The sequence below is a fragment of the Capricornis sumatraensis genome, chromosome 9 (genome assembly GCF_032405125.1).
Source record: "Capricornis sumatraensis isolate serow.1 chromosome 9, serow.2, whole genome shotgun sequence".
NCBI lineage: Eukaryota > Metazoa > Chordata > Mammalia > Artiodactyla > Bovidae > Capricornis > Capricornis sumatraensis.
The window spans coordinates 17,840,818-17,984,996 of NC_091077.1; the positions used below are offsets into that span (position 1 = coordinate 17,840,818).

At 46.0% G+C, this 144,179-nt stretch overlaps 2 protein-coding genes, 1 non-coding gene and 1 pseudogene across 3 annotated transcripts; 2 read left to right on the plus strand and 2 right to left on the minus strand.

Annotated features, from left to right (window-relative positions):
* The first annotated feature begins 4,632 nt into the window (after window positions 1–4,632).
* LOC138085483 (complement C3-like) lies at window positions 4,633–41,021 on the plus strand. The gene is made up of 41 exons (XM_068979899.1): window positions 4,633–4,755; window positions 5,575–5,767; window positions 6,688–6,850; window positions 6,956–7,026; window positions 8,828–8,922; window positions 9,026–9,108; window positions 9,209–9,299; window positions 9,414–9,516; window positions 9,648–9,774; window positions 10,266–10,381; window positions 10,482–10,628; window positions 11,546–11,755; window positions 11,887–12,093; window positions 13,451–13,609; window positions 14,160–14,289; window positions 15,658–15,729; window positions 15,896–16,093; window positions 18,624–18,735; window positions 19,002–19,087; window positions 22,497–22,639; window positions 22,738–22,950; window positions 25,360–25,426; window positions 25,526–25,612; window positions 26,346–26,549; window positions 27,118–27,193; window positions 27,450–27,609; window positions 28,596–28,694; window positions 32,219–32,375; window positions 33,989–34,152; window positions 35,569–35,727; window positions 35,875–35,934; window positions 36,057–36,147; window positions 36,288–36,339; window positions 36,890–36,977; window positions 37,101–37,187; window positions 38,952–39,057; window positions 39,544–39,633; window positions 39,812–39,895; window positions 40,395–40,478; window positions 40,607–40,742; window positions 40,824–41,021. Exons 1-41 carry the CDS (start codon window positions 4,679–4,681, stop codon window positions 40,963–40,965), a joined length of 4,989 nt encoding a protein of 1,662 aa, XP_068836000.1. The 5' UTR covers window positions 4,633–4,678; the 3' UTR covers window positions 40,966–41,021.
* Window positions 41,022–44,512: 3,491 nt separating this feature from the next.
* On the minus strand, window positions 44,513–44,585 carry TRNAG-UCC (transfer RNA glycine (anticodon UCC)). The gene has a single exon. It is a non-coding gene; the product is annotated as a tRNA-Gly (tRNA).
* Window positions 44,586–58,707: 14,122 nt separating this feature from the next.
* LOC138086188 (C-terminal-binding protein 2-like) lies at window positions 58,708–60,679 on the minus strand (annotated as a pseudogene).
* A 7,694-nt stretch (window positions 60,680–68,373) lies between these two features.
* LOC138086096 (tumor necrosis factor ligand superfamily member 14-like) lies at window positions 68,374–72,031 on the plus strand. Its single transcript, XM_068980873.1, has 4 exons — window positions 68,374–68,592; window positions 70,608–70,644; window positions 70,933–70,974; window positions 71,604–72,031. The coding sequence occupies exons 1-4, from the start codon at window positions 68,374–68,376 to the stop codon at window positions 72,029–72,031; spliced, it is 726 nt and encodes a 241-aa protein (XP_068836974.1).
* The last annotated feature ends 72,148 nt before the right edge of the window (window positions 72,032–144,179 follow it).

The window sequence follows — 144,179 nt, forward strand, 5'->3', positions numbered from 1 at the left end:
TGGGTTGGGAAGATGCCCTGGAGAAGGAACTGGCAACCAACCCCAAAATTTTGCCTAAGAAACCCCACGGACAGAGGAGCCTGGTGAGCTCCAGCCCATGGGGCCACAAAAGAGTCAGACACAACTGAGCGACTAAACAGCAACAGTAGCACCTAAGGCACTCAGAATAAACAAGATGTGCAGAGTTAAGATGCATAAAATCAATAAGACGCTGCCACTGAGAGGTTCACAGTCCTTAGCGTGCATTCCGCGATTACACATCATGATTTTGTAGAAGGGATGCAAAGGTGTGTTTTAGAAAAAAATCCCCAGTTGCTGTGGACTAGATGACCTGGAAGAGGTGAGTTTACAGCAAGGAAGCCAGGGACCCCAGGAGTGGAAAGAAGGATGGATGGGGAGAGACAACCCAGGGGTCCCAGGGAGGATTACAGGGGATGAGGGAGAGGGAGGAAGCGGGAACTCTGGCCTGGAGGCCTGGAGGGGCTGTCACTGAAATAAGGCAAGAGAGAGGAGAAGCAGAAGTTAGTAAAAATAAAAACACAGTTCAAGTACATCTTGCATGCACCAATTGCTGGGCGCCTGTCTGAGCACTAGCTTGCCTGATGATAGATGCTGTCACCCCAAAACTCAGAGGGAGGTTCCTTGCTCTGTTCTGCAAGGAACAGAGGCTGGGAGAAGGCAGAGCTGGAGTCAAAACTTCTGGCTTGGAACTCACTGGTGGTCCAGTGGTTAGGACTCTACGGTCACTGATGATGGCCTGTATTTGATCCCTGGTTTGGGAACTAAGATTCTTCAAGCTGAGTGGCATGTTCAAGAAAAAAAAAAAAAAAAAAAAACCTTGGCCCCTGTATTCCCCAAAGTGGAGGGTTCCTGGTATCTCTGCTTGCATATGCATGAGTAGGTGGGGGAAAGGAGCCAGAGGGCAAATGGATGGGTTCCATCAGGTCAAGGTTAACCCAAGTTACTGAGTAACAAGTAGGGGAGAAGGGGAAGCCTAGGCTGCTGGTGGGGGAGGGAGAGGTGGAGGTGGGACCAGGCTCTAGGTCCTGGAGAGAAATTCCCAGAAAGCAGTGTAGCACCCATCCTGGAATGGGTGGGGGTGAAGGGTGAGGAAGATGGATGTCCGCTGCTCCCAGATGTGGCCACGCCTGTGTGGGGAAAGGGTGGGGTTGGGGTGCAGCCAGGAGATAACAGTACTAAGGCAAATGCAGAGAACTGAAGGGGAGAGGGGCACCTGGGCTCCCGTCACTCAGAAATCACACCCATTTCTGCCCCCCTCCCCGTTCTATTTGCACCCTAGCTAGGGTTGCCAGGCAAAATACAGGATGCCCAGTTAAATCTGTATTTCAGATAAGTAACACATATTTTGGGTTTCTCTGGCGGCTCAGCGGTAAAGAATCCACCTGCCAATGCAAAGGACTCGGGTTCAATCCCTGATCCAGGAAGATCCCCTGGAGAAGGAAATGGCAGCTCACTCCAGAATTCTTGCCAGGGAAATCCCACGGACAGAGGGCCCTGGTGGGCTACAATCCATGGTGTTGCAAAAGAGCTGGGCACAACTTAGCAACTAAACAACAACAAGCAAACATATTCTGTTTGTGTAAGAGTCTCCTAGAGGGGCATCCTCTAGGAGGATGGTCCAGTGGTTAGGACTCCAGGCTTCCAGTGCAGGGGTCCTGGGTTTGTTCCCTGGTCAGGAAACTAAGATCCTGCAAGATGTATGGCATGGCCAAAAAAAAAAAAAAAAAAAAAATCCCCTAGATATTCCACTTAGAACCTGCCCAGGCAGCCTCGCTCCCCCTGGGTCCACACCAAGAATGCCTCCTTCTCTTTCTCCCCTGCTGGCTTATCTTTCCCATCATCCTCCTCCCAAACTTCTGGATGCAAATATCCATTCCCCTGAAAAAACCCTGGAAGAATTCCTCTTGTTTCCTTCCCTCCCAGGAGACCTTGGTTCACTTTCCCCTCCATCCCTCTGGTCACCTCCTGGATATCATGGGTAGGACCCGTCTCAGAACTTCATCACTGTGGGCATGAGCCTTCCCTCCAAGCCCAGGACTTCAAGGCATCTGTGTGTAGTCGGTCGCTCAGTGTCCGACTCTTTGTTGCCCCATGGACTATAGCCCACCAGGCTCCCCTGTCCATGGGATTCTCCAGGCAAGAATACTGGAAGGCGTAGCCATGCCCTCCTCCAGGGGATCTTCCTGTCTCTCACAGCATCTGGGTTCTCTTAATTGTCAAAACAGCAGGAACTGGGACTTCCCTGGTGGTCCAGTGGATAAGACTCTGCGCTTCCAATGCGGGGGGTGGGGGCGCAGTTTGGATCCCTGGTTGAGGGAGCTAAGCTCCCACCTGCCTGCTGCTCGGTGTGGCCGAAATAAAGAAGCAGCAGAACTGCCATCAACCCCTTTGTTCAGATGGACTAACTGAGGCTCTGAAGGAGGGGCAGCCAACCCCACGGGGAGAGCGAGGCCAGCAGGAATTCCTTCTCAAATTCTTGATTCCTTGACAAATCACAGAGCTCGAAGGCTTAAGTCTATAACGGAACCAGGAAACGGGGTGAATGTTTTGGCGGGTGGACGGGGGAGAAAGATAAAGAAAGTATTGGGGAGTGGAGGATCCTAGAAGGTGGCCACGTCTCAGTTTCAGAAGTTGAACCCCAGTTCTGTAGGGTAAGCAAGTGTTTGCCTCCCCCCACCCCCTCCCCCTCTTCCAAGGAAAGGGTGTCGCAATCAGATCAGACAGAGTCCAGGTTTGTTGTTTCTCCACGCCTCCCCCTACTCGGGGGGAGGGACACAGGGGGCATGGCCAGGGAAAGAGCACGGTTTACAGGAAATCAGAGTGAGGTCCCTGTTAACCCCTTCAAGGAGGCTCTGGAAAACAGCCCTCTGGGCTTCTGAATCCTCCATCTCTTCAGGGTTCTAGATAGATTCCCCATCCTCCCTACACCTGGCTTCACAGTCTCCCCATCCCCCAGAGGCTCAACTTACAAGCAAATTATATTGACACTGAGGCAAAAATAGGGTGGTGGGCCGGGGGCAGGGGTGGGGGTGGGGGAGGGGCGGGGATGAGGAAATTGGCAACTTTGTGCAAGACTGGTGATATGTCAATCAATATAACTATGGAGGGGAATTTACCGATATCTAGCAAGGTTACTGTTAAAACACAGCCTTTGATCAGAATTATCTTTTCTCATTGTAGTAAGAACCCTTTGAAGTTGCTTGCTGTTATAACCCCTTACAGGAGGAAACTGAGGCTCAAGTGGTTATCAGTAATTTCCCCAAGGTTTACCAGTTAACAATCATGAGAACTGGGCAATAATGCAGATTACTCTTTGGAGGGAGCATGGTTTTGTAAGAATAGGAAGTCTGTCTGTCCATCAGTAGAAGACTGGTTACTTTCACTGCCTGTAAGAACAAGGAAGCTCTCTGTGCTCTGATAGTGAGACAATCTGTACTGTATATTGTTTATGAAAAAGCAAGGTGTAACCCACGGAGACCAGGAAGAAGAGTGTGTAGAGCTTTCTGATATTTGTTTTTGAAACGTGTGAATGTTTGTAAATGTATAATATACCTCTGGAGAGAAATGTGAGACTTGGTTACAGGGTCATGTCCGAGACCCTGATGGCTAGCAACAAGAGCAGGAGGAAGGTTACCTTTTAGATATTGAACCATATGACTATATTACCAATTCATACGCAACAGGTTAAATACAATTTTTAACAATAATAATGTCCCGAGGATGTTTTTAAATTTATTTTTTAATTGGAGGATAATTGCTTTACAATGTTGTGTTGGTTTCTGCCATACATAAACATGAATCAGCCATAGGTATACACATGTCTCATCCCTCTTGAACCTCCCTCCCCTAAGAAGGCGTTGATGTAACAAAAGCTAGCCATGGGACTTTCCTCAATTATGACTTTTTAGCCACTCAGGCCTCTTGATGAGATTAGGTGAAGGGAATTCCAGGCTCTCCTTGCCCTAGAAAACATTCTCAGTTGGATAGTGAACTCCTACACATACTTCAAAGCCCAGCTGAAATGTCCCCTCCTCCAAGAAACCTTCCCTGACTCTCCAAGAAGCTGAGTCCTTCTCCAGTGGAGAAAACACTCCATGGGGCTAGGACCATTGATGTTGGACTCTGTCCCCGACCCCCAGCCCCATGCCAACATGGAAGATTCTGAAAGTAGGACATGAGATGCTAGCACAGAGATGGACTCACAGGAAGAGTCTGCTGAATAAATGCATGCTTAAAAGTAGACTGAGGGCCAGGCCCAGATATCTGGACTTGGGGGCGAAGGGTGGCCCTCTGCCCACTGCTTTCATCTACTACAAAGTGGATGTAACCGGGAAAGGTCCCTGATCACCAGCTGGCCATGACCCGGAGGGAGGCCAGGGCAGGAGGTTGTTGTGACCCTGTAGCTGAAGAACATGGCCCTGGGTTACTTATGCCAGGCATGCTGGCACTACAGATTGAAAAACTTAGGAAACAGTATTGAGAAATCTGGGGCAGTCCCAGGGAGGAGGGAGGCTGCGGGGAGTGAGGGCTGGTCAGGGGAGGGAGGAAGGCAGGAGCCAAATAAAAGGTAGCCTCCAGCAACCTCAGCTCATTGCCCCCCCCCACCGCCCTCTCCATCCATCCCTCCATCCCTCTGTCCCTCCACTGCCCCAGCACCATGCAGCCCACCTCAGGTCCCAGCCTGCTGCTGCTGCTGCTTCTAGCCAGTCTCCCTATGGCCCTGGGGAACCCCATGTGAGTAGTCACAGCCTGACCCCAAAAAAAGGCTGCTTCGGAGATGAGAGTGTGCATTTGTGGTACAAGGCCCTGCGTGTGTAGGGTGTGCACGTGGAATGAGTGATTCTGCAGGAGAGGTGATTTGGCGTCCTGGACATTTGACCGTCACAGATCCTGGGAGTTTGTAGTTTCAGGTTTTAAGGGTCTAGAGACTTCGCGTGGGTGTATGTGGCTGAGGGAGTGGATCTGGGTCTGGGGTGCCACAGGTTTAGGGAGGAGTTTGGGATGGTCTTGGCTGTCCTGGTGGCTCAGCAGGTAAGGAATCTGCTTGCAATGCAGGAGACACAGGAACGCGGGTTTGATCCCTGGGTCAGGAAGATCCCCTGGAGGAGGGCACCAGCAACCCACTCTGGTATTCTTGCCTGGAGAATCCCATGAACAAAGGACCTTGGCCGGCTACAGTCTAGAGGGCAGCAAAGAGTCGGACACGATTGACACCACTTAGCACATAGCACACATGGTGTTCAGGGCTGGGTGTTTAGAGAGTTGGGGTGTTTAAAGATTTTGGGAGTAGAGCTCCTGGAATAAGCGGGTTCAGTGGTGAGTTTGGAAGTCTTGGAAGAGTTGGCACCTCTCATTTTGGTGATCAGCAGTTGATGGGATGTGAAGCACCGCCCCTGCCTCCCACCCCCCACCCCCGCCCCGCCCCCAGTTGTCTGCCGGTCACCGGATCCCCTGTGAGACCAGGGACTGGGGCAGAGTGCTCACCCTGGGGAAGGGCTGGCAGCTGGGGCTTCCGGGCATGACAGTTCTACGCCCCATGCTCCCCTCCGGCAGGTATTCCATGATCACCCCCAACGTCCTGCGTCTGGAGAGCGAGGAGACTGTGGTGCTGGAGGCCCACGGAGGACAAGGGAATATTCAGGTCTCGGTCACTGTCCACGACTTCCCGGCCAAGAAACAAGTGCTGTCAAACGAAAACACCCAGCTGAACAGCAACAATGGCTACTTGAGCACCGTCACCATCAAGGTGAGCGCGCCAAGGAATCCAGTCCTGCTGATGCCGCACCGGCTCCGAGAGTCCTCCACGGAGTCCTCCGAGAGCCCTTCCCCCTCTCTGAGCCCCACCCACACGGCCTGAGCCCCGCCCCTTCTGTCTCCCCCTCCCCCATCTGAGCCCTCCCTTTTCTGAGCCCCTCCCACTGCTTCATCCAGAGCTTTCTCTGAGCTGTCTCCACCTTCTTTTTTATTTTAAGTTAATTAATTTATTTTAATTGGGAGACAGTTACTTTACAATATTGTGATGGTTTTTGCCATACATCAACATGAATCGGCCACGGGTATGCATGTGTCCCCCCCCATCCTAAAAACCGCTTCCACATTGCTCCCCACCCTATCCCTCTGGGTTGTCCCAAAGCACTGGCTTTGGGTTCCCGGCTTTTAAATTTATACTGGAGCGTAATGTTGCAGTAATTTCAGGTGTACAGTCAAGTGATGCAGTGATACATATACATATATATATTCTTTTCCAAATTCTTGCCTCATTTAGGCTGTTACGTAATATTGAGCAGAGGTCCCTGTGCTATACAGTAGCCCCCTGGTCTCTCTCAAGTCCACCTCCTTCCAAGCTCTAGGATCTCTGAGCCCTTTCCCATTTCTGAGCCCCGGCCCTCCTAGCCCCTCCCTCTCTAAGCCCTCCTCTTCCTTCAGAGGCCCTTCCATCTGAGTCTTCTCTTTGAGTCCCTTCCCCTTCTGAGCCCTCCCTCCTCTGAGCCGCCTCTTGCTTCCCCTTCCCATGCCTCCCTCTGACCCCAACCCCCTCTCTAACCCTCCCCCCATCTCAGTGCCCCGTTACTCCCCAAATCTGGGCAAACCAGAATTGATGGGCAGGCTTTGTTGTGAAGAGGGCAGGTGGAGCAGACCCCTAATGATCTCTTGGTTCGTTCCCAGATCCCGGCCAGCAAAGAGTTAAAATCAGACAAGGGGCACAAGTTCGTGATTGTCGTCGCGACCTTCGGGAATGTCCAGGTGGAGAAGGTGGTGCTGATCAGCCTTCAGAGCGGGTACCTCTTCATCCAGACGGACAAGACCATCTACACCCCAGGCTCCACGCGTAAGGGGCGGGGAGCGGTGGCTGGAGAGGGCGGGATTGGGGAGGGGCAGGGCTGGAGGAGGGGCAGAGTCTCACCCAACTGTCTCTCTCTCTCCCACCGATCAGTCCTCTGTCGGGTCTTCACTGTGGACCACAAGCTGCTGCCCGTGGGCCAGACGGTTTTCATCAGCATTGAGGTACCAGCCAACCGGGGCCCCAGACCTACCCGGGGCTGAGACCAAGGGAGAGACAAAGAGATCGAGACAGAGAAAGAGCCACCGGCGGAGACCCAAAGTCAAAGAGAGGCATATAGAGAGGTCGGGAGAGGGGGCCGGGAGCCAGGGAGACCACGTGGCGCGATGCTTGCTTGCGCCTGAGGATTCTAGCTCCAGATAGACACCCGGTCACTGGGTGACTCTGGACAGGGCATTTCACATTTCCGAGTCTGTTCATCCGAGGCTTGGGATGATGACAGACGCTAATTCCCTAGTGCCGCCAGAGGGCGCCCGTGAGCACTTGAGTCAGGCCCTGCCCTCTCCTCAGCCCCCAGCCCTCCAGGCCTCCCACTTCCCTGAGAACAAAATTTCAAGTCCTCCTGCAGCCCACAGGACTCTGCAAGACCTACCCCATCCCCTCCCTGCCCTCGCTTCTTCCCTCTTCTCCTTGGCTCGCTCTGCTCCAGCCACACACCGGTCTCCTCAGGCGCAGCCCTGCCCCGGGGCCTTTGCGTGGGCTATTTCTCCTACCCAGAAAACCCTCTTCCTGGAAATTTCCGCACCGACCGCTCCCTCACCTCCTTCAAGTCTTCGTTCCCGTGTCCCAGTTTTACAGTGAGATGTCACGGAGTGCCCTGTAAAACTGCAACACCCCCTCTCCTTCTGGCATCGTAAATTGGATCTATACATTTTATTAATTGCACCTTCCCCTAACCTCCACTGAACATAAATTCCAAGTGGGGGGGAAGGGATTTTCTGTTGACAGCATGCTTGGCGGGTAGTGGGATAAATAAAAAGTTACTGGAAGGGGGGAGGGAAGGAGAGGGGAGAGAGAAGCAGGGAGAGACGGGGAGGGAACCATACATGTAGGGTGAAGGGAGAGAGAAGGCAGGAAGACTGGGGCATGTCCTCCTCTGGGGAACTTCCTGAGTATTTCCTGAGATTACACAGAGCTAACAAGGGCCAGGTCCTGAGGGCTGTGAGCTGGCTTTAGAGATGAACAGGACACACATCTCCCCTAAAGGCACAGTGCTCAGCTCCCAGCAAATGTCACCCCGTACCAACAGAAGCATGTTATCCACAGTGACCCTAATTTCCAAGAGAAGCCAGAAAACCGGATTTCTATGTGATGTCTCCTGATGTTTACCTGTTGGCAGTGCATGAAATCCCATGTGTATGAGGTCGAGCCATGCAACATTGCTATGTCAAAAAGGCAAATGTGGGCAGTTTTGTGTGGTATATGTATGTGCTAATCAAATGCTTAGCACAGGGTCCTGCATCACAATAGATGACACGTGCTAGTTATTATCATTTTTAACATCTGTTTATTAGGTTGTGTTGCGTTGTAACTGGGACATGTGGAATCTAGTTCCATGACCAGGGGTCGAGCGTGCAATCCTTGCATTGGAAGTGTGGAGTTTTAGCCACTGGGCCACCACCAGGGAAGTCCCAAATGCTAGTCATTATTTGTCTTTGGAGAGACGCTGATCATCATCAGCTCTTGCCTATATTAACATGTCCCAAACCAGTGACATAGGAGTAATAATTATCTTTTTCTAGATATGCTCATTGAGCACAGAGAGGCTAAGTAACTTGCCCAAGGTCCCACAGCTTGTAATTGGCTCAGTGGGGATTTGAACCCAAGCTGACTGGCTCAGGGGCACGTTCTTCACCACTGCCCCTGTGGACCTAACACAGAGAGAATGTCCAGACGCAGACAGGGAGGGGCAAGCCGAGAGGCAAAGCCTCATCTCTGAAGAGCCATTTCTCTGTCTCCCCACAGACTCCCGATGGCGTCCTTGTCAAGCGGGACTCCCTGTCTTCTCACAACCAGTTTGGCATCTTGGCCTTGTCCTGGAACATTCCAGAACTGGTGAAGTATGTCAGGTCCTCCAGGAGGGGGTTTGGGGCTCCCCTACCCCAGGAGAGGGAGTGGGGGGCTGCCAGGTGTGCCCAGATCACCAGCCTACCTTCCCCACAGCATGGGGGTGTGGAAGATCAAAGCCCACTATGAAGATTCTCCGCAGCAGGTCTTCTCCACTGAGTTTGAGGTGAAGGAATATGGTAAGAGGGCCAGGGAGCCGGGGCTCGTGGGGGGAGGGAGAGGGGGTGCATCAGGCTGGGCCCAATGCTGGTCCCCCACCAACATAATCTGTCCCCCCAGTGCTTCCCAGTTTTGAGGTCCAACTAGAGCCTGAAGAGAAATTCTACTACGTTGATGACCCAGATGGCCTGAAGATCAACATCATTGCCAGGTGAGGGGCAGGGGGAGGGGCCAAGTGGGGTGAGGGGCTTAACAGAGGCCAAAGCTAGTTTGGAGGAAGACTCATCTGCAGAGGCAAAAATGTGAGACTGTCCCTGCATCGCAGGTTCTTGTACGGGGAGCACGTGGACGGAACAGCTTTCGTCATCTTTGGGGTCCAGGATGGTGACCGGAGAATTTCATTGACTCACTCCCTCACCCGTGTTCCGGTACCTAACAGAGGCCCTGTCTGGTCTCCTCCACCCTGAACACCCTTCCTGTCTCCTGTCGTCTGAGCCCATGCCCTGGGCGCTCCCCCCCAGGTCTCCCCTCCGCCATGAACCCTTACTGTCTCCCCCAGATCAACGATGGTAATGGGGAGGCCGTACTGAGACGTCAGGTTTTGCTGAATGGAGTACAGCCCTCCCGAGCTGATGCCCTGGTGGGCAAGTCCATATATGTGTCCGCCACCGTCATCTTGCAATCAGGTGAGGCCCAGTCTGGGGGCGGAGGCCCAGAATGAAAGGGGGATCCAGTCTGAGGGGGGACATGCAATCTGAGGGAGAAGGCCAAGAAGGAAGGGGGCAGGATCCAGTCTGACAAGGGAGGTCTCATCTGAGAGAGGAAGCCCAGAATTAAGGGGGGGGTCCAGGCTGGCAGAGGAGGTCTAGCCTGAGGGAGGAGGTGCAGAATGAAGGGGGGCATCCAGTCTTACAGGGGAGACCTCGTCTGAGGGAGGAGGCCCAGAATGAAAGAGGGGTCCAATCTGACAGGGAAGAACCACTCTGGGGCATAAGACCCAGTGCAAGAGGGGAGACTCATTCTGAGGGTGGATGTGCAGAATGAAGGTAGAATCAGGTCGACGGGGGAGATAGTCTAAGGACAGAGGCCCAGTACAAAGGCAGAGTGCAGTCTGATGGGGGAAGCCTGGTCCTGAGGGGTGGCCCAGGAGCCCACCCTCATGGCTGGCCCCCCTCAGGCAGCGACATGGTGGAGGCGGAGCGCACCGGGATCCCCATTGTGACTTCCCCCTACCAGATCCATTTCACCAAGACCCCCAAGTTCTTCAAACCTGCCATGCCCTTCGACCTCATGGTGAGACCCTGGGCAGGACTGCACCCCTCGACACTGGTCCTGAGCACGATCACACCTCTGGGTCTGCCTAAATGCCCTCCACCTGCCCCTGTACCCACAGGTGTACGTGACGAACCCTGACGGCTCCCCTGCCCGCCACATCCCAGTGGTGACCCAGGGCAGCAATGTGCAGTCCTTGACCCAGGATGATGGCGTGGCCAAGCTAAGCATCAACACACAGAACAAACGGGATCCCCTGACCATCACCGTGAGTTCTGGGCCAGCCTCAGGGGACTTAATTTTGTAGAGTGGGGTCCTAACTTATGCACAAAAGGATCCTGTCCTGGGCATAGAGTGGGTTCCTTTCATTTGCATAAAGGGATGTGCCATCCACAGACATGTTTTCATTTGCATAAAAGGGCTCTCTTTATGTTTTCATTTATTTGATTGAAGTAGAATTGACTTACAATGTTGTGTTAATTACTGCTCTACAGCATAGTGATTCAGTTAGACATGTACATGTGCACGTTCTTTTTCATAGTTTTTTCCATAATGGTTTATCACAGGATATTGAATAGAGTTCCCTGTGCTGTGCTGTAGGGCCTTGGTTATCCATTCTGTATATAACAGTTTGCATGCCCAGACGTGTTTCCATCTGCACAGCAGGGTCCTACCTTCTAGATGTCTTCTGCCCAGATGTCTTTCTATTTTAAATTATTTATTTATTCATTTTATTTATTCATTGGTGGCACTCGGTCTTCGTTGCTGTTTGCCAGCTTCTCTAGTTGTGGTGCTTGGATTTGTCACTGAGGTGGCTTCTCTCTGTTGCAGACCACAGGCTCTAGGGTGCATAGGCTCAATAGTTGTGACACACAGGCTTTTGCTCCACAGCCTGTGTAATCTTCCCGGACCAGGGATCGGACCCATGTTCCCTGCATTTTCAGGCAGATTCTTATCCACTGTGCCATCAAGGAAGTCCCTGCCTAGACATCTGATATGCACACTTGCGATGGCATTGGGCCCACCTGGATCATTCGGTTTCTTCCCCATCTCCTTAATATCCTTAACCTAATCTCATCTGCAAAGTCTTTCTCCTCACATAAAATGCCTAGTCTCAGGGGTATGGATTTAGATATCTCTGGGGAGGGCAGGTGGGCATCATGGCGTCTGTCTTTCCCTGACCAGGTACGCACAAAGAAGGACAATATCCCCGAGGAGCGACAGGCCACCAGGACCATGCAGGCCCTACCCTACAACACCCAGGGGAACTCCAATAACTACCTGCACCTCTCTGTGCCCCGCGTGGAGCTCAAGCCTGGGGAGACTCTCAACGTCAACTTCCACCTGCGCACGGACCCCAGCCAGCAAGCCAAGATCCGCTACTACACCTACATGGTCCGTGGCTTTCTAGAACTCCCAGCCTCCCTGGGAGCCCTCATCCATCCCAGATTCCACCTCCCCCAACCCCGACTCCCACCCATTCTCCCGCTCACCTTCCTGATCCTTATACCGAACTGTTCCCCCAGATCATGAACAAGGGGAAGCTGTTGAAGGTGGGACGCCAGGACCGAGAGCCCGGCCAGGACCTGGTGGTGTTGCCCTTGACCATCACATCAGACTTCATCCCTTCCTTCCGCCTGGTGGCCTATTACACGCTGATCAATGCCAACGGCCAGAGGGAGGTGGTGGCCGACTCCGTGTGGGTGGATGTCAAGGACTCGTGTATGGGCACGGTAAGCTCCCTGGCACCTCTCTGTGCCCATCTGGGGACCCTCCGCCTGGCTGTCCCTCTTGTGCCTCTGGCTCTCTCTCTCTGCAGCCTTTCGAGTCCATGCCTCTCCCCCATTTCAGAGTTCCTGCCCCTCCTCCTTTCCCATCTCATTCTTCCGTCTCTTTCAGCCTCAGTTTCTTCATCTTTTGTTTTTCTTCATATGGACCATTTTTTAAAGTCTTTATTGAATTTGTTACAATATAACTTCTATTTTATGCTTTTGGTTTTTTGGCTGGGAGGCAGGTGGGATCTTAGCACCCCAACCAGGGATCGAACCTGTACTCCCTGAATTGGAAGGCAAAGTCCTAACCACTGGACCACCAGGGAAGTTCCCTTAGCTTCTTTTCCTTCTAGTTTTATTGAAATGTAATTTACACACAGTGCTAAGTTTAAGGTGTAGAGCATGATTTAACCTAGGTACATCATAAGTGATCACCACAATAAGTTGAGTGAATACCGATCATCTCATAGAGATATGAGATTAAAGAAATAGAAAAAAAAAATCTTTCCCCTTGTGGTGAGAATTCAGGGTTTCCTCTAACAACCTTCCTATATAATGGCACAGCAGGGTTAAGTACATGTATTTATTATGTTGTACATTACACCCCTGGTACTTATAGCTGAAAGTTTGTTTTTAACCACCTTCACTCAGTTCCCCTTCCCTTTACCACACATCTGATCTCTTTTTCTATGAGTATGTTTGTTTGAAGTATAATTGACCTATGGTGGTGGATACTCGCTAAGTCATGTCCAACTCTTTGAAACCCCATGGACTGTAGTCTGCCGGGGTCCTCTGTACATGGGATTTCCCAGGCAAGAGTACTGGAGTGGGTTGTCATTTCCTTCTCCAGGGGATCTTCCCAACCTAGGGATCAAACCTGGGTCTCCTGCATTGCAGGTGGATTCTTTACCGACTGAGCTACAGGGAAGTGCCTAATTGACCTATGCCACTATGTTAGTTCCGGGCGTACGACATTTCTACAATTCGAATATCAGTATGTGATTCGATATTTCTGTGTTTCAAAATGCTCACCATGATGAGTCCTGTTAGTAACCATGTGTCACCATACAAAGATCCTCTGTGGTTACTGACTATCTTCTTCACACTGTGTATTTGATCTCTATGATTCATTTATTTCATAAGTGGAGGCTTGCACACAGTGTCCGCCTGCTGCTGGTTTTCTCTCTTTTCTGCCTGATGCCAGTTTGGCTTGCTTCTTCCCCTCCCCTTTCAGTCCAGCTCAAGACCTCCTCTGTCTTGGGCTTCTTGGGGTCTTACAGGGCTGACTTCCCCCTCCAACCTGCTCCCCCTCCCATAGCTGGTGGTGAAAAATGATGGGAAGGAAGAGAAACACCATCGACCCGGGAAACCAATAACCCTGAAGATCGAGGCTAACCACGGGTCCCGAGTGGGGCTGGTGGCCGTGGACAAGGGCGTGTTTGTGCTGAATAAGAAGAACAAATTGACCCAGAGTAAGGTATGCCCCAGAGTCGCTGAGGTTGGTTCAGAGATGGCATTGGGATGAGGTGGGAACGATGCTTGTTGTCGTTCAGTCACTCAGTCCTGTCCAACTCTTTCTCAACCCCATGGACTGTAGCCCACCAGGCTTCTCTGTCCATGGCATTTCCCAGGCAAGAATACTGGAGTGGGTTGCCATTTCCTTCTCCAGGGGACCTTCCCCACCCAGGGATGGGACCTGTGTCTCCTGCATTGGCAGGCAGATCCTTTACCACTGAGCCACCTGGGAATGGTGCTGGAGCGGAGCAGATGGGCTGAGCATAGAGGTCTGAATGGATGTAGACACGGGGATGGGTTGAAGTCAAGTTGAGGAAGAGAATGTGGGCGGACAAAGGTCCACGTGGAAGATGGTGCTGCGAATGGATGCAGTCCAGAGTCCAACTCTGGATCGTCCATCATGGCCTGCCAGCTTGTGGAGCAGGATAAGGATGGGTGGGGTGGGGCTGGATGGACAAGTTGGCCAGAGGGTGGTGGCACTTCTGACCCTCCGCCTCCACTCCACCCCGCAGATCTGGGACGTGGTGGAGAAAGCGGACATTGGCTGCACCCCAGGCAGTGGAAGAGACTATGCCGGCGTCTTCACGGATGCAGGACTAGCCCTCAAGACGAGCCAGGGCCTGGAGACCCAGCAGAGGTCAGGTGAGGAGGCAGGGAGAGGCAGTGCAGGTGAGAGCAGAGCCTCCATCCCCCAGATACTGAGAGCAGGCTAAGGGCGGGGCTCTGGGGTGCAGGTTGGGGTGTTGAAGTCCCGCCTCCACCACCATCTCTCAAATCACTTCTTTCTGAGCCTCGGTATGGGCTACAATAACACTCCAACATCACGGCGGGGGTGGGGGTGGGGGTAGGGGGAGGCGGCAGTAGGCAGGAAACCAAGGACACATGGGTCAGTCAGTCAGTTCAGTTGCTCACTCGTGTCCAACTCTTTGCAACGCCATGAATTGCAGCACGCCAGGCCTCCCTGTCCATCACCAACTCCCGGAGTTTATCTAAACCCATGTCCATTGAGTCGGTGATGCCATCCAGCCATCTCATCCTCTGTCGTCCCCTTCTCCTACAAGCATCAGGGTCTTTCCCAATGAGTCAAGTCTTCGCATGAGGTTTCCAAAGTATTGGAGTTTCAGCCTCAGCATCTGTCCTTCCAACAAACACCTAGGACTGATCTCCTTTAGAATGGACTGGTTGGATCTCCTTGCAGTCCAAGGGACTCTCAAGAGTCTTCTCCAACACCACAGTTCAAAAGCATCAATTCTTCGGCACTCAGCTTTCTTCACAGTCCAACTCTCACATCCATACATGACCACTAGAAAAACCATAGCCTTGACTAGACAGACCTTTGTTGGCAAAGTAATCTCTGCTTTTGAATATGCTATCTAGGCTGGTCATAACTTTACTTCCAAGGAGTAAGTGTCTTTAATTTCATGGCTGCAATCACCATCTGCAGTGATTTTGGAGCCCCCCAAAATAAAGTCTAACACTATTTCCACTGTTTCCCCATCTATTTCCCATGAAGTGATGGGACCAGATGCCATGATCTTCGTTTTCTGAATGTTGAGCTTTAAGCCAACTTTTTCACTCTCGTCTTTCACTTTCATCAAGAGGCTTTTTAGTTCCTCTTCATTTTCTGCCATAAGGGTGGTGTCATCTGCATATCTGAGGTTATTGATATTTTTCCTGGCAATCTTGATTCCAGCTTGTGCTTCCTCCAGCCCAGTGTTTCTCATGATGTATTCTGCATAGAAGTTAAATAAGCAGGGTGACAGTATATAGCCTTGACGTACTCCTTTTCCTCTTTGGAACCAATGTGTTGTTCCATGTCCCGTTCTAACTGTTGCTTCCTGACCTGCATACAGGTTCCTCAAGAGGCAGGTCAGGTGCTCTGGTATTCCCATCTCTTTCAGAATTTTCCAGTTTATTGTTACCCACACAGTCAAAGGCTTTGGCATAGTCAATAAGGCAGAAACATAGTAGGTGCCTGACCCATCTGGCTCCCCTTCCACCTGCCTTTAGATCCGCAGTGCCCGAAACCAGCCGCCCGCCGACGCCGCTCGGTGCAGCTCATGGAGAAGAGGATGGATAAAGGTGTGCGCCCTCCGCTGGTTCCCACCCCTTCTGGATCCCAGCTAGAGAGGGAAGGGGAGGGTCTGACGGTGGGGAAGTTCTCCCTGGGCTGTGTCCTGAGTGCCTGCTGCTTCGAGGCCGCAGCTGAGGCCGCGCGGTTCGTGGGGGGGAATCTGTGTTCCCATAGTGGGTCAGTACAGCGGCGATCTGCGCAAGTGCTGCGAAGACGGCATGCGGGACAACCCCATGAAGTTCCCGTGCCAGCGCCGGGCCCAGTTCATCCTGCAGGGCGACGCGTGCGTCAAGGCCTTCCTGGACTGCTGCGAGCACATCGCTCGGCTGCGGCAGCAGCACAGCCGCGATGGCGCCCTGGAGCTGGCCAGGAGTGAGTCCCGGGGAGGGCGGGCCTGTCCGAGGTGGGAGGAGGAGCCAATCCGTTCACGGGCGAGAGGGGTAGAGCCAGTCCGTTCAAGGAGCGGGGAGTCCAGTCCTAGGGGGAGCAGCTGCCTGTCTGAAGGAAGAAGAGGTCCCAACCCAGCGAGCCCGAGGTGGGGAGGAGGCCTGTCCGGAGAGGGAGGAAGACGTGCCTGCCTGAGGGAGGAGGAGATCTCCAGTGGGGGAAGGAGATCCCTGTCTGAGAGGGAAGGACGTCCTGTCTGAGGGGGATGCGGCTCTGTCGTACGTGGAAGAAAGTGCCTGCCTGAGGGAAGAAGGACCTAGTCTAGCGGAGAAGACTCCTCTCCTGAGGGCAAGCAAATTTCCTGCCTGGCTGGGTTAGCCTGGCCCTGGCCCCAGACACTCTGAAGTTGGACTTTGCCAGTGCCCAGGACACCCCTCCCTCCCACGGTCTGAGGGAACGTTCTAGAAGATAGAGCTGGTCACACTAGTCCCATCACTCTGAAGTTTGGCTTTACCAGGGCCCAGGACTCACATGGTCTGAGGGAACGTTCTAGAAGATAGAGCTGGTCACACTAGTTGCCAGTAGGAAGACATGAGATGGGTTATAAGCTTGCCTTTACCAAAGAAAACTAATTCATGTTGCCTTCTGAAGAGACCTGCTCAACCTTTGCCCAGTCAATGTTCAATCATTCATTCATTCATTCGGTTCTAGATAGGACATGTACACAGTCAAAATTCTACATCTCAGGCCACATCAATCTTAAGCAAACCCAGGGCTTCTCTTAGAAGCCCCCTTTAAGCAAAATCAGAGTGATCTCACCATAAAGTGGCCTTTACAAAACTGACAAGACTCTCCACTGCCATCTGTTGAGAGACAGAGGAGCCCGCTGTGGCCTGATCCCACCATTATTCAATTTTTTAAATTTTTGGTTATGCCATGTGGCATGCAGAATCTTAGTTCCCTGATCAGGGGTTGAACCTGTGCCCCCTGCAGTGGAACTTCAGGACCTTCACCACTGGACCACCAGGAAGTCCCTCTCTTTTTCTTTTCATTTTTTTTAAAAACATCTTTTAATATGTCTTAATTAGAGGACTTCTGTGCCAGAATGGGCTTTGTTGAAACTGAATTATCTGCAGATACCTCTCAAAAGCAGCCATTGCCAAAGTCAAATATTTCTGAATTCCTTTAGCTGGAAAACTAGCAACCCCTTCAACCCTCTACCCCACCAAAAACATAATGATTCCCAACATACATGAGCACAGAATTCGACCTTCAGTCTCTTTGCAAATTACAATGACTAGGCATGCTGCTCTCTCCTCCAGTGACCCAAGACTTTTCTTTCGCAAAGAAGAAATTTAGACAATGTGTATATGATTTACACACACATGGATGACTTTTTTCTCCCTAGCATTGTGTCATTTCTTTAGCTAACTGGGGACGATACAGAGGGTTGATTAAGAGTTAGTATCCCAAAGGCACTTTGATAGATTATTCCAGAGTATTGGGCTTCCCTTGTGGCTCAGCTGGTAAAGAATCTGCCTCCAATGCAGGAGAAATGGGTTCCATCCCGGGGTTGGGAAGATCCCTTGGAGAAGGGAAGGGCTACCCACTCCAGTATTCTGGCCTGGAGAATTCCATGGACTGTATAGTCCATGGGGTCCCAAAGAGTCGGACATGACTGAGTGACTTTCACTTTCTTCACTTTTATGGGTGGATTTAAGTATCTATGGAATTCCACCTACTCTGTGGTTAGGCAGAAAAGTGAGAGTATTAATCATTGAGTGACTCTTTGTGACTCCATGGCTGTAGCCCACCAGGCTCCTCTGTCTATGGGATTTCCCAGGCAAAATACTGGAGTGGGGAGCCATTTCCTCCTGCAGGGGATCTTCCCGACCCAGGGACTGAACCTGAAACTCCTGCATTGACAGGCAGATTCTTTACAATCTGAACCTCCAGGGAAGCCCCAAAATCAAATTAAAATCTGTTCATCGTTTTTTGAAGAAAGCTCAGCCAGAATTTAACTCTATTGTAGCCCAGCTTTGTGTACTTGCTGATGGGGTCAAGATGACTTTTAAAAGCCACTGTCTCTTTGGCAGTCTCCATCAAGTCCAGGGAATCTCTCAGCTAGCCCCATTGTTTTCAGGATAGACTTAACCATCACATGGTTAACATAACACAGCAGGCTTGGACCAATGATGCCTTTAGAGGCTCATTCATGCAAATGTTTTCATTCCCTTGAAAATCAAAGAAGGGGAAAAAACAAATCAACTCAATGCAGTGTGGCTTGTTTTCACCTTTATACCAACATGGCTGTAAAATATGACATGTAATATTTTTTTATGGAGAAAGGAGCCTCTAGGGGCACATGTGCCTAGGACCCCTGGAAGTGATCATGTGACCTTGGGCGTGTCCATGTTAGGAATCCCTTTAGGGGATTATAAATATCTAAAAGGGACAGTGGAGGGAGCAGGAGGGGGGGATTCAGTCTGTTTTAAACACCCACCCCCACCCACAGGTGACCTGGATGATGAAATAATCCCAGAAGAGGACATCATTTCCCGAAGCCAATTCCCCGAGAGCTGGTTGTGGATCATCATTCAGGACTTTAAACCACCAGACAAAAATGGGTAAGGCTGGGATGGCCTCACTTCAACCCTAGACTGGACACTGCATTTGCATGCACCTCAGACCCCCTTCTTGCGTGGAATCGTGGTGGAAGCACACAACCCAGCCTAGAAAAATCGAGTTGGGGCTACCTAAATGTACCCACCTCCAGCCCCCTTCCAACCCTGTCCCTTGTGGCCCCTCCCTACCTGGTCTCCCCCTGCACCCTGCTAGATGTCTTCTCTTAATCCTCAACCCCCACCCCCACCCCCATTTCTCCCTGGACCAGAATCTCCACGAATTTCACAAGAGTGTTTTTGAAAGACTCCATCACCACTTGGGAGATTCTGGCCGTGAGCTTGTCGGACAAGAAAGGTGAGAGAGGATGGTGGTCCGGTCCTCGGAGGCCGGGACCCCAGATCCCCTGAGCATTTTCTCATTCCATCCTGACAGACCTTTTGTTTCTGTTGGCTGACACTTTGCCCTGTTACTAGAGAGGGATTAGAGTGCAGAATGTGAGTGACATCATGACTTGGTAAATAGACTTTATTTTTAGTGCAGTTTTAGTTCAGAGCAAAATTGAGAGGCTGGTGCAGAGACTTCCTATGTACCATTTTCCCGACCACATACACAGCCTCCCTCACCATCAACATTGTAACAATTGATGGACACATCATTATCTTTGCTAGTTCTTAGCTGACATTACGGAGAAGGCAATGGCAACCCATCCACTACTTTTGCCTGGAGAATCTCATGGACGGAGGAGCCTGGTAGGCTATAGTGCATGGGGTCGCACAGATTCGGACACGACTGATGCGACTTAGCAGCAGCAGCAGCAGCTGACATTAGGGCTCACTCTCGGTGTCTTAATTTTCTGTGGGTTTGGACAAATGTATAAAAACACACAGGCTTCCCAGGTGGCGCAGTAGTAAAGAATCTGCCTGCCAAAGCAGGAGATGCAAGAAAGGCAGGTTCAATCCCTGGATCAGGAAGATCCTCTGGAGTAAGAAATGGAAACTCGCACAAGTATTCTTGCCTGGAAAATTTCATGGATGGGCTACAGTCCACGGGGTCGTAAAGATTTGGACACAACTGAGCGATTGAGCACACACTTGCATAAAGATATATATTCACCATATCATATAGAATTATTTGCTATGTGATATATTATTCTATAATATCATATAGAATAATTTGCAACAAGAACTTGGTAGGGGTGATGTTGCCATGATAGTGAGTAAAGCAATTAAAAGAGGAAGCGGGATGAAGTGAGTGATTAAAACATCAGTGGGCAGGCTGTGAAACACAACAAAAAGGGGTAGGCATACTCTCCCCCTGCCACTGCCACCAAGGGCTGCATGTGAGACCCTGACAAACCCTAGTCAAGTATGAATGGTTTAGAGCTGCTGGGAGTGGGGTAAGGAAAGTGAGGCACTGACTTTGAATGCAAAATTAAGTGGGTGCCAAAAACTCAGTCATCAAGATAAATTGTATTTTCATGCAATAGTTTTCATAAAATCAAAATGAATGCCAAAAAAAAAAAATCCATGATGTACAAAATACCTAGATTTTAATAAAGACCAGCACCATGTTGAGCCCTGTTGGAGCTTGAGGCCAAAGGAAAGATGTGTTTCATATACATATTTTCTGTCCATTTTAAAGGTTATTTTTTTCCCCAAAGCATTAAAGTAGTTGAAAAACTATTAAAAACACTAAAAAAAAAAAAGATGTATTAAAACTCACAGCATTAAGCGTATTTCATTTATACCACACCCAGTTACTCTAGTATAACTTTATTTAGTTATAATTTATCATAAATTATACTTCAGTGTCATTTTACTTTCCTGGTTTCAAGACTTTTAAAATCTGCTTCTTTGCTTGTCTTGCTTTTCATGGAAGGAATTGTGATTTTCTGACAATTTCTCTTGACCAAGTGATGACGGCAGATGAAATAAATCATAAACGCAAGGCACATAGTTTTCCTTCTGCCTGGGACTGCAAAGCCACTCAGCACAGTTCTAGTTTGGGGTCCCCATCCCTGTTTCAAATCAGGGCATCTTCATATTTGCCTGTTGTACATTTCTGTATACCAAGGTTCTGTCTGAGGTTTCCTTTACCTAAAAAATGTTCCTGCAGCTTGAAAAAATAAATGTTAAAAACTACCGTTAGACCCTTGCCCGTTAAGCATGTTCCCTGGACTATTTGCAGTCTGGTAAAGGAGCTTTACCTCAGAGTTTGTTAGACATTCAGTACCTTTTTTTTTTTTTAACTTTTTAATTTTATATTGAAGTACAGCCGATGAACAGTGTTGTGACAGTTTCAGGTGGGCAGTGAAGAGACTCAGCCATACATATCCATGTATCCATTCTCCCCCAAACTCCCCTCCCATCCAGACTGCCACATAACATTGAACAGAGTTCCCTGGGCTAGACAGGAGGTCCTTATTTGTCATCCATTTAAAATACAGCAGTATGTATAAGACATTTAGGCTCCCCTTAAGGCTCAGTCAGTAAAGAATCTGCCTGCAATGCAGGAGACCTGGGTTTGATCCCTGGGTTGGGAATATCTCCTGGAGAAGGAAATGGCAACCCACTCCAGTATTCTTGCCTGGAGAATTCCATGGATAGAGGAGGCTGGCGGGCTACAGTCCAGAGTGTTGCAAAGAGTCAGACATGACTGAAGCAACTTAGAATGCATGCAACCAATAGAACTTGAAAATTTTAGACTTAAGAGCTCTTATGGGATAAAGAAGGAGTATCGTTAAAAGCGGGGCGCTTCCCAAGCCCAAGTCCCTGAGTCCAAATCCCACATCTTTCTCTGGGCAGCTGTGTGGCCTTAATCAAGTTACTCAGCCTCTTGATGCTCATCCATAAAATGGGCACAACTGAAAGAGTAACTACACAAAGTGTTGGGATTTTATAATAGTTATAATAGTACTGGACACATTGTACATGTTCAGTGAGTGTGAACTATTATTTTTATTATTGGAGTTGAGCATATTTTAGGGGTCAAAGAGTAAGTGCCTTTTGGAGATGTATAGATGCCTCCTTAAATGACACAAATCAGGTATCAGAAGTCAATTCTTTTTTAAAAGGTATTTCTTTTTATTTATTTATTTGACTGCACTGCCTTTTAGCTGTGTCATGTGAGATCTAGTTCCTTGACCAGGGATCAAACCTAGGCCCCCTGCATTGGAAACCAGAGTCTCAGCCACTGGACCACCAGGGAAGTGCCTTTTTAAAAAAATTGAATTATGGTTGATTCACAGTGTTGTGTCACTTTCTGGCTTAGTCATTTCTTTTTACGAGATTTTCTTTTTGTCCACACCATGCGACTTGCAGGATCTTAGTTCCTTGACCAGGGATCAAACCTACCCAACCCCCCGCCCCCGCCACTATGTCCTATCTATGTGTGTGTGTGTGCTTAGTAGCTCGGTCATGTCCAACTCTGAGACCCCGTGGACTGGAGCCCGCCAGGCTCCTCTGTCTACAGGATTTCCCAGGCAAGAATCCTGGAGTGGGTTGCCATTCCCTGCTCCAAGGGAATCTTCCTGACCCAGAGAGCGAACCCAGGTCTCCTGTGATGCAGGCAGATTCTTTACTATCTGAGCCACCAGGAAAGCCCCCATATTGTCTACGGGCTTCTGCAAAGACCTTGGGATAGCTCCTGCGGTCAAGTGTAAGCACTGAGACATTGGTAGGGGCAAGAACTTGGACCCAGTCCACCCTGCCCAGTCCCCTGACCCCACTCCTGACACTCTGTGTTCTGTTTCCACTCTGGGCAGGAATCTGTGTGGCTGACCCCTATGAGGTCACTGTGATGCAGGATTTCTTTATCGACCTGCGTCTCCCCTACTCGGTGGTGCGCAATGAGCAAGTGGAGATCCGAGCGATCCTCTACAACTACCAGGAGGAAGAAAATTTCAAGGTGCATCCCTGGTGCAACAAAGACATGGAGAGAGCGGGGACTTGAGGGAGCCAGTCTGTGGCATGTTCTCCTGACCCCATACTCTCTCTCCCTGGCAGGTGAAGGTGGAATTGCTCTACAATCCAGCCTTCTGTAGCCTGGCCACCGCCAAGAGGCGCCACCAGCAGACTATAACGATCCCAGCCAGGTCCTCAGTGGCGGTGCCTTACGTCATTGTGCCCCTGAAGGTCGGCCTCCATGAGGTGGAGGTCAAGGCTGCCGTCTACAACTACTACATCAGTGATGGTGTCAAGAAGACCCTGAGGGTCATGGTGAGTCCTTGGAGTACCTGCTGTCCCTTGTCCTTCAGGAGAGGCTCCAGTTCTCCCTGTGCTGTCAACCCAACTTGGAGACCCAGGCACACCATAGGAGATTCAGGAGTTCTGGAAGTTTGGAAGGAGGGCCAGGATTAGGGTGAGGCAAGTCAGGCATTATTCTTGGGCACAGAATTTTTAGCAGACACCCAAAAACTTAGAGATCAATAATATTTTTTTCATTAAAATATATTTTAATATCAAATATGACATCTTGTAACATTTTAGCACAGGGGTTTTCTTCTGACTTTAAAGATCTTGGGGACAGTTCCTTGGTGGTCTGGTGATTAGGACACAGTATTTTCACTGCTGTGGCCCTGGATTTGACCCCTGGTCATGGAACTAACATATCATAAGCTAAGATATCATAAGATATCATAAGTCAAATAAATAAAATTTTAAAATCTTGAGAAGATATATTTCACAGAGCAAATATTGCATAAGAATAATATACAATTGCAAGAACTAGGACACTTCTTTTGTACCTATGATTCTTACCCTTAAAATATGCATTGACACACAACAAAAAAGAAGACCCACGGGAAAAAAAAACTCAACCCAGAAAATGAGAAATATGCACTAACAGTCAGACAAAATCATCAACCAAAATGAAAGGATTTTAGCATCTTTCATGAATACTTTAAAGCAAAACATAAGATCATAAACAAGATCAAAATTATTTTAATGCAATATTTTAAGAAATCAAAATCCATTCCAAAAACCCCTGCAATATACAAAATATCAAAATTTTAGAGACAAATTTGATGGTGTCAAACTATGTCATATTGACGCCTAAAGCAAAAGAAAACTGAGTTGGGCCTGTGTATATTTTTATTGGTTATTTTTTCCCAAAAACACTACAGTAGTGGAAAAAATTTTGAAACATTCAAAACCAAATGTATCAAAACCGACAGTAAGATTTCACATTGAAATGTTTTATTTATACCCAAATCATAACTTATTATAATGTTTCTTCCCTGGCTTTAATGGAAGCAAACATATTTTTTCAACTACTTTAATGTTCTGGAATAAATCTAATCATTAAAACAATATATTTTAAAAATTACATGAAAGTGTGTCTAGATAGGTGCACACAGTTTTCCTCTTGCTGTGAATTTCAATATGACTCAACACAGGCACTGGTGAGAAGAAACCAGTAGTGTGCTGGAGCCTGTGATACCCAGCTCCCTAGATCCAGTATGTCTACCACTTCCTGAGTCTGCACTCACTCTTGGTGGTAGCTCAAAATCCATCATGGTGGAGAAATCTACGCCAAGGGAATTGGCAGCACTGCTAATCAAGAGCTTTTCTTCCTAGAGAGCTGGATGCTACACACTGATGAATACAGCATAGGCAGGAACTCAGTCTGCAAAGGAAAAGATGGGAATCACTCCAGGCAAAAGGAGAATGGGTTCTGTGAAGGCAAAAGCACCCACTGTCCTCCAGGGAGGCTTATGTGCATATACACATGAGAGCTTGTGTTGGGCCTTTGACTCTAATTAAGATGCCCCTATTAAATTGAGCACTTACTGTCTGCTAGGCACTGTGTTAAGTAGTTATGTACATTGTTTCATCTATTTTTTCTCTTTCCTGTATTATTTACTCTTGTTTACTGGCTCAAATTTTTTCTTTTACTTTTAAATTATTTGTTTTAAAATTTTTATTTTATTTAGCCCATTAGGAGGCATTGTTTTAAAAACAGACTCTGGAGCCAGACTATTACATTCAAACGCAAATTCTATTCTACTTGCTTTCTGAGCTTGGGCAAGTTACTTTACCTGTCTGTTCCCCAGTTCCCCCATCTTTAATGTTTATTTATTTGGCTTAGTTGTGGCCCAGGGACCTTTTTCTCTAGTTGTGGCATATGGGCTCAGTAGTTGCAGCACGGGGGCTTCGTTGCCCCATGGTATGTGGGATCTTAGCTCCTTTATCAGAGATCAAACCCATGTACCCTGCACTGCAAGGCAGATTATTAACCACTGGACCATGAGGAAGTCCCTCCCCCATCTGTCAAATGGGAGTGATAAAAGCGGTACCCACTCCAGTGGGTTGTTGTGAAGATTAAATGAATTAACCACAGGAGAGCAATCATCTAGGCACACAGAAAGATTTCTAAAGGTCTTGTTACTTCTTTGTTAATTTATAATTATATTATGAACTTGCACAACAATAGGCATGAGGTAGATGTTTATATTACCTCCTTATAAGGAAGGAAGATGAGGCACAGAGAGGTTAAGTAACTGACCTCCAGTCACACAGCTAAGATCTCGGGTGGAGGCCCTCATGCCTTATGCTACAGTAATCCCCAGAATATGACTGACTGTCTGTCTTGTTCATGCAACTCCCCCTGCCCCTAACACCATCCAGCCAGAAGGAATAAGAGTCAACAAAACTGTGGCCATTCGCACACTGAATCCAGAATATCTGGGTCAAGGTGAGTCAGCCACGGGAGAGGGAGTGAGGCCTGGGTGGTGGTGATGAGGAGGGGGTGGGAGGGAGCTGGTGCCATCGGTGTCTCCCATTCACCTGGCAGATGGGGTGCAGCGAGAGGAAGTCCCAGCTGCAGATCTTAGTGATCAAGTCCCAGACACCGAGTCAGAGACCAAGATCCTCCTGCAAGGTGAGATGCCCTTGGACCCCAACCCCAGGAGACCCAGAACAGTGTTGGGAGGAGAGTCATGACCCGAGAGTCGGGAGCCCACTTCCATCTGCTCTCACCCCAGGGATATTTAACCACTGGTCTCCTGCCTCCTCTTCAGCTAGAACCCCTCCTCAAACCACTTCATAGAAGGCTCGAGGCAGTAAACAGCTCCAGTTCAGCAAACAGCTTTTGCTGATAAAGAGGTTTACATCAGCAATATAGTTCAAGAGCAGAAATTCCAGATCTAATTGTCTCGGATGGAGAACTGGGGCAAGATGGAGCTAGAAAGGCACCTTGCATCTTGACAGCTGTGAAGTTTGGGAAGAAGACCCTTGGTTTCCTCATCTGTGATAGGAGCGAATAATAGTATTGATATCTAAGGGTTGTTGAGAGGATTAAATGAAATACTCTATGGTATTCTCCTAGAACAGAGCCTGGGGAATAGCGTGAAGCCTGATAAAAGTATTCATGACTGTTATTACCGCTGGTGGAACCAGAGGAGCCAGGGCCCAGAGTTCCCCTGTGAAGCACAAGCCCACCCCCACCCTCACACCCCACAAATGCAAAACCCCCTCCAGCCATTCAGCCATGAAGCATCTCCATTATTCACATGCCCCAAGCTGTCCTTGACCCCTTTGGCCCTAGCTGGTCAGAGCCTGAAAAGTCTGGAAGCAGCCGTGGACTTGAGTGCCATCCTCCTGCCCGGTTGCAGGGACTCCGGTGGCCCAAATGACGGAGGACGCCATCGACGGAGAGCGGCTGAAGCACCTTATCCAAACCCCCTCGGGCTGTGGGGAGCAGAACATGATTGGTATGACGCCCACGGTCATCGCCGTGCACTACCTGGACAGCACCGAGCAGTGGGAGAAGTTCGGCTTGGAGAAGCGCCAGGAGGCCCTGGAGCTCATCAGAAAGGGTGCACGTCCTACCGGTCCCTCTGAGCCTGCTCCACCCCTGAACCCCGCCCCTCTGAGCCTGCTCCACCCCTGAGCCCGCCCCTCTGAGCCCACTTCATCCCTGAGACCCGCCCCTCTGTCCTTGCTCCGCCCCTGAGCCCCGCCCCACTGAGCCGGCTTCATCTCTGAGCCCCCTCCACTCCTGAGATCCCGCCACTCTCGGGGTCCCACCCCTCCTCTGAGATTGCCCCCTCGCCCCACTCTGAACCCCTCTTTGAGCTCCGTCTCTCGCCGAGGCCCCCTTGCCCCTGAGAACCCATTTTGAAAACCTCTTCTCTCTGAATCCCCTCTCCTCCAAGAATTCCTTCCCCCTCTCTCTGATCTTCCCACCTTCTGAGTCCCTCTTTAGCTCTTCGTCCTCCCACACACCCGCCCCCTACCCAGAGCCCCTCTTTCCTCTCTAGACCGCCGTCCCGCCCTTCACAGAATCTTTATCTTCTCTCTAAGCCCCTTCCCTCCCTGGAGGGCCTACACCCATTAGCCACCCCCTCCACTCAGCCTCTGGTGACACGTCTCTCTTCCCTGCAGGGTACACCCAGCAGCTGGCTTTCAGACAAAAAAGCTCAGCCTACGCCTCCTTCCAGAATCGGCCCCCCAGCACCTGGTGAGTCTCCAGGATCAGCTTGCACATCCTCAGCCTTTCACATCCCTGAGCAGGCCCTGGATCTCAGCCTGGGGTGGTCTAGGTAGGTCTCCACCCAGAGTCAAGGTACCAGCCTGCTGAATAATCAGCATACCATGCTGGGATATGAGCTTGAAGGAACCAGGCCAGGTCCGGCCCCACTCTGCTCATTGGTTGGCTGGGATGCCAGTCTCCGGATCCCAGAGCCAATTGGCTCACGCTCTCGACCCACCCCCAGGCTGACAGCCTTCGTGGTCAAGGTCTTTGCACTGTCCGCCAACCTCATCGCCATAGACTCCAGGGACCTCTGTGAGACCGTCAAATGGCTGATCCTGGAGAAGCAGAAGCCTGATGGAATCTTCCAGGAGGATGGGCCCGTGATACACCAAGAAATGATTGTAAGAGGCAGAGATTCGGGACAGGCCAGGGGAGAGGGCATCACAGGATGGCCTGGAGAAAGACTCCACCATCCACCCACTGCCCAATTCACTGCGTGTGGGGACAGGGAAATAAGGACGCTGAGAGTGTCTCTCCTCCCTTGCAAAGATCAGAGACTTGCAGGATCCAGTGCAAAATGAAACCCCCTGGCTTCCTGTTGCTCTTAAACATAGAACTCCTTAGAGCTATGGTCCTGAGTGCGATCCCCAGGCCTGCAACATCAGCAAAATTACCTGCAAGCTTTTAGAAATGCAGGATGTCAGAAATTCTCAGGCTGGACTCCAGGTGCACTGAATCAGAAGCTTTAGGGGCAACGTCTAGGAATCCGCGTTTTAACACCTCTCCACCCCCACCAGGTGTGCTTAAGTTGGAGAATGGATGCGTAAGCCTGACCTTCAGGCGTCCAGCCTCGGGGCCTTACCCACGTCTCTCCTCACTCCATCTGTACTGCTGGGAGCCTTGCTCTCCTTTGTACATGCTGTTCCTCCTGCCTGGCATGCTAAGCCCCACCCTCTTTGAGAGTTGACATCTCTCTGCTCAGATTGTGGTTCCAGCTATCATCCCTCGGGGACACTTTTCCATGACTGAGTCACACTCCCATAGTCCATTCTCAATGCCACATCGCTTCTGCACAGCACTAATCACTTTCTAATTATATATCTGTCGATGAGCTGGTTGGTTCCCGTCTGTCTCCCCTAGCAGACCGCGAGGGCTGGGGCTAGAATCTGGTCTTCATCCAACATCTCATCCACAGCACCAGCAACATTTGCAGGATGAATGAATGAATACTAAAGAGCTTGGCCCTTCTGGAGAGAAGAGCCTGGCCCTTCTGGAGAGGGCTGGGGAGAGACCCAGCCCTGCCTTGATCCACTGAGCCTACAGGGGGCGTAGGTTGACATGTCAAGACATTGATGACCCTGTCTTTGCTTCCACGCATCTTCTCTAGGGTGGCTTCAAGGACACCAGGGAGAAAGATGTGTCCCTTACAGCCTTTGTTCTCATCGCGCTGCACGAGGCTAAAGACATTTGCGAGGCACAGGTCAACGTAAGTGTCCCCACCCTCCTCTCCCCAACCAAGGACACAGCCACCTGAGGTGAGATGTTGGTTTCAGGGCATTTCCAGTGCTCCCAGTGCACTAACAGTCACCACAGTGGCCATAATAGTTTCCAACAGTTATGTAGCAATTAACTAGATCCCGGGTGGCTCAGTGGTAAAGAATCTGCCTGCAATGCAGGAGACGTGGGTTTGACCCTGGGTCGGGAAGGTCCCCTAAAGAAGGAAATGGAAACCCACTCCAGTATTTTTGCCTGGGAAAGTCCACGGACAGAGAAGCCTGGCGGGCTACAGTCCATGGAATTGCAAAAGAGTTGGACATGACTGAGCGTCTAAACAACAAAACAAGAGTCTCATATGTTTAATTCCTATAATCCTTGTAACAGCCCAAGAGATAGGCTACTCTTACTGCCCCCAGTTTACAGAAGAGACAACTGAGGCACAGAGAAATCAAAGATTGGGTCTTTTCTGCCTGCTTTACCATTTTCAGAGAGTTGTACCCAAGCCCAACAAAAAGCCCCTTCAGCTTGCTTTCCACAAGACTCCTACATTCATATTCCTGTGTGTTAGTCACTCAGTCATGTCCAACTCTTTGCTACCGCATGAACTAAGCCTGCCGGGCTCCTCTGTCCATGGGTTTCTCCAGGCAAGAATACTGGAGTGGGTTGCCATTCCCTTCTCCAGGGGATCTTCCTGACCCAGGGATCAAAACTGGGTTTCCTGCATTGCAGACAGATTCCCTACCATCTGCGCCACCAGGAAAGCCCTTTATATCCTTATGGCTTCCCTAAAGAAAACTGAGGACACAGAACTAAAAATGGGAGGAACATCCTTCCTGGAGATCTTTAAGAGGATTCTTAAAGGGACCCATGTCCATGACCCCAAAGAATTACCCAGTGGCTCAGTAGTAAGAATCCACCTGAAGGGCACCAGAGACGTAAGAGGTGTGGGTTCGATCCCTGGATTGGGAAGATCCCCTGCAGTAGGAAATAGCAACCCACTCCAGTATTCTTGCCTGGAAAATCTCATGGACAGAGGAGCCTGGCAAGACAGTCCATAGCATCCCCCATAGGGTCACAAAGAGTTGGTCACGACTCAGCATGCATGACCCCAGAAGGGAAAGAATTAATAATGTTGGCTTTTTGCTTTCCCCTATTCCTCTAGTTTTGGTTCCGAAGCAGAGAAGCTTAGAAAGACAGGCTCCTGAGAGCCTGTAATCACTCCATCTGCTTTGCTCTGGGGTTTTGAGAGTGGGTTGTTTGACTTTTATTTTCCCTAGTGGGGGACTTGAGGATCTCCCTTTCAGCCAGCTGCTTCTTCCTTCTCAGGAGCCCAGAAAAGAGATGGAGGGGAGGGGGCTGCTACCATTAATGCTGGTGACCTTTAAACCAGGTTTTCCTGGTTCCAATCTTGGAGATTTGGGAGAAATTATAGTAGAAAAGAGCATCAGGACTGTGGGGTCAGACAAAATTGACCTCAAATCCTGACTCTCATGTACGCTTTGTCAGGCCTTATGTGTGCGTTTGTAAAATAGACATAATAGTTTTTGCATTTTTTAGGACTCTCTGAGTTGTCTCAGAGGCCACATGTGTGTCCTAGTTGTCATATGTGTGACTAGATTGTGCAAAAATAAATGGGAAATTTATTTTAGGGATCTAAGAATTTATAGAGTTCAAAAATGAAAGTAGGAATCTGGTGGTCCAGCGGTTAAGACTCCTGTTTCCACTACAGGGACCATGGGTTCATCCCTGGTTGGGGAACTAAGATCCTGCTTGCCATGCGTTGCAGTCAAAAAATTAAAAAAAAAAAAAAAAAGAATGAAAATAGCTTCAAGGACTCTGCCAGAATTCTTTGTTCTTTATGTTCTCCCATGTCTTCCAATCCTTTCTTGCCCTATAATTCACCTTTGCCTGCCACCCAATCTGCCTGGCAGAACATGGCTGTCTTCCTTGAGGAAACAGTCAGACCAAGGCTAGAACTTTTGGATTCCCAGTGAAGGTCTCTGATTGGTTCATCCTGGGTCAGGTGATCACCCCTGAACCAATCAGCTGAGACCAGGAAGTAGCTCTCAGTGGGCAAATATGGCTGCTTCCATTGTGGCTATGTGAATCAAAGGGAGGAGGTGTTCTTACAACAGAGGAGGATAGATGTAGGAAGGCAGTCAAAAGGGTTGCTTCTACTACAACACAACATTTTTTACAATACAGCAACATTAAAATAAAGTATGGCATAGGCGGTGGAGCCAGACCGATGGTGTTTAAAGCAATAGGATGCTACCCAGCTTGTGAAAGCCAGTTGTTAAATTTCTAGGAATTTGCAATCTGGTTGCTGAACACAATCATTGTTAAAAATTAAATCATATAAACTCACACTGCAAAGATTAAACACTGAAAACAGGTGATAAACTTAAAATGTATCACTTCCTAAGTATTTTGCTACTTTTTATCATTATTCTCAGGGTTATTTATGTCTATTGTATCTCTATATTGGAAATATTATATAATGTTGTTCCACTGTTCCTCTCTTGCCAAATCTACAGTCAGCAATGCCACACTGGTGGGTTGAAATCAGGGATGATAGTATTGACACCATGGAAATCAGCAAACACTTCAAATCATGTCTTCCCCTGGTCCCCATCTTTCTGTGCCACCATATTTAATCTGTACAGTAAGATAATGATAAAAGTAATGCCTGCCTCATAGGATTTTATGAGATTAAATGAGCAGCTATATGACTGGGACATTGTACAAGCTAGCTGATAATGATTGAATAAAAGGTGTTCCCTTAGAGTGCTGAATCTGTCTCATACTAGCTCACGAATGCCTGTTGGGAGTATGTCTTCCCCATTCTATGTTCAAAGACATCACAGTGGTTACTTGAAATTGACCCTGGTGGAAGTTTTTTGTTTTGTTTTGTTTTTAATTTTGTTTTTAATTTCTCCAAGACCGGCCGCCCTTCCCACCGCGCTGCCGCACCGCCTGACCGGTCACAGGACCCGGAACCCGCCGCCGCTGGCAGCCCGCGTGGGGCAGGGAAAGGCTGGGGGGACTGGCCTGGAGGGGGAGGCCCGGGCCCTGGTGGAAGTTTTTATGCCATTGTAATGGGCAATTTATTAGGTTGGCAAAAGTTCTGGTTTTTCTGTAACATCTTACAGAAAAGCCCGAATGAACTAGTACCACACCCCTGGCCCCCCACCCAGTCCTATGCCTCCACTAGAGAGCTGGTTCTTAAATATTCACCAGCACACCACTTGGTATTTAGACACACACACCACACACACACACACACACACCACACACACACACACATACACACACACACACACCCCACACACACACAGAGCCCATAGTAGGTACTCAGGAACAAAGCAACTCAGAACGGAAAACCCTCAAACATAGATCCAAGGCAAACAGGTCCCAAGGACAAAAGCCACCTGGTCCCAGAAAGTGATCTTCATCAGTTGTCTGTAACAGAAATGCTCCCCTGACCAGAGTACCCAATCCTCTTTGTCATAGAGCCTGGGCCCCAGCATCATCAAGGCAGGAAACTTCCTTGAAGACCACTACAGAGAGCTGCGAAGACCATATACTGTGGCCATTGCTGCCTATGCCCTGGCTTTGTTGGGCAAGCTGGAGGATGACCGCCTCACCAAATTTCTGAATACAGCCAAAGGTGAGGGGTAGCCTGAAGGAGTACGGAGGGACCCATGGCTGGAGACTGAGGGTGGCCCTCTCGAGCTGGGGTGCATGGCTTTAAGCTGCACTGGGATGGACCTCTACAAGCTGAACTGGAATGAATGGCTCTGTGGTGTGATAATTTCTCCTCGTAAACCACACAAGAAGGCTCACTGCATAATTCATTCAACCATGTTGAATGCCGTGTGTTGAGCACTTGCTATGATCCAGCAGTGAGGTGTGATTAAGACCATGAGCATGGACATCAGACAGATCTAAATTGAAATCCAACTCTGCCACTTTCTCACTGTCTGACCTTGTACAAGTTGCTTAACCTCTCTGGACCTTAGTTTCCTCATCTTCAAATAATACCTAGGGCTTCCCTAGTGGCTCAGTGGTCAAGAATCTGCCTGCCAGGAGATTCTTGGGTTCAATCCTTGGGTCAGGAAGATCCCCTGGAGAAGGAAACGGCAACCCACTCCAGTATTCTTGCCTGGGAAGTCCCATGGATGGGGGAGCCTGGCAGGCTACAGTTCATGGAGTCATAAAAGAGTCAGATACCACTTAGTGACTCACAGTAACAACACTGTAACATTATAATCATCTCAAGGGTAATTAGGATTCAGTAAAATAATACCATAGGGAATTTAGCACAGTGCCTAGCACATAGTGGGCAGCTAATCATTGATTCCAGTGATGACACTGTATCATGTTTGTACTCACTGATAATAAGGTATCTCAAGTATCATATAAATACCAAAGTGGTTTAACACGACAAAAGTATGTTGTTGGTGGACAGCTCTCCTCCATACAGTGATGCAGGGATCCAGGTCTCTATCTTTTCATGGCTCTGCCATTCTGGGGCCTCAGAATCCTGCTCTTTCAGGCTGAAAAGGAAATAGGAAGATTGGGCAAGGGACTAGACATAGAAGAGGCCCAATCAGTGCTGTGCACATTCCATTGGCCAGAGCTTAGTCATGTGGCCATATACCTGCAAAGGCTTCTGGGAAATGTAGTCCAACTGTGTGCCCAGGGACAGGAGGTCATCCTCCTCTTGGTTCTCAGTGACAATCTCTGCCATCATAACTTTCTTAGGCACTTGGGACACCACTGTGAGCACAGCCCTTGCCATTATGGCCTCACACTCCAATTGAAGAAAGAAATGAGTTCATAGATTACTATAGAGTATCAGAGTGCTGGGATCAGAGAAGCACAGGATCCTTTGAGAGACAGGAGGAAGAGGGACCTCCACTCAGTCTTGGGGTGCCCACTAATTGTGCAGGGTGGGTAAGAATTAACAAAGTAGATGGAGAATAGGTACTCTATGCAAAGGGAACAGAATATGCAAAGGCTCAGAGGTAAGAATGTGTGTTTCAAATTTAGGAAATCTCCCACAGTGGGGCTGCAGTGCAGAGCTCATATGGAGGAGTGAAGGTGGATGAGGGAAGAGAATGAGGCAGGAGCCAGCAGATTGAGGTCCTAGAATGTGGGCCAGGACACCTGAACACCAAGTGGTTTAGGCTATGAGTCTTTTTTTCCTGAGTTTTCTCTGAGCTGTTCACAGGATGGACAGGGTTGTGAGCATTGGGAGTGGGGGGGTTCTCCTTGCAGAAAAAAACCGCTGGGAGGAACCCAACAAGAAGCTCTACAATGTGGAGGCCACGTCGTACGCCCTCTTGGCTCTGCTGGCACGCAAAGACTACGACACTGTGCCTCCTGTCGTGCGCTGGCTCAACGAGCAGAGATACTATGGAGGTGGTTATGGCTCCACGCAGGCAAGTAGTCCGCACATACCTCGCCCTGGTAACTGCATCCCAACCTCCTCTGGCCTCAGTCTTCTGAAGAAAGTACCAAGACCAAGAGAGGCAGTGTTTCTCTTCCATCAGCCAGGATGAATGGAATGAAGTCAAGAATCTTTTTTTTTTTTTTAGTTTCAAACCCATCTGTGGATTCTAGACTACATTCTGGATGCCCTGAGCTGTGTTTCAAGCCTCCTTTTCCCTCTTGGTGTCTAGACCATATTCTCAGACCCCAGGTTCAGGTGTGAACCTCTCTCTCCTACTGTGGGTTCTAGACTATGTTCCCAGTGCCCCATCTTACTCTGTCTCACTGGTGGGTTCTAAATTAGATTATTAATGACCCTACCCCATTATCCAAACCTCTCTGTCCTTCTGGTAGGTTCTAGATCATGTTCACAGTTTCCTATCTTATTCGTCTCACTGGTGGGTTCTAGCTCATGTTCATTTCATCAGCCCCCAATGTTACTCTGTCTCATCAGTGGGTTCTAGACCAGGTTCTTAATGACTCTACAGCATTATCCAAGGGGCTTCCGTGGTGGCTCAGCGATGAAAGTATCTGCCTGAAATGCAGGAGACCCGGGTTCGATCCTTGGGTTGGGAAGATCCCCTGGAAAAGGGAATGGCAACGCACTCCAGTATTCTTGCCTGGAGAATTCCATGGATAGAGGAGCCTGGTGGGCTACAGTCCATGGGGTCACAAAGAGTTGGACACAACTGAGCAACTAACACCTTACACACCATTATCCAAGCCTCTGTCTCCCACTGGTGGGTTCTGGACCACATTCTAAATTACATCAGGCTCCCAGTGTTACCACATCTTATTGTGAGTTCTAGACCAGGATTTTAGTTATTCTAGTCCCTGATGGGTTCTAGACTAGGGTTCAGTAACCTCAAGCTCCAGGAAGCTCAGGCTCCAGTCTAACCACTTTTCTTTCTGGTGGATTCTCAATCACACTCTCAGTGTCACTTTGAGGTTCTAGATCAGATGGTCAGTGTTCCCAGTTTCCAATTTCATTCTTTTATTTCATGAGTGGGTTCTAGACATATTCTCAGTGCCTCTACCAATGCTTGTCTTAGACTCTCTCCTCTGGATGTGTCTAGAGCACCTTCTCAGTGTGGCTGAACTTTCTGTCTTATGTTTGTACACTCTGGTGGATTCTAGCCATGTTCCCAGTGTTGTTCCTAAGCTCTTGTCTGACCTGTCGCACTCAGAGAGTTCTAGGACATGTCCTCAGTATCTGACCAGCCCCCAATCATATTCTCACCCTCTCTGGTGGGTTCTAGGTCACTGTCTCATTGCCCCAGTTCTGATATGAGTCTCTTCATCCCTCAGTGGTTCTAACCACATCTCAGTCACCTAAATTCACCCCCTTTCTCTGTCATGGGTAACAGGCCACATTCATGGTGTTCCAAGCCTTGGCCCAATACCAGAAGGATGTTCCTGATCACAAGGAGCTGAACCTGGATGTGTCCATCCACCTGCCCAGCCGCAACTCTTTGGTCAAGCATCGTATCCTCTGGGAATCTGCCAGCCTCTTGCGCTCAGAAGAGGTAAAGTCACCTGGCCACACCCTCATCACTTTCATCCTCCATGCCAGCCAGACTTTCCAGGAGGCAGGAGGGAGGGTCGATGACCATCACAAATGGGGGAAGGCTTGGTTCCAAATACTCTCTCTTCTCTCTCCCCACTCCTTGCAGACTAAGGAAAATGAGCCTTTCACAGTAAGAGCTGAAGGGAAAGGAGAAGGCACCTTGTCGGTAAGGAATGGGAACCTACACTTTCTTGACCCACCACCTTCTCTAGGCCCCTCTGCTCCAGTATCCCCTTTCCTTTCTGAGGCAAATGGACTGACACCTCATCTCCCCTTCTACTTCATCAGGTAGTGACCGTGTACCATGCCAAGCTCAAACACAAAGTCCCCTGCAAAAAGTTCGACCTCCGTGTTTCCATACACCCAGCCCTCAAACCAGGTGAAAGGAGTGGAGACCCTATCTGTTACTCTTCCCCCAACCCTGTTCTTTTGTCTGCCTCCCTCCTGGATCAGAACCCAGGAACTACACCCCTCCCACTTCCCCACCACCATCCATCCTTCTGTTTTCTGTGTTTCTAGTCAAGAAGCCTCAGGACGCCAAAGGTTCCATGATCCTTGACATCTGTACCAAGTAAGAGATGGTTCACTGGGATTCATCTTGGCCATCCCTCTGTCTCTAGCAAGACTTCTTACAAATAACAACTGTGATGCTTAACGCTTTCTGGGAGTATATTGTGCATCTAGTCCTGTGCTGAATACAGGACAAGAAGTCCTCCCTTTGCATGGCAGTGTGAGATTAGCAACGTGGTCTTGATGTCCAAACATGGTGCTGGGGGACTGGTGACGTTGAATTAGACCATGGTAACAGAATCATACAAAGTGAGACCTGCCCATGTTCATTTCCCAGAACTGAGGCACAGAGAGAGGTTAAGTAACCCCTCAGATGTTACAGAGAGCTGGGATTTGAACCCGGGCCAGTTGGGTTCCAGAACCTGAACAATGAATCACCTTGATCATTATGTAGCTTTTCCTGTATTCCCTTTAGGAGAATGCTTCCTACATTTGAACCTCCCTCTATGCTCCTATGTGGGAACTAGAGGCCTCGCTCTTTGATATGGCCCCCTTGTCTGGGCACTGATCCCACCTTGGGGGCCAACCCCCTCTCCCTCTGCCCCATCTAGGTACCTGGGAGACCAGGATGCCACTATGTCCATCCTTGATATATCCATGATGACAGGCTTCTCACCTGATATTGATGACCTGAAGCTGGTATGAAGGCCTTGGGCCCAGGGGCTGGGATCCATGGGCAGGAGCCCAGGGTCTGGAAGAAGCTGGAGTGGCAGGGGGAATGGGAATGCAGGAGGGATTTTTACAAACCACATCCTTCCCCAGCTGAGCACTGGTGTCGACAGATACATCTCTAAGTATGAGATGAACAGAGACTCCAACAAGAACACACTCATCATCTACCTGGACAAGGTAAGGCTTCCATTGGGATCCTGAACCTCTACCTGGCTGACCTTTCCTTCTCCACTGGCCTCGTGCCCAGGTGGGGCCAGGGAGACAGGGTCTGGACTGCTGGGTGTGGGAAGACAGGGGCATGTAAAACAAGGCCAACCCACTTTCTGTAAGCATCTCACCTTCTGACCACTCATGTCCCAACCTCATTTTTCACTTGTCCCCTCCAGCTTCTTCTCACCAGAGTCTTAACCACTGAGTGGAAAAAAACCCACTTGTGGTTTTTAAAACAGCAGTGCTTGATGGAGAGAAAGAGCTTCCCTTGTTCCCCAGCTCCTAGCGTTTCTCTCTTCTCTTATTTTCCCCCATTCTTCCCTTGTTCTGTTAGTTTATATGACGGAGCTGGGTCTTCATTGTGGTGCATGGGCTCTTGGCTGTGGCATGCCACAACCACTGACCCACATGCCATAACTGGAGAAGTCCACATGCCGATTTGCAGGCCGACCAACAGTGCACAAGGCTTCCCAACATTTGTTATTTGTGTTCTTTGTGATGATAGCTATTCTGGCATGTGTGGGGGCTATCTCACTGCAGGTTTTTGGGTTGTTGTTTTTTTTTGGCTGAACTAGGTCTTCTTTGCTGCACGTGGGCTTTCTCTAGTTGCGGCAAGTGGGGGCTACTCTTCGTTGTAGTGTGCGGGCTTCTCATTGTGGTGGCTTCTCTTGTTGCTAAAGTGTGGGCTCTAGGGCACAAGCTCAATAGTTGTGGCTCATGGTCTCAGTTGCTCCACGGCATGTGGAATCTTAGTTCCTCAACGAGGGATCAAACCCGCATCCCCTGCATTGGAAGGTGCATTCTTAACCACTGGACCAGCAGGGAATTCCTTGCCCTTGCTCTCTTTCTCTCTACTATGACTTTTCTCCAAATATACGTGTCATCACATATACACCTGTGTATGTATCAATATGGGGCTTCCCAGCTCTCTCCGTGGTAAAGAATCCACCTGCCAATGCTGGAGACTCTGGTTTGATCCCTGGGTGGGGAAGATCCCCTAGGGAAGGAAATGGGAACCCACTCCAGTATTCTGTCCGTGGGAAATCCCATGGACAGAAAAGAGCCTGGCGGGCTACAGTCCATGGGGTTGCAAACAGTTGGACGCCACTTAATGACTAAACAACAACAATGTCTCAGTACATATATGTGTATATCTGTCTCCTTCCTCCCTCCCTCACTCCCTTTCTCCCTCTTTTCTTTCTTTCTCTTTAATTTTTCCAATTTTATTGTGCTGTAATTGACATATAACACTGTGTAGTTTTAATGTGCACAATGTAAGGATTTTATATATTTATATACTGAGAAATAATTACCACAATAAGGTCAGTTACATCCACCCCTACATAGCTATAATGTGTGTGTTGGTAACTTTTTTAAGACCTACTCTTTTGGCAACTTTCAAGTGTCTAATGCAGTCTTGTTAACCACAGAATGTTTTTAAGGACATAAATAGCAGTCCTTGGCCAGAGCTCAATCACGTGGCCACAAGGAACTGAAACATGCTGAGAAGTACAATCTAGCCTTAGCGGGGGTGGGGTGGGGTGGGGGTGGGGTAATGGATTTGATGAACTGCTTATTAATCTTTTGTCAAAGATTCCTGCCCACTGCCACCCACCCCCCATCTTCCCCACCTGGATCCCTCAGCTTCTCCACCACTTTCCAACCCCCAGAATCCCATGCTGGACTTCCTTCCATGTAGGCCCTGCCACTGACCAACCTCCTTCTTCCCAGGTCTCACACACACAGGAGGACTGTCTGTCCTTCAAAGTTCACCAGTACTTTAATGTCGGACTTATACAGCCTGGGGCTGTCAAGGTGTACTCCTATTACAACCTGGGTGAGCACCATCCTACGACCTGGGATCTGGGAGTTAGACTCTGGGGGTCTTGAGGATCTGAGGGTTAAGAGTCAGGGGGTCCCCAGGTTTTGGAGTTAGGGGTCTGGGGTCCCCAGGTGTGGGAGTTAAGGGTCTGGGAGTTAGGGATCTGGAGGTTAAGGGTCTGGAGGCCCCAGGGATCTGAGAGCTAGGAGTCCGGGGTTCCTGGAAATCTGAGGGTTAGGAGTCTGGTGGTCCCTGGGTCTGGGAGTTAGGGATCTGGGGGTCCCCAGGTCTGGGAGTTAAAGGCCTGGGGGGGATCCCTGGATCTGGGAGTTAGGGGCCTGGGGATCCCCAGGTCTGGGAGTTAGGAGTCTGGGTGTCCCAGGGCTGGGGACCTGGCATCTGGAGGTCTGACCAGCTGGAGTTGGATAACTGAGCCTCCAGGTGTGGTGTCTGGGGTGGAGGTCCTAGTCCTCTGACCCGTCCCCATCACCTCTACCACAGATGAAACTTGTATCCGCTTCTATCACCCGGATAAAGAGGACGGAATGCTGAGCAAACTCTGCCACAAAGATACCTGCCGCTGTGCAGAGGGTGAGTGCTCAGGCGCCAGGAGGGTGCCCACACCCACTGGACCCCGGCTCCCTTGGGGTGGGGGATTGACCCAAGAGGTCTGAACCAGGGGACCAGGCATACCCCTGGGTAGTGGGTGCCCTGAACAGGAAGTGGGTCTTTGACCGTGTCCCCGCCCCGCCCCCCACTCACCCCTCAGCGAACTGCTTCATGCACCACACGGAGGAGGCGATCACTCTGGAGGACCGGCTGGACAGGGCCTGTGAGCCGGGCGTGGACTATGGTGAGTGGGGCGCCAGGCAAGGGGCGCGGAAAAGGTGCACACATGCATGCTTGTGTGTGAGCGGCAGTGTGAAGGCAGGTGTGGTCCTGGCTGCGCGTGGTGACTGTGGTTGTGGGTGACTGGTGTATGTGTGTGTGTGTGTGTTGTGAGGGGCTCTGATTGCATGGGAGACATGGTCATGAGTGGGGTGGGTTTGTGGGTGTGTGTGTGACAGGTGGTTGGGAGTGGATGTGGTTGTGTGTACCACCGTGTTGTGGGGAACCTGTGGGTCACGGTGGATAGGAGTCGCTATCATCGTGCCTCTGACAGCGGTTGTGGAGGGCTCTGATTGTGTGCATGGGTGTGAGTGTAGCCCGGCGTGTTACACTGCGGTGACGGGAGTGGCTAGCAGGGACGTGGGCATGCCTGGCTGTGATCATCGCTTGGGAGGAGCCAGGTGAGGGCGCCCCACAGAGAGCCCTGCCCAGCACGCCCCGCTGTCCTTCCCGCCCCTCAACAGTATACAAGACCAGACTCATCCAGAAGAAGCTTGAAGAGGACTTTGACGAGTACATCATGGTGATCGAGCAGATCATCAAATCGGGTTAGTCCTGTGTCTACCTCCCCCTTCCCCCAGCCCCTCCCCTTCTCCTCCCCCAACTCAGCTTCCCTGCCCTCCCCACCCTCTCCCTCTCCCTCCCCCAGCTCAGCTTCCCTTTCCCTCCCCTCCAGGCTCGGACGAGGTGCAGGTTAAACAGGAGCGCAAGTTCATCAGCCACATCAAGTGCAGGGAAGCCCTTAAACTGAAAGAGGGGGCACACTACCTCGTGTGGGGCGTGTCCTCTGACCTGTGGGGCGACAAACCCAAGTGAGTTCCCGCCCCGTGCCTTCTGGAGGCCGCCTCCTCCCACCCTCCATGCCCCCTCCTGACGGGTCTGTCTTCCCGCAGCATCAGCTACATCATCGGGAAGGACACCTGGGTGGAGCTGTGGCCCGAAGCTGAAGAATGTCAAGATGAGGAGAACCAGAAACAGTGCGAGGACCTGGCCAGCTTCACGGAGAACATGGTCGTCTTTGGCTGCCCCAACTGATCCCACACACACACCCTCTCACACACTGTCCACCCAATAAAGCTTCACTTCTGTTTCACATGTCTCCCAAAGTCTGGAGGTCTTTGAGAGGCGGACAGAGGCAGCTTCGACCCCCCACTGCCTCACTTGCCAGCTCAGCTCCATCCTGCAGGAACTTGACCTGATTCCCACTTCATTCCCTCCTGCAGTTCGCCTCCACATTCACGGGCTTCCTCATCTCCGGTGCCCATGCCTGCCTCACCTGTTCCTCACCGGAAGTGCGTATGCCTCTTCCCCATACTGCAGGCGGATTCTTCACCATCTGAGCCACCAGGGAAGCCCAAGAATAGTGGAATGGGTAGTCTATCCCTTCTCCAGGGGAACCTTCTGACCCAGGAATCCAACCAGGGTCTCCTGCACTGCAGGTGGATTCTTTACCAGTTGAGGTTCCCTGACCAGGCATTGAACCCTGCATTGGGAGCATGGAGTCTTAGCCACTGGACCACCAGGGAAGTCCCTCTTCGTGTTTTCTTACCAGCGTCCTTGCCTACATCTTCACCTGGGTATTTACCTGGCTTCTTGCTTGCACCTGCCCTGCATCTCTACCTCTGCCTTCAGCATCAGAACCCTCCGGTCCTTCTCTGCCTTCTCACCCTCATGCTCACCTGTATCCTGAGCTCCCATCCTCACCTGCTGGGACCTTCATCGCATTTGCCCTCCTCCTCAGCTCACTTTCACTCCATTTCCAGTCTCACCTGCACCCCGTGTGCCACCCTCTAGACTCATCCTGCTGGTCACCATTTTGTAGATGGGCCTGAGCAGACTGGTGGGACTGTGTGAGGCGGCTGGGCCAGGAGGGGGCGGTCACAGGCAGGTCAGGGTGATGTTTCCGCCTGGAGCCTGAGGGACCAAGTCAGAGATCTGACTCATCAGCCAGCGACTGAGGAGGGAGTGCAGGGGCTCTTGTGGTCACAGCTCATCAGAAACACAGAGGCTGTGGCAGCAGCCACAGAGGGTGAGGCCGCCGGCTGCCCAAGGGCCCTAAGTGCCTATCCACCTGTGGCCCCTTGAGGATGGTTGAAGGTGAGATCCAGGCTCCAGCTCTGGGTGACACCATCACAGGAAAACCTGGAAGTCACCCCTGCACAGCCCCCTTCCCCTAAGACCCCAGGTTCTGGAATTCCCCACCCCCTTAACTCCAGGAGTGTGAGGGGAAATTGACTCATAGCCCATCCCTACTCCCTCCAGTCCCTGATTGCCAGAGACTCCTGTCAAGGGGACACTCAAAAATCCTCCTTAATCACTAGGTGGCCCAGCTGATGTCTACCAGCCACTCCCCTCCCCATCATTCTCCTTCGTGGACAGTTTCTCATTTCTTTTCACATTCATTTCTCCTTCCTTCTGGCTTGGAATTCAAGTTCCTCATTTCTTTAATGCATTGGCTGTTTTTGTTTTGTTGTTTGATTTTTTTTTTTTTCCCAGCATCTATGGTTCGAGGCTGTGAACATATGGTTTGAGGATCTCACATTTCTAAAGATAGCATGGAGCTGATTTCAGACAGTGAGGGTGTCCAAATAAGAAAGGAGAACAGGGCGATGGGGAAAGCCTGCCTGTGATGGAACCACCTTCAAAGTCATTTAGAATGAGGGGTGGTTCAGTTTACATGTCAGTTTTTGCTAGGCTATGGTGACCAGTTGTTAGGTTAAACACCAGTCTAAATATTGCTATGAAAGTTTTTTTTTTTCCTTGAATTTTTTTTTTACTTTTTTTGAAAACTGGGCAGAACACTAAATATCCACCTTTACAATAAACAAATACAGTATCAGTAACTCACACTAAAACAAACCATATTGGAGAAGGAACTAGCAACCCACTCCAGTATTTGTGTCAAAAAATCCCATGGACAGAGGACCCTGGCAGGCTGCAGTCCAAAGGGTCACATAGGGTCGGACAAGACTGAGCAACTAAGCACACACCTGGCTGATTTGTGTTGCTGTATGGCAGAAATCAACACAACATCGTAAATCAATTATCCTCTAGTTAAAAATAATTTTAAAAAACATATTTCTGATAGCCATTATTTTTCTGTTTGGGACTGTTTTCAAGTTTTCTTTTGTTAATATTTATATATTTATTTGGCTGTGCCAGGACTTCAGTGGCAGCATGTGGAATCTAGGTCCCTAACCAGGGATGGGCCCCAGGCCCCCTGCACTGGGAGTGCGGAGTCTTAGTCACTAGACTACCATAGAAGTCCCTGTTTTCAAGTTTTTTTGTCTCAAAAACATGAATGTCCTAATCCAAAGGCTCAAAATAGGCCATCTTTTAAACAAACAGGCAATGAATACAACATGTAAACAGTTGATACAGACCTAATAGGATTTGTCAAAATCAGTCACATCTAATAACACACCTGAAGTGTTTTTGTATAAAATACCATGTGAAGAAAAGAAGACTTTATCAATGTCTAAAAAAACGTGGGTTTATAGACAATCTGACAAGTTATCTTAAGAAGTGTTTCCTGAGACTTCCCTGGGAGTCCAGTGGTTAAGACTCTGTGCTCTCAGTGTAGGAGGCACAGGTTTGATCCCTGAACAAGGAACTAAGATTCCACATGCTTTCCTGAGACATAAGTTAATGCAACATTATCCTTGAACCCTTTCAGTTCGACTTCCCACTCAATAAAATAGCTGAGGATCTGAAACTGAGAAAGTATATTTGAGTACAAACAGCTTGTGAAACTTAATAATTTTTAAATTTTTTTAATTTATTTTTTAATTGGAGGAAAATTGCTTTACAATGTGGTGTTGGTTTCTGCCATGTGTGCTTTAGCGCTCAGTCATGTCCTACTCTTGTGACCTCATGACTGCAGCCTGCAAGACTCCTCTGTCCATGTGGATTCTCCAAGCAGTAATACTGGAGTGGGTGGTCATGCCCTCCTCCAGGACATTTTCCCAACGTAGGGATTGAACCAGGGCTCCTGCATTGCAGACGGATTCTTTACCATCTGAGCCACGAAAGAAGCTCTGTTTCTGCCATACAACAATGCAAAATTGGCCATAATTATGCATATATCCCCTCCTTCTTGAGCCTCCCTCCTCTTGCCCCACCCCTCCCCTCTAGGTCCACAGAGCGCCAAGCTGGGCTCCCTGTATTATACAGCAACTTCTCACCAGCTATCTGTTTTACACATGGTAGCATATATACATATATATGTCACTGCCTCTTTCTCTATTCATCTCATTCTCTTCTTCCCTCCCTGTGTCCACAAGTCATTTTTTTTCTTTTTTGCATTATCAGCAGGTCTTACTGAACTACCAACCAACTTGCCCACTCCATATGCATTTCAGATGGGTGAGGCTTCTCTGTATAGGAGCCTATATTGTCTTTGATCCTATGCTCAATGTTATCTAACAGAACAGTTTTCTCCCCATTTTGCAGTACTTTAGCCTTCCTATTAGCAAAAGAGGTGACCAGCCCCATAGACCAAAGGGACTACAGTCACAGGATGGGGATTTCCTCTTACTTTTTGTTTTCTGACCGAGCTCCATGGCATATGGGAGGGAGCTTAGTTTCCAGACAGGGATTGAACCCATGCCCCCTGCATTGGAAGTGCAGAGTCTTAACCACTGGACCACCAGAGAAGTCCCTCCTCCTCTTACAACTTTTTAGTTTGATGTTTGGAATTCTTTTGTTGTTGTTTGAGTTTTTGGTTTGTTTTCTTGCTTGTTTGGGGTTCTTTTTGTTCCTTTGTTCCCAGGAGGCGCTAGTGTTAAAGAATCTGCCTGCTAATGCAGGTGACACAAGAGACGTGGGTTCAGTCCCTGGGTGGGGAAGATCCCCTGGAGAAGGAAATGGCTACCCACTCCAGTATTCTTCCCTAACGAGGAGTCCCATGGACTGAGGAGCCCATGGGGTTGAAAAGAGTGGGACACGACTGAGTGACTGACGCTACTACTCTACTAAAGTTGACTTAGAGTGTTGTGTTCGGATGTTTGGGACTCTTGATGCCAAGTCTATTTACTTTATTGTTTGGGGTTCGAGTTTATAACCCTTTCTGTGTTTCCTGTCTAGAGAAGCTCCTTTAGCATTTGTTGGAGAGCTGGTATGGTGGTGCTGAATTCTTTCAGCTTTTTTTTTTTTAAACAGAACTTTATTTTTAAAATATAAATTTATTTATTTTAATTGGAGGCTAATTACTTTACAATATTGTGCTGGTTTTGCCATACATTGACATGAATCTGCCACAGGTGTACATGTGTCTCCCATCCTGATCCCCCCCTCCCACCTCCCTCCCCATCCCACCCCTCTGGGTGATCCCAGTGCACCAGCCCCAAGCATCCTGTATCATACATTGAACCTGGACTGGCGATTTGTTTCACATATGATAATAGACATGTTTCAGTGCCATTCTCCCAAATCATCCTACCCTCGCCCTCTCCACAGAGTCCAAAAGATTGTTCTATACATCTGTGTCTCTTTTGCTGTCTCACATACAGGTTTATTGCTACCATCTTTCTAAATTCCATATATATGTGTTCAGTTCAGTTCAGTTCAGTTCAGTCGCTCAGTCATGTCCGACTCTTTGCGACCCCATGAATTGCAGCATGCCAGGCCTCCCTATCCATCACCAACTCCCAGAGTTCACTCAGACTCACGTCCATCAAGTCCGTGATGCCATCCAGCCATCTCATCCTGGGTCATCCCCTTCTCCTCTTGCCCCCAATCCCTCCCAGCATCAGAGTCTTTTCCAATGAGTCAACTCTTCACATGAGGTGTCCAAAGTACTGGAGCTTCAGCTTTAGCATCATTCCTTCCAAAGAAATCCCAGGGTTGATCTCCTTCAGAATGGACTGGTTGGATCTCCTTGCAGTCCTAGTATACTGTATTGGTGTTTTTCTTTCTGGCTTACTTCACTCTGTATAATAGGCTCCAGTTTCATCCATCTCATTAGAACTGATTCAAATGTATTCTTTTTAATGGCTGAGTAATACTCCATTGTGTATATGTACCACAGCTTTCTTATCCATTCATCTGCTAATGGACATCGAGGTTGCTTCCATGTCCTGGCTATTATAAACAGTGCTGTGATGAACATTGGGGTACATGTGTCTCTTTCAATTCTGGTTTCCTTGGTGTGTATGCCCAGCAGTGGGATTGCTGGGTCATATGGCAGTTCTAGTTCCAGTTTTTTAAGGAATCTCCACACTGTTCTCCATAATGGCTGTACTAGTTTGCATTCCCACCAACAGTGTAAGAGGGTTCCCTTTTCTCCACACCCTCTCCAGCATTTATTGCTTGTAGACTTTTGGATAGCAGCCATTCTGACTGACGTGAAATGGTGCCTCATTGTGGTTTTGATTTGCATTTCTCTGATAATGAGTGATGGTGAGCATCTTTTCATGTGCTTGTTAGCCATCTGTATGTCTTCTTTGCAGAAATGTCTGTTTAGTTCTTTGGGACATTTTTTGATTGGGTGGTTTATTTTTCTGAAATTGAGCTGCAGGTGTTGTATATTTTTGAGATTAATTCTTTGTCAGATGCTTCGATTGCTATTATTTTCTCCCATTCTAAAGGCTGTCTTTTCACCTTCCTTATAGTTTCCTTTGTTGTGCAGAAGCTTTTACTTTTAATTAGGCTCCATTTGTTTATTTTAGCTTTTATTTCCAATATTCTGGGAGGTGGGTCATAGAGGGTCCTGCTGTGATTTATGTCACAGAGTGTTTTGCCTATGTTCTCCTCTAGGAGTTATATAGTTTCTGGTCTTACGTTTTGATCTTTAATCCATTTTGAGTTTATTTTTGTGTATGGTGTTAGAAAGTGTTCTGGTTTCATTCTTTTACAAGTGGTTGACCAGTTTTCCCAGCACCACTTTTTAAAGAGATTGTCTTTTCTCTATTGTATATACTTGCCTCCTTTGTTGAAGATAAGGTGTCCATAGGTGTGTGAATTTATCTCTGGGCTTTCTATTTTGTTCCATTGATCTATGTCTGTCTTTGTGCCAGTACCATACTGTCTTGATGACTGTGGCTTTGTAATAGAGCCTGAAGTCAGGCAGGTTGATTCCTCCAGTTCCATTCTTCTTTCTCAAGATTGCTTTGGTTATTCGAGGTTTTTTGTATTTCCATTCAAACTGTGAAATTATTTGTTCTAGCTCTGTGGAAAATACCTTTGGTAGCTTGATAGGGATTGCATTGAATCTATAGATTGCTTTCATAGTATACTCATTTTCACTATATTGATTCTTCTGATCCATGAACACGGTATTTTTCTCCATCTATTAGTGTCCTCTTTGATTTCTTTCACCAGTGTCTTATAGTTTTCTATATATAGGTCTTTTGTTTCTTTAGGTAGATATATTCCTAAGTATTTTATTCTTTTCATTACAATGGTGAAAGGAATTGTTTCCTTAATTTCTCTATTTTCTCATTATTAGTGTATAGGAATGCAAGGGATTTCTGTGTGTTGATTTTATATCCTGCAACTTTGCTGTATTCTCTGATTAGCTCTGGTAATTTTCTGGTGGAGTCTTTAGGGTTTTCTATGTAGAGGCTCATGTCATCTGCAAACTGTGAGAGTTTTACTTCTTCTTTTCCAATCTGGATTCCTTTTCTTTTTCTGCTCTGATTGCTGTGGCCAAAACTTCCAAAACTATGTTGAATAGTAGTGGTGAGAGTGGGCACCCTTGTCTTGTTCCTGACTTTAGGGGAAATGCTTTCAATTTTTCACCATTGGGGATAATGTTTGCTGTGGGTTTGCCATATATAGCTTTAGTATGTTGAAGTATGTTCCTTCTATTGCTGCTTTCTGGAGGGTTTTTTTTTTTATCATAAATGGATGTTTAATTTTGTCAAAGGCTTTCTCTGCATCTATTGAGATAATCATATGGTTTTTATCTTTCAATTTGTTAATGTGGTGTATTACATTGATTGATTTGCAGATATTGAAGAATCCTTGCATCCCTGGGATAAAGCCCAACTGGTCATGATGTATCATCTTTTTAATGTGTTGTTGGATTCTGTTTGCTAGAATTTTGTTAAGGATTTTTGCATCTATGTTCATCAGTGATATTGGCCTGTAGTTTTCTTTTTTGTGTGGCATCTTTGTCTGGTTTTGGTATTAGGGTGATGGTGGCCTCACAGAATGAGTTTGGAAGTTTACCTTCCTCTGCAATTTTCTGGAAGACTTTGAGTAGAATAGGTGTTAGCTCTTCTCTACATTTTTGGTAGAATTCAGCTGGGAAGCTGTCTGGACCTGGGCTTTTGTTTGCTGGAAGATTTCTGATTACAGTTTCAATTTCCGTGCTTGTGATGGGTGTGTTAAGATTTTCTATTTCTTCCTGGTTCAGTTTTGGAAAGTTGTACTTTCTAAGAATTTGTCCATTTCTGCCAAGTTGTCCATTTTATTGACATATAGTTGCTGATAGCAGTCTCTTATGATCCTTTGTATTTCTGTGTCGTCTGTTGTGATCTCTCCATTTTCATTTCTGATTTTGTTGATTTCATTTTTTTCCCTTTGTTTCTTGATGAGTCTGGCTAATGGTTTGTTAATTTTATTTATCTTCTCAAAGAACCAGCTTTTGGTTTGGTTGATTTTTGCTATGGTCTCTGTTGTTTCTTTAGCATTTATTTCTGCCCTAATTTTTAAGATTTCTTTCCTTCTACTAACCCTGGGGTTCCTCATTTCTTCCTTTACTAGTTGCTTTAGGTATAGAGTTAGGTTATTCATTTGACTTTTTTCTTGTTTCTTGAGGTATGCCTGTATTGCTATGAACATTGCCCTTAGCAGTGCTCTTACAGTGTCCCACAGGTTTTGGGTTGTTGTGTTTTCATTTTCATTTGTTTCTATGCATATTTTGATTTCTTTTTTATTTCTTCTGTGATTTGTTGGTTATTTAGCAGCGTGTTGTTCAGCCTCCATATGCTGAAAATTTTAATAATTTTTCTCCTGTAATTGAGATCTAATCTTACTGCACTGTGGTCAGAAAAGATGCTTGGAATGATTTCAATTCTTTTGAATTTACCAAGCCTAGATTTATGGCCCAGGATGTGATCTATCCTGGAGAATGTTCAGTGTGCACATGAGAAAAAGGTGAAATTCACTGTTTTGGGGTGAAATGTCCTATAGCTATCAATTAGGTCTAACTGGTCTATTGTAGCATTTAAAATGTGTGTTTCTTGTTAATTTTCTGTTTAGTTGATGTATCCATAAGTGAGTGGGGTATTAAATTCTCCTGCTATTATGGTGTTATTGTTAATTTACCCTTTCATACTTGTTAGTATTTGCTTTACATATTGCAGTGCTCCTATGTTGGGTGCATATATATTTATAATTGTCATATCTTCTTGGATTGATCCTTTGATCATTATGTAGTGTCCTTCTTTGTCTCTTTTCAAGGCCTTTGTTTTAACATCTATTTAATCTGATATGAGTATTGCTACTCCTGCTTTCTTTTGGTCTCTATTTGTGTGGAATATCTTTTTCCAGCCCTTCACTTTCAGTCTGTACGTGTCCATTGTTTCGAGGTGGTTCTCTTGTAGACAACATATATAGGGTCTTTTTTTTTTTTTTAATCCATTCACCCAGTCTTTGTCTTTTGGTTGGGGCATTCAACCCTTTTACATTTAAGGTAACTATTGATAAGTATGATCCCGTTGCCCTTTACTTTATTGTTTTGGGTTCAACTTTAATACCCTTTCTGTGTTTCCTGTCTAGAGAAGATCCTTTAGCATTTGCTGGAGAGCTGGCTTGGTGGTACTGAATTCTCTCAGCCTTTGTTTCTCTTTAAAGCTTTTGATTTCTCCTTCATATCTGAATGAGATCCTTGCTGGATACAGTAATCTGGGCTGTAGGTTATTTTCTTTCATCACTTTAAGTATGTCCTGTGCCGTTGCCTCCTGACCTGAAGAGTTTCTATTGACAGATCAGCTGTTATCCTTATGGGAATCCTTTTGTGTGTTACTTGTTGTTTTTCCCTTGCTGCTTTTAATATTTGTTCTTTGTGTTTGATCTTTGTTAATTTGATTAATATGTCTCTTGGGATGTTTCATCTTGGGTTTATCCTATTTGGGACTCTCTGGGTTGCTTGGACTTGGGTGATTATTTCCTTCCCCATTTTAGGGAAGTTTTCAACTATTATCTCCTCAAGTATTTTCTCATGGTCTTTCTTTTTGTCTTCTTCTGGGACTCCTATGATTCAAATGTCGGGGCATTTAACATTGTCCCAGAGGTCTCTGAGGTTGTCCTCATTCCTTTTAATTTGTTTCTCTCTTTTCCTCTCTGTTTCATTTATTTCTACCATTCTATCTTCTACCTCACTTATCCTATCTTCTGCCTCCCTTATTCTACTGTTGGGTCTCTCCACAGTGTTTTTGATCTCTTGTATTGCATTATTCATTATATATTGACTCTTTTTTATTTCTTCTAGGTCCTTGTTAAACCTTTCTTGCATCTTCTCGATCTTTGTCTCCAGGCTGTTTATCTGTAACTCCATTTTGTTTTCAAGATTTTGGATCATTTTCACTATCATTATTCGGAATTCTTTATCAGGTAGACTCCCTATCTCTTCCTCTTTTGTTTGGTTTGGTGGGCATTTATTCTGTTCCTTTACCTGCTGGGTATTTCTCTGCCTTTTCATCTTGTTTATATTGCTGTGTTTGGGGTGGCCTTTTCATGTTCTGGCAGTTTGTGGAGTTCTCTTTATTGTGGAGTTTCCGTACTATGGCTGGGGTTGGACGGGTGGCTTGTCAAGGTTTCCTAGTTAGGGAAGCTTGTGTCAGCGTTCTGGTGGGTAGAGCTGGATTTCTTCTCTCTGGAGTGCAGTGAAGTGTCCAGTAATGATTTATGAGATGTCAATGGGTTTGGTGTGATTTTGGGCAGCTTGTATATTGAAGCTCAGGGCTATGTTGCTGGAGAATTTGCGTGGTATGTCTTGCTCTGGAACTCGTTGGCCCTTGGGTGGTGCTTGGTTTCAGTGTACATATGGAGGCATTTTGATGATCCAGCAGATGTTGGAAATTTGATCTCTGGTTCCTCTGCCTTTCCTAAAACCAGCTTGAACATCTGGAACTTCACGGTTCATGTATTGTTGAAGCCTGGCTTGGAGAATTTTGAGCATTACTTTGCTAGCGTGTGCTGATGCTGCTGTTGCTGCTAAGTCGCTTCAGTCGTGTCCAACTCGGTGCAGTCCCATAGATGGCAACCCACTAGACTCCTCCGTCCCTGGGATTCTCCAGGCAAGAACACTGGAGTGGGTTGCCATTTCCTTCTCCAATGCATGAAAGTGAAAGTGAAGTCACTCAGTCGTGTCCGACTTTGCGACCCCATGGACTGCAGCTTACCAGGCTCCTCCATCCATGGGATTTTCCAGGCAAGAGTACTGGAGTAGGGTGCCATTGCCTTCTCCGACTAGCCTGTGAGATGAGTGCAATTGTGCAGTAGTTTCAACATTCTTTGGCATCACCTTTCTTTGGGATTGAAATGAAAACTGACCTTTTCCAGTCCTGTGGCCACTGCTGAGTTTTCCAAATTTGCTGGCATATTGAGTGCAGCACTTTCACAGCATCATCTTTCAGGATTTGAAATAGCTCAACTGGAATTCCATCACGTCTACTAGCTTTGTTCGTAGTGATGCTTCCTAAGGCCCACTTGACTTTGCATTTCAGGATTTCTGGCTCTAGGTGAGTGATCACACCATCGTGATTCTTTGGGTCGTGAAGATCTTTTTTGTACAGTTCTTCTCTGTATTCTTGCCATCTCTTCTTAATATCTTCTGCTTCTGTTAGGTCCATACGATTTCTGTCCTTTATTGAGCCTATCTTTGCATGAAATGTTCCCTTTAGAGCTCTAATTTTCTTGAAGAGATCTCTAGTCTTTCCCATTCTGTTGTTTTCCTCTATTTCTTTGCATTGATCGCTGAGGAGGGCTTTCTTATCTCTCCTTGCTATTCTTTGGGACTCTGCATTGAAACGGGAATATCTTTCCTTTTCTCCGTTGCTTTTCACGTCTCTTCTTTTCACAGCTATTTTTAAGTCCTCCTCAGACAGCCATTTTGCTTTTTTGCATTTCTTTTCCATGGAGGTGGTCTTGATCCCTGTCTCCCATACAATGTCATGAACCTCTGTCCATAGTTCTTCAGGTACTCTGTCTATCAGATCTAGTCCCTTAAATCTATTTCTCACTTCCAGTGTATAATCATAAGGGATTTGATTTAGGCCATACCTGAACGGTCGGGTGGTTTTCCCTACTTTCTCCAATTTAAGTCTGAATTTGGCTCAAATTCCTGAATAAGGAGTTCATGATCTGAGCCACAGTCATCTCCCGGTCTTGTTTTTGCTGACTGTATAGAGCTTCTCCATCTTTGGCTGGAAAGAACATAGTCAATCTGATTTCGGTATTGATCATCTGGTGATGTCCATGTGTAGAGTCTTCTCTTGTGTTGTTGGAAGAGGGTGTTTGCTATGACCAGTACGTTCTCTTAGCAAAACTCTATTAGCCTTTGCCCTGCTTCATTCCGTATTCCAAGGCCAAATTTGCCTGTTACTCCAGGTGTTTCTTGACTTCCTACTTTTGCATTCCAGTCCCCTATACTGAAATGGACATGTTTTTTGGGCGTTAGTTCTAAAAGGTCTTGTAGGTCTTCATAGAACCGTTCCACTTCGGCTTTTTCAGCATTACTGGTTGGGGCATAGGCTTGGATCACCATGATATTGAATGGTTTGCCTTGGAAACGAACAGAGATCACTTTGTCGTTTTTGAGATTGCATGCAAGTACTGCATTTTGGACTCTTTTGTTGACCATGATGGCTACTGCATTTCTTCTGAGGGATTCCTGCCCACAGTAGTAGATATAATGGTCATCTGAGTTAAATTCACCCATTCCAGTCCATTTTAGTTCACTGATTCCTAGAATGTCGATGTTCACTCTTGCCATCTCCTGTTTGACCACTTCCAATTTGCCTTGTTATTGTTCTTTACAGCATTGAACCTTGCTTCTATCACCAGTCACATCCACAACTGGGTATTGTTTTTGCTTTCACTCCTTTCCTTCATTCTTTCTGGAGTTATTTCTCCACTGATCTCCTGTAGCATATTGGGCACCTACGACCTGGGAAGTTCCTCTTTCAGTATCCTATAATTTTTCCTTTTCATACTGTTCATGGGGTTCTCAAGGCAAGAATACTGAAGTGGTTTGCCATTCCCTTCTCCAGTGGACCACATTCTGTCAAACCTCTCCACCATGAGGCATCATCTTGGGTGGCCCCACACAGCATGGTTTAGTTTCATTTAGTTAGACAAAGCTGTGTTCCACATGACCAGATTGGCTAGTTTTCTATGATTATGGTTTCAGTGTGTCTGCCTTCTGATGCCCTCTCTCAGAGCCTACCTTCTCACTTGGGTTTCTCTTACCTTGGGCATGTGGTAAAACATTTATTCCTGCTTTATTGACTATGCCAAAGCCTTTGACTGTGTGGATCACAATAAACTGTGGAAAATTCTGAAAGAGATGGAAATACCAGACCACCTGACCCGCCTCTTGAGAAACCTGTATGCAGGTCAGGAAGCGACAGTTAGAACTGGACATGGAACAACAGACTGGTTCCAAATAGGAAAAGGAGTACGTCAAGGCTGTATATTGTCACTCTGCTTATTTAACTTATATGCAAAGTACATCACGGAGAAGGCAATGGCACCCCACTCCAGTACTCTTGCCTGGAAAAATCCCATGGACGGAGGAGCGTGGTAGGCTGCAGTCCATGGGGTCGCTAAGAGTTGGGCACGACTGAGTGACTTCACTTTCACTTTTCATTTTCATGCATTGGAGAAGGAAACGGGAACCCACTCCAGTGTTCTTGCCTGCAGAATCTCAGGAACGGGGAGGCTGGTGGGCTGCCGTCTATGGGGTCACACAGAGTCGGACACGACTGAAGAGACTTAGCAGCAGCAGCAGAGTACATCATGAGAAACGCTGGGCTGAAAGAAGCACAGGCTAGAATCAAGATTGCTGGGAAAAATATCAATAGCCTCAGATATGCAGATGACACCACCCTTATGGCAGAAAGTGAAGAGGAACTAAAAGCCTCTTCATGAAAGTGAAAGAGGAGAGTGAAAAAGTTGGCTTAAAGCTCAACACTCAGAAAACTAAGATCATGGCATCTGGTCCATCACTTCATGGGGAATAGATGGGGAAACAGTGGAAACAGTGTCAGACTTTACTTTTTTGGGCTCCAAAATCACTGCAGATGGTGACTGTAGCCATGAAATGAAAAGACACTTACTCTTTGGAAGGAAAGTTATGACCAACTTAGATAGCATATTGAAAAGCAGAGACATTACTTTGCCAATAAAGGTCCATCTAGTCAAGGCTACGGTTTTTCCAGTGGTCATGTATGGATGTGAGAGTTGGACTGTGAAGAAAGCTGAGCACTGAAGAATTGATGCTTTTCAACTGTGGTGCTGGAGAAGACTCTTACAAGTCCCTTGGACTGCAAGGAGATCCAACCAGTCCATCCTAAAGGAGATCAGTCCTGGGTGTTCATTGGAAGGACTGATGCTGAGGCTGAAACTCCAATACTTTGGCCACCTCATGTGAAGAGTTGACTCATTGGAAAAGACCCTGATGCTGGAAGGTATTGGGGGCAGGAGGAGAAGGGGACGACAAAGGATGAGATGGCTGGATGGCATCACTGACTCGATGCACGTGAGTTTGGGTGAACTCTGGGAGTTGGTGATGGACAGGGAGGCCTGGCATGCTGCGGTTCATGGGGCCACAAAGAGTTGGACATGACTGAGCGACTGAACTGAACTGACTTCATGGAGGCGTTTGGTGAAGTCCTATCAATTAATGTTCCCTGGAGTCAGGAGTTCTCTGGAGTCAGGAGTTCTCTAGTGTTCTCAGGATTTGGACTTAAGCCTCCTGCCTCTCATTTTCAGTCTTATTCTTACAGTAGCCTCAAGACTTCTCCATCTATACAGCACTGATGATAAAACATCTAGATTAAAGATGAAAAGTTTCTCCACAGTGAGGGACACCCAGAGAGGTTCACAGAGTTACGTGGAGAAGAGAAGAGGGAGGAGGGAGATAGAGGTGGCCAGGAGGAGAAGTGAGGGGATCAAAAGAGGAGAGAACAAGCTAGCCAGTAATCACTTCCTTATGTGCTCTCCACAGTCTGGATGGCTCAGAGATGTTCATGGAGTTATACAGAGAAGAGAAGAGAAGAGGGAGGAAGGAGACAGAGGTGGCTAGGAGGATAAAGGGGGGAATCAAACGGAGAGAGACAGATCCAGCCAGTAATCAGTTCCCTAAGTGTTCTCCACAGTCCAGAACACACAAAGAGATTCACAGAGTTGGGTAGAGAAGGGGGAGGAAGGAGATAGAGGCGACCTGGTGGAGAAAAAGGAGAGTCCAAAGGGGGAGAGAGCAGTCAAGCCAGTAATCTCACTTCCAAGTAAAAATGGGTACTGAAGATTGGGTTCTTAAAGGTACAAAATTGATAACAAATACCAAAAAGCAAAGATTAAATATCTAGAGTAGAGGTTGGATTCTGAAAAGTACAATATTAAAGAAAAAAACAAAGTCACAAAAATTATAAAATATATACAAATGAATTTTGCTTTAAGAAATAGGGTCTTTTTTTTGCAAAGTAATAGTAGGTTATAAAAATGAAAATTAAAGGAGGAATAGAGGACTTAAAAATGAAAAAGAAATTTTTAAAAATTTAAAAACAATAATAGTAAAAATATATCTAGGACTTCTCTGGAGCTGTTACGGACAGTGTCGGGTCAGTTCACTTTCAGATAGTTCGTTGATAGTTCGGCTTATGCTTCTCAAGATCTATAGGCCCCTTCCTATGTAGTCGGTGCTAACTACAGGGTTTTAATCTATTGCACCTGTCATTTCCAAAGTGGCTCCCTCTGTTTATTTTAGCCTCTTCTGTTTGCTGGTGTCTTCAGTGTCTAATTTCTGCCCTGACACAAGGGGGGCGGTGGTGGTCACTTTTTTAGGCTCACTTGTTAAGTCGTGCTGTGGGGAGGGAGGAACACTGCAAACAAATATCACTGGCATCTGTGGAGAGTGCTGGCAGTGTCTCAGCCACACTGGGTTTGCCCCTGCTCATGGTCTGTGTGCTTTCCCAGTCTACACTGCTCAGGCTCTAGGTTGCTCTGCTGGGAACTGTCTGATGTGGGCCCTAGGTCACGTGCACTTCCCAGGTCTAAGCCGCTCAGGTTCAGGTTCTTGGGTACTCCGCAAAGGCACAGACTTGGTTGGGCCTGCGTTTTGTGCCCTTCTGGGATCCAAGCAGCTCAGGTAACCAGGTGCTTGTCAAGTGCAGTTGCATCTTATCACCTCCCCTGTCCCAGCTGCTCGGGTTTCTGGGTGTACAATGGGCGCACCTTCTCAGGTGTGCCATGTGTCTCTTCTGGGGAGCTGATCTCTGCCTGCGACCCTTCCAGCGGATGTCGACCGTCCAGAATCCCAAGAAGTCTTGGTTAGCAATGAAGTTTGCTTACAGCTTGGTATAGGATGCCTCTCTGGGGCCGCAATTGCCCCCTTCTGGCTCTTGGTCCCCTCACCTGCATGTCTCCGGCTAGCTCTGCTCACTCCTTTGTTCTGAGAGTGGGCCTGGCAGTGTCTTAGGTTAGAGCTTTTTCACAGTATAGCTATCCCACAGTCTGGGTTGCTATCTCAAGCTAGTTCCCTCAGATTGCCCTCGGGGCATTCAGGCCCAGTCCTTACTCTAAGCAATGAATCTCGCGCCTCCCGGTCCTGCCCCCGCCTGCTAGTGGGGGATGCCAGCGTCTGGACTGTTGCTCTGCTGGGAGTTTCTGTTAGGCAGGTAATCTGTGGATTTTAATTATTTATTTATTTTTCCTCCCGGTTATGTTGCCCTCTGAGATTCCAAGGCTCGCCACAGACCCACTGGAGAGAGTGTTTCCTGGTGTTTCAGAACTTCTCTCTTTTTTAAGACTCCCTTTCCCAAACGGATCTCTGTCTCTACCTCTTTTGTCTCTCTTTTTATCTTTTATATTTTGTCCTACATCCTTTCAAAGACAATGGGCTGCTTTTCTGGGTGCCTAATGTCCTCTGCCAGCATTCAGAAGTTGTTTTGTGGAATTTGCTCGGCGTGCAAATGTTCTTTCGATGAATTTGTGGGGGAGAAAGTGGTCTCCCTGTCCTATTCCTCTGCCATCTTCTGTGTCTCCCCTGATGCCAAGTCTAGAGCAAGGTGTTCAGGACCTGCTGTGCCCAAGGAACAGATATAGGACTTCTTGGTGACTGATGCACAGATGAAAGACTTCACATACAATAACAGAAGTTGCTTGTTACTAAACCACGTCCTAGACTTTTTCTGTGCTTCCACAAGCAGATAACATCTTCTTCAGTTTGCCCACACCTCCAGCTCTTTCGTAGTTTTAACTCTGCAACATCCACGGTGTCTATGTACAGAACCAGCTAAAAAGACTGTCAAATTCCTTTCCTCTTGAAAGTGAAAGTCACTCAGTTGCGTCTGACTCTTTGCTGCCCCATAGACTATACAGCTCATGGAATTCTCCAGGCCAGAATACTGGAGTGGGTAGCTGTTCCCTTCTGCAGGGGTCTTTCCAACCCAGAGATCGAACCCAAGTCTTCCACATTGCAGGAGGATTCTTTACCAGCTGAGCCACCCAGGAAGTCCAAGAATACTGGAGTGGGTAGCCTATCCCTTCTCCAGTGGATCTTTCTGCTCCCAGAATTGAACCAGGGTCTCCTGCATTGCAGGTGGGTTCTTTACCAGCTGAGCTACTAAGGAAGCCCCAGAGCAAGCAGTTGACCCCAACATGATCAAATTTTTAAAAATTTTTTTATTGGAATAGAGTTGTAATGTTAGTTTCAGGTATACAACAAAGTGAATCAGTTATATGTATTCATATAGCCACTCTTTTTTAGATTCTATTCCCATATAGGTCATTCATTACAGAGTATTGAGAAGAGTTCCCTGTGCTATACCGTAGGTCCTTACTAGTTATCTGTTTTACATACTAGTTTGTATGTTGACCCCAAACTCCCAATTTATCCTTCCCTTCTTTTTCCTCCCTGGTAACTATATGTTTGTTTTCTACATCTGTGACTCTATTTTTGCTTTGTAAATAAGTTCATTTGTACCATCTTTTTTAGATTCCACAAATAAGTGATATCATATGATATTTGTCTTTGTCTCACTTGCTGCATTCAGTCTGACAATCTCTAGGTCCATCCATGTTGCTGCAAATGGCATTATTTTATTATTTCTATGGCTGAGTAATATTCCATTGTATATATGTACCACATCTTTTTATCCATTCATCTGTCAATGGACACTTAGATTGCTTCTACATCCTGGCTATTGTAAATAGCATTGCAATGAACATTGGGTGCATGTATCTTTCCAAATTATAGCTTTCTCCAAATATATGCCCAGGAGTGGAATTGCAGGATTTTATGGTAGCTATATTGTTAGTTTTTTAAAGAATCTCCATACTGTTCTCCACAGTGGCTGTACCAATTTACATTCCCACCAAAGAGTGTAGGAGAGTTTCCTTTTCTCCATACTCTCTCCAGCATTTATTCTTCAAGGGTTTTTTGATGATGGACATTCTAACCAGTGGATACCGCATGGTAGTTTTCACTTGCATTCCTCTGATAATTAGTGATGCTGAGCATCTTTTCATGTGCTTTTTGAGCTATCTGTGCATCTTCTTTGGAAAAGTTCATCTATTTTTCACTTGGTCCCAAGTGTATCTGAAGGATTACCTTTTGTCACTCTCTGCTATGGCTTGTAGGGGGTGTTCTGGATCATCCCTGTGTTTTGTGGGTTTGTTGGGAGAGGGAGCTTGGGGAGGCTGTGCCACGGTGGAGAGGTTGTGGGTTCCAGGAGTCCTCCAAGATCTGGTCCCTCCCTTGGCTGCAGGAAATCATCCTGGAGCCCTGCCCATGATGCCTGGTGGGCATCTGCAGTGGCAGCACTGCACTCTGGATGAATTTCTTGCTGCTCTATATGGACCAGGCTGCTGTTGTGACCCAGAACTCCTTATTCACACAATTTCTTAAACCTTCTGGGATGCAACTTGTGATTGCCAGGTAGGTCTCTGCTCACTCTACCATGACGTGGGAGGTGTACAAATGAGAGATCTTTCAAGGACCCTGAGCAAAGCTATAGGGCTCCGATGAGTGCACAACCAAGGGCCTCCCCTCTATCCTGCCTTCCTTGAGGTTTAGACCTAAGGATTTCTCATCCACCAGTCCTTCAAGTGTCTCATTCACTAGGGATGCTCCATACCTCATCTGCTCTTTTTTTTTTTTTTTCAGAACACCTCAAATTTTACTTATGGTACAAAAGTATTTCATAAGCGCTGAGTTGGTAGAGAAAAACACACAGCCTATAGCTCATCCTTTAACACAGCCTAAGCTCATCCTTTAAAACCAGAACAGCCAAGTGAAAAAAAATCAGTATTTTTTTTTTTTTTACTGAAAGTCAGTATTATTTTTACTTGAAAAATTAAAACACAAACAGAAAAGAAAAATTAAAGTACACACTGGGAACGGAACTACCGTGGTTTTTGTTTCTAGGGATGTGACATCCTTGTTTTCCGGTCAGTGATGTTCTGCCAAACACTGTGCTAAACCAGTGTACGAAACCCAAGCAGACAGATGACCAGTGAGGCTGTCTGCTGTCTCCTACTGGTGCTGAGGTCGACCAGTGGAACACTATCAGGATAAAGTTATTTTGACAGCAAGAAGGGAGTGCAGAGGGCTTCCCTGGTGGTCCAGTGGTTAAGTATCCTCCTTGCAATGCAAGGGACACTGGTTCAGTCCCTGGCCTGGGAGGATTCCACATGCCATGGAACAACTGAACCTGTGCACCACAACTACAGAGCCTGCACTCTGGAGCCCACGAGCTGCAACCGCTGAAGCCCATGTGCACAGAGTCTGTGCTCTGCAACCAGAGAAGCCACCACAATGAGAAGCCCTTGCCACACAATGAAAAGTAGCCCCCACTCGCTGCAACTGGAGAAAGCCCGAGTGCAGCAACAAAGACCTTGTGCAGCCAAAAAATAAATAAATAAGTAGATATATTCTTTTTCTTTTTATTTATTTTTTTCTTTCTTTTTCTTTTTGAAAGAGAGGAAAATGCAGAGCCCTTAACGCAACAGAAAACCTAAAGAGCTGATATACATAGAAAGCGTTTTAAGCAAACTTGTGCAAACACCAACCTGCTTGAAGAAAAGGATGCCTTTTAGTCTACTTCCACCATGCATTCATTAGTGTCAGTAATATAGGACCACCTGCTTTATAGTAAAGTCATTGATGAGGTGGTGGTTATGTCTGTTGAGATTATAGTGCAAGGAGACTGCTCTGATAACAGTAAGTCCTGAGGGGCATAGACCATCTGCAGGCCCAGGGACTGCTCAGTCCTGCCCTGCAAGTAAGGGTCATAAAATATGATACTGAGGAACTTTCCTGGGGGTCCAGTGGTTAAGGCTCCAAGCTCCCAATGCAGGTGGCCTGGAGCTGATCCCTGGTCAGGGAATTAGATCCCACATGCGGCAACTGACCAAAGAATGCGGGGGATGAGCGCTGCTCGCCCAGATCAGCTTGATGTTATGTAATGGTGTGCCTTCAGCAGCTTGCTCTGGAGCCTTGATGCCTATCAGCAGGGTCACTCTCAAGGGCCTTGAACTTCTCGAGATCCTCCCCGATGAAGGTGATGATATGATACATCGTGGCACCATGGGGGATCTTAGTTCTCTGACCAGGGATTGAACCCGTGCCCTCAGCAGTGAAAGCGTGGAGTCCTAACAACTGCACCATCAGAAGTCCCCTTAATGTCTATTCTTACTTCAGGGGACAGCCCTTCTACAAAGGGCTCTACAGTAAATATTTTAGTCTTTGAGGACCGAGAGATAAAATTAAGGCTATTAAGAAGGTATTCATAAAATGAAGGATGCTTCCAGCCTGCCTTATGCCCCATTTACTTGAGATGGGCCATCCAGGGTTGGAAGACAGGATTCCTGTCCAGCTGCTGGAGACATTCTCTGGATGAAGAGTGACGGGCCTGAGGCTTGGAGATTGTCAACTACAGATTGGCACTTGCCAAGGGCATTTGCCACCTGCCTCTGCAGAGATGGAATCCTGTGCTGCTGCAGTTTCTGACTCTCCACATGCCTTGAAGGCAGTTCCCGGTGGAGAGTGAGGCACTCTGTGCTCCAGAGGAACTGGTGGGACATGTCTTTAGTCAGATGTTTTCAGAAACTGATTTCATGATCCCAGTCCTTGTATCTCGTCACATCTAGTGAGTGAGTGTTAGTTGCTCAGTTGTGTCCACCTTTTTGCGATCCCACGAACTGTAGCCCTCCAGGCTCCTCCGTCCATGGAATTTCCCGGGCAAGTATACTGGAGTGGGTTGCCATTTCCTCTTCCAGGGGATATTCCCGACCCAGCAATCGAACACGGGTCTCCTGCACTGCAGGTGGATTCTTGACTTATATCTAGAAAAGCACTAAATCCCTTCATGATGACATCAGCTCCTCATGACTAGCAGAAAACCTCATGTGAAATGAATGCTTGATTGCACTGAACTCCCCCTTCACCAAAATCTTATATATTGACCTTCTTGGATGAATGCTCTTTGAAGCAGTCTCTCAGAGCTATCCAAGGTGCTGCCTCCTATGTTTCAGTCCTCATTTTATCCCAAATGAAACTTAACTTACAACTCTCACGTTGTGCATCCTTTTTAGTAGACAAGATCCAGGTGAGTGGAGAGGGTGTGGGATGACCACCAAGGCCAGTTTCTGCTCCAGTGATGCCCAGTTTCCAGCCAACCTCTCTTTCCCAAGGCCAGGCTGTCTCATCTGGGTGAGCTGGCCAGAGGTGAAGCCACATGCTGAGTCACCAACCCCCAGAATCAGATGCACCCAGCCAATGCCTAGTAACTGCCAACAGAAGACACACCAACATGTAGGTGGCAGCCCATGTGATGATTACGCAGCCCAAGCTTGCTCTGCTCACCACATGACAGGCCAATGAACAAAAAGAGGTGTTGAGGCAAAGACCACAACTTTATTCGGAAAACTGGCTCACCCCGAAGATGGCAGACTAATGTCTCAAGGTAACCATCTTGTTGGGGTCTGGATGCCAGGTTCTTTTATCTAAACAGAGAGGAAGAGGAGGTGAGGAAGTAAAAAGACCATTTATCTTGCAAAGTAGGAGCAGGTGTGTTAATTTCTTCTTTTCTTGCAGCCATTCACAGGTGGGTATGGTCAGATTATCTCTCTGTGAGCTAAACAAAGGCACTTTAGTTCAAGTCAGGCAGAGGGGCAGGGTCCTCTGAGGCAGTCAGTCCATAATGTTTGATTATAAGAACAAAAGTAAGTCACAGTTCCTGCCAGCTCACCCAGATGAGACAACTGAGGCAGAATCAGTTCTTTCCTACAACACAACCAGCTATGAAGCCTGGATAGTGGTGAGTGTTGGCTGCCATTTAGGAAGCCAGCTGGAAGCAAAGGAGGGAACAGGGACAAGAGGAAGGTGCCCCATCTGTGACTCCAGGACACTAAAGTACGAGCCCTCGAGAGCAACTCCTGTGGCTGCACAGAAATATAAGCCTGGGCTGACTCTGCCCACGGGCCACAATCTGTCAACCCTCATAAGCTCAATATGAGGTCACTGGAAGATTTGTACAGATGTGAGAACTGGACAGCGGCGGCTGCATGGCACAGGGGTGGCCAAGAGGAGCTACCCCACGTCCAAGGTCAAGAACGGAGGCCGAGAGGAGCTACCCCACGTCCAAGGTCAGTAGCGGCAGCCAAGAGGAGCTACCCCACGTCCAAGGTCAGGAGCGGTGGCCGAGAGGAGCTACCCCATGTTCAAGGTAAGGAGCAGCAGCTATGCTTTGCTGGAGCAGCCCTGCGGGATATACGTCCAAGATAAGAGAAACCCAAGTGTGGCAGAGAGGAGCTACCCCACATCAGGAGTGGAGGCTGAGAGGAGCTACCCCATGTCCAAGGTCAGGAGTGGCGGCCATGAGGAGATACCCCATGTCCAAGGTAAGGAGCAGCGGTTGCACTTTGCTGGAGCAGCCCTGAAGGGATATACGTCCAAGGTAAGAGAAACCCAAGTAAGATGGTAGGAGCTGAGAGAGAGCATCAGAAGGCAGACAGACTAAAACCACACACAACTAGCCAATCTGATCACATGGACCACAGCCTTGTCTAATTCAGTGAAACTAAGCCATGCCATGTGGGGCCACCCAAGATGGATGGGTCATGGTGGAGAGATCTGACATAATGTGATCCATTGGAGAAGGGAATGGCAAACCACGTCAGTAGCCTTGCCTTGAGAACCCCATGAACAGTATGAAAAGGCAAAAAAAAAAAAGGTAGGACACTGGAAGATGAACTCCCAAGGTCAGTAGGTGCCCGGTATGCTACTGGAGATCAGTGGAGAAATAACTCCAGAAAGAATGAAGGGAAGGAGCGAAAGCAAAAACACCACCTAGTTGTGGATGGGACTGGTGATAGAAGCAAGGTCTGATGCTATAAAGAACAATATTGCATAGGAACCTGGAATGTTAGGTCCTTGCATCAAAGCAAATTGGAAGTGGTCAAACAGGAGATGGCAAGAGTGAACGTCGACATTCTAGGAATCAGCGAACTAAGATGGACTGGAATGGGTGAATTTAACTCAGATGACCATTATATCTACTACTGTGGGCAGGAATCCCTTAGAAGAAATGGAGTAGCCATCACAGTCAACAAAAGTCTGAAATGCAGTACTTGGATGCAATCTCAAAAACAGAATGATCTCTGTTCGTTTCCAAGGCAAACCATTCAATATCATAGTAATCCAAGTCTATGGCCCGACCAGTAACGCTGAAGAAGCTGAAGTTGAACGGTTCTATGAAGACTTAAAAGACCTTTTAGAACTAACACCCAAAAAAACATGTCCATTTCAGTATATGGGACTGGAATGCAAAAGTAGGAAGTCAAGAAACACCTGGAGTAACAGGCAAATTTGGCCTTGGAGTACAGAATGAAGCAGGGCAAAAGCTAATAGAGTTTTGCCAAGAGAACATGCTGGTCATAGCAAACACCCTCTTCCAACAACACAAGAGAAGACTCTACACATGGACATCACCAGATGGTCAACACTGAAATCAGATTGATTATATTCTTTGGAGCTAAAGACGGAGAAGCTCTGTACAGTCAGCAAAAACAAGACCAGGAGCTGACTGTGGCTCAGATCATGAACTCGTTATTGCAAGATTCAGACTTAAATTGAAGAAAGTGGGGAAAACCACCAGACCATTCAGGTATGACCTAAATCAAATCCCTTATGATCAAACAGTAGAAGTGAGAAATAGATTTGAGGGACCAGATCTGATAGAGTACCTGATGAACTATGAATGGAGGTTTGTGACATTGTACAGGAGACAGGGATCAAGACCATCCCCAAAAAATGCAAAAAAGCAAAATGGCTGTCTGAGGAGGCCTTAAAAATAGCTGTGAAAAGAAGAGAAATGAAAAGCAAAGGAGAAAAGGAAAGATATACCCATTTGAATGCAAAGTTCCAAAGAACTTCCACATGTTCAAGCTGGTTTTATAAAAGGCAGAGGAACCGAGATCAAATTGCCAACATCTGCTGGACCATTGAGAAAGCAAGAGAGTTCCAAAAAACATCTATTTCTGCTTTATTGACTATGCCAAAGCCTTTGACTGTGTGGATCACAATAAACTGTGGAAATTCTGAAAGAGATGGGAATGCCAGACCACCAGACCTGCCTCTTGAGAAACCTATATGCAGGTCAGGAAGCAACAGTTAGAACTGGACATGGAACAACAGACTGGTTCCAAATAGGAAAAGGAGTACATCAGGTCTGTATATTGTCACCCTGCTTATTTAACTTCTATGCAGAGTACATCATGGGAAATGCTGGGATGGAGGAAGCACAAGCTGGAATCAAGATTGCCAGAAAAAATATCAATAACCTCAGATATGCAGATGACACCACCCTTATGGCAGGAAGTAGAAGAACTAAAGAGCCTCTTGATGAAAGTGAAAGAAGAGAGTGAAAAAATTGGCTTAAAGCTCAACATTCAGAAAACTAAGATCATGGCATCTGATCCCATCACTATGGCAAATAGATGGGGAAAGAGTGGTTGACTTTATTTTGGGGGGCTCCAAAATCACTGCAGATGGTGATTGTAGCCATGAAATTAAAAGACGCTTACTCCTTGGAAGAAAAGTTATGACCAACCTAGACACCATATCAAACAGCAGAGACATTGCTTTGTCAACAAAGGTCCATCTAGTGAAGGCTATGGTTTTTCCAGTAGTCATGTATCGATGTGAGAGTTGGATTATAAAGAAAGCTGAGCACAGAAGAATTGATGCTTTTGAACTGTGGTGTTGGAGAAGACTTTTGAGAGTCCCTTGGACTGCAAGGAGATCCAAACATTCCATCCTAAAGGAAATCAGTCCTGGGTGTTCATTGAAAGGACTGATGATGATTTGAAGCTCCAATACTTTGGCCACCTGATATGAAGGGTCGAATCTTTGGAAACACCCTGATGCTGGGAAAGATGGAGGGCAAGAGGAAAAGGGGGTAACAGAGGATGAGATGGTTGGATGGCATCACTGGCTTAACAGACATGAGTTTGGGTAAACTCTGGGAGTTGGTGATAGACAGGGAGGCCTGGTGTGCTGCGGTTCATGGGGTCGCAAAGAGTCAGACATGACTGAGAAACTGGACCATGGGGTCACAAAGAATCAGACACAACTTAGTGGCTGAACGACAACACAAACATGGAAGAGATGAGAGCTGACTTAAGTGTTTAAAAGCTGATGCCAGGGGATTTCCCTGGAGGTCCAGTGGTTCAGACTTCACGTTTGCACTGCAAGGGGCATGGGTTCAGTCCCTGGTTGGGGTGCTAGGATCCCACATGCCCCATAGTGTGACCAAAAAATTAAACTATAATTTTTTTTACAGCTGGTGCCAGCAGTTCCTGTCCTAGGTATATACCCAAAAGAATTGTGACCTGGAACCCAAACACATGCAGACACATGCTCATAGCAGCATTTTTCAAAATAACAAAAAGGTGGAAATAATGTAAATATCCATTAATGGGTGAATGGATAAGCAAAATATGGTTCATCTACACACTGGAACATTACTCAGCCTTAACAAGGAGTGAAGCACTGAACACACACTACAGTGTGAATGAATTTTGGAAACACTATCCTCAGTGAAAGAAGCCAAACACAGAAGACCACGTAGTGTGTGTTTCTATTTTTTTTTAATGTCCAACACAGGTCAATCCATAGAGCAGGAAAGTGGACTCATAGTTGCCAGGGTCTGGGGATGGGGGAGTTGGGGAATGACTTCTTGATGGTTATAAGGTTTACCTTTGAGACACTGAAATGCTTTTGAACTAGGTAGTGTTGTACAACACTGTAAATGTACTAAATAGCACTTGAGTTGCTTGCTTTAAAATGATTCATTTTGGGACTTCCCTGGTGGTCCAGTGGTTGAGAATCTGCCTTCCATTGCAGGGGACACAGGTTCAATCCCTGGTCAGGGAACTAAGGCCTCAGGGCAGCTAAGCCCTCAAGCAGCAACTAGAGAGCCCTGTGCACAATTACTGAGCCCAAGAGCCACACCTAGAGGAGCCACAGTGAGCACCCAGCAAGGTCAAAAAATTTTTAATATAAATAAACAGTTCATTTTATGTTGTGTGAATTTACAACAATAAAATAAAAAAGAAACAAATAAGCAAGGCCATACTAGCTTGAAGGTAGAGAATGAATCATAAGATGGCACGAGGTAAAGCAGTGTATCCCGCTGGGAAGCTGGCAAAAACTGATGGGTCCCTTAGTGTTTTAGTCTGCTGGGGCTGCTATAAGAAGCTACCCTAGACTGAGTGGGGTAAACAGCAGACATGTATTTCTCACAGTTCTAGAGGCTGGAAGTCTGAGACCAGGGTGCCTGCATGGCTGAGTTCCAAAGCAAGCCCTCTTCCTGGCCTGCCCTCCATCCCTCTCTGTCCCCACACAGCAGAGAGAGAGACAGAGCATATCTCTTACAACTCCCCTTATAAAGGCACTAATCCCGTTCAGGAGGGCTCCAACTTTGTGCCCTAGCCTTTCCCCAAGGCTCCACCTCTAAGTACTATCACGTTGGAGGTATTCACATATCAGTGTAGGGGCTGGGGAACAGTCTATAGCACTTAGGGTGGTAGCAGTGGGGATGGAAATGGGTGGCTGGATTTGGGATCTGGTTCAGAGGTTGAATCCATAGGGCTTGCTGAGGGTGGAACGTCATAACAGGATGGAGGAGAGGTCCAGGAGGACTCCCAGGACTTGGCTTTAGTCAGCTGAGTGGACAGTGGTTCCACCCTCTGACTGTGAGTTTCAGTGGGACTTCACTGGTGGTCCACTGGCTAAGACTCCACTCTGAATGCAGGGGACCTGGGTTTGATCCCTGGACAGAGAACTAGATCCCACATGCCGCAACTAAGAGGTCGCATGCCACAACTAAAGATCCCGGATGCCGCAACGAAGATCAAAGATCCCACATGCTTCAACTAAGACCCAGCACAGCCAAATAAATAAATAAATACTTAAAAACAAACCACACACACACACACAAACTTGCATGCATGCACACAGGAGTGTGTACAGACACACAAGCACTCAAGCACGGGCATGCACATGCACCCACACACATCTGCATGCATCCACTACACACATAGGTGCACACTTGCAGCTACACACACACGCATCCACACACTCGTACATACACATAATCACACCCACACACAGGTACACACACAAACCACTCTTTGTGGGCATTTCCCATCGCTGTATTACCATTTCAAGCACTCTATAGTATTTTCTTACTACGCTGGTCTTTCTCACTCCACTAGAATAGGAGTGCTTTAAGACCACGGACATCTGTCTCTCTTGCTCGCAGCTGTGCCCCCAAACCTAGAACAGTACTTGGGACACAGGAGGTGCTTAGCAAACATTTGATGACCAAGTGAATGATGCCGAGGTGCTCAGCAAACCCTTGGCAACCCCGCGGTTGATGCCATCAGAAGGGAAAGCTGGGGCTTTTTGTCTCCCGTCCCCTCCTGAGTCACGTCTCCAGATGCCTCTGGAAAGTGTGAGAGGCTCTGAGTGTGAGTGAGATGGGGCCAGCCTGGGGGTGGGGAGAAGACAGGAAGGAGAGGAGGGCATGTGGGGGAAGGGGAGGGGCCGAGCCCCAGCTCTAAAGGCAGCCCCGGGACCCACGAGTGCCTGCTGGCAGTGTGAGAAGCCCAGGCGTGTTGGGCAATCGTGGTTTCCTCCCTCCTGGCCTGAAGGATTCACCCAGGCCAGCCAGACCCAAAGCATCTTGGGGCCTCATCCACTCAGGCATGGAAGAGACAGTTGCAAGGCCTTCAGTGTTCGCGGTGGATGGACAGACAGACATCCCATTCAGGAGGCTGGGGCACAGCCGCAGGATGCAGCCCTGCAGTGCTGCCCAGCTGGGACTGGGCCTCGTGCTGCTGTTGGTGGTGGCTGGACTGGCTGTCCAGGGCTGGTTCCTGCTGCAGCTGCACTGGCGCCTAGAGGCGGTTAGCGGCCCCCTGCAGGTAAGCACCACTGGGGTGGGGTGGGGACCCCCAAGCCAATGTCACTGAGCATCTGTACGTGTGTGTGCAAAGATGGAGGACAGACTAAGGGCAGTCCCAGGCAAGCTAATTCACCTCTGGAACCTCAGTTTCCTCATCCATGAAATGGGCATGATAATAAGAGTCTCCATAGGGAATAAAACAGAATATTGTATGTGTGGCACAGGCAAAGTGAAGTGAAGTCGCTCAGTCGTGTCCGACTCTTTGCAACCCCATGAACTGTAGCCTATCAGGTTCCTCATCCATGGGATTTTCCAGGCAAGAATACTGGAGTGGGTTGCCATTTCCTTCTCCAGGAGATCTTCCTGACCCAGGGATTGAACCCGGGTCTCCCGCATTGTAGGCAGATGCTTTACCGTCTGAGCCACCAGGGAAGCCAATCAATAAATGGGAACTGACTTTTTTTTTTAATTGAGATATAATTGACATAGCACACTGTGTAAGTTTAAGGTGTACAACATATTGGTTTGTATATAAATACTGCAATGGCATCACATAATTATAATTTCTTCTAGTGATGGGAACTAACAAAACCTAGGTGTTTAGGAGCAGACTTCTCAGGTGGCTCAGTGATAAAGAATCCACCTGCCAATGCAAGAGACACAGGACATTCGATTTTGATCCCTGTGTTGGGAGGATCCCTTGGAGGAGGCAATGGCAACCCACTCCAGTATTCTCGCCTGGAGAATTCCATGGACAGAGGAGCCTGGTGGGCTGCAGTCCATGGGGTTGCAAAGAGTCAGACACAACTGAAGCAACTAAGCACACATACCTCTTGGAAGCTTAATGTTTTATAAAACAGTTGTGTTGTCTGTATCCCCCAGAACCGCCATCCTGACATGGCTAGTTGTTTTTTTAAAATATTTATCTGATTCCTCAGTTTGACCACTTTTAAAAATATTTTAATTAAAAAAAAATTGGGGGGCCATGTCGCACAGCAGTGGGGTCAGACCTTCGCCCTTAAATTGGAAGTTCAGAGTCTTAACCGCTGGACCACCATGGAAGCCCCTGACCTAGCTAGTCATTACCAGCAGTACCCTGATCACCACTATCGGGGCTGTCACTAAGCCACTTGTCTCAGTCTGTGAGCATGCCTCTCTGCATCCGTTTCCTATCACCGTGGATGTCTCTGCCACACCTGTAGGTCTCTGTGTCCCATGCCATGCCCATGCAGTCTCAGCCTTTTTTGTTTCCGGGTCCTTTTTCTGCTCATGGCTGGACCTGATGGCCACAGGCCCACTTGGACCTGTGCTGCTATCCCACACACGTGTACCAACACAGCCACTTCCTCACTCGTCCACAGCCTGTGTGTCTTTGTTACTGGGTCTCTGTATGTGCAGACCCAAGTGAATCCGTAAACCCTGCACCCATGTATCTGCCTCCATGTGTGTCTTGTCAGTGAGTCCAGGTCTGTGTCCATGTGTCTGTATTCACGTGTTTGCATTTATGTACAAGTGTCCAGCCATTCAGGTGACTGTGTATCTTCTGTGTGTGTGTGTGCTAAGTCACTTCAGTCCTGTCTGACTCTGTGACCCCATAGACTGTAGCCTGCCAGGCCCTGGAATTCTCCAGGCAAGAATACTGGAGTGGGTTGCCATTTTCTTCTCCAGGGATTGCCATTGCCTTCTCCAGTGGGTTGCCATTTCCTGATCCAGGGACTGAGCTCCCTAGCACTTATGTAATAAACACTTCTATAGCACTTGCTCTGTGCCAGGCATTGTATTACACTTTTCACATGGGAATTCAAACCAGGCATTTTCCATGTGTCCATTTACAAGAGGGGAAAACTGAGGTCCTGGCTGGTTAAGAGCCTGCTGGGTGGCAGGGAGTAGGGGTGGGGCCTGCACGTGGCCTTGGAGTCGACAGAGGGCGACGTCTGTGCCCGTGGTCTGTGTGTGCCTCTTGGCCACGAGTCTGAGTGATACCAGGGCGTGGGCCCCACAGATCCTCACCATGGGGCTGCTCTGTACTTTCAGGACAAAAGTGCAAAACACTGGGAGCAGCTGCTGCAAGGTGAGTCAGGGTCCTGCTTCCTCCGCCCGCCCCCTGCAACCCAAGCCCAGGAGGGGACGGTATGGTTCCCATGCTGCCCCCACCCCCTCAGTCCATTGCCCAATGCAATTTGCACAACTGGCCCAAGCCCCACGGAAGCCCCTCCCCCAGGCCGGAGAAGCAGAAGTTTGGGTCATTCCGGAAAGGGTGAGGTTGACACCAGGAGGTGGACTAGGTGACCCCTCTGGTGGCTGGCCCTTTACCCCCCACCACAACCTTCACCTCTGACCTCTGATTCTCTCTCTCCAGAGCAGAAGCCCAAGCAAGACAAACCAGCAGCACACCTCACAGGTGAGGGGCCCTCAAGTCCTGGCAGGGGTAAGAGGGTTCAGTGGGTCTTGGGGCGACCAGACAGACCCCCCAGTGGTGGCTGAGTACTCCTTTATTCATTAGTTCTTCAAAGCTGCCCAGAGCAGAGACAGTGCCTGAGTCCACGAATTTCTAATTTCATTTATTGAATAAACCCTTGTAGGGTGCTTACTCTCTGGCTCACACTGTGATGGGCTTTCCACCTCTTCATTCATTCGATCCTTAGCCAGGACTATTCATAGCTCCATTTTCCAGAGAGGGAGACTGAGGCATACAGAGGTTATAACCTGCTGGGCTATGATGTGTTTTGCTTAAATCCTTAGTTCTGCCACTTAACAATTTCTGACAGTTTGGGCGAATCCATTGCTCTGTGCCTCAGTTTCCCCGCCTGCAAGAAGGGGGTGAAAGCGTTAAGATGGAGGATAAGCAAGTTATTTTGCCACTTACTGTGCTTCAGTTCCCCTGCCTGTAAAGTGAGGATGAAGTGAGTGCATACATTTAAAGCCCAGCACAGAGCAAGGTGGCGCTCAGAGAGGGCTGGCGACTGGCCCGGGGTCCCACTGCGAGCAGGAAACGTGCGCTCACCAGCCCTGCTCTGTCTCCCTCCACAGGGGCCGACTTCAGCCGGACTGGCAAGGAAGGCCCATTGCGGTGGGAGACGAAACTGGGCCTGGCCTTCTTGAGGGGCCTTAGCTACCAGGATGGGGCCCTGGTGGTCGCCCAGGCCGGCTACTACTACATCTACTCCAAGGTGCAGCTGGGTGGTACGGGCTGCTCCCAGGGATTGACCGGCTGCCTGCCCATCACCCACGGGCTCTACAAGCGCACCGCCAGCTACCCCGAGGAGGTGGAGCTGCTGGTCAACCGGCGATCGCGGTGCGGGCGAGCAGACGGCTCCCAGGTGTGGTGGGACAGCAGCTTCCTGGGCGGAGTGGTCCACCTGGACGTGGGGGACGAGGTGGTGGTACGCATGCCGGGCGAGCGCGTGATCCAAGTCCACGACGGCACACGCTCCTACTTCGGGGCCTTCATGGTGTGAAGGACGTGGTCGGGGCTAATCCAACCTGCATCTCCGACAAGTAAGAGACCTCAGAGGATGCCTCTGGACACAGAAGAACAGGAGGTTTTCAGAGCGGGCCTGGGGGACACCCAAAGTTGACAGGTGGAGAGCTCAGTGGAGACTAGCGAGAATGCAGCTGCCCCAAGAACCAGCAGGCACCTCTGAAGGATCAAAGGAGACTGCAGGCCCTGCCTGGACAACACTGGGGGGTCTGTTAGCCCCCAGGCAGGGGCTAAAGCTGATCTTGATGTTCAGGAAGGGGTGAGGGGTGGCTATTTATACTCCTGAATCAGATCTAAGGGACATGGTGATGGTGGTGGTGGTTGGCTAAGACAGGAAATTGTATTTATACTTTTGATTCAGATTAAAGAGGGACATGGGGGTCCGGGGAGTTGCCTGAGAACAGAAAATTTCTTAACACTCTCTACCCTCTCACAAGTGTGGGCGGACTCTGGTGGGGAGGTGGTGAGGATTTATCATCAAGACTCACCCACCTTGGAGAGCCCAGCCCAGCCCAGCCCTACCCATGGTCATAGTCATGACCCAAGTTCCACCCATGGGGCTTGCGGCCACACCACAGCCTGGCCACAAAGCTACCCTCAGAGAAACAGGCGTAGGGACGTGCTGGGAGGTGTTCAACAAACAGCTGTCCCAGGAGAGGACACCCATTTCCATGGTGTAAATTTTCCCTCTGTGGTTCGTTTCTGGCTCCCGGTGTATATCATCCACAGGTTGGCTGACACCCAGCACTGCTGTTTCAGCACCCAAGCCAGAGGCTGCTGCACAGGCACTTAGAAAATGTTTCAAGAGAGAGAAAGAAAAAGAGAGAGAGAAGCAAGGGAGAGAAGGGAGGAAAAATGAAAGACAGGTGGAAAGAAAGAAAAGGTGAAAGAAGAGAAAGATGGTTAGTTAAAGACAAAAAAGAAATAAAGGTGGAAAGGAAGGAAGAAAAGGTGAAAGAAAGGTAGAAAAAAGGGAGGGTGAAAGGAAAGAAAGACAGACTGATAGAGAAAGAAAAGGTGGAAATGAAGAGTGAAAGGAAAGAGAAAGAAAGGGTAGCAAAAGTGAAAGAAATCAACTGTCATCACAGCTACAGCATCCCAGAGAATCACAAGCTCAGCCACTCCTTGACAACCTTAGACACATACACACCAAACATCAGATTCTCACACAACCTGGAAGTCCTAGACAGCAGAGCAAACCCTCAGTCACAGACACTGCATTACAACCATGTACGACACAGTCACACACAAGTCATCATCACAGCCCGTCACCCACACTGGGCCGTACAGTCACACCATGTATGACACATGGGATGCGATGCTTCTATGTCAGACTTCCACATGCTGCATCACAGTCACACCCATCACACACACTCGCAGCCTCACAATGACAAACACACATAGCCAGTTCTTCCCAGCCACCTCCCATCCTGGGGTAAGGACCAGACTTAGTCTGTAGCCCTTGGACCACTGGCCTTGGAAATAAATGCTGAACGTTGCAGCTGGCCTGTCTAGTTCTTAAGGGGCAGGTGGCTCATGGAGGCCCAGGGACAGATGGAATGACCCACAGAGGTCACTTTTACAGCTGAGAACTCTGAACCCAGCTGACCCAACTCCATGCAAGAGGTTTAGCAGGGAAGCCAGAGACCTGGTGCCCAGATGTGCTCTAGCCTCAAATCCACAGTTCCTGAGAAAGCAGAGGCTACACACTTCAGTACCCTTCTTGCCAACATTCAGCACTCTACCCAGCCAGCTGGGAGCTTGGGGTAACAGGGCATCCAAGAGTGTGGGGAGGGACAGGTAATGATATGCTTACAGACCTGATGTTTTATGCAAATGAGCATGCACCCAGGAAGCAAGGTTTCCCTGGACCCTAGGATCACAGCTCGGCCCCAGAGAATGACTCACTCTTGTTATTGTTGACACAGTTGCCTGGTAAAGGGGGGAAGGGAACCAGCTTTGCCATCTGATGGTCTTGGGTTCCAAGTCTACTCTGTCATTTCCTGGCCATGTGACACAGGAGCAAACCCCATCATTTCTCCATGCCCAGTTTCCTCATCTGTGAACTAGGTAACAAGGAGTCTCACCTCCTGGGTTTATTGTAAAGATGAAATCAGATGAGGAGGGACTTTCCTGGTCCAATGGCTAAGACTCCGCAACTCCCAATGCAGGGGGCCCCGATTCAAGCCCTGGTCAGGGAACTAGATCCCACATACCGCAACTGAGAGTTTGAATGCTGAAACTAAAGATCCCTCGTGCCACAACTAAGACCTAGTGCAGCCAAATAAATAAATTTTTTTAAAAAAGAAAGAAACAGTGAATTTTAAAATTAGATGAGGAAAAAAGCCACTTGGTATGGTGCCTGGTATGCAGGAAGAGATCCATAAGTACGTGAGTGTCATTTAGAGATATTAAGGAGAGCATCTGTCAGGCATGTCCCCTGCCCCAGACATCTTGTGCAAGTCACATCTTTTAAATTTATTTTTTAAATGAAGGATAATTTCTTTACAGAATTTTGTTGTTTTCTGTCAAACATCAACATGAATCAGCCATAGGTGGCGAGTCACATCTTCATCTGCACCTCTTGGCAGGAGTTGCTGTTGCCCCCACTTTCCAGATGCAGCGACCAAGGCTCAGGTGCCTCCCCCACCCCACTCTGCCCACACCAAGGGCACCCAGCTTCATGCCTCCCTGGCTGGGCTGGTGGGAGGAGAAACAGCCCCAGGGGCCCAGCCTCCACCCATGCTGGAGTTTCCTTTACTCTCTTCGTGGTCTTTCTGTTTCCGTGGCTTTGATGAGAAGGCCGGGGTGTGTGCGTGTGTGTATGAGGGGGACTCATCAAAGTCACCAGCAGCCACCAACATCTGCCTGGGGATGGAACCTCTACAGAGTTGAGCCTCCTAAGATCACCTTTGGGAGGGGCTTTGATTTCAGATAAAGTACGGGAGCAGGAAGCCCCCAGCCCAGGACAGTGACCTATTTACAGCTTCTTAGAAGTCTATCTACTTGACTTCCGCTAACACCACCGATATCTTTTCCGATTTCACCCTCTCCCTGCCCCAATACTTTCTCAATACCCAAAGTCTCCTGTCTTCACTCAATACAACCCCCCGACCCCCAGCCGTGGAACAGAAAACTCTTCTCCTTCTCCCCATCACTTGCCAGGATCCAGAGGTAATAGAAGGAAAAATCATAGCAATTAAATTGCTTCCTACTTTCCTTTGATGACCCTATGCCCCTCCCTGCTGCGTTACTATGGCATACAAACACTGAGATGCATCGTCTCCAAGAAACAGAACCTGTATGACTGGGGAAGAACCTGCATGCCATGTGGCCCAAACAAACAAACAAAAATAAAGTATCAAAACTTAAAAAAAATTTTTTTCCGATTCTTTTCAGTTATTACATAAGGTGATCTTACGTCTGTAGATGTAAGATCATGTCTAATCACCGAGTGTGTTTTTCAAACAGCACTTAGTACCCAGTGTTTAAAGGTTACGAAACTTTGCACAGGACAAATCGAGATTTCTTGGCAAGTTGGGGGCTGTGACGGCAACCCAGATTGGGTAGCAGCTGTCCTCTGTGGAGAGGGCATCAGCTCACCAGCTCACCAGCCTCCACTCCTCTCCATGGTCTTCCACTTGAAGACTGAGTGTCAGCTGCCTTTCATCATCACGTCTGCACAGCTGGTTTTCTTAAAACAATAATGATCCTTAATTGCAGGTCATACTAATGCACGCACCGCATGCCAGGCAGTGTGCTAAGTGCACTGCTGTTCTTCATTCATGAAGTCGTTCATGTCTGACTCTTTGTGACCCCATGTGTTGCAGTGCGCCAGGCTTCCCTGTCCTTCGCTATCTCCCGGAGTTTGCTCAAACTCATGAGAACTCATGTCCATTGAGTCGATGACACCATACAACCATCTAATCCTCTATTGACCCCTTCTCCTTTTGCCTTCAGTCTTTCCCAGCATCAGAGTCTTCCCCATTGAGTCAGTTCACCACAACTCGAAAGTGTCAGTAATTCGGCATTCAGTCTTAATTCACAGTAACTCACTGAATTCTCACAATGACCCTGTTGCGGGGGGTGGTGGTCAATAGTTGTACTGACCTAGTTGACTGATACAACTGGGAGGACTCATGCATCCTAGTTGTATTAGTTGCTGTTGCTGCTTAAGGCAGCACTAAATTGGTTATCTTACAGTTTCGGAACTCAGAAGTCAGAAATGAGTCTTAAGGGACAAAATCAAGGCTGAGTCCCTTCGCTGTTCACTTGAAACTACCACAACATTGTTAATCGGCTACACCCCAATACAAAATTAAAAGTTCAAAGAAAAAAAGGAATTAGAAACATTAAAAAAAAAAAAAAAAGAATGAAGGAGGGACCTTGTCTGATTCTTTATTTTTAATTGAAGGATAATTGCTTTATTGTGTTGGTTTCTACCAAACGTCAACATGAATCAGCCATAGATTTACCTGTGTCCCTCTCACCTTCTGATTCTTAAGCCACACATGCACATGGTGCCCAGCTTCTTCTGATCCACCCACCCCGTTTGTTTCCCTATAGTCTCTCTAGAGTGGTGCGTTCTCTGCTACTCCTGAGCCTTGCTCAGGAGGCCGGTATTCAGGCTGGGTTTAGGTACAGGAAATTCTTTGAGGCGCTCTGTGGCTTCAGCTGCCCAGAGACACCATTGAGTCATTTCCTCTTCAGGGACCTGCAGTCTCTCTGCAACGGGGAGCAGGACTCCAGCCTCTTCGAGTTTTCCGTCCCCTTCCTCCAGAATTTCTCGGGGGAGGGCGACTTTCCCCTTTCCAGAGTTGTTTTCTCCAAAAAGCAGAGCACAGAAACTGCCTACCTATTCTGTAATGGATGCTGAATTGTGTTCCCCCCAGAATTCATTTGTTGAAGTTCAAACCCCAGTATCTGCCAATGTAACTATATTTGGAGATGGCGCCTTATGGGAGAAAATTAAGGTGATTTGAGTGGGTCTTCATCCAATGTGACTGGTGTCCTTATAAGATCTTTTTTGATCCACCTCTTGAAGTAAGGAAAATAAAAACAAAAATAAACAAGTGGGACTTAATTAAACTTATGAGGCTTTGCACAGCAAAGGAAACCACAATCAAGATGGAAAGACAACCCTCAGAATAGGAGAAAATATTTGCAAATGAAGCAACTGACAAGGGATTAATCTCCAAAATATACAAACAGCTCATGCAACTCAATATCAAGCAGACAAACAACTCTTTCAAAAAAATTGGCAGAAAATATAAATAGACACTCCTCCCAAGAAGACAGATGACCAAGAGGCACATGAAAAGACGTTCAACATCACTAATTATTGGTGGTGGTGTTCAGTCACTAAGTCATGTCCAACACTTTGCGACCCTGTGGACTGTAGCCCACCAGGCTCCTCTGTCTATGGGATTTCCCAGGCAAGAATGGCAGTGAGTTGCTATTTCCTTCTGCAAGGGATCTTTCTGGATCAGGGATTGGACCCATGTCTCCTGCATTGGCAGGTGGATTATTTACCACTGAGCCACCAGAGAAGGCCATCCATCCACAGAAAAATGGCTAAAGAAGACGTGGCACACATATATAATGGAGTATTACACAGCCACGAAAAGGAGCCAAACCGTGCCATTTGCAGAGAGGTGAATGAGCCTAGGGACTGTTGTACCAAGTGAAGTAAGTCTGAAAGACAAAAACAAACATATATTAACACATATATGTAGGATCTAGAAAAATGGTACATATGAACCTATTAGCAAGGCAGAAATAGAAACACACACACGTAGAGAACAAACATATGGATGGCAAGGAGGGAAGGTGGGGTGAGATCAATTGTGACACTGGGATCAACATATATTCACTACGATGTATAAAACAGACAACTAGCGAGAACCTACTGTACCGCACAGGAAACAATACTCAATGCTCTGTGTTGACCTAAATGGAAAAAAAAAAAAATCTGAAAAAGAGTGGAGATATGTGTATGTATAACTGATTCACTCTGCTGCACACCTGAAACTAAGGCAACATTGTAAAGCAACTTACGTCAATTAAAAAATAATTTAAGAAAAAGAAAAGATTAGGACCCAGACACACACAGAGGTAAGACCACTTGAAGACACAAAGTGGTCCTGCAAACCTAGGAGCAAGGCTTCAGAAGGCAACAACACTGCTGACAACGTGATCTTGGATTTCCAGCCTGCAGGACTGTGAGAAGATACATTTCTGTTGTTTAGGTCACTCCAGCTGTGGTCCTTTGTTATGGCAGCCCCATGAACTAATATATCATCCTAACCCTCCCCACAACCCCATTACCTGGGAAGAGTTAAAATGTGCCAACTGCTGGGCTACCTCGGGGGCCCAGTGGATAAAAATCTGCCTGCCAATGCAAGAGACATAGGTTCATTCCCTGGTCCAGGAAGATTCCACATGCCCTGGAGCAACTAAGCCTGTGTGCCACAACTACTGAGCTTGTGCTCTAGAGCCCGGGAGCCATGACTACTGAAAGCCCACGTGTCCTGAAGTCCATGCTGTGCAACAAGAGAGGCCACTGCAATGAGAAGCTCGTGCACTGCAACAGGAAAGTGGCCCCCACTCGCCACAACTAGAGAAAAGCCCCTGAAGCAACAAAGCATAGTCAAAAATAAATTTAAAAAAAAATTTTAAGATATACCAAATGCTGAGTTGAGTGGCTCCTGGCACAACTAGGTGCTCAATAAACACTGGCCATCATTGCCGGGCTTCCCCGATGGCCCTGCAGTAAAAGAATCAGCCTGCAGTGCAGGAGACACACAGGAGATGAGAGTTCAGTCCCTGGGTTGGGAAGATTCCCTGGAGGAGGATGTGGCAACCCACTCCAATATTCCTGCCTGAAAATTTCACAGTCAGGGGAGCCTGGCGTGCTTCAGTCCATGGAGTCACGACAAGTCAGACACAACTGAGCACATATATCGTTGCTGATGCTATTATTTATTTCTCCTGTCCCTTTCCCATTCAGGTAGTAGCTGACTTTGCATCTTCATTTCTTCACGAAAGAGATGGTGGAAAGCAGGAATTACCTACTAGTCTCCTCCTGGCATTGAGCTCCAAAAAGCACAAAGTGATGAAGAGGTTTGAGGTTTGGCCAGAACTTGCCGGGGGACAGGGGCGGGTGTGAGGATGATTTTGAAGAGCCACCCCAGCTTCAAGCTTCCCATGAGACCCACTGAAGTCTCTGTCATCAGAGCCCAACTCTTCCCTCTGCGGAGTCCCAATGCCCTCCCACAAGCTAAGCCTGACAGCATTCTACAATTAATTAACCTCCAGCATGCAAATCTCCCTTGCAGGTCTGTTTTACAGAAACCCCAAATTGATGCTTTCTATCTGCAGTACTGGAAAAGACTCTCAAGAGTCCCTTGGACAGCAATGTGGCTCTGATGTGGCTCAGAGGCTGAGGAAAGGGAATTGTGACCCCTGCCCGGAAACTGAAGGCTGGAAAAGTAGTCCATTCTGATGAATCTAGAAAAAATTTGACCTATTGTGGGAGGGGAGAAAAGTCATCCGCAGGGGATGGAGACCTCAGACCTGCTGCACCTGTTAGTGCAGCTGGAGTCTCTCTCGAAAGCACAGGAACCAGAAGGTGAGCTCTGTAGGGGCAAGGTATGTGTCCATCCTAGTCCTCTCTTTACCAGGACATGACAGGTTCTCAAACCATCACAGCTGAGTAAATTGACTCTGACTTACTTCGACAAAATGCTACAGAAGTGACATTCTAGGAATTCTAGAATCTAGTCTGCAGGAGGCCAGGACGAATTGAGAGAGTAGCACTGATATATATACATTACCATGTGTAGATTATAGATAGCTAGCAGGAAGGTACTGTATAACACAGGGAACTCAGCTCGGTGCTCTGTAGAAACCTAAAGGGGTGGGAGGGAGGCTCAAGAGGGAGGGGATAAATGTATACTTACAGCTGATTCATGTTGTTGTGCAGCAAAAATGAACACAATGTTGTAAAGCAACTATCCTCCAATTTTAAAATATATCCAATGATAAACCATAACAGAAAAAATATTTTTAAAAGAATGTACATATACATGTACAACTGAATCACTTTGCTGTATAACAAATTAACAGCATAGTAAACTATATGTCAATAAAAAATAAATGAATTAGGGGAAAAAAATTAAAAAAAAGGAGGCCAAGTGGCTTGCAACGTTTGCCTTCTCGGAGACCTGAGTGGCCGCGTGAAGAAGTTCAGTTGTCTGGTGAGAGACGATGGGTGGCCGGAGAGCCCTGGAGCACAAACGACGTGAGAGTAAGTCCTTATAGTTAACACCAGCTGCAGATGAACTGCCCAGATCCACAGAGCTGAAACTAACCATCCCTGTCAAGCCCTGTTGGGTCGATTTGCAGGGTTATGAGCAAATAAAACACTTGTTGTTTTACACCACTAATTTTGGGGTGACGTTATGCATCAGTAGGTAACTAGTAGACTGTGCAAGCCCTTTTCTATAACCATACAGATAGGTAGGCAGACAGAGAAGCATAGATGGATAAATAGGTGGATGTTTCAATGGGTTGATAAATGATGAATGAATGGGTAAATGAGGGAAAGTGGATGGGTGGGTGGATAGATGGATGGATAGTTGAGTGGATGGATGTGTTGAGGGATGGATGGATGGTTCATTGAATGGATAAATGAGTGGATGGATGGATGTGTGGATGGGCAGTAGATAGATGTGTGGGCAGACTGAATGTATGTACGGCTGGATGTACAGATAAAAGAGTGACTAAGTGGATGATGAATAAATGTACACAAACATTATCTAAATCAAACTCTAACCTCAGTAAGAGCCTATTTTGGCAAGCACTAATTCATATCGTGCAGGCATCCACTGTAGATGTACTCCAATCTTAGATCAAAAATCTGTATAAGTAGGAAGCCCCTTCAAAAAAACCCAGGGCTAATATGTATGCTCCATGAGATCACAAACAGGTGGACATGACTGGGCACACACGCACACAATATGTATGCCAGATTTTATCTAGTTTAGAGGATGCAATAAGTTGTCACAGATCTATCATCCTGATGGCTGGAAAGTCCTCTGAGAGCATCTTTCATGTCTCAGGAGGAAGCCAGGCAGATGATAAACTATTCCAAGGGCTGATGTGTCTATACCAATACTAGTACCACACTGCCTTCACTAATATGATGAGTACAATAAGCCCTGCTATCTGGGAAAACAGAGCTCTTCTTATTCTGCATCTTCAGGATTCTCTTGGTTATGTACAGTACTTTACTCTGCTTGTCAAATTGCATGAAAAACAAAGTTGGGATTTTTACTAGAACTGCACTGAGACATATATAGGTAGGACTGGCTTGTGTTGTGGTATGGCAGAACCCAACACAAAGTGGTAAAGCAATTATCCTCCAATTTTAAAAAAAATTTTTAATTTAAGAAAAGGACTGCATTGAATCTGGAGATCAAATTGGAGAGTACAGATACCTTTGTAACAGATAACTTTGAATGATTGAATCATTCAATCAATGAACACAGTATTACTCTCTTTATTTAGGTCCTCTTGAATGTTTCTGAATAATAATTAATAACATTCTCCATAAATATCATGCACCATTTTATTTCTAAGTGCTTTATATGTGTTTTTGCTATAATAAATCTCATCTCTTTTTTAAATGATATCTTCTAACATCTGTTGCTGGTATATATCATGCAATAGATGTTTGTAATCATCACAATAACATTGAAGAAAAAGTCCCTGAAATGGGCATCCTTGTCTTATTTCCGATCTTTGAGTGAATGCTTTTTAATGGTTTTATCATTAGTGATGAATCTACTGTAGGGTTTTTTAGGTGGCCCTAATTAGATTAAGAAAGATCCCCTTCTGTTCCTAAGAGATCTTTTTAAAACAGAAGTAAATGTTGAATTTTATTAAATGTTTTCTCTGCCTCTCTCAAAGTATCACAGGATTTTTCCCCTTTAGACTGACAATGTTGTGAATTCTGTTCCTCAGTGTTCTCATGTTAATCCAACCTTTTATTCCTGGAACAAATCCAACTTCATCATGATATATGTTTAATACATTATGGAATCAATTGATATTGTATAGAGGATTTTTGCATCTCTAAGTTTAAAAGGGAGATAGTCTGTGGGTTTTCTGACTCATATTATCCTTGTCAGGGTTTGGTATTAAGGCGGTCCTGGACTCATGAAAGAAACTGGGTGTGTGGTTTTTATTTTCCCCCCCTGTATTCTGAACTAGTTTGTATATGGTTAGCATTATTAGTTATACAGATAATTATTAATAGTTGGGCTCCTTTGTGGAAACATCTGGATCTGGTGCCTTATTTGTGAGGAAGGTGTGGGTGTCTGGGTTTGGGTATGGGAAGGTTTAAAAGTTATTATTCAATGTCTTTAATGAGCTTTCAATTTTTTGTTGTTCAGTCGCTGAGTCGTGTCTGATTCTTTGTGACCCCATGAACTACAGCACATCAGGCTTCTCTGTCCTTCACTATCTCCCATAGTTTGCTCAAACTCATGTCCAGTGAGCTGGTGATACCTTCCAAACATCTCATCCTCTGTCACTCCCTTCTCCTCCTGCCCTCAATCTTTCCCAGCATCAGGGTATTTTCCAATGAGTCAGCTCTTCGCATTAAATGGCCAAAGTATTGGAGCTTCAGCTTCAGCATCAGTCCTTCCAATGACTATTCAGGGTTGATTTCCTTTAGGATTGACTGGTTTGATCTCTTTGCAGTCCAAAGGTCTCTCAAGAGTCTTCTCCAACACCACAGTTTGAAAGCATCAATTCTTCAGCACTCAGCCTTCTTTATGGTCCAACTCTCACATCTGTACTTGGCTACTGGGAAAACCACAGTTTTGACTTTATGGACCTTTGTTGGCAAAGTGATGTCTCTGCTTCATTTCAATTCTTTAGATGTGTTTTTTAGTGATCTGGGTTAAGTTACATTTTTCTAGAAATGTGGATATTTTATCTACATTTTCTCAGTGATGGGTGAATAGATGTTATATTGGTGAATAAAATGTTCATCCTTCTCTATGTCTTAATGCTTCTTCAACCTCTGCAGCCTCAATAATTATGTCCCCTTTCTCACTGATAATACTTTTTAATTTTTTTTAAATTTATTTTTGGCTGTGCTGGGTCTTTGTTACTGTGTGCAGGCTTTTCTCCAGCCGAAAAGAGCAGAGGTCACTCTGCAGTTGTGGCACACAGGGTTCTCACTGGAGTGGCCTCTCTATGCCGGCTTCCGTAGCTGCAGCTCTTGGACTCCAGAGCACAGGCTCAGGAGTTGCGGAACTTGGGTTCAGTTGCTCCGGGGCTTGTGGAGATCTTCCAGGGCCAGGGATGGAACCTGTGTTTCCTGCATTGGCAGGAGGACCCTTTACTATTGAGCTACCAAGGAAGCTTCTATGTTTTCTTAACGTTTCTTCAGCATCTGCAGTCTCTGTAATTAGGTCCTCTTTCTCCGTGATAATATTTCTATCTGAAGTTGATCATGTTTCTTCTTTTCAAAACACTAAATACTGGCCATTTAAATTTTTTGAGGAATCGCCTCACTGTGTTTCCATTGTGGCTACACCATTTTACATTCCAACTGGCTCCTCAAATATTTGCTGTGTATTTTTCAGAGGGTCTGTTCATGTTTCATGATCAAGCTTGTTTACTATGTTGGTCAAATCCAGATCATTACTATTTTTAAATTGAAGTAGAACTGATTTACAATGTTTCCAGTATACAGCAAAGTGATTCAGTTACACATATATATAGAGAGATATTCTTTTTCAGATTCTTTTCCATTACAGGTAATTACAAGATACTGAATACAGTTTTCTGTGCTATAAATAGGTCCATGTTGATCATCTATTTTATATATAGTAGTGCATATCTGTTAATCCCTAATTTCCAATTTATCCCTCCCTCCCTTTCCCCTTTGGTAAGCATAAATTTGCTTTCTATGTGAGTCTATTTCTGTTCTGTTAATAAGTCCATTTGTATCATTTTTTTAAAATTCCATGGGACTTCCCTGCTGGTCCAGTGGCTAAGACTTGGAGCTGCCAATGCAGGAGGCCGGGGTCAGTCCCTGATCAGGGAACTAGATTCCACATGCTACAAATAAGTGTTTGCACACTGCAACTAAAGATCCATGATCCCATGAGCCACCACTGAGAGCTAGCACAGCCAAATAAATAAAACACACATGTAAGTGATACATGTGGTATTTGTCTTTCTCTGACTTACCTCACTTAGTGTGATATTGTTATTAAGTGCATACACATTTAGAACTGTCATATTTTCATGACAAAGACTTAGTTATACCTAGTAAGGCTTCCTACATTAAAGTCTATGCAGTTCAGGATTTCCTTGGTGGTCCAGGGGTTACAACTCCATGCTTTCTCTGCAGGGGGGCAGGTTCCATGCCTGGTTGAGGAACTAAGATTCCACATACTGCATTGCCCAGCCAAAAAAAGAAGTCTATGCCATCCAGTAATAATAGACTTAAACAAACTTTCTTTCTGGCTGTTGACATCCTTTAATGGCAACTTGTTACATTGTGTAAGTTTAAATGCAAGCAATATGTTTCTGGATTTTAATTTTTCTTAGCCAGCCAGAAAATATCTATCTTTTAATTCAAGTATTGTACTGATCCCCTGGAGGAGGGGAATGGAGACCCACTCCAGTGTTCTTGTCTGGGAAATCCCATGGACAGAGGAGCCTGGCGGGCTACAGTCCAGAGAGTTGCAAAAAGCTGGGCATGACAGCACACACTGCCCCACACTGTACTGATGCTGTCCAATAGCAATGTAAAGTGTGCCATCTCTCTAATTTAAATTTTTCTAGCAGCCACAATCAAAAGATGAACAAAATGGTGAAATTCATTTAATAACATGTTTTATTTAACAACATATCCAAAATGTTATCACTGCAAAAATTAATCAATATAAGTAATATTTTACTTTTTCAAAAATCCCAGGTCTCCAAATTTTGGGGTGCATTTCACCCTAACAGCACGCCTCAGTTCAGACCATGCCCATTTCCAATGCTCAGTTGTGACGTACGGCTTGTGCACTGTATGGACTCATGTAGATTTAGACTATCTACATTGATTGCAGTTCCTAATGTGTTTGGATTTATTAGGTACTTTCTGGTGGCCCCTCAGTTGCTATATTTCTTTTTCTCATCTTCCTTGCCTTGTTTGGAATTTTGGTCATTCCATTTTTCTCTTACACTTAGTTTAGAAGTTACACATCCTATTTCTGTTCTTTTGGACATTTTCTGAGACACTTTATCTTTTAATTAATTTTTTTACTGAAGTGTAGTTGATTTACATTGTTGCATTAGCTTCTGTAGACACTTGAATTTAGAAAGGCAATCTATCCTTATTCAGTCCTCCTCTCCAAAAGCCTCCAAAATGCTCTGCCCATTTGCACTCTCGCCCCCTACAGGCCATTCTCCATAGAGCAGCTAACGTGAGATTTTTGGTAAACTTTTTTTTTTAATGTGTAAAATGTACAAAATCATGTAAAGACATCTGTTTAACCAAAAACATTTTGGGATTAAAAAAGTCTTTTTAAAAACTATTTCAGAAATGAAAATTACTAATCAAAGGGAACAAAAGTCAACTCAAGTATCACAGAGAAGCAAAGAGTAACCAAATTGTAAATTCACTTTTTAAAAACATTGTTTAAACTCTTTAAAAAGTTGTTAGACATTTAAACAAATGTCCATCAACAGAAGAGTGGATAAAGATGTGGTATATATATACAATGGAATATTACTCAGCCATTAAAAAGAATAAAATAATGCCATTTGCAGCAACAATGGGTGGACCTAGAGATTAAAATACTGAGTGAATTAAGTCAGACAGAGAAAGAGAAATATCACATGATATCATTTATACGTGGCATCTAAAAGAAGAGATACACAAATGAACCTATTTACAAAACAGAAACAGACTCACAGACTGAGAGAGCAAACCGATGGTTACAGGACTGGGTGCGGGTGGAGCTTTAGGAGGAGGGATAGTTAGGGAGTTTGGGATTGACATGAACACACTGCTGTAATTAAAATGGATAACCAACAAGCATCTACTGTAGAGCACAGAGAAATCTGCTCAATATTCTACAACCAAATTGGGAAAAGAATTTGAAAAAGAATAGATACTTGTATAACTGAACTGCTTTGCTGTACACCTGAAATTAACACACTGTTAATCAGCTAAATTCCAATATAAAAGAAAAAGTTAAAAAATAAACCACTGCATTTATTTTTTAACTAAGGTAGGACTAACATACAAAACAGCCGTACATGTTTAATGTGTATATTTCTATGAATTTGAAGATAAAGACCCTTAAAACCATCACCATAAACAGTGCTATAAACTTAACCATCACCTCTAAATGCTTCTTTTCTGTATTTTTTGATAATCTAACATAAGATATACTCACATAGAAAAATGTTTAAGTATACAGTACAGTATTTTTAACTCCATGCATTATGCTGTGCATAACTCTGCAACCAACTCGTGCCCAACTCTGTGACCCTATGGACTGGGGTCAGCCAGGCTCCTCTGTCCACAGGACTTCCCAAGCAATAACACTGGAGTGAGTTGCCATACCTTCCTCCAGGGAACCTTCCTGACCTAGGTAGCCAACCTGTGTCTCTTATGTCCCCTGCATTGGCAGGTGGGTTCTTTACCCCTAGTGCCACCTGGGAAGCCCTCATAATGCTCTATAGTAGATCCTGGGACTTATTCATCTTCCATAACTGAAACACTCTACCAGGTAAACAGTAACTCCCCATTCTCCCTCCCTGGCACCCACGATTCTATATCCTGTCTATAAGTTTGACTACAAATCCCTCACATAAGTGGAATTATACAGTGTATGTCTTTCTGTGTCTGGCTTATTTCAAGTAACGTTATAACCTCCAAACTCATCCATGTTGTTGCAAAGGGCAGAACTTCCTTCTTTCTTAAGCCTGAAACAGACTCTACTGTGTGGGTGTGTGTGTATGTATATATATATATATATATATATATACACACATATATGTAATATTTCCTTTATCCATTTATTCACTGATGATCACATAGGTTGTTTCTATAGCTTTGCTATTGTAAATAACTCATCAATGAATGTAAAAGTACAAGTATCTCTTGGAGATCCTGACTCCAATTACTTTGAGTTTATATCCAGAAGCAGGACTGCTGGATGGTAAGGTAGTTCTATTTTTAGCTTTATGAGGAGCCTCCATACTGTCTTCCATTTGGACTGCACCATTCTGTATTCCCACCAACACACACACACACACACACACACACTCCCTACCAAGCTATTGATTGGGATTTCACTGAACCTGTAGATCAATAGATGTTGATGTAGAATTAATGTTTTCATGGGGACTTCCCTGGCAGTCCAGTGGTTAAGATTTCGTGCTGCCAATGCAAGGGGCACAGGTTCAATACCTGGTCAGGAAACTAAGATCCCATGTGCCATGCAGCATGGCTAAAAAAAGAAAATGTTTTAACAATATTGTCTTCCAATCCATGATCACAGTATATTTTTCTACTTGTTTAGATTTTAATTTTCTCAGTAATGCCTTTTTATTTGCATTTGTGTTTATTCTGTGTAGGATTCTTGCAGTGCTCTCCCTAGATTCAATCACAGGTATTTAAAGTTTTTTGATATGATTGCAAATGGCATCATTTTCAAATGTCTTTTTCTAGAGTTGCTGGTACCAGGAAACACAATTGATTTTTGTGTTTTGATTTTATATCCAGTGACTTTGCTATATAAATTATATATTAAATCTGTGCATAGATTTTTTCAGTTTTTTACATATACAATAATGTGATCTGCAGATGGTGACTTTTATTTCTTCCTTTACGATTCTTTTGCTATATTCTTCTGTCCTGTTGTACTGATTAGGACCTCCAGTGCAGTGTTAGTAAGAAGTGGTGATATGTGTGTGCATGCTAAGTCACTTCAGTCATGGCTGACTCCTTGCAACCCTATAAACTGTGGCCCACCAGGATCCTCTGTCCATGGGATTCTCCAGGCAAGAATACTGGAGTGGGCTGCCGTTTCTACTCCAGGGGATCTTCCCGATCCAGGGATCAAACCTGCATCTCTTACATCTCTTGATCTGGCAGGCAGATTCTTTACCACTAGTGCCACCTGGGAAGCCAGAAATGGTGACAGTAATTCCAGTTTCACTACCCCACCCTTAAATATGTTTTTGCTTCAGATATTTTGTTGATATTCTTTAGCAGAATAAGGGTGCTCTATGCTTTCAGACTGTGGTGCTGGAGAAGACCCTTGAGAGCCCCTTGGACAGCAAGGAGATCAAACCAGTCAATCCTAAAGAAATCAACCCTGAATATTCATTGGAAGGACTGCTGGTGAAGCTGAAGCTCCAATACTTTGGCCACCTGATGCAAAGAGCTGACTCACTGGAAAAGACCCTGACGCTAGGAAAGATTGAAGACAAAAGGAGAAGGGAATGGCAGAGGATGAGATGGTTAGATATCATCACCAACTCAATCGACATGAATCTGAGCAAACTCCAGGAGATAGTGGAGGACAGGAGAGCCTGGCATGCTGCAGTACATGAGGTCCAAAGAATCAGACAAGACTGAGCAACTGAACAACAATAATATATTTCTAGTTTGCTGCAAGTTTTTGTCATTAAAAATTGTTAAATTTATCAGATGCTTCTTCTGCATCATTTGAGATAATTTTATTTTTCCTCTATTATGTTCATATGATTCATACAATAATTGATTTTTGAATGTTAAACCAACCTTGCATTCTTGGAAGAAACCAATTTGGTCACGATTTACTACTCTTTTTACATGTTACAAACACTTGCTCAAATTCATAAGAACTTTTGCATGTGAGTTCAAGAGCGAGATTGATCTCTAATTTTCCTGTCGCATACATCTTTACTGGGGCTTTATTTCAAGGTTATGCTGGTGTCACAAGATGAATTAAGAAAAGTTCTTTCTTCTTCAAACACAGGGATAGTGTGTGTGATATTGGTGCTATGTCTTCACTCTTAGCAGAAGTCACAGTAAAGTCATCTGGGCTTGTAGTTTTTGGGAGGCCAGTTCTTAATTACAGAGACACTTTTTTAAATATGTGTAAGATTATTTACATTTTCTATTTCTTTTGTTTGTTTTTAGTTATGGCATGCAAACTCTTAGTTGCAGCATGTGGGAGATAGTTCCCTGACCAGGCATCAAACTCAGGCCTCCTGCATTGAAAGCATGGAATCTTAGCCACTGGACCACCAGGGAAGTCCCTCTATTTCTCCTCGTGCCCATTTTAGTAAGTTGTATTTCTCTAGAAAGGTCTCTGCTGCTGCTGCTGCTGCTGCTAAGTTGCGTCAGTCATGTCCGACTCTACACAACCCCATAGATGGCAGCCCACCAGGCTCCCCCACCTGGATTCTCCAGGCAAGAATTTTCAAAGTTATTAAAATGATATTTTTAAAAAGTCCTCATATTTTAATGACTATAAGACGTTATGTATGTATGTAAGGCAGCCCTTTATCTTTCCTAGTATTGGTTATTGTGCTTTCTCTCTCTCTTTACTCAATGTTGCCAGAAGATTTTCCGTTTGATTTATCTTACCCAACAACTGGTTTTGCCGATTTTATTGATTATTTCTACTGCAGTTTTTTTCCTATTTCATTAACGTTTGTTCTTATCTTTACTATTTTCTCCTTTATATTTTCTTTGGACTTAATTTGGTCTTTTTTAAAACTTCTTTAGGTGCTTTAAGTTATAGATAATTTTCAGTCTTTCTTTTTTTCTAATGCATACATTTAAGGCTATAAATTTCCCCATAAGCAAAGCTTTAAACACATCCAAATTTTTCCATGTTACAATTTCAGTATCATTCAGTTCAAAATAATGCAAGATTTCCACTGTGATTTATTTATTTATTCTTTGGGTTGTTAAGGAATATATTTCTTAATTTCAAAATGTATAAGTAATAAAATTAAACAAAGAAACTATGGTTCATTCACAAGAAAAAAGATCTCAATAAAAATTTCCCTGAGGAATTCTACACATTGGAATTACTAGTCAAAGACAAGAAATCAACTGTCTTGGATATGCTTAGGAAAACAAAGAACTAAAGTAAATCAGGAAGATGTATACAAACAAAAGGAAAATATCAATAAAAAGATAGAAATTATGAAAGTGAACCAAGCAAAAATTCTGCAGCTGTAAAACACAATAACTGAAATGAACATTTCAACAGAGGGGCTCAACAACAGATCTGAACAGGTAGGAGAAAGAATCAGCAAACTTGAAGATAAGGTAGCCGAAATTAGCAAGTCCAAGCATCAGGTATAGCAACATACACATCATAAACATAGTCCCATAAGAAAAGAGAAAGTTACCCCCAAAAGACTGAAAGAAATAATGGCCAAAACATTTCCTAAATCTGAGGAAGTACATGAATACACAGATTCAAGAAGTTCAAAAATCTCTAAGCAGGATAAATTCAAAGACAGCATGTTATAGTCAAATTCCTTAAAGACATATTATAGTCAAGTTGCAGAAAGATAAACTTCTGAAAACACCAAAAAAGAAGCAATTATCATGTACCAAGCATCCTCATAAAAGTTGCTAAGACTTCCCTGGTGGTCCAATGGTTAAGAATCTGCCTTTCAATGCAGGAGACACAGGTTCAATCCCCAGTCAGAGAGCTAAGGTCCCACATGCCAAGGCAACTAAGCCCCCATACCACAACTATGGAGTCCACAACTAGAGAGAAATGTGTCCCTAGCAAGAAAGATCTCAGGCAGCCAAATAAATAATTTGTTGTTGTTGTTTTTTTTAAGATAAACAGCTAAAAGGAAAACCTTTCAACTAAGACTTCTTTACCCAGCAAACTATCCTTTGTAAGGCTGGACCCCGGGGCCATGATGAGCCACCCCTCCTCTCTCCCAACGGCAAGAAGGTCCCTAACGGAAGGGTCCTCCCAGATCCCGGGGACCAATGACAGCACACTGCGCCAGCTAAAGCCGCCCCACCCCAGCCACGTAGAAGGACCTGTCAGCCCGCGACGCCTTGGCCTGGGGACCTATCTGAACCCCTGTCCATCTAGCCTGACCATCCCTCGCAACGAATGTATAAAAACCACCCCCAACACGGTCTGGGCTCGGACTTCCTCGACCTGCCTCGTTCGGGTCCAGGAACCCCGCCCAGGAGTGCTTCCCATTAAAGCCTGTTAGACACTCTTTTCGGTGTCCTGGTCGTCTTTTACCTAACATTTGGCGCCCAATGTGGGGCCTGAGGCAAGGGCCCATTCCGCGATGAGCGGAATTTGCGGCCCCCCTCAGGCCTGGCCCGCGCCAGACCAGGTCACCCCGTTGCCCCTCCGGGACCATCCAACCATCTGGCAGGATACAAGGTAAGTTCCATTGGTCGGGCTCTGGGGGCGTTGCTCCCATTGCGATTATGCCTAGGATGTCTCGGTCCTTTTAAATCGCGGCGGCGTCCGGAACCCTCCTCCGCAGGCCAGGCCTGCTCTTCCTCGGCGCCAGTCAACTCAGAGACGTCCGTCTTGGCTGAGTGGCCCTCTCCTCGCTGGGTTGATGGCCTATTCAGGGAGGCCTGACTGGACCACTCCCAGCCACACTAACGACTGGTCCAGGCCCTTCATTTCATATTCGCCATGGGGGCGGCTGCCTCCAGGGCCGACCAACCCTGATCTACACCGCTAAAATGTTTACTCGCCAACCTCAGAACTCTACATATCTCTGGAAAAATTCGCTCCAAACGCTTAACCTTCCTTTGTTCTGAGGCATAGCCCCGGTATTCTTTAGATAACGGCTCACAATGGCCGCCAACAGGAACTTTCAATTTTAACATCCTCCCTGACTTAGATAATTACTGCTGGAAGATGGGAAGATGGTCTGAGGTACCCTACGTACAGGCTTTCTGGCTGTTGCGCTCCCATCCCACCCTATGTACCCGCTGTTCCCCTTCTGAAATTCTCCTAACCATGGCCCTTCCTACCCCAACACCAACTCCCCCTCTATCGCCCTCACCAACTCCCTCCGTATCGACTCCTCCCCCATCGTCCTCACAGCCCAGCCCTCCTGTGACTAGCCTCTCACCACTCCCTTGGCTCCGTCTCTCCATCCACCCCTTCCTCCCTTATCCTCCCCTCCCCCACCGTCCTCACAGCCCAACTCTCCTATGACTACGCCTCTCGCTGCTCCCTTGGCTCCGCCTCAATATCCGCCCCTTCCTCCATGCCCACCCCTTTCTGACTCACCAGTCAGCTCACACACAAGGTCCCAGACCGCTCCCAATCTGCCGCCAGCTCCCCTGCTTCCTCTCCGCCAGGTGGCAGGCCCGGAGGGTCTCACCCATGTCCACATACCCTTTTCACTCCAAGACCTTGCCCATATCGAACAGCGGCTAGGCTCCTACTCGGCCAACCCCTCCAACTACATCAAAAACTTTACCCAGCTGTCTCGGTCTTACACCCTCACCTGGCAAGACATATTTGTCATCCTGGGGTCCACTACTGCCCCAGAGCAAAGAAAGGCCATTTGGGCCGCAGCAAGAGTGGTAGCAGACCAGAGACATATAGCCAACCCAGCAGACCCTGCCCGGCCACCTGGAGCGGCTGCTATTCCAGATGTAGACCCAGATTGGGACTATCAAGAGGGACAAAGAGGGAGAGCCAACATTCAGTACATGGTAGAATGCCTATTGGAGGGAATGGAGACCACCTCCCTCAAGGTAGTAAGCCTACTTTGTAGGGAACAAGGTATAAGGAAGGTTGAGAAGTGCTTGCAAACAAGACTCTCAACCAGGGCTGAACATTCTTGCAAATGAGATGTTCAGCTAAGAACCCTCTGTTTGTTCCCATGGGAAAAGAACATTTCTTGCACACAAGGATGTTTCTCTGATTCCTCAAAAGGAACAGACCCAGGGACAAAACGAATTCTAAGTTGATAAGGAAGTTCCCCAAAACAAAGTCTTAGCTGCAGTAAATAAGGTAAAGGTTATCTCACCCTGCACCTGCGCATTGTATAGTCGCTGAATTATGGTGTTTGGCAACTTGCCCTGTAGATTGTTGTACAAAAGATATAAAGTAAAACAGCTATAAGAAGCAAGTAGTAAAAGTAAAAAGATTCAAACCACTCTGCAGTGTTGGTGTTTCATTCCGTTGCTAGCATCGATGTAGGGAACAAGGTATAAGGAAGGTTGAGAGTCTCGTTTGCAAGCACTTCTCAACCTTCCTTATACCTTGTTCCTACACTACTTAAACTAGATGAAGTGACCAGGGCCCTGATGAGAACCCAGAAGCCTTTCTTAAGAGACTGACAGAGGCTCTCACGACCTATACCCGGATTGCCCCAGATTCTCCGGTGGGGGTCACCACCCTAGCCAACCATTTTATATCCCAATCAGCTTCAGACATCAGAAAAAAACTCTCCAAGGCTGAGGATGGGCCTCAGACCCCCCTCTGAGCCCTGGTAAAAATGGCCTTTAAGGTTTATAATGCCTGAGAGGAAGCGACCGAAGCCAGCCACAAGGCAAGGCTTAAACAAAAAGCCAAACTCCAGGCTAACCTCCTTGAGAGACACACCCAAGCACTGGTAGCAGCCCTGCGGCCGGCCACGGGACAAAAGGTGTGTCCCCAGAAGCCACCACCAGGAGCCTGCTTCAAATGCGGTCATGAGGGCCACTGGGCCTGCCAATGCCCAAACCCCCAGCTCCCGGCAAAGCCGTGCCAGGACATTGGGCGAGTGATTGTCCCCGGGTGACTCAGGCCCCGGCCTTACCGGGCCGAGGTCTGGGCTCCCAAAAGGACATTTCCTCCCCGCACCCCGCCTTAGAACTTCTCTCCTTTGATAAGGATTGACGACGCCCAGACTCGGGGACCCCCATAACCCAAGCCGAGCCCAGGGTAATGCTTCAAGTGGCGAATGAGTCTATCAATTTCTTGATGGATACGGGGGCTGCTTAATCGGTCCTTCCCTCCTTCAGGGACACCTTGCATCCTTCCTGGGTCTCGGTGGTGGGTATAGATGGCACATCTTCACGACCCTTGCAGACTGGGCCATAGCCCTGTCAGCTTGACCACTTCCTGTTCGCACACTCTTTTCTGATAATCCCTTCATGCCCCACTCCCCTGCCGGGGCAGGACATTTTAGCTAAGCTTAGGGCCACCATTCACCTACCGCTCTCACTTTCCCAGTCTCTCACCTTGCCCCTACTCCTCCTCTGCTCCCCCGAGGCTCCAGTTGTCGACCCTAACATCTGAGACACTGAAATCCCTCTGGTAGCAACCCATCACACCCCCATCCTGATTAAGCTATGTGATCCTTCCCGCTTCCCAAGCCGCCCTCAGTTCCCCATCTCTCAGACTCACCTAGGCGGTCTTAAACCAATCATAGCCCATCTCTTAGGCCAGGGCCTCCTAGTCCCCACGACCTCGCCCTGAAATACCCCCATTCTCCTGGTGCGGAAAACTTCTGGTGACTACTGATTGGTCTAGGACCTTCGACTGATAAATGAGGCCGTAATCCCTGTTCATCTGATTGTCCCCAATCCTTATACCTTGCTTTCTGACATCCGTAGCAGTACAACTCACTTTACTGTCATAGACCTCAAAGATGCCTTTTTCACTATTCCCTTACACCCAGACTGCCAATTCCTCCTGGCTTTCACATGGACCAACCCAGAAACCCGACAGTCCTCCCAGCTAACATGGACAGTCCTCCCCCAAGGGTTTAGAGACAGCCCCCATTTTTCTGCCCAGGCTCTGGCCCGGGACCTGGCCACACGCTCTTTGCCCCCTAGTGTCCTCTTACAGTATGTGGATGACCTTCTGCTCTGCAGCCCCTCACAAGCTCTCTCTCTCAAATACATACCACTACTCTTCTTAACTTCCTTAGCTCTAAAGGATACCAAGCATCTCAACAAAAAGCCCGACTCACCCAGACCTCTATAACTTACCTAGGTCTAAAGATTACCCCAACAACTAAAGCTCTAACTACTGACAGACTCAGCCTTCTCCGAGACCTCTGCCCCCCTTCCACTGGGGAAGAAATCCTGTCCTTTTTGGAGCTAACAGGATTCTTCTGGCACTGGGTCCCCAACTATGCTTCACTGGCTAAACCCCTCTACACAGCCGCAAAGGACACCCCTACTGGACCACTCTCTTCAGAAACTGCAACCTCCACTCAGCTTTGCTGTCCTCTTCCCCACTCTTCCTGCTCAATCCCAATCTCTTCTATCACCTGTATACTGATGAAAAAGGGGGCATAGCCTTTGGAGCCCTCACACAGCCTGTGGGCCCTGAAATGCTGCCAGTGGCATTTATCTCCAAACAGTTAGACCCCACCGCCCATGGATGGTTCCCCTGCCTACGTGCCCTGGCAGCAGCAGCTTCTCTATACACAAATGCAAAAAAAAAAACCAACTAATTCTAGATCAACCGCTAACTATATTCTCACCACACCGCCTGGCCAACCTCCTGGCTTCCAAATTCCCGTCAGACCTTAATGACTCTCAGCTCCAACAATTCCACCTGGTCTTTCTGGATAATCCCCAGGTTACTTTGTGCCGCAGCTCCCAGCTAAACCCCCTATCTTCTCTCCCCTTGCTTCCAACCTATCCTTCAGGCAAAGACACAGGACCTCACTCATGCATAGAGGTCCTAGACACTCTCACCCACCGCCCCCAAATCATTTTGCTACTCCACTACAAAACCCAGACCTCACGCTATTTGTAAATGGCAGTACAAAACGAGACCCTACTGGTCCCCAGGCTGCTGCATATGCAGTTGTGACCACCAATGACATCTTTGAGGCTCGCCTGCTACCAGAGGGAACCACCTCCCAAAAGGCAGAACTAATAGCGCTCACTAGAGCCTTACACCTGGTAACGGGAAAACGGGTTAACATCTAAACTGACTCCAAATATGCCTTTTTGATTGCACATTCACATTCAGCTATTTGGAGAGAGGGGATTCCTCACCACCAAGGGATCACCCATCTCTAATGCCCCCCTAATCGCCAAGCTCCTGGAGGCCATCTCACAGCCCACTCAGGTAGCCATCCTGCACTGCAAAGGACATCAGACGACTCACGACACGGTTTCCCTAGGCAACAATAAGGCTAACCAGATGGCCAGACAGATGGCCTTACAGCAGGGGGCCTCTGCCAATACTATTTAAGACCTCCCTTACACCTAACTACTCAAAGGCCAAAATGGAGGTCCTCCTCTCACAGGAGGGCACTTCCAAACACTCCTCGGGATGAATCATGCTCCACAACAAACTAGTCCTACCCCAAAAACAGGCAATGTCCATTATCACCCAGATCCATGACTCTTTACACATTGGGCCCCACACACTTTTGACCTTCCCTAGCCCTCTCTTTTCCCTGTTACACCTCCGACCTACCATTCAGGCAGTCCATCATCACTGCCTAATTTGTGCCAAGACCTCTCCTCAAGGAGGACTCAGGCCACCACAAAAATAAATAAATAAATAAAACCTCACCAGCTGAGGGGACACCTGCCGGGACAGGATTGGCAGATAGACTTTACTCACATACCTAGACATCGGACCTTCTGGTATATGCTGGCCTCAGTCATCAGGCAAGGTAGAACGGGCTAACAGCATCCTCAAGGCTCATCTGACCAGGTTAACGGCAGAACTTCGTCTCTCCTGGGTCAATATCCTGCCAGCAGCCCTGACCCCCATACGGACAACTCCTCATGCCAAGACGGGTTTGACACCTTTTGAACTGCTGTACGGTAGGCCATATCTACTGACCAACCTTCCGGATCCCCCAACCCCACCTCTGGGGACTTACTTGCCCTATTTCACCCTCCTGAGGCCCCTACTCAGAGAACACGCTGACCATGTCCTCCCTCAACCTGTCAGAGACCACGCCCAGGCGATCCCGTCCCCCACTTTGGCACCAGGAGATCAGGTCCTCCTAAAGAAGCTGGTGCCTCAACCCCTTCAGCCCTAGTGGACTGGGCCTTTCACGGTGGTCCTCACCACCCCTACGGACATGAGCCGCGGTACCACATCACACGGCTCAAGTGGACTCCACTACACGGCCTGCCTTCTCCCAAACCCCTAGAGACTTACACCTCTAAAATCTCAGGACCTACCAAGATCATCATTACTAAGACACCCCTGCCTCCTGCTGGTGAGTGACATGCCCCATCCAATGCTTGTCTGGCCTCATCCGCTGTGGCTATTGCCAATCACAACTCTGGCTATACTCTTTGCCATTAGACTGGCTGTCACAGCCCCCCCAGGACTGGCCGCCCACACTTCGACTTTAACTGGCCCTTGCTTACCTTATTATCTGTTCGCTACTTCTGGGGTGGCCTGACCTGGCCGTATGTCTCTCACCCTAGCCTGCCTTGAAGACTTTATCTTGACCCTACTACAGGACCTTTGGCTGGCTACCCCGATTATTGACTGTGACTCCTTCATTCAGACAATTTCTGATCTGCACTTACAGGGGACCTTCCTCCTTTTTCAGTTCAGTTCAGTTCAGTCGCTCGGTCGTATCCGACTCTTTGTGACCCCATGAATCACAGCACGCCAGGCCTCCCTGTTCATCACCATCTCCCGGAGTTCACTCAGACTCATGTCCATCGAGTCCGTGATGCCATCCAGCCATCTCATTCTCTGTCGTCCCCTTCTCCTCCTGCCCCCAATCCCCCCCAGCATCAGAGTCTTTTCCAATGGGTCAACTCTTCACATGAGGTGCCCAAAGTACTGGAGTTTCAGCTTCAGCATCATTCCTTCCAAAGAACACCCAGGGCTGATCTCCTTCAGAATGGACTGGTTGGATCTCCTTGCAGTCCAAGGGACTCTCAAGAGTCTTCTCCAACACCACAGTTCAAAAGCATCAATTCTTCGGTGCTCAGCTTTCTTCACAGTCCAACTCTCACATCCATACATGACCACTGGAAAAACTATAGCCTTGACTAGACGGACCTTAGTCGGCAAAGTAATGTCTCTGCTTTTGAATATACTATCTAGGTTGGTCATAACTTTTCTTCCAAGGAGTAAGCTTCTTTTAATTTCATGGCTGCAGTCACCATCTGCAGTGATTTTGGAGCCCAAAAAATAAAGTCTGACACTGTTTCCACTGTTTCCCCATCTATTTCCCATGAAGTGATGTGACCGGATGCCATGATCTTCGTTTTCTGAATGTTGAGCTTTAAGCCAACTTTTCCATTCTCCTCTTTCACTTTCATCAAGAGGCTTTTTAGCTCCTCTTCACTTTCTGCCATAAGGGTGGTGTCATTTTCATATCTGAGGTTATTGATATTTCTCCTGGCAATCTTGATTCCAGCTTGTGCTTCTTCCAGTCCAGCGTTTCTCATGATGGACTCGGCATATAAGTTAAATAAGCAGGGTGACAATATACAGCCTTGATGAACTCCTTTTCCTATTTGGAACCAGTCTGTTGTTCCATGTCCAGTTCTAACTGTTGCTTCCTGACCTGCATACAGATTTCTTAAGAGGCAGGTTAGGTGGTCTAGTATTCCCATCTCTTTCAGAATGTTCCACAGTTGATTGTGATCCACACAGTCAAAGGCTTTGGCATAGTCAATAAAGCAGAAATAGATGTTTTTCTGGAACTCTCTTGTTTTTCCATGATCCAGCAGATGTTGGCAATTTGATCTCTGGTTCCTCTGTCTTTTCTAAATCCAGCTTGAACATCAGGGAGTTCACGTTTCACGTATTGCTGAAGCCTGGCTTGGAGAATTTGGAGCATTACTTTACTAGCATGTGAGATGAGTGCAATTGTGCGGTAGTTTGAGCATTCTTTGGCATTGCCTTTCTTTGGGATTGGAATGAAAACTGACCTTTTCCAGTCCTGTGGCCACTGCTGAGTTTTCCAAATTTGCTGGCATATTGAGTGCAGCACTTTCACAGCATCATCTTTCAGAATTTGAAACAGCTCAACTGGAATTCCATCACCTCCACTAGCTTTGTTCGTAGTGATGCTTTCTAAGGCCCACTTGACTTCACTTTCCAAGATGTCTGGCTCTAGATTAGTGATCACATCCTCCTTTTTACAAAATCTCAAATTGACTTCTTCTATCACTCTCCTCCTAATATCATAGCTTAACATGCTCTTGCCACTATTCCTCCTGGCCATGATAACACAGGCAGGACAACCTACGCCCTGCCCCCGGGGCTGCACCAAACGAGACTGCTAGGGAACTGGCAGTCACTTATGTCCACCGAGACTGTTATGCCTCACCTGCCCAGCTGTGCTCCCATGGGGTAAATGGTATTAGATGGCCAAGAGCCTTGAAACTGCCAAATCAAGCTCAGCCTGTAACTGGTATAAAGCTAAAAACAAAGATCTCTGTTTTACCATGCAAACTTACTAAGGAATGACAGATGGGAAGGGGGCCCAAGATCAGAGGCAAACACAAATCCAACATACGGTCCAACAGGACCTCATAAAATTGGCAACTGAAGCCTCTGATCCACAGCATGAGCCCAACGAACTCCTAGACCAGGTTCATCAGGTGCTCAAACCCCTAGATTTTCCATCCCAAATTTTCACCAGCCTCAATGACACCTATCAGACCCTGACTGAAACCTCACCAGACCTCTCATGTGGGCTCTGTCTTCCCTTGAGACCCCGACCATTCTTTGCCCCAACTGATTCCCAGCAAATGGGTAGAGGCCCAAAATCTCACTTGAAATGCCACTAAAGTAATCTTGCCAATGGGGCCCTTGACCACTGAGATACTGTACCTCCCAGCCAATGCCTCTTGTGTTCTGGCCAACGACACCTCATTAACCACAGTGGCCTGTGACAACTCGAGACGAGACCCCCTATCCCCAAACCCTCCAGTATGCGGAAAACCCGGGATATTCTTTCTCTGAAATCAAACCACCTTATTACAATGTTTTCTGCCCAACTGGACTCAGCCTTACACCCCAGTCTTCCTTACTCCCTACCTGACCATTCTGACACCACAGGCAATAAAAGACCAGATCCAGCCAAACCCACTGCCACCGGAAGGCATTGGCTGCAACTCCCCTGCTCCTCAGGGGAGGTTTATTCATGGCCTTAGGACTGGGGGTGAGAAGATTGGGATCAGCCTCGCACTTCTACTATAAGCTGTCCGCAGACCTCAATCGAGACCTGGACAAGGTGGCAGATTCCCTAATGACATTACAAACCCAGGTAACCTCTCCAGCAGCAGTGACTCTCCAAAATCGAAGGGCCCTAGACCTGCTAACTGCTGAAAAAGGGGGAACCTGTCAATTCCTAAGGGAAGACTGTTGTTTTTTCGTTAATGCCTCAGGGATGGTCCAGAACAAGGTTCGAGAGCTGAGAGAGAACATCAGACTTGGACAGGCCGAGTCAGATGGTTTCGATTTCTTGGGATGGTGGAAGTCGTCTTGGGCAAAATGGCTTCTCCCGCTTCTTGGGCCCCTAGCCGCCTTGCTCCTCATCCTGTCGATAGGACCTTGTATTTTTCAGATCATCCTCTGGAGGGTCAGGGAGCTGACCCAGACAGCTACTGGACAGATGTTGATGGTGGCCGCATACTCCAAACTCCCATCCAGAGACCCTGAAGCCCCCTAAAGTTCACTGGGATCCGGCCACGACCCTCAGCCCCAAAGACACCCCAGTTCAGAAGGAAGTAGTCAGAAGCTGAAAGGTTGTTGTTGAATCACGACACCGGGATTCTTGGCCCCTGGAGGAGAAGCATTCAATCTGGGGCCAGAGACGAGGCTTGATCGCTCAGAGCTTTTGTGTAATAAAGTTTTATTAAAGTATAAAGGAGATAGAGAAAGCTTCTGACATAGGCATCAGAAGGGGGTAGAAAGAGTACCCGCTTGCTAGTGTTAGCAATGGAGTTATATACTCTCCAGCAAATCAAAAGAATGTCTGGAGGTTGTAAAGACCTCATCAGACCTACTCCCATAATTTATATTTCAAGATAACGGAATTAGCCAGAAGGTTTAATCCAGAAACTGTCCTCAGGCAGAACACATAATACATTGTTGTTACATCCTTGTGAAGAGCAGGTCTACTCCCATAATTTACAGAATTAGCCAGAAGGTTTAATCCAGAGACTGTCCTCAGGCATAATACATTGTTGTTATATAATGCTAAGTAGAGAAGGAAAAAAAAATTTGTCCTTTCTTCCTCCTTGAGAATTCCAGACCCCTCTCTCCTTGGGGACCCCTAGACTTCTTATCAACCTGCCTAGGAAATGACTCTCTCAAAGCGATAACGGTACCCCTTATCCTATCAAAAGGGTTAAAATGTAAGGCCGGACCCCGGGGCCATGATGAGCCGCCCCTCTTCTCTCCCAACCCTCCTAACAGAAGGGTCCTCCCAGATCCCGGGGACCAATGACAGCACACTTCACCGGCTAAAGCCGCCCCACCCCAGCCACGTAGAAGGACCTGTCAGCCCGCGACGCCTCGGCCTGGCGACCTATCCTAACCCCTGCCCATCTAGCCTGACCATCCCTCGCAACGAATGTATAAAAACCACCCCCAACACGGTCCGGGTCCGAACCCTGCCCGGGAGTGCTTCCCATTAAAGCCTGTTAGACACTCTTTTCGGTGTCCTGGTCTTTACCTAACATCCTTCAGAAAGAAAAGAGAAATTAAGATATTTCCAGATTGTTATGCACAGAGCCCGTATCTCCGCACCGACCAAGAGAGCAAGTCCACCACAGTTAATGCAAAGGCAAGAAGGGAGTTTATTTCTAGCGCGCTAGGGCCCAAGTCTCATCCAGCACAGTGGAATCCGACAAGAGCCCCGAACAAAGGAGTATGGCGGCTTATATACAGGCAGTTCTTTGTCTCAGTTACAGGAGTAGCTGGCGTTACATGATTAGCCAGGCAGGATGAGCGCATGTCCTGTCTCTTTCTGGTTGGTGTGTGTGGGAAGTCTTCCTAATTTGGTCAAGGAATGTTCTGTTAAGGAAACATGACTCAGGTCCTAGAGCCCGTCGTTTGGTCCCTAACATTCCCCCCTGTCCTTAGATCATATAGAGGAATCTTCCTCTCGGTCCTGAGACACAGTTTGATATTGTTGCTGAAGCACAAACAGCTGTACTGTATTTATGCGTTCTTTTTCCCAATCGGAGTACGGAGGTACGGGTCCTATAAATGAGAAGTTAAGTAAGTCCCGATTTCCTACATCCCACCGTCTATACCCTGGAGTCTCCGACCCATCATTGGAAGTTACGCAGTCCCAAGATTTACAATAAGAGTCCTGTATCCCCCCACAGATCTTCCAGTTATGCCTGGCTGCACCTGGACATGCCCAGAATGCATGATTCCGGAGCTTGCCCCTCTTCCAGGGTACATTCACCACCGGCTTAAGGTCAAAGTATAAGTCTGGCCACCAAGTATTTGGTGGATGTATTGCGGTGGTGGAGTTAAGCATCTCACGTGTTAGTCCATTTTGCAGTTTCCAGGTGATTCTGATGGGTTGGTGCGGGTTCACGCTGGCAGCTTCAGAGCAGAGTAGCATGGTCATCCATAAGATGGTCCAAATGAGTTGTCTTGGTCCTGTCGACGACGCCGGAGCTTCAGCCTCAGGGGGTTGGACGGGTGCAGAGACGCTTCCCATTTTTTTTTAGCGTCTTCCTGCTCTGCTGAAGTAGCTGGGCGTACGTGGTTGCAATGCACCCAAGGCCCGATACCGTCGACCTTTAGGGCAGTTGGGGTGGTAAGAAGAACAACATAAGGACCCTTCCATTTGGGTTCTAGTGCCTTGGTTTGGTGCCTTTTGACCCATACCCAATCTCCTGGGCCAATGTCATGTGAGGGAATAGTTCCCTTATTTTGACCCACATGTATTTCCCGGAGCAGTTTTCAGACATGAGAGTGCACCTTGCTTAAGGCCATCAAGGCCTCTTGGAATTGTCCTAACGTGGGAGGCGGTAGTTTCTTCCCTTCAAATATTGGACATACAGGGGGAGGTCTCCCATACAGAATTTCAAATGGGGTCAGAAAGGGCAAAGGGAAGGAGGGTCACCCAGTCCCCACCAGTCTCTATAGCCAATTTAGTTAAAGTTTCTTTTAGGGTCCAATTCATTCTTTCTACTTGCCCTGAGCTCTGTGGACTGTATTCACAATGTAACTTCCATTTAGTCCCCAGGGCTAGGGCAAGGCTGTGAACTATTTGACTCACAAAAGCACGTCCATTATCAGAGCCGATGGTCACCAGCAGGCCAAACCTGGGAACTATTTCTTCTAAAATCTTTTTCACCACTATCATCGCGGTTTCTCCCTTTGTAGGAAAAGCCTCCACCCACCCTGAGAAGGTATCCACCAACACTAACAAGTACCGGTAACCATACTTGCCTGGCCTTACCTCGGTGAAATCTATTTCCCAGTGTTGCCCTGGTCCTTCTCCCTGATACCTCAGTCCTGCATGTTGTCCTTTTCCTGGCCTCATCTGTTGACACGCCTTACAAGCATGCGCTATGTTCTTTACAGTTGTCTGGTGCCGGGGAAATCATAGGCGCGCAGTTTGAAAGAGCATCAGAGTCTTCTTTTCTCCCAGATGAGTAGACAAGTGTAAATGCTCACATAGTTGCCGTCCCAACTGAGCAGGGAGTATCAAGTAGCCGTCTGAGTCTCGGTACCATCCATCTTCACCTTTTTGAAGGTTGGTGTGTTCTTGGATCCAAGCAAGGTCTGTGGATGAATACTCAGGGGTTGGGGGCAGAGCTCCCATACCTGGAGGTGGAAGTCCGATCGCCAACACAGGGGTGATGAAATCTTCATCAGCTACTTTTCAAGCTGCCAGGTCTGCGGCACGATTCCCTCGTGCCGTGGGGCTGTCACCCTTCTGATGTCTAGGTACGTGTACTACTGACACAGCCCAAAGCATCTGTACAGCCTCTAAAAGTCTACGAATTTCAGGCAAATTTTTAATTTCTTTTCCTTCAGCTGTCAAAAACCCCCGTTCCTGATATATCGGGCCCTGGATGTGTACCGTGCCAAAAGCATAGCGACTGTTAGTGAAAATAGTTATTCTTTTTTCTTTGGCTCTCTCTAATGCTTGAATCAGGGCAATTAACTCTGCCTTTTGTGCTGAGGTATCCGGGGGAAGGGCCTCTGCCCATATCGTCCGTTCAGAGTCATCTACTACTGTGGCTCCCGCCCGTCTCTGTCCATCTTTCACATAACTGCTGCCATCTGTGAACCATTTTAGCTCACTGTTATCCAGTGGAGTATCGGTTAAGTCCTTTCGTATTGCTGTTACCCCAGCCAGTATCTCATCACAATCATGGAGGGGGCTATTTTCCTCCGGATTGGGCAAAAGAGTGGCCGGATTTAGAGTGCAGGGCATTTGGAAATGAATCCGTCAAGTAGCAAGGCCTGGTAGTATGTCAAGCGGGCATTAGAAATCCATTTACCTGAGGGTTGCTTTAAAACTCTCTCTATGGCATGAGGAGTGTAGACCAAGAGTCTCTGTCCATAAGTCAGTTTATCAGCATCGTGGACTAAGAGCGCGGTGGCCGCGATGATACGGAGGCAAGGTGGCCATCTGGCTGCCGCTGGGTCCAGTCTCTTGGAAAGGTAAGCTACAGGTCGCTTTCATGGTCCCCATCTCTGTGTTAGTACCCCTTTTCTTATCCCCCACTTTTCATCTACAAATAACTGGAAAGGCTTAGATGGATCAGGGAGGGCAAGGGCAGGAGCTTCTAGCAAGGCTCACCTGAGCTCTTGGAAGGCCTCTTTCATTGGCTCAGTCCATTTCCAGTCTTTGTTTTCTTTGGTCCCTTCATATAGGGGCCTGGCCTTTTCTGCAAACCCCAAGATCCATAACCGGCAATATCCCACAGTTCCCAGAAATTTTCTCACTTGTCTAGGGTTAGCTGGCTCAGGGATCTGGAGGATGGTTTCTTTCATAGCCTGTGTTAGCCACCTCTGGCCCTGTTTTATCTTATAACCGAGGTATGTAACCTCTTGCTTGGCAATCTGGGCCTTTTTGGCACTGGCCCTGTAACCTAAAGTCCCCAAGGTTTGTAGAAGGTCACCTGTTGCCTCTTGGCACTCTTTCTCTGTAGCTGCTGCCAGCATAAGGTCATCAACATATTGTAATAAAACAATGGTAGGGTGTTCAACCCAATACTCACGGAGGTCTTCGTCCAGGGCCTCATTAAATAACGTGGGCGAGTTTTTGAAACCCTGTGGTAAGCGAGTCCATGTCAGCTGCACAGGGGTCTGACCACCGTCTTCCTGCCATTCAAAGGCAAAGATCTCTTGGCTTGCAGGGGCAAGAGGCAAACTGAAAAAGGCATCTTTTAAATCTAAAACAGTATACCCAATGTAGTTTGGAGGCAAGTTGCTTAGCAATGTATAAGGGTTAGGAACTGTAGGATGAGTATCACTCACCCATTTATTGACTTCTCATAGATCTTGAACCAGTCTAAAATCAGTTCCCCCAGACTTTTTCACAGGCAACAGGGGAGTGTTCCTTGGGGACCGGCACCTTTTCAGGACCCCAGCATCTATGAGGCATTGTATATGAGGAGTAATTCCTTGTCGAGCCTCTTGACTCATGGGATACTGCCGTACCCTCACCAGGGAAGCACTGGCTTTCAGTTCCACAATGATAGGGGGCCTCTGTTTGGCCAGTCCCATTCCTGCTGTTTCAGCCCAGGCCTGAGGGTATCTTTGAACCCATGGTTGTACTTTGGGGCTTACTGTCGCTGGGGCCTCTGGCAAGTAGAGTCTGTATTCATCTTTTAATGCCAGAGACAGGACCTGAAGAGGATGCCTGGTCCCATCTAAAACCGACACTTGTCCGTGGTCGAAATGAATTTGGGCATTCACTTTAGACAGTAAATCCCTTCCCAACAAGGGCGCTGGACACTCAGGTATCACCAGAAAAGAATGGGTCACCTGGTGGGCCCCCAAGTTCACATGCCGTTTTGTAGTCCATCCATATCGTTTAGTCCCGGTTGCTCCCTGCACCCAGCTACTTTTCTTAGACATGGGTCCATCTTTTTGGTTTAAGACTGAGTATTGGGCTCCCGTGTCCACCATGAAGCCAACCGGTTTCCTCTCCACTTTTATAGTTACCCAGGACTCAGGGAGGGGCTTTGAGCCCTGACCCCCCTAGTCACTATCCTCACCCACGTAGAGGATATGACTGTCTGGAGAGGGAGTCTCATTCTTGGGGGTCTTGGGCCCCTCTTTTAGATTTTTCTTGGGGCATTTATCTTTCCAATGTCCAAACTCTTTACAAAATGCACATTGGTTTTTCTCAAGCTTACGCCTTGTCGTTTTTTCTTCAATTTTTGAGTCCAATTTTTCCCCTTTTTGGAACCTGTTTTTGTTTTCAACCCCAGCAAAAAATATCTGGGCCAGCTCTTTTTGATTTGTACGGTTTTCTTCAGCTCTAAATTCTCTTTTTTCTCTTTTAATGCGGTCCTCTCTCTCTTCTGGGATCTCTCTATGATTAAAAACTCTCTCGGCTGCCCTCACTAGATCTTGCAAGGATTGTTCATTTAACCTCTCTATCTTTTGTAACTTTCTTCTAATATCGGGGGCTGCTTGATTTACAAATGCTAACATAACTGCCGCTCGTGACTCATCTGCCTGTGGGTCCATAGGGGTATACTGTCTAAAAGCTTCCATTATCCTTTCAAGGAAGGCTGCTGGGCTCTCATTTGGCTCCTGCCTCACTGAATTTATTTTGGCCAAATTAGCTGGCTTCCTGGCGGCCACTCTAAGGCCGGCCATAAGAGTCTGGCGGTACACTCGGAGACGCTCCCTACCTTCAGCGCATTCGAAGTCCCAGTTGGGTCGCACCAAGGGGAACCCCTCCTCAATGAGGTTAGGCTGTATTGTGGGCCTGCCATCCACCCCTGGCACATTCTTCCGAGCTTCTGACAGGATCCACTTGCGCTCCTTTGTAGTGAAAAGCACCTGTAACAGTTGCTGACAATCATCCCAAGTGGGATTGTGAGTAAAAAGGATAGACTCTAAAAGATCAATAAGACCCTGCAGTTTTTCAGAGAAGGAGGGAGTCTGGGTTTTCCAATTGTACAAATCACTAGTGGAGAAGGGCCAATACTGATATGTCTGCTCTCCACCCTCTCTGGCTGGTCCCGCCCGGACTGGAAACGCATGAACGGTGGAGGAGGGGACTTCTGGGTCTTCTTCTTCCGCTACGCTGGCCATTTCCCTTGTTCTTCCCCGAGTTCCCTGGGCGGGGCCCCCTTCTCTGGGAGGAGCTGAAGGCTCGGTTCTCCTCCTGGCTTCTCCCGATGAAACCTGCGGAACCTGTGGAAGCAAGGGCGGATGTGGATCCACATACAGGGGTGGGAACAATTCGGTCTCCAGATCCATCAGATTAGGATACAGAGAAGATTCCTGGAAGACCGGCTTTGGTCAATTCTCGTCCTTTTTTCCTTCTTTTTCTTCGGAAGCCTTCATGACTAGCACCTGTGGGCTTGGCAGGTTGGAGTTGGGGAAGAGGGACGGGGAGGTTTAGGAGGTTTAGAAGGAGCGAGAACAAATGGTTTAAGCCATTCTGGTGGGTTTCTCACTAGATCCTGCCAGACCAGAATGTAGGGAGTCTGATCTGGGTGCCCGGCAGGACTAGGAGTAAGCACCCTCTCTTTAACTGCCTGGATAATTTGGGGATTGAAGGTTCCCTCTTGTGGCCATCCGACGTCAAAGGTGGGCCACTCAGCGGAACAGAAAGTCACCAGTTTGCTCTTCTTCACCAGTAACGAAAGATTCTGAGCTCTAGACTTGAAATCAGAGAGGTGGTCAGTCATCAGAGACAGCAGAGTAGAAGTAGTCTGCTACAGAGAACACAAACAACAACGAGACTCACACGGACAGTGCCGGCACACAGAGACACAGAAACGACACAACAAACAGATTCCAACTCTCAATATTACTTTCAGTCCTCTTTACAGCACTAGAAACCCCTTCTCTACTTGCAAGTGTCTTACCGTCAGGGCGTCCTCAGTGCCAGCTGCCCTCCCGGTACGCTACCGGGGACTCAGCCTCACGCTGGACTTGCCTCTGCACTTTACACCCAGATACCTCCCCAATACGATACTGGGCCCCGGACTTAATCTGGGCTTCTGCAATGTTAGCACCGGTGCTCAGAGCTCTTATCTCCTAACGAGGTTACTCCCTTCTACCAGGAGAGTTGTCCTTCCCGGTGGGACGGAGATCCCAGACGAGCCCCCAAATGTTATGCACCGAGCCCGTATCTCCACACCGACCAAGAGAGCAAGTCCACCACAGTAATGCAAAGGCAAGAAGGGAGTTTATTTCTAGCGCGCTAGGGCCCAAGTCTCATCCAGCACAGTGGAATCCGACAAGAGCCCCGAACAAAGGAGTATGGCAGCTTATATACAGGCAGTTCTTTGTCTCAGTTACAGGAGTAGCTGGCGTTACATGATTAGCCAGGCAGGATGAGTGCATGTCCTGTCTCTTTCTGGTTGGTGTGTGCGGGTAGTCTTCCTAATTTGGTCAAGGAATGTTCTGTTAAGGAAACATGACTCAGGTCCTAGAGCCTGTCATTTGGTCCCTAACACAGATAAACAACAGCTGAGAAAATTCACTACCAGTAGCCCTGCCATAAATGTTAAAGGAAGCTCTTGGAGCTGAACGAAGGCATATGAGATAGTAACTGGAAGCCATAAGAAGAGATAAACACCAGCAAAGGTAACTACTTAGGTAAAGGTAGAAGCCAATGTTATCATTTTGGTTCATTTGTTGTTGTTTAGTAGCTAGGTCATGTCCGACTTTTTTCACAGGACACCATGGACTGTAGCCCACCAGGCTCCTCTGTCTGCAGAATTTCCCAGGCAAGAATACTGGAGTGGGTTGCCATTTCCTTCTCCAGAGGATCTTCCCGACCCAGGGATCAAACCCACTGCTCCTGCATTGCCGGCGGATTCTTTACCACTCAGCCAACAGGGAAGGGCATTTTGGTTCATAACTCCTCCGTTTTTATATATTATTTAAAAGGCAAATGCACCAAACAATCATCATAAACCTATTTTAAAGGGAACACAAAGTATGAAGATGCAGCCTGTGACACTAACAATATACAGAGGACTGGCACGCCTGAGACGAGGCCTGCTCTCCAGGCTGTGCACCATGAAGGCCCCACCTGGCAGCGCGGCCATGCCTCACAGCCGCCAACGTGACCTGCATCCACACAGCACCACCGGCTCCAGCGACAGCCCCCATGTGCCCAGACCCAGGCCTCAGCTGTTCTGCCAGCACCTTAAGCATCAGAGACCACCGCAGCCTCATGGAGTCCATAGGCAAACTGAAGCCGCCGCCATTCTGCCGCGCTGCAGCTTTCTCTCCAACTTTGATGGACAGTGAGGTCGGTCTGCAGCCACCAATCAGGGGTGTGTTGAGGGAGTCAACCAATAGTCGGCGTCGGGAGGCAAGGCCACTAGGCTGGAAGGATAGTACCCCAGGAGAGCACCCAGGTAAATCAAATAAATGCCCCCAAGCTGGGAATGAATGGATGAAATAAAAGGGGAAAAAATAAATGACAAAGGGAGATTTAAAAAAAGCTCCCTCTTGGAAATTCCCCAGCAGTCCCATCATTAGGACCCTGAACTTCCATTGCAAAGGCCACAGGTTCAATCTCTGGTTAGGGAACTACGATCCCACAAGCTAGGTGGGACATGGCCAAAAGAAACTTCCTGTTTCCAGGAACCTCAATTTTTGGTGTGCATGCAAATCACCTAGAGAATGTAAGTGTTCATCTTTAGGTCGCGTTACCCAGTATGCTTCTCTGAGGCTAGGAAATACTAGCAAATACTAAAATGAATAGTGGCGATGCTGAGCCCTTGTTTATTGAGAATGATGGAGAATTGAGTAGAGAGGTAAGGCTAGAAAGAGCGACAGGGACAACTGGTAAAATTGCCCTTTCTTTTATTACTATTTTTATTTATTATACTTTAACAACATAAAATAATTTTAAAATTGATAAGATATATCAAACTTCCCTGGTGGTCCAGTGGCTAAGGCTCTGCACTCAGTGCAAGGAGCATCGTTTCAATCCCTGGTCCAGAGAGATCCCAATGCCTGAAGGGCACCTAAGCCCCTGGCCACAACTACTGAATCCCGAAGGCCACAGAGCCTATGCTTGACAACAAGAGACGGTTCCTCAAAGAGAAGCCAAGATAAGTCAACTAGAGAGTAGCTACAGCTCCCTACAACTAGAGAAACCCCACCGACAGTAATGAAGACCCAGCACCGCCATAAATGGATACATAAAATTTTAAAAGTTAGTAAGATATATTACTATAATTCTTCACAAAAGAAATGTTCATTGTAGAAAATTTAGAAAAGGAAATCTAGTATAAGAAAAAAAAATAGTGAAAATCACAGAGATATCTACCCACTGTTAATGTTTGAATGTATTAGCATCCAGTCTTTAAAATATATTCAGGTGTATCTATATTTTTATACACAAATTGTTTGTATATTGCTTTCACTTAATAATAATAATACATATATTTCCATATCAACAAAAAAGAGGGGTAGTGACAGGAATGTATAAGAGCAAAATGTTTTTATACTACTGAAAATGTTAGTACTATTAAAACTAAGTTGTTTTAAGCTTGCTGTGTTAATTGCAATCCCCAAGACAACCACTAAGAGAATAATTTTTGAAGACAAAAGAAAGACGAAAAAGAAGGGCAATCAAAAATGGTACACTTCAAAAAGTCAGTAATACCAAAACCAGGCAGTAACGGAGAAAATGAACAACAAAACATACACAGAAAACAAACAGCCAAATTGTAGAAGGAAATTCTTACATATGAATAATTGTTTTAAAAGCAAATGGATTAGGGACTTCCCTGGTCTAGTGGCTAAGACTCCCAACGCAGGGGGCCCAGGTCCCATTCTTAGTCAGAAAACTAAATCATTCTTAGTCAGGAAACTAGGGAACCACATGCTGTAACTACGACTTCACATGCTGCAACTAAAAAAAAACATTCCCATATGTCACCACTAAGACCTGGCACAGCCCAATAAATAAATAATAAAATAAAAAGTAAATGGATTAAATTTTCTTAAAAGGCAGAGATTGGGATATTGAATAAAGAAACAAGGTTCATCTGTCCACACGAGAGTTACTTTAGCTACAAAGACACAGAGAGGTTGAGTGTAAAAAGATAGAAAAAGATGTTTCATCTAAGTCGTACCAAAGGAGAGCTGGAGAGGCTATATTATGGTCAGACAAAATAGACTTTAAAGTTAAAAAAAATTACAAAGCACAAAGAGTGTTACATATTGGTGAAGGGTCAATGTGGTAAGAAGATACGACAATTATAAGCATATACATACCTAACAGAAACAAGACCAAGAGCTGACTGTGGCTCAGATCATGAACCCCTTATTGCAAAATTCAGACTTAAATCGAAGAAAGTAGGGAAAACCACTAGACCATTCAAGTATGACCTGAATCAAATCCCTTATGATTACACAGTGGAACTGACATATAGGTTCAGGGATTAGATCTGATAGACAGAGTGCCTGAAGAACTATGGACAGAGGTTTGTGACATTGTACAGGAGGCAGTTATCAAGACCATCCTCAAGAAAAAGAAATACAAAAAGGCAAAATGGTTGTCTGAGGAGGTCTTACAAATAGCTGAGAAAAGAAGAGAGGCTAAAGGCAAAGGAGAAAAGGAAACATATACCCATCTGAATGCAGAGTTCCAAAGAATAGCAAGGAGAGACAAGAAGGCCTTCCTCAGTGAACAATGTAAAGAAACAGAGGAAACCAATAGAATAGGAAAGGCTGGAGATCCCTTCAAGATAATTAGAGATGCCAAGGGAACATTTCATGCAAAGATGGGCTCAGTAAAGGACAGAAAAGAAGCAGAAGATATTAAGAAGAGGTGGCAAGAATACACAGAAGAACTGTACTAAAAAGATCTTCACGACCCAGATAATCACGATGGTGTGATCTCTCATCTAGAGCCAGACATCCTGGAATGTGAAGTCAAGTGGGCCTTAGAAACCATCGCTATGAATAAAGCTAGTGGAGGTGATGGAATTCCAGTTGAGCTATTTCAAATCCTAAAAGACGATGCTGTGAAAGTGCTGCATTCATATGCCAACAAATTTGGAAAACTCAGCAGTGGCCACAGGACTGGAAAAAGTCAGTTTCCATTTCAATCCCAAAGAAAGCCAATGCCAAAGAATGTTCAAACTACAGCACAATGGCACTCATCTCACACGCTGGCAAAGTAATGCTCAAAATTCTCCAAGCCAAGCTTTAACAGTATATGTACTGTGAACTTCTAGATGTTCAAGTTGGGTTCAGAAAAGGCGGAGGAACCAGAGATCAAATTGCCGACATCCACTGGATCATTGAAAAAGCAAGAGAGTTCCAGAAATAAAACATCTACTTCTGCTTTATTGATTATGCCAAAGCCTTTGACTGTGTGGGTCACTACAAACTGGAAAATTCTTCAAGAGATGGGAATACCAGACCACCTGACCTGCCTCCTCAGAAATCTGTATGCATGTCAAGAGGCAACAGTTAGAACCAAACATGGAACAACAGACTGGTTCCAAACTAGGAAAGTACACCAAGGCTGTATATGGTCACCTGCTTATTTAACTTATATGCAGAGTACATCATGCAAAATTCCAGGCTGGATGAAGCACAAGCTGGAATCAAGATTGCTGGGAGAAATATCAATAATCTCAGATATGCAGATGACACCACCCTTATGGCAGAAAGCAAAGAAAAACTAAAGAGCCTTTTGATGAAAGTGAAAGAGGAGAGTGAAAAAGCCGGCTTAAAACTCAACATTCAAAAAATGAAGGTCACAGCATTCAGTCCCATAACTTCATGGCAAATAGATGGGGAAACAATGGAAACAGTGATAGATTTTATTTTCTTGGGCTCCAAAATCACTGTCGATGGTGACTGCTGCCATGAAATTAAAAGACGTTTGATCCTTGGAAGAAAAGCTATGTCCAACCTAGACAGCATATTACAAAAGCAGAGATATTACTTTGCCAACAAAGGTCCATCTAGTCAAAGCTATGATTTTTCACATATAGATGTGAGAGGTGGACTATAAAGAAAGCTGAGCACCGAAGAACTGATTCTTTTGAACTGTGGTGTTGTAGAAGACTCTTGAGAGTCCCTTGGACTGCAAGGAGATATAACCAGTCCATCCTAAAGGAAATCAGTTCTGAATATTCATTGGAAGGACTTATGCTGAAGCTGAAACTCCAATACTTTGGCCACCTGATGCAAGAACTGACTCATTGGAAAAGACCCTGATGCTGGGGAAGATTGAAGGCAGGAGGAGAAGGGGACAATAGAGGATGAGATGGTTGGATGGCATCACCTACTTGATGGACATGAGTTTGAGCAAGCTCTGGGAGTTGGTGATGGACAGGGAAGCCTGATGTGCTGCAGTCCATGAGGTCGCAAAGAGCTGGACACAACTGAGAAACACACAAACACACATATACGTTATTGATTTTGCAAAAATAAAAAAGGTTATAAGAGGATACTATGGATAGTTCTGGGCTTCCCAGGCGGTGCTAGTGGTAAAGAACCCCTTTGCCAACACAGGAGACATAGGAGACATGGGTTTGATCCCTGGGTCAGGAAGATCACCTGGAGGAGGGCATGGCAACCTGCTCCAGTATTCTTGCCTGGAGGATCCCATGGACAGAGGAGCCTGGTGGGCAATAGTCCATAGAGTCAAAAAGGGTTGGACATGACTGAGGTAACTTAGCACTCACACACAAATAGCTCTATGCCAACAAACTTAATAACCTAGATGAAATGGACAGATGCTTAGAAATATACAACCTACAAAAACTGACTCAAGATGAAATAGAAAATCTGAATAGACCTATAATAAGGAAGGAGATTTAATCACTAATCAAAAATCTCCCAACAAAGAAAAGCCCAGATTGGATGATTTCAGTGGTGAATTTTATCCAACATTTAATGAAAAATTAACACCAATCTCTCCCAAACTTTTCCCAAAAAAATATTGAAAAGGAGGGAACACTTTCAAACTCATTCTGAGGGAGTCCAGGTTTGGTTCCTAGTTAAGGAACAAGACCCCACGTGTGGCAACTAGAGATCCCGCATGCCACAACAAATGATGTAAGATCCTGAAAACCACAGCTAAGCCTGATGCACCCAAATGAAGAAAAATAAAATAATTAAATATTTTTAAATAAAAATATAAAATAGTAGCAAACGATACAGAATATCGGTAGCATATTAAAAGGTGCTTCCCGGGTGGCTCCGTGGTAAAGAATTCACCTACAGTGCTAGGGATGCAGGTTGTATCCTTGGGTGGCAAAGATCCCCTGGAGAAGGACATGGCAACCCACTCCAGTATTCTTGCTTGGGAAATCCCAAGGACAGAGGAGTCTGGTGGGCTACAGTCCATGGGGTTGCAAAGAATTAGACACAACTTAGCAACTGAATAACAGCAGCAGGCATGTTAAAAGGATTACACAATATGACCAAGAGAGATTCATTTTCAGGGTGGAAGAATGGTGTGGCCTATAAAAATCAATCAGTGCAATACACCACATTTTTTTTTAATAAGGGAAAAAGACACATTATCACCCCCATTGATGCAAAAAAAGCTTTTGACAAAATCCAACACCCTTCATGATAAAAACACTCAATAAACAGGGAATACAAGAGAACATCCTTAACATGATAAAGGCCACATATGAACAGCTCACAGCTAATATCATACTTAATGAAGAATGACTCAAAGCTTTTCCTGTAAAATCAGGAAGAAGACAATTACAATTTTCCAATTCTATTCAACATAGTACTGCAAGTTCTAGCCAGAACAGGTAGGTAAGAAAATGATATAAAAACCATCCAAATTGAAAAAGAAGTAAAATTATCTCCATTTACAAGTGACATAATTTATATTTAGAAAAAAACCTTTTAAATACATTTTTAAAAGTTAGAGGTAATAAAATGAATTCAGCAAATTGAAGGATATAAGATCAACATGTACATTGGTTGTATTTCTATATAATAGCAATTTACCACCCAAAAAGGAAATTTAAAAATCAATTCCACTTACAACAGTATCAAAAAGAATGAAATATTTAGGAATAAATCTAACCAAGGGGAAGAAAACTGGAAGCTATAAAACACTGTTTAAGAAAATTAAAGAAGACCTAAATAAATGGAAATACATCTCATGTTCATGGATGGAAAATTTTAAATTGTTAAGGTGGCAATAGTATCCAAAATGATCTGTATATTCTGTGCAATCCCTGTCAAAAATGTGTGCAGGCATAGAAAACTGGAATTCATATGGAATCTCAAGGAACTCCAAATACCCAAAACTATCTTGAAAAAGAGCTGTAGGATTCACATGTTCTGATTTTAAAATGTACCACAAAGCTACTGTAAGTAAACCAGTGGGGATACTGACATAAGAATAGACATATAGACCAAAGAAATAGAAGAGTGAAAAACTAGAAATAAACTCTCATATGTATGGTCAACTGATTTTAGATAAGGATGCCAAGACCATTGAATGGGGGAAAGAACAGTCTTTTCATCAAATGGCACTGGGAAAACTGAATATCCACATGCAAAAGAATTAAGTTGGACTGTTAACTTATAGCATATCCAAAAATTAGTTCAAAATGGATCAAATACCTAAACTTCATTAAAACTATAAAAATCTTAGAAGGAAGCAAAGGGGAAATTATTTGTGGCATTAGATTTGGCCATGATTTCTTCTTTTCCTTTTAATGACTTTACTAACATATAGTTCACATATCTTTGGGCACTTCCTTATGTTGGGGCCCTGGTGTGAGAAGCAGCCAATGACTGGTCACGTTCAAAAATTCTTTATTAAACTCGCTATTCAGGGGATGGAGGTCACATGCATCTCTAGTCAGGCTGTGGTAGTTTGGTTACTCTTGGTTTACACAAAATCTGGAAGGAAATTGAAGCACTGAGAACATGGAAAGAAGCTACACCTACATAGCATGCAAATGAAGCGATCCTAGCTACCCACTCCAGTGTGGACAGATGTCAAAAAAACATGGCTGAGCAAAAGTTTTGGGGTCAAGGTTGCCCTCTTCACATTGTACTGGTTGCCCAGGCACCTTCCTTATAAAGAGGTCTGACAATGACTCCTGATCAGCATAGTCATCCATACATCAGGGAGCGGGGGAAATCTTAAAAGCTTCTCTCTACTCCAGCTCAATAATCATACTTTCCCTCTGTCCCTTACCTTTCCCTCCTCCATATCTTCAGTCTGTAGAAGGCACCAACCTTTTGTTTAGGGTTCTGGTAGTCATGAGATGACCCCCAGGTTTGTGCTTCTCCAGCTGACTCTTCACTGGCACACCATTCCTGGAGAACCTAGAACAGAAGAAGATCAGTGCCTTCTGCTTCTTGTCTGCTCTGTCTCACCACATAAATGATTAAGCCTTAACTGTTACTTTCATTTTAACTCATCTTAATGGGCTCCTTGGCATGAAGTGATGGGGCCGGATGCCATGATATTAGTTTTTTTAATGCTGAGTTTTAAACCAGTTTTTTCACTCTCCTCTTTCACCTTCATCAAGAGGCTCTTTAGTTCTTCTTCGCTTTCTGCCATTAGGGTAGTGTCATCTGCATATGGGGGGAACATGGAAACAGTGATGGTCTTTATTTTCTTGAGCTCCAAAATCACTGTGGACAGTGACTGGATCCATGAAACAGAAAGACTCTTGCTCCTTGGAAGAAAAACTATGACAAACCTAGACAGCATATTAAAAAGCAGAGACATCACTCTACCGACAAAAGTCATATAGTCAAATCTATGGTTTTTCCAGTAGTCATGTATGGATGTAAGAGTTGGACCATAGAGAAGGCTGATGCTGAAGAATTAATGCTTTCAAACTGTGGTGCTGGAGAATACTCTTTAGAGTCCCTGGGATTGCAGGAAGATCAAACCAGTCAATCCTAAAGGAAATCAACCCTGGATATTCATTAGAAGGACAGATGCTGAAGTTGAAGCCTCAAAACTTTGGCCACCTGGTGTGAACAGCAGACTCATTGGAAAACACCCTGATGCTGGGAAAGAATGAAAGCTGGAAGACAAGGCGGCAACAGAGGATGACATGGTTGGATGGCATCACTGACTCAGTGGACAGGAGTTTGAGCAAACTCTGGGAGATACTGAAGGACAGGGAAGCCTGGTGTACTGCAGGCCATGGGGTCGCAAACAGTCGGAAATGACTGAGTGACTAAACACCATCACCACCAACAACAAATGCGTTACTTGGACAACACCTGGCAGCTCAGCTCTCTCCAGCTCATTTGAACTGTTGAATTGGACTTGTGCTTTTCAATCACCTTCTTATAACCTTGTTGAATGCCAAACATCACATATAAAAAATTAGGCAAAATATGAGTCCCTGGAAGATATAACCACTCATCTCCAGAGAGGATTGTTTTTTCCTTTTTTTTTTTTAAAGCGGCTAAACTGGAGCCCCTAGCTTTTCCAGATCTCTTTAATTCACCGAGAAAGAAAGAGAAGTCACTCAGTCGTGTCTGACTCTTTGCGACCCCATGGACTGCAGCTGACCAGGCTCCTCCGTCCATGGGATTTTCCAGATAAGATTACTGGAGTGGGTTGCCATTTCCTTCTCCAGGGAATCTTCCCAATCCAGGGATTGAAACTGAGTCTCCTGCACTGCAGACAGACTCTTTACCATCTGAGTCACCAGGGAAGCCCTTTAATTCACCCAGGGATTGAGTTAATCTGATCCTGGAGCCATTAATCCCTGTGAGAACTGAGTTTTGCTCACTCTACTAAATGCCTCAGGGGTTCCCCAGGGCCCCTTCTCCTCGGTGGACCTAAACTCGTTTTTTTTTTTGTCTCTCCAGTTTCCGAAGTCTGTCGAAAGCTCCACTTACTTCCCCCACCCGTGGGTCATCCCTTAACATAACGTATTGATCAACCCCCATGTGAAAAGCAGGTGCAAACCTCTGAATCTCATGCTACATCTTGGCTCTGCAACTTTTCTCAGTCTTGCTGGTCCTCCCAATGTATCCAAACAGATTCTTTTCCTATATGTTATTTAGGTTTTCTAGCTGCTCAGATGGGCAGGGTGGGGAGGGGGAGTAGGAGAGACCACAGGCTCCAAACTCTGAAAACAGAATGTGCCATTTAAAAAAAAATTACAAAAACCATCACAATATTGTAAAGTAATTATCCTCCAATTAAAATGAATAATTAATTTAAAAAATAAAAATCATCTAAGAATAAAAGAAAAGAAAAAAAAAGAGCTGCAGGAAGAAAGGTGAGAACCTCACACCTCAGTATTTTGACTCCCAAACTAGAAGCTCAATATTTCCCCGAAAAATTCTTTCTCAGATTTGTTTTGGGGTCCACAGGGAAGGAAGACTCTTACAGTCACAAGTCAACTTTAAATGACTATTACATTTGAAAAAGATCGAAATGTACCTTTTGGGGGGGAAAAAGGGGAAGCCTCAGTGTTCATTCAGAAAAACCAAAGAAATTCCACATGCATTTTATGTCCTAGTGAATTGTGTAAACTTTATTTTTGCTGAAGATTGTACGGTTAATCAATCTTATGTTCTCATACCACTTCTTGAGAAGGAGGCTCAATTTGAAATTGTATCATTTCCTTCCTAATGAAGGGCAAGTGCTTAGTTAAATAAAAAACTGATGACATTTTTCAAACAACAACAAAAAAAGGAACAACCAAAGGCTATGTGACACTGAAAATGAAAATATGGGTGATGAAATTATAGCAACAGAGTAACATTATTCATCTGTCACTTAAAACTCAAGTTTGAGATATGTAACATGAAATTCTATTGATTGTGGAAAGACTATGTCATTGTACTCTCCTTGTGGTTATGGAAATTAATACATTTATAGCTGCATACTGATTGAGCTATAAATATGCCTTTGCAATCTTTCCTTACTGTATCATTTCCCAGGGGCCGCTATTAACAAAGTACCACAAACTCAAAGGCTTAAAGCAGCAGAGATCTGTCCACTGATAGTTCTAGAGGCCAAAAGTCAAAGATCGACGTGTTGGCAGGACCGTGAAGACGGTGGAAGAGGTTGTTTCCGAGTTTCTCCTAACTACTGATGGCCATCTGTGGCATTCTTTCGTTTGTAGCTGCATCTCCTATGTTTCTCCTTTAACCTCACACTACTACCACCTTCAACGACATTTCCGATGCCGGGAGTGTGGGTTTCCCCCCACACCACGCAATTCTCAGACACCAGCTGGTCGTCTTACAATTCAACTCAATTCTGACACTTTCTACCCAGGTCAGAACTCACAGGTTAAGTGAACTCAGACCACAAGACGCCAGTTTTTTAACATTTATTTTTATTTATTTTATTTTATTTATTTGGCTACACTGGGTCTTTGTTTCGGCAGGCAGGATGTTTTAGATCAGGCGTGTGGGATCTAGTTCAAACCCGGGTCGCCCTGCATTGGGAGCAGAGTCTTAGCCCACCCCAGGGAAGTCCCTCAGAAGTTCCTCAGTCCAGGTTGTCATTTGTGCTCCTGACTGAAGGGCTATATCTCAGAGGTTCTGACAACCCTTTCCTTGGTTTCAATTAATTTGCTAGAGTGGCTCACAGAATGTGGAAGGATATTTTACTTGCCATATAAGGAAGATATTTTACTTCAGATTATGGGTTTATGATAAAGGGCTATAGCTCAGGAAGAGCCCGAAGGGAGGGATGCGCAGCGCAAGGTGTGGCGAGAGAGCATGGAGCTCCTTCCAAGCACACCACTCTTGCCAATGTCCACATGTTCATCAGCCCAGAAGTTCTTTGAACTCCAGCCTTTGGGGTTTTATGGGGCCTGCATTACCTAAACATGACTGTTTCATTTGTTGGCCACTGGCGACTGATTCAGCCTCCAGCCCCTCTCTCCCTCTCAAAGATCAGGGGGTGGGATTCAAAGTTCCAAACTCCAAATTATGTAGTTGGGTTCCCTGGCAAGCAGTCACCTTCACTAGGGGCTTTCCAAAAATAATTTCATTAATAACTAAAGACACCTACATCAAACTCCTCATTTAGGAAATTCCAAGGGATTTTAGGAGTAGTGTACAGGAACGGCGGAGAAGGCAATGGCACCCCACTCCAGTACTCTTGCCTGGGAAATCCCATGGACGGAGGAGCCTGGAAGGCTACAATGGCAACCCACTCTAGTGTTCTTGCCTGGAGAATCCCAGGGACAGAGGAGCCTGGTGGGCTTCTGTCTATGGGGTCGCACAGAGTCGGACACGACTGAAGCGACTTAGCAGCAGGAGTACAGGAACGCGGGATGAAAACCAAAGTATATATATTTCTATTATGAATCAGAATATCACAATCTGTTTCTCTTCTTATAAGAATACCATCCTGGTTGGATTGAAAGCCTATTCTAAAGACCGCATCTTACATTTTTCATTATAAGAGCAAGAACACTGTTTCCAAATAAAGTATTCACAAGGACCAGGGGTTAGGACCAGAACATATCTTTTTTTAGGGACACAATTTAACCTATTATGAAGTGAAGTGAAAGTCGCTTAGTCATGTCTGACTCTTTGCGACTCCATGGACTATACAGTCCATGGAATTCTCCAGGCCAGAATACTGGAGTGGGTAGCCTTTCCCTTCTCCAGGGAATCTTCCCAACCCAGGGATCAAACCCAGGTTCTTACAGTCACCATCAATTTAAGAGACTCTTGAAGGAGGTCGACAAGGTGAGGAATGATGAAACAGAAATACAAAGATGGTTGTGGGGAATTCCGTGATTTCACTGCCAAGGGCCCGTGTTCAATCCCAGTGGGGCAACTAAGATCCCACCAGCTGTGGGGCGCAACCAAAAACAGATGGCTATGCGTCTCACCAGCAGATTCGGCCATTGGTGTTCTAAACCGTCGGAGCAGTGCTGAGGCTGTTTGTCTTGCGTTTCTGTTTTTCTTTTGTTACCCTTCAGTGCCACAGGGTAATCCCCTTTTCCCTTCTAAAGGGCAGTTTACACAGTTCAAGGAGTTCCGCCTCTTCAGTATTATCTGTGACTTCAGGCAAAGTCAGATCCACACATTTAGGGGCAATTTTGATACAGTTGTGGCTTCTCATTCCCCGGTCAGTACAGAGAGGACTTGAAATTACATTTGTGCATCCATTTGCATTGTCCACGATTTGGGAGCTAATGGAAAGTGGCTTCAAGAAGTCTCTTGGGGGTGCCAATGATCCTCAGCATCTTGCCCTGGGTACTGGGGATATAACTGTTTTCAATTTGTGAAAATGAGTCAAACCTGTATACTTATGGTATATGCACTTTTCTGTATGTATGTTATGCTTCGATAAAAACTTTCTGCAACTTCATTGAGATATGATTGGCGTATAAAGGACAAGATGATGAATTGATACACACATACATTGCAGAATGAGTACTACAATAAGGTTAGTTAATACATCTATCACCTCACATAATTACAATTTTTGTTTGTGTGGTGAGACTATTTCAGATCTACCCTCTTAGCAGCTTTTAAGTAGATAATTATAGTATTGATAATGACTATCACCACACTGTTCATTAGACCCCCACAACTTACTCATAACCAGATGTTTGTTTCATTTGACCAACATCTGTTCATTTTCAGCTCATCTTTTCATTTCCTCCACCTTTCAACCCCTGGTAACCCCCATTTTGCTCTCTGTTTTTCTGAGTTTGATTAGTTTAGATGGCAAAAAGTTAACACTTTTGTTTTTGGTTGTAATAGAGTAACAGGGATCAGATTTACCCACTTGCCTTAAACAGGTAAAACACTGTCCAGATTATTTCCATGATCACTGAGAAGAGATAAAAGGGATTAAGTAAAGACTTCTTAACCACAGGAGTTCCCTGGCAGGCCAGTGGTTAGGACTTCACACTTTCACTGCTGAGGTCCCAGGTTCAGTCCTTGGTCAGGGAACTAAGATCCTGCAAGCTACATGGTACGGCAAAAAAAAAAAAAAAAAAAAAAAAAACCACTTCTGAATAAGGACACTAAAAACATGAACCATAAAAGACTGATCTAACAAACTTCACAAAAATTAAAAAGGTCTGCTCTTCTAAATACACAATTAAGAAAATAAAAACTCAATCATAGAAAGAATTTATTTTATATCATGCATCTAGAGATGGATTTTTTAAATTATTTTATTTATTAAACTATAATTGACTCACAATATATTGTGTTAGTTCCAGGTGTGCAGCTTCAGATTCTTTTCTATTATACTGAATAAATTTTTGTAAGATATTGACTATAGTTCCATGTGCTATGCAGTAAATCCTTGTTGTGATCATCTTTTAATTGTTAAACAGTAACTCCTTTCTATTTTCTTGAAGGCAACACCAAAGAAGAATTTCAGAGACTTGAAATGTATTATTGCTTTAGTAGTGCTCCCTCCTTAATGGAATCTGTTGGAAGAACCAATATATCTGGGTAAGGATTCAATTTTGATCCTACTCACTTTAAATATGACATTTGATTATTGGTAGTGGTCAAATTTCCAAATGCAATTAATTGAATGAATTAATTCACGCAACAGATATTTCTTGAGAGTTAGGCACTGTTTCAGTTATTAGGGATATAATAGTGGAAAAATATGCCAAGATTCCTGCTTTCATGAAGCTTACACTCTGGTGAAGGGAGACAGAACAATAAACATAATAAATAAGTAAATGATGTACTATGTTAGAAAGTTAAATCCTATAGAAAAAGGAGTAAGTCAGGGTTAAAGACATTGGAACTGCAGAGGGGTGGGTATAGTACTCTTAAATAGAATGGTCATGGCAGGTCCCAGAGATGGATTTGAACCCAGAATATATTTTACAAATTCTTACAACTCAGTAATTAGAAGACAAAACCTCGGTTGAAAAAAAAAAAAAAACTATCAAGAAATTGGATACAAATTGTCCCAAAATGAGATACCTACATGAAAAGGTGCTTAATATCACTAGTCCTCAGGGAAGTGCAAATTAAAATACAATAAATTGGGACTTCCCTGGGGGTCCAGTGGCTAAGACTCCACCATCCCAATGCAGGGGGCCCAAGTTTGATCCCTGGGCAGGGAATTAAATCCTACACGCCCTGACAAAGAGTTCACATGCCCCAACTAAAAAAGATCTCACATGCTCCAACTAAAAAAGATCTCACATGCTGCAAAGAAGATCAAAGATTCCAAGTGCTGCAACTAAGACCTGGCACAGCCAAATAAATTATTTTTTGAAAAATACAATAAATTACAAGAATGACTAAAACTAACCTTACAAACCATACCAAGTATCATTGAGGATGTGGAGGAAACAGAACTCTAATTTGCTGGTGATGAGATAGATTGGAATATGGGATGGACACTTGGGGAAAGTTTCATACAGTTAAACATACACCCACCATATGACCTGCAATCCACTCCTAGGAATTTTCCCAGAGAAATGATAGCACATACCCTGATAAAGACTTATACACAGTATTCATACCGTTGTTATTCATAATTACCCCATAACCTCACTGGAGGTCCAGTGGTTAAGATTTTAAGCTCCTGGGGCTTCCCTGGTGTCTAGTGGTTAAGCACCCACCTGCCACTGCAGGGGACACTGGTTCGATCCCTGATCCAAGAAGATCCCACATGCCCATGTGCCACAACTGCTGAGCCCGCATTCCACAACAAGAGACGCTACCTCAGTGAGAAGCCCACATACCACAAAGAAGAGTAGCCCCTGCTCATCATAACTAGAGAAAGCCTGTGTACAGCAATGAAGACCCAGTGCAGCCAAAAATTAAAAAAAAGAGGAAAAAGATTTCATGCTCCCAATGGATATAGGTTCAACTTCTGGTCTGGGAACTAACAGCCCATAAGTCATGCAGCCATAAATAAATAAGCAAATGAAACAGTTTTGGTTTTATTTTTTAACAATCTAATGGCCCCAAACTGAAAACAACACAAATACCCATCAGCTGATGAATGCACACAAAAAAGGGAAGCACATCAACATTTCGGAGCACTATTCAGCAATAGAAAGGCACAAAATATTGATACACGTAACATGGTGGACACATCAAAAGCATGATGCTAAGAGAACTGTGTCAAGCATGAACAATTACATACTGCACGATTCTCCTGATGCAAAATTCTTGGAGAGTTAAAACTGCAGGAGCAGAAGGTAGACTGGTGGCTGCCTAGGAGTGGAGTCTAGAGAATCACCACAAAAGGGTCAAGAGATAACTTTTGGGGGCTACATAAATGTTCCAGAGTTTGATTGTGGTGCTGTTGTACGATCCTACACATTTTTTAAATATGTATGTATTTTTTTGGCTGCACCAGGTCTTAGCTGTGGCACACAGGATCTTCGGTCTTCACTACAGCACTTGGGTTCTTTAGCTGAGGTATATGGGCTCTATTTGGCTGACCAGGGATGGAGCCCGGGGTCTCTTGCATTGGGAGCATGGCATCTTGGCCACTGGACCACCAGGAAAGTCCCTGACCTTCCACATTTGATAAAACTCATCACATGTGAATTATCTCTCTATTAAAAATAAACCTTCACATTGATGGTGGCAAAAAATGAAAATAAAGAATACTGATGAGTTCATTGAGCAGTTAAACCTTGTCAGCAGGGTCTTATTCTGTAATGAAATTACTACTCAGTTGACCTTTGAACAACCTGGAGGTTAGGAGCACTGACCCTCCACTCAGTCAAAACTCTGAATATAATTTATAGTCAGCCTTTGGTACAGATGGTTCCTGTATAACTGTGGTTCTCTGTACACTTGGTTCCACATCCACAGATTCAACCAGCCTTTCTCTGATCCTGTTGTATTTATATCAGAGAGACAGCAGTGAGCAGTGGCTTGAATTAAAAACTTTGTTCCCTTCCCAAGAATTGAACCTGGGAAGCCTGGATGAAAACCAGAAATCCTGGCCACTAGACCAGCAAGGGTAGAGGCTAGAAGCAAAAATTTCCCTGACTCTTTATTTCAAAGTAAGAATTTTTCAAGGAGGCAAAAACTGTAAAAAACAGGTGCAATTTTTTTTATTAGAGACACAGTACCACAAATGGGAAAACTTGCAGGCAAACAGGTTATTTCAGACAGAAACAGGGTAGAGATACACAACTGGAGAGAAAGGATGTGGGTGCCCCTCTAATGAGGAGGAGTGCAGTAAAGAGACGGCTAAGTCATTTATATAACACAGTTCTGGGTCTTTGTTTTATAGTTGTTTAGTCGCCAAGTCGTGTCTGACTCTTCACGACCCCATGGACTGCAGCATGCCAGGCCTCCCTGTCCCCCACCAACTCCCAGAGTTTGCCCAAGTTCTTATCCATTGCTTTGGTGATGCCAGCCAACCATCTCATCCTCTGCGGCCCCCTTCTCCTCCTGCCCTCAATGTTAACCAGCATCAGGGGCTTTTCCAATGAGTTGACTGTTCGCATCAGATGGCAAAATTATTGAAGCTTCAGCTTCAGCATCAGTCCTTCCAATAACTGTTTAAGGTTGACTTCCTTTAAGTTTGACTGATATGATCTCCTTGCAGTCCAAGGGACTCCCAAGAGTCTTCTTCAGCACCACAGTTTGAAAGCATCAATTCTTCAGCACTCTGCCTTCTTTATGGTCCAACTCTCACATCCATACATGACTACTGGAAAAACCATGGCCTTGTCTATATAGACCTTTGTCAGCAAAGTCTTTGATTTTTAACACACTGTCTAGGTTTGTCATAGCTTTCCTGCCAAGAGTCAATTGTCTTCTGATTTCATGGGTCTTTGTTTACCTTTGGCCAGTTATCTGGTTTCGTTTCCCATAACTGACCTGTCCCAGGACCCTCCCCAACATGCATGTGAAACTTTTTTCCTAGATCAATTCCAGCCCAGCCTATGGGGGTTCTTGGCATCACCTATTATGGGGTGCCCTTTTTGACCCCTTTGGAGCCTTTCTGCGCATGTGCAGTGTCTCCCTTGCCCCCAGGATCAGAAATATGCGACCTCTTGATATTTTATTCCAACAGGGCTTAGCCCCTGTCTGTGGCTGCCATGAGTTTAAAATGTCCACAGGCTGGCAAATCCAACTGTTGTACCCTGCTCCAGTCGCTATTTCCATCTTGAAGTAAAAACAAGAGGCTAGCTAAAAAATATCTAGCCTAGAGCCTGCCTACCCACTTCCTCAGGAGATGCAAACAGGAGGCTAGTTGTAAATGCCAAGCATGGAGCCCATCTGTCTCCACTCTCATACTGTACGTAGCATTTGCAATTGAAAAAGTCAGCACTCATGCATAAATGGATGCATGAAGTTCAAACCCATGCAGTTCAAGGGTCAACTGCACTTTTCTCCAAAAAAGTAACCACCGTTAGTCAACTTTCCCTTTCCTTGCCTTTGAAGATCATGCCCAAGAGGGTGATCCTTCAAATTCACGTCTGTCTCGCTTACCCCCGTCACAGTCACACAAATGGCATACTAGTGGGTTCAGATTCTTCAGAAAACCGACTAGCTTTTCACACATTCAGAACACTAAATGTGAGGTCATATATATATTTTTAAATGAGTACAATTTTTGTCAGTCACACCTCAACAAAGCTGGGAGTAAGTCTTCAGAAATTGAAAAATCACGTTAGTTCTATTCCTCAGGTCTCAGCTTCAGCTTTCTGGCACTCTGCCTACAGAAACAACCTCAGCAATTTCTTCCTGTTTTGCGTACAGATGCCACTTCTCCCATGAAGAAGTGGGGCCTACACCCCATCTCCTTGGATCTGGGTTGATCTTGTTGATTGGCTCTGACCAAAAGAACACAATGGAAGTGACATAGTGCCTATCCCAGTTCTAGGTCCTAGAAGAACTGGCAGCTTCCACTTTTTGCCTTCTTGGGTTCCAGCCACCATGTTAAAGAAGTTTGGGAGAATTGGGAAAGACAGTTGGTCAGTTTCTTACAAAACTAGACATACTCATGTCGTATAATCTGGTAATCACATTCCTTGGAATTTATCCAAAGGAATTGAAAACTCGCGTTCACATGGAAACTTGCACACAGGGACATACAGGGACTTCCCTGGCAGTCCAGTGGTTAGGACTCTGCACTTACACTGTCAGAGTATGGGTTTGATCCTTGGTAGGGGAGCTAAACTTCCGCAAGTTGCTTGGCACAGCCAGTAAGAAGGACAATAGTAGTGACAGTGTAATTATAGCTGCCACTACTCTCTTACTACAGCTAGCCTTGTGCTAAATACAAATATTAACTCTTTTAACCTATATAACAAGTCTATGAGATGGATGACATTATTACCTTCAAGGAACTGAAGCACAGAGAGATTAAGTAATTTGCTCAAGGCCACAGAACTGGTAAGTGATCAAGTCAGAACTCAAATTTAGGCTCTGGGTTCAGAACTAAGGTAAGAAAAGAAAGATGAGTCATTAGTACAGGATCAGACCCAATCTTTATTTGGAGTGAAAGCAGTCAAAAAGTACAAACTTCTTGTTATAAAAGTAATCATGGAGATATAATACACAACATGGTGATAGTAGTTAAGAAAGAAGGTGAAAGAGTTAGTTGCTCAGTTGTGTTCCATTCTTTGCAACCGCATGGATTGTAGCCTGCCTGGCCCCTCTGTCCATGGGATTTCCCAGGCAAGAATACTAGAGTGGGTTACCATTTCCTCCTCCAGGGGATCTTCCCGACCTAGGGATCAAATCCAGGTCTCCTACATTGCAGGCAGATTCTTTACCATCTGAGCCATTAAGGAAGAAAACTGTATCATATATTTGAAAGTTGCTAAGAGAGTAAGATCTTAAAAGTTCTCGTCACAAGTAAAAAAAATGTAAAAATTTAAACATATTGTTCCTGTATATTTTTTGCCCTAATTTTTTATTTTAAAAGATATTATACTACAATATGATTTATATTGATCATTGGATTTGGGGGTGGTTTAGTCACTAAGTCATGTCCGACTCTTGCAACCCCATGGACTGTGGCCTGCCAGGCTCCTCTGTCCATGGGATTCTCCAGACAAGAATACTGGAGTGGATTGCCATTTCCTTCTCCAGGGTTTCTTCCCAACCGAAGAATCGAACCTGGGTCTCCTGCATTGCAGGCAGATTCTTTACTGTACCCCCTTAAATTTTATCCCTGAGTGCCTGCCTCACTGATTTCATTCTGTGAGGCTGGCTGGCTTTAGAATCTAAAGTTTTTAAATTTATTTATTTAACTGGTTGACCAAATAGCATGTGGGATCTTAGTTCCCTGACCGGGGATTGAACCCCCACCCCTACCCCTACATTGGAAGTTAATCCTGGATCACCAGGGAAGTCCCAGAATCTGAGCTTTTAGGCTCTGGGTTGTACAGTCTCAGCTCTCCCTAGTGGTTCTGAAGCAGGAGGCAGATGGGCCCTGGACTGATAAGCTGGAGTTCATCCCCTGTGGACAGAAACTCCATAACAGCAGGAGCAAGAGAGGAGCTGAGCCCTGCTCAGATAAGAGATAAAAGACCACACACTCAGTCTCAAAGTCGAGGAGATCTTCCCAACTATACATGTGCAGAAAGCCTCCTTGGAGGTCAAAAGAGAGTGGGCGTCACCTCACTGTAAGTGATGTCAACCTTCCCATAGGCCTCTTTGCTAGAATCCATCTTAGCTAAGAGACACATATGCCCATGGGTGGACCCTGAGATACACCCAACACAGGCTCAGAACCAGGCAAAGCAAGATGATTGGCCAAGAATTTCCCTGGCTGTCCAGCGGTTAAGACACGAGTTTTCACTGCTATGGGCCCAGGTTCAATCCCTGGTTAGGCAACTAAGATACCATAAGCCAAGCAGTGGGGACAAAAAAAAAGCAACAAAAAAGATTCCCCATGGAAACCTGGAAGAAATATTCCATAAAAGTGATTTGAACTGCCACGAGGGCGGGACTCTCTCTCTGAGCCCACCCGTGTATCTATGCACATGTACCCTTTCTCCTCCTAATAAGCACTTCACTTGTTTCACTACTTTCTGTTCTATGTGGAAATTCATTTCTGCACGTCTGACAGGCCAGAAACTTGTCCCCAGCCTCTGGTTCCTGGTGGGCTGGTGGCTAGGATTCAGTGCTCTCACTGCCCCGGCCTGACTTCAGTCTCTGGCCTGGAACTGAAATCCAGCTTCAAGCCACTGCAGGCCAAATGCCCTGGAGATGATGGTGTGAAGTGCTTAGTTCCTCAGTAGTGTCTGACTCTTTTACAACCCCATGGGCTGTAGCCCATCAGGCTCCTCTGTCCGTGGGATTTTCTAGGCAAGAATACTGGATTGCCTTTTCCTTCTCCAGGGGATCTTCCCAACCCAGGGATCAAATCCAGGTCTCCTGCACTGCAGACAGATTTTTTATCATCTGAGCCACCAGGGAAGGCCCCCTGAGATCTTATTTGGTGCCAAAACCCAGGGATTCTAAGTGAACCGTAAACTTCACCCAGCTGCAGCTCGAGGCCTCTGGCCTTTGCTCTTGCCCTCTTTCTCTTGCTCTCTGCTTCACTTTCTTTTCCTCTGCTTCACTTTCTTTTCAAGCCCCAGTCCTCAAGCCTTCAGGTCCTGACCCCCATATGGCATTTTCCATTGTGGCCAACTCCAGTTCCTCCTGGAGTTCCCCTTCACTCCAGACCTTAGCAGTCCCTACATTGCAATGGACAGCCTACTGAGCTGGCCAGTTTCAAGCAGATCATGATGCTCCCCTTCAAGAGCAGCTCTGGTGAACTTCCCTGGTGGTGCAGTGCATAAGAATCCACCTGCCAGTGTGGGGGACATGGGTTCAATCCCTGATCCAGGAAGATGCCAGGAAGCAACTAAGCCCATGCGCCGTGGCTTTTGAGCCCCTGCTCTGGAATCTGGGAACCACAATGACTGAAGCCCATGTGTATAGAGCCTGTGTTCTGAAACAAGAGAAACCACTGCAATAAGAAAACCCCATACCACAACAAAGAGTAGCCCTCGCTCGTAGCAAGGCTCATCGCTCGTGCACAGAAGGAAGACCCCGTGCAGATACAAATACAGAAAGGACCAAATAAAAGACCGCATTAAAAAGAAGAAGAATACCCCTGGTGACACAAACATCCTCTATCGAGGACCAACCCCCCTCACCTTCATGTGCAAAGTATCAGGGAAGTCTGTCAGGGATCAATGGGGGAGTATAGGATGCTCAGAATCCCATCAAACACAGAATTCAAAGGAAATTCAGAGGACACTCTGAGTCTCCTTCAAGTGCCTCCTAGGAATGTTTCTGGGATGCTGGACTTCATTTCTGGGAGCACCGTTAAGCCAGATGGGCTGAGAAAGGGAAAACTTAGGTCCTGCTGTAACATTGTTGTTCTTCAGTTGCCAAGTCATGTCCAGCTCCCTGCAACTCCATGGACTGTACCACTCCAGGCTACTCTGACTCCCGGAGTTTGCTCAGATTCAAGTCCATTAAGTCAGTGATGCTATCCAACCATCTCATCCTCTGTTGTCCCCTTCTCCTTCTGCCTTCAATCTTTCTTAGCATCAGGGTCTTTTCAGATGAGTTGACTCTTCACATCAGGTGGCCATAGGATTGGAGCTTCAGCTTCAGTAACAGCCCTTCCAAAGAATATTCAGGGTTAGTTTCCTTTAGGAATGACTGGTTTGATCTCCTTCCTGCCCAAGGGACTCTCAGGCGTCTTCTCCAGCACAATTCAAAAGCATCAATTCTTTGGCACTTAGCCTTCTTTATGGACCACCTCTCACATCCATACATGACTACTGGAAAAACCATAGCTCTGACTATATGGATCTTTGTCAGCAAAGTGATGTCTCTGCTTTTTAATATGCTGTCTAGGTTTGTCATAGCTTTCCTGCCAAGGAGCAAACATCTTTTAATTTTATGGCTTCAGTCACTATCTGCAGTGATTTTGGAGCTCAAGAAGAGAAAATCTGTCACTGCTTCCACTTTTTTCCCCTTCTATTTCTCACGAAGAGATAGAACCAGATGCCATGACCTTAGTTTTTTCCAGTGTTGAATTTCAAGCCAGCTCCTTCACTCTCCTCTTGCACCTTCATCAAGAGGCTCATCCTCTTTGGTTTCTGCCATTAGAGTAGTATCATCTCCATATCTGAGGTTGTTGATATTTCTCCCAGAAATCTTGATCCTAGCTTGTGATTCATACAGCCTGGCATTTCTCATGATGTACTCTGCATATAAGTTAAATAAGCAAGGTGACAATATACAGTCTTGTCTTACTCCTTTCCCAATTTTGAACCAGTCTGTTGTTCCATGTCCAGTTCTAACTACTGCTTCTTGATCCACATACAGGTTTCTCAGAAGACAGGTAAGGTGGTCTGTTATTCCTGTCTTCTTAAGAATTTTCCATAGTTTGTTGTGATCCACACAGTCAAAGGCTTTAGTGTAGTCAGTGAAGCAGAAGTCGATGCTTTTCTGGAACTCCCATGTTTCCTCCATGATCCAACAAATGTTAGCAATTTGATCTCTGGTTCCTCTGCCTCTTTGAAACCCACCTTGTACGTCTGGAAGTTTTTTGTAACACTGACTGGCCTTTATTTCAGTCTGAAAATGAATCTCTTACAAGCGGATCTTTACTGCCACAGTATGGGGAAATGGATTGGGCTCCCCTTATGCCTAAGGCTTTCTATATTCAAAAGCCTGAGGAATTAGAAAAACTCTCCTGATCTTCTAAACAATCCCCTTCTAACTCCTCCCAACTCTTAGCAGATAAGCAAGTTGCCCCCTCTCTTGAAAGTTCCCATATTCCTTCGGATTCTTCTGATCAAACTAAGACCCCCACCTCCCCAGACGGACAATCCCTGCTGGGATAACATTTTATCAGCCAGTCTGCCCCTCCAATCAGGGACAGTTTGGGCACTATCTGGTCTAAATTTTAGCTATGAAACTATGACCACAGGAAAACGAAGATGATTTTTGACAGCACGGCCACTGTATTCTTTAGACTCTGGAGAAAATTGGTTAACAAGAAAACTTTTTTTTGATTGAAAAATTGGTTGGTTTAAGTCTATGTTTTCCAAGTACAAGAAAACTTTCCCCCCAAAGTCATAGAGCTTACAGTAATTTGGTAAATTATAACTGTGTAAGCAGAACTGAAACATTTGTTTTTTCTATCTGCTCCCTCCAGAGACTGAAAGCTCTTACCTTTCCAGTAATTTTGCCAGATAAATTAGGAAGGCTACTGCAAAAACAGGTACAGAAATCCCAGGATATTTCCTGGACCTTGAAAAGGGAGGAATTGTCTACATCCATTACGCAAAATCTCTAATAAGCCCTTGGCATGATTTTTCTAGCCCTAAGAGATCTTTTTAAAAGTTCAGTCTGAGACTCATAAAAATTTCATGAAGCAAAAAGGCCTATATGATCAGTTATAGTTATATAAATCATCAGGCCAAGTTTATTGAGACCAGACTTATTTTGCAAACCAATTAGTCTTCACTTGGCTGTATTTGGTAGAAATTAGGGTAATTTTAGAGAGAAAAAGATAATGTTTCAATGAATATTAAATGCCAGTTTTGCTAATGTAGGTCTGCATTTACTAAGACTCACTTCCTGGATAGTTCATTGTTGTTAGCATTCTATTAACGTAAAGTTTAATTGAATTATTAAAAGACACTCTAAGTTTGTTTCTGAAGCTTATCCCAGTAATCAATTTTAGATGAAGATCAGATGCCCCACAACCTGCAGCCAGGGATTATTGGTATATCGGAAAAGACATAATTTAAAGAACTACCTCCAACCTGGGTAGAAGGACCCTTATTAGGTACCCACTCCACTGGCAACCCACTCCAGTACTCTTGCCTGGAAAATCCCATGGATGGAGGAGCCCGGTAGGCTACAGTCCATCGGGTCGCAAAGAGTCGGACACAACTGAGCAACTTCACTTCAACAAGCTCATGCTCAGCAAAACTGAAGGGAACTGACTCTTGGATTAATTTCTACTCACAAAGGGGCCCCGCACCAGACTGGCCTATAGAGAGGTCTGCTAACCTCAAAAATCACCTTAAAACAACATTCAAACAGAAGACAAACTATACTCACAGCAGGACGATAAAAAGACATCAGAAGTAGGTAGTTTACCAAGATACTGGACCTGATTTATACGATCATTTACTGTGCTCTTCTGGCTTCTTGGACCTTTGCCTATAAATCAAATGTTTTTCTAACCACAGGTACCATCCTACACTAGTTTTAAAAATCAATCCAATTATTGTGTTTGTGGTCAATCACCTTTACCCAGTACTTCTAGGTTACTTTGGTGGATTTTTCTACTCCAAGGCTCTAATAGGTTGGCCCTTAGAAAATTTATTTAAAAGAAAATTATAGTAATGTTCAGGTCGTTGTTGATATTACTACGTGGGATTCCCCTCACCTGGCCAGTTAATAAGGCCTGCTCCAATCCATGGATTTTCCTCTATTGACTCAAGCTCAATCAGAGCAACAAGCAAAATTTCACTCAGGGGATAAAACCTCCCACAATTATGGAATACATTTATGTAGTTAACACCAGGCTCCTCTAAGCTGGGAGCAATTAAATCGTCAGTTCATTTCAGTTCAGTCGCTCAATCATGTCTGACTCTTTGCGACCGCATGGACTGCAGCACCGACTCCCAGAGCTTGCTCAAACTCATCTCCATTGAGTCAGTGATGCCATCAACCATCTCATCCTCTCTTGTCCCCTTCTTCTCCTGCCTTCAATCTTTCCCAGCATCAGAGTCTTTTCCAATGAGATAGTTCTTCAAATCAGGTGGCTAAAGTATTGGAGTTTCAGCATCAGTCCTTCCAGTGAATATTCAGGACTGATTTCCTTTAAGAATGACTGGTTGGAGTCAGAATGGCTGCGATCCAAAAGTCTACAAGCAATAAATGCTGGAGAGGATGTGGAGAAAAGGGAACCCTCTTACACTGTTGGTGGGAATGCAAACTAGTACAGCCACTATGGAACAGTGTGGAGATTCCTTAAAAAATTGCAGATTGACCCACCAATCCCACTGCTGGGCATACACACCAAGGAAACCAAAATTGAAAGAGACACATGTACCCCAATGTTCATTGCAGCACTGTTTATAATAGCCAGGACATGGAAACAACCTAGATGTCCATCAGCAGATGAATGGATAAGAAAGCTGTGGTACATATACACAATGGAGTATTACTCGGCCATTAAAAAGAATACATTTGAATCAGTTCTAATGAGATGGATGAAACTGGATCCGATTATACAGAGTGAAGTAAGCCAGAAAGAAAAACACCAATACAGTACACTGACACATATATACGGAATTTAGAAAGATGGTAATGATGACCCTGTATGCAAGACAGCAAAAGAGACACAGATGTATAGAACGGACTTTTAGACTCTGAGGGAGAGGGAGAGGGTGGGATGATTTGGGAGAATGGCATTGAAACATGTATACTATCATGTAAGAAACGAAGTGCCGGTCTATGTTCGATACAGGATACAGGATGCTTGGGGCTGGTGCATGGGGATGATCCAGAGAGATGATATGGGGTGGGAGGTGGGAGGGGGATTCAGGATTGGGAGCTTGTATACACCCATGGTGGATTCATGTCAATGTATGGCAAAACCAATACAGTATTGTAAAGTAAAATAAAGTAAAAATAAAAAAATATAAATAAATAAATAAATAAAATAAAAGCAGGTGGAAAAATAAAAAAATTTAAAAATTTAAAAAAGAAGAATGACTGGTTGGGTCTCCTTGCAGTCCAAGGGACTCTCAAGAGTCTTCTACAACACCACAGTTCAAAAGCACCAATTCTTCGGTGCTCAGCTTTCTTTATAGTCCACCTCTCACATCTATACAAGATTACTGGAAAACCCATAGCTTTGACTAGATGGACCTTTGTCAGCAAAATAATGTCTCTGCTTTTTAATATGCTGTCTAGGGTTGGTCTTAGCTTTCCTTCCAAGGATCAAGCATCTTTTAATTTCATGGCAGCAGTCACCATCTACAGTGATTTTGGAGCCCAAGAAAATAAAGTCTGTCACTGTTTCCATCATTTCCCCATCGATTTGCCTTGAAGTGATGGGACCAGATGCCATGATCTTCATTTTTTGAATGTTGAGTTTTAAACCGGCTTTTTCACTCTCCTCTTTCACTTTCATCAAGAGGCTCTTTAGTTCTTCTTCACTTTCTACCATAAGGGTGGTGTCATCTGCACATCTGAGATTATTGATATTTCTCCCAGCAATCTTGATTCTATCTTGCACTTTGCACTCTATCTTTGCATTCATTTCTTGCACTCTATCCAGGCCAGCATTTTGCATGACGTACTCTGTATATAAGTTAAATAAGCAGGGTGACAATACACAGCCTTGATGCACTCTTTTCCTAGTTTGGAACCAGTCTGTTTTTCCATGTTTGTTTCTAACTGTTGCTTCTTGATCTTCATATAGGTTTTGTCAGGAGAAGGGTAGAGTGGTCTGGTATTCCCATCTCTTGAAGAATTTTCCACAGTTTGTTGTGATCTACACAAAGACGCTTACTCCTTGGAAGAAAAGTTATGACCAACCTAGGCAGCTTATTAAAAAGCAGAGACATTACTTTGTTAACAAAGGTCCGTCTCATCAAGGCTATGGTTTTTCCAGTAGTCATGTATGGATGTGAGAGTTGGACTGTAAAGAAAGCTGAGCACCAAAGAATTAATGCCTTTGAACTGTGGTGTTGTAGAAGACTCTTGAGAGTCCCTTGGACTGCAAGGAGATCCAACCAGTCCATCCTAAAGGAGATTGGTCCTGAGTGTTCATTGGAAGGACTGATGTTGAAGCTGAAACTCCAGTACTTTGGCCACCTGATGAGAAGAGCTGACTCATTTGAAAAGACTCTGATGCTGGGAAAGATTGAAGGTAGGAGGAGAAGGGGATGACAGAGGATGAGATGGTTGAGTTACATCACCAACTCCATTGAGATGAGTTTGAGTAGACTCTGGGAGTTGGTGATGGACAGGGGAGCCTGGCATGCTGTAAACCATGGGGTCACAAAGAGTTGGACACAACTGAGCAACTGAACTGAACTGAACTGAATGCAATCAAAGGCTTTGGCATAATCAATAAAGCAGAAGTAAATGTTTTTCTGGAATTCTCTTGCTTTTTCTATGATTCAACAGTGGCCACAGGACTGGAAAATGTCAGTTTTCATTCCAAACTCAAATTAAATCATACTAAGGATATTCAGTATAGTAACACTAGGAAACTGGGCTGGATGCCTTCTGGAGCGTACCAGTACATAATTCCCCCAAAAGATGAGAATTAATATAGCAATGACTAAGTCAGATGGCCTGACTAACCAGCACCTAATGAAAGTTATTGACTAAATTCTTACTTATTACTTTACTAATACTGCTAGCTGTGTTATTTGTAGTTTGCTTATTTTCACAAAATTGTTTCTTCCATTACCAAGTGTGAAACTGAGTCTCTGATAAAATGATCACATATAGCTCCTTGTAAGATCAGTGATAGTAATAGTGTAACTCTCTATCTGCTGCTAAGTCGCTTCAGTCGTGTCCAACTCTGCGCGACCCCATAGACGGCAGCCCACCAGGCTCCCCCGTCCCTGGGATTCTCCACGCGAGAACACTGGAGTGGGTTGCCATTTCCTTCTCCAGTGCATGAAGGTGAATAGTGAAAGTGAAGTCGCTCAGTCGTGTCCAACTCTTAGTGACCCCATGGACTGCAGCCTACCAGGCTCCTCCATCCATGGGATCTTCCAGGCAAGAGTACTGGAGTGGGGTGCCATTGCCTTCTTCAACTCTCTATAGGGGAAGAAGCAATAAGAGGGAATGTTTTCCTGGACCATAAGAGGCTAATAGGCAGATGGTCAAGAGAATTTTTTGCTACTTATAAAGCCAAGTCCAGTATTAGCACATTAAGTGGACTATCAGCAAAATTTTTGCCAGACCTGGGAATAAGAATTCCTAGCACCATGAGTGAAAATGGCCAGGAAATGCTCCCCAAGCTGTGGTCAAATTTATGACCATGCAGTCTGGAAACTGGCCCTTGCCATCTTCATCTACCTCTACAAAAACTAAATCGTGGCCACCGCAGCTGCTGAACTTCAACACCCTCTGAAAGGAGTTCAGGGTGGAGATCAAGAATGAGGCACTCTGCACTCTGGGGAAAACTGGCAGAGCAGGTCTTCAGATGTTAGATATCTTCAGCAGAAGATTTTATGAGCCCAAATTCTTGTATCTTCTCAATACCTAGAGAAACATTGGCATCATTTTTTTAATTAATTTCTATTGGGGTATAGTTGCTTTACAGTGTTGTGTTAGTTTCTGCTGCTGCTGCTGCTGTCACTTCAGTCGTGTCCAACTTCGTGTGACCCCATAGACAACAACCCCCATCCCTGGGATTCTCCAGGCAAGAACACTGGAGTGGGTTGCCATTTCCTTCTCCAATGCATGAAAAGTGAAAAGTGAAAGTGAAGTCGCTCAGTCGTGTCCGACTCTTCATGACCCCATGGACTGCAGCCCACCAGGCTCCTCCTCCCATGGGATCTTCCAGGCAAGAGCACTGGAGTGGGGTGCCAGTGCCTTCTCCAGTGTTAGTTTCTCCTGTACAGCAAAATGAATCAGCCATACATATGCATATATACCCTCCCTTTTGGAGACCTTCCCATTATGGCTCAGCTGGTCAAGAATCTGCCTGCAATGTGGGAGACCTGGGTGCAATCCCTGGGTTGGGAAGATCCCCTGGAGAAGGAAAATGCTACCCAATCCAGTATTCTGGCCTGGAAAATTCCATGGAATTTTGCATGGAGTCCCTGGGGAATGGAATTCCGTGTAGTCCCTGGGGTGGCAAAGAGTCAGACATGACTCAGTGACTTTCAGTTTCCACTCATGTCACCACACCTCATTAAGTAGAGTTCTCTGTGTTATACAGTATGTTCTCGTTAATTATCTATTTTATACATAGCATCTCTAGCGTATATGTGTTAATTGCAATCTCCCAATTCTTCCCACTCCATCCGCCCCCGCTTTGTATTAGAAACACTGACATCATTAACGGTGACATCTACTTTGGCTATTAAGGAGAAATTTATAATAAAAAGTCAAAATGGAGTAGCTATGGTTCAGACATCCAAGGAAATAACTAGGTGACAATGTGGATGAGATTTTGGACAAATCCTTGTATTGCTAAGAACTTAAGCTTTCTGAGTTGTTTCAGATGCCAGGAACCACTCTCAAAACAATACCTTCTGGCAGTTGGTGACTGCAACCTTACTTTTTAAAGGTCTTCTCTTGTAACAAATACATTTTTAGACAATGAAATTGCTTTAGATCTTATGTTAATAAACAGAGAAAGCACATTGTATAGTGACCAATAACTCCTGTTATGTATGTATTCCTACCACATCAAAAGCTAAAACCTACTTAGACAAAATTAGACAACTAGCTACCTGGCTACAAGTCTCCCCAGAGTGCCAGGTCTGGATTGGATTTTAAACAGACCTTCGCCCTTCATCCTTCCGATAATGATTTCTTGTGGGTTCACATCTTTCAGGGAGGAATTTGAGGCAGGAGATGGATGGGCCCCAGCTTGAGCAACTGGAGTTTTTTCCCTGTGGACAGAAATTCCTTAACAGCAGAAGCAAGAGACAGGGCTGGTCTCTGCCTAGATAAGAGATAAAAGACCACATATTCCTCATTCTGAAAGTCCAGAAGACCTTCCCAACTACACATGAGACAGAAAGTCTCTTTGAAGGTCAAAGGGAGAGGGTACCACTTCATAGAAGGTGATGCCAACCTACCCATAGGCATCTTTGCTGGAATTCATCTTGGCTAAGAGATGCACGCACACAGGAGATGACCCTGAGATAAAACAAGCATGGACTCAGAAGAGGCAAAGGAAGATGACTGGCCGGAGACTTCCTTGGTGGTCCAGTGGTTAAGACACAGGTTTTCACTACCATGGACATGGGTTCAATCCCTAGTTGGGGAACTAAGAACCCACCTTCCCACCAAAAAAAAAGCTGGCCAAAGGAAACTCGGAAGACATGCCCTATCAAAAGGAAACCCAGAAGAACTGCTTCTTAAGAGTGATTCACACTACCAGGAGGTAATACACAGCTGACGGGCTGGGGCCTTGTCACTGGCCGCTAGTCCCTGGCAGTCTGGTGGTTAGGAGTCAACACTCTCATTGCTCCAGCCTGACTTCTGTCTCTGGCCAAGAACTGAAATCCTGCTTCAAGTCACTACAGGCTGAGGCCACTGGAGATCAGTTCATAGGATGGAGAAGTGGACAGGGGGAAACGTGCTAAGATTGAGGGGTCCTGAGGTCCCGTTTCCCAGGTGAAATCTCAGAAGTGAGAAGATATGTAGTTAAAGGGGAGCTGTAAGCTGAGAGGCCTAGGTCTCCCTCCTTACTGTTTAGGACCCTGGCAAGGACAATACCAAGCTGCATCGCCCTAGGGCAACTTGGGGACATTCACAGCAGAGGGGCAACAAAGGGGTAGCCAAGTTGGACAAACAGGGGAGCTGAGATGGCTCCTTCAAGCTGCACTGGGTTCCCAGGGGCGAGCTGACTTCCTGCACCCAGATTCTCAGCCCCACCCCTGGGGCCTCTCCCTGCAATTCCCTCCCCTGCACTGCGCTGCTCAGAAGTCATGAGGAAGGGGAAATTTAGCTGGCAAGGGGAAGGGAGCCCATCACATCCCCTCCCTGTAGCCTCTTCTAGCTTGCAGGTGGAGGAAGCTCTGGTTTCAATACTTCTTCAAACACCCCCAAACCACCCCAAGCAGAATTTCATAGTCCAGAGAGCAATCAATCGATGGAGCCCCTTAGGGCCCCCAGCCAGTAATCCAGAATGATGGAAAAACCCAGACAAGTGATGTAAACCTGCGATGAAAACCAGGCACAACACACCCTCAGCTCTTTGTTATGTGGATTAAGCTGATACATCTCTGAGCCTGCATCCCTGAGAAATGGGAACCACAGCATCATCCAATTCCTAGGGCTCAGGTGAAAATTCCAAAAGGTCATACCTGAATGTATGGAGTTCAAATCTGATGCTCTGTTGACAACCTAGAAGGGTGGAATGGGGTGGGAGGTGGGAGGGAGGTTCAAGAAGGAGGGGACATATGCATACCTATGGCTGATTCATGTTGATGTATGGCAGAGAACAACACAATATTTTAAAGTAATTATCCTCCAATTAAAATTAAATAAATTTTTAATTAATGCTTTAAATTTTAATTGGAGGATAATAGCTTTACAATATTGTGGTAGTTTTTGCCATACATCTGCATGAATCAGCCACATGTGCACATGCGTCCCCCCAGCCTGAACCCCCTCCCTCCTCCCTTCCTACCCTATCCCTCGGGGTTATCCCAGAGCACCAACTTTGGGGGCCCTGCTTCATGCATCAAACTTGCTCTGGTCATCTATTTTACATATGGCAATATACATGTTCCAGTGCTTTTCTCTCATATCATCCCACCCTTGCCTCTCCCACATAGTCTAAAAGTCTGTTCTTTACATCTGCGTCTCTTCTGCTGCCTTGCATATAGGGTCATTGTCTTTCTAAATTCCTTATATATGTGTTAATACACTGTATTGGTGTTTCTCTCTCTGACTTACTCCACTCTGTATAATAGGCTCCAGTCTCATCAACCTCATTAGAACTGATTCAAATGCGGTCTTTTTATAGCTGAGTACTATTCCATTGTGTATATATACAACAACTTCATTATCCATTGGTCTGCCAATGGACATCTAGGCTGCTTCCATGTCCTAGCTATTGTAAACAGTGCTGCAATGAACATTGGGGTACATGTGTCCCTTTCAATTCTGGTTTCCTCAGTGTGTATGCCCAAAATGCAATTCTATTTCCAGTTTTTTAAGGAATCGCCCCACTGTTCTCCATGGTGACTGTACCAGTTTGCATTCCCACCAACAGTGTAGGAAGGTTTCCTTTTCTCCACACCCTCTCCAGCATTTATCGTTTGTAGACTTTTTCATGGCAGCCATTTTCACCAGCGTGAGTTGATACCTCATTGTGGTTTTGATTTGCATTTCTCTAATAATGAGTGATACTGAGCATCTTTTCATGAGTCTATTAGTCATCTGTATGTCTTTTTCGAAGAAATGTCTGTGTAGTTCTTTGGTCCACTCTTTGATTGAGTTGTTAGTTTTTCTGGTATTGAGCTGCATGAGTTGCTTGTATATTTTGGAGATTCTTTGTCAGTTTTTTTTGTTTGTTTGTTATTATTTTCTCCCATTCTGAAGACAGCCTTTTCACCTTGCTTATAGTTTCCTTCGTTGTGCAAAAGCTTTTAAGTTAAATTAGGTCCCATTTGTTTATTTTTGTTTTTATTTCCATTACTCTTGCATGTGGGCCATAGAAGATCTTGCTGTGATTTATGTCAGAGAGTGTTCTATGTTTTCTTCTAAGAGTTCTATGGTTTCTGGTCTTCCATTTAGATCTTTAATCCATTTTGAGTTTATAAAAATTAAAAAAATTTTTTTAATTTAAAATAAGAAGGTCATACCTGACCAGTTCTTAGCATGGGAATAAGCCCTGGACGGGCTTCCCTGGTGGCTCAGATGGTAAAGAATCTGCCTGCAATGTGGGAGACCTGGATTCAATCCCTGCGTTGGGAAAATCCCCTGGAGGAGAGCATGGCAACCCACTCCGGTATTCTTGCCTGGAGAATCCGCATGGACAGAGGAGCCTGACAGGCTACAGTCCATGGGGTCGCAAAGAGTCAGACACAACTGAGCAACTAAGCACAGCACAAGACCTGGATAATGAATGAATCTTTGGGTTGCTTTTTTTTTAATTGGAAGATAATTATTTTACAATATTGTGTTAGTTACTGCCACACAACAACATGAATCAGCCATCGCATACATATGTCCCCTTCCTCTTGAACCAAGAAAGATGGTACTGATAAATCTATTTGCAAGGCAGCAGTGAAGACACAGACATAGAGAACAGACTTTTGGACACAGCAGGGGAGGGAGAGGGTGGGATAAATTGAGAGCGTGGCAGGGAAACATATACATTACCATATGTGAAATATGTCATTAGTGAGAATTTGCTGTGTGACACAGGGAGCTGCCCTAGTGCTCTGTGATAACCTGGGAGGGGGCGGACGGGGTGGGAGCACGGAGGGACTTTTTTACCATGACATCTGCCACACTGAATTCATGTGCGTACATCTGTGTTTGCGACATGTGCTAGTGTGCTCACAGAATGAAATCCTTGAAGTGAAACTGATGGATATCAGGGGAGGTACATTCTGGGATCTTGACTGATTTGCCAAAACCTGTCCTTTCGAAAGGCTGGACCCATTTCAAATCCCAGCATGCATTATAGATGCTTCTCACCTACATGCTTGCAGCCCCATGAGTCTTCAAATTCATCCAAACGTTCTGATCATTTGCCAAATTATGATCAGTGCAAAAGAAAAGGTGCATTCCACGTGCTTTTAATTTTTAATCATCTTATTTGGAACAGAGAGAGTGTCGTGTTTCACATTCTATTGTATTTCTTTTCATAACCTGATTATTCATAGGCGTTTCATTTCCTAGAAAGTATTAGTCACTTCTTACTGCCTTAACTTCTAACTGATTTATGTCTTTTGTGTTTTTCGGCTGTTCGGGATTTTTGTTGATGCATGCTGGCTTTTCTGTAGTTGCAGCCAGTGAGGGCTACTCTTCATTACGCTGCATGGGCTTCTCACTGCGGTGGCTTCTCTGGGCTCTAGGCACGCTAGCTTCAGTAGCTGTGGCTCATGGGCTCTCGAGCACTGGCTCAGTAGTTGTGTGACACACGGGCTTAGTTGTTTCAAGGCATGTGGGATCTTCCCAGCCTGGGGATGGAACCCATGTCTCCTGCATTGGCAGGTGGGTTCTTTACCACTGAGCCACCTAAGTGATTTATATCTTAAGAACAGTTTTGTCTACCTTTGGCCTTACAAACCATTGTTAATTTCTCTATCTTGCTGTTTGCGTGTATGTATGTGTTTAACTTGAAAGGTATTTTTAATGGAGGCATTATTAATTTACATGTGAAACTTAAGAACATTTCTCTTTTATATCTTCTTAGTTTTTTTTTTTTTTCTGATAGACTTCACTGCACCCAGGTGAATTTTTGTGAATGTATCATAGTTTCAGTACTTTCATAAGTAAAAGTGGGGCCCAGCCACTTGCAGCTCAAAAGCCAATAAAGATTCAGGTTTGTTGGAAAGAAAAGTTTACTTTATTTTGGATGCTGGCAATGGTGTGGGGAGAGGCAGGGGAGAGGGTGGACTCCTGTCCAAAAGCCAACTGCCCCCTACGCTGCTGCTGCTGCTACTGCTGCTGCTGCTGGTAAGTCACTTCAGTCATGTCCAACTCTGTGTGACCCCATAGACGGAAGCCCACCAGGCTCCCCCATCCCTGGGATTCTCCAGGCAAGAACACTGGAGTGGGTTGCCATTTCCTTCTCTAATGCATGAAAGTGAAAAGTGAAAGTGAAGTCTCTCAGTCATGTCAGACTCCTAGCAACCCCATGGACTGCAGCCCATCAGGCTCCTCCATCCATGGAATTTTCCAGGCAAGGGTACTGGAGTGGGGTGCCATTGCCTTTTCTGCCCTACCCTGCCAACCTGGCCAAAATCACTGGGCAAGAGCTTTTATACATGGAGGGAGGGGGCTACCTGCAGAAACAGCTTCAATAGTCATCTTGAAATTGGTCATTGGTGGTTTGCCCAACATCTTCTTGACTACTTTAAGTACAGTTAAGCTTCAGTTCCAGAGTTAGTTTGTTCCTATTTCCTTGAGACCAGTTCCTGGAATTGTAGCAGCTTCTGTCAGGGCTCCAGTCTGCTCATCATGTAGTTAACTTCTTCCACCTGGTGGGAGTTTCAGTATCTACAAGACAGCTCACAGTTTATGGTTCAGATGATTATCTACAGCCCTCGAGGAGGACCTAAAGGGCCTTCACCATGCTTAATGACTAAGCTATTATTATTTAGTCTTGTTGAACTGTTTCCTTTGTTTCTACGTTTTCTCACT

Bases quoted from the DNA above. Each gene is read 5' to 3' on its own strand.
- LOC138086096 (XM_068980873.1), top strand. From the start codon at position 68,374: ATGGAAGAGACAGTTGCAAGGCCTTCAGTGTTCGCGGTGGATGGACAG. The intron at 68,593-70,607 runs GTAAGCACCACT...CTGTACTTTCAG, and splicing joins CGGTTAGCGGCCCCCTGCAG to GACAAAAGTGCAAAACACTG. The intron at 70,975-71,603 runs GTGAGGGGCCCT...CTCCCTCCACAG, and splicing joins ACCAGCAGCACACCTCACAG to GGGCCGACTTCAGCCGGACT.
- LOC138085483 (XM_068979899.1), top strand. From the start codon at position 4,679: ATGCAGCCCACCTCAGGTCCCAGCCTGCTGCTGCTGCTGCTTCTAGCC. The intron at 14,290-15,657 runs GTGAGGAGGCAG...ACCTGCCTTTAG, and splicing joins GGAGACCCAGCAGAGGTCAG to ATCCGCAGTGCCCGAAACCA. The intron at 25,427-25,525 runs GTGAGTCAGCCA...TTCACCTGGCAG, and splicing joins TCCAGAATATCTGGGTCAAG to ATGGGGTGCAGCGAGAGGAA.